This window comes from Aedes aegypti, chromosome 2, assembly GCF_002204515.2.
Source record: "Aedes aegypti strain LVP_AGWG chromosome 2, AaegL5.0 Primary Assembly, whole genome shotgun sequence".
NCBI classification, from domain to species: Eukaryota; Metazoa; Arthropoda; class Insecta; order Diptera; family Culicidae; genus Aedes; species Aedes aegypti.
Window position 1 is genome coordinate 465,906,592 of NC_035108.1, and position 144,179 is coordinate 466,050,770.

Sequence of the window (144,179 nt, forward strand, 5' to 3'; positions counted from 1 at the left end):
TTTCCCGAACGTTCTGTCTGGAAATCCCGGGTACGATTCAATCATTCAGCAGGTGATAATTGTTGTTCATAACTTCGTGTTCCGTGCTGAAATAACAGTCTCAGATTTCCGCGCTCTCAGTTTGATGAGGAAATCATAAAAGCTTTCACCAGGTTGCTGGTCCGTTTTTAGGAATACGTCCGTGCTGTACGTTAGATTGGCTGTCGGTGATCGCTTCCGGGTCCTGCAATTCCGCCTCCGTCAGCTGCAATCCTTTGAACGTTCCAATTCGACCAAGACTGTTCATCAGGATTCCCTGCTGCAGTGCTGGCAGATCTTTTATACCCGACGCTTGCCAGAATCCAGAATACTGCTGTATCCAGTCGTTACAGATACGTGCTTTATCCGTATGACTTTGTATGTTTATTAGACCATTTCACAAAAAATCGAAATGTCTGGGATTCAACCAGTCATCCCCTAGTCCTGATTGCAATACTAAAACAAACTACCAGACAAATTTTCATCCAATTCAGAGAAGTTTAGGAGGTGCCTCAAATCGAATTAGTGTTTTTTTGCTATTTTTTACATTCAAAAAATTCTAACGAGAATGTGGAAACACGGAAATTAAAATAAATACCACAATTTGAACGTATAATTAGTACTTAACAACTTTTGAGAACATTGTATGCCGATTGGAGATGGGTTTAAGGACAAAATGTCGAAAGACAAAATGTCGAATCCCAAAATGTCGAAAGGGACAATACGTCGAAGGGACAAAACGTCGAAAGCAGTAATTTTTCTAGCGAAGGTATTTGAATAAATAGTGTTGCTAAGGAAAAAATGGTTGCGATGCGAACGGTGTTGGAAACAGCAAAATACATTCAGCAATGCATTCCGTAGATCGCTAAGTTGTGTGTAAAATTGGGTTTCTTTTCTTTCCCAACTCTTCTTTTCCAGGCACTTTAACATCCGTCAATCTTTCCTTCCGATAATAATGTTAACCAGTCACATCCAATTGAACCACATTATTTCAGTGAAACCTCAAGCGCGAATATTGCCTGCTTTATTGCATGCATATAGATTGATCACTGAGAAATCTGTTAGTGTTGTTCAAACTGATCGGTTTCGTCTCTCTTCGTGTTACGAGAATATGTTATTGTACGATTGTTACAATAGTGTTTGTAGTTGATGTTTCGTTTGTATATTTCATTCAATATGATGTGAACTAATTACTGACAACTAAGATGTGATTTTTGGCAAATAGTGATTTTTTTTATTCTTTAACAACTTACTCATTCTTGCCTTGGATAAGTACACTGAAATCGAATGATTGATTTTCTTTTCAGAAACAGATTTTCAAAATTACATGTATATAAATCAGGATCTCTAGCAAGTTTCTAATATGTACTAAAGAATGGAGTTCTAAAAATCGATTCATTTTATGTGTAGAGAATTTATATAGTTTGATCATTTATACGATCGAAAAAAAGTACTTAATAGTAAAAACGATACAGGTATTGTCGAGTAAATGATAATCGACTTAAGTAGGATACCATTTAATTCCAACTTAAGGTCTTTGATAGTTTTAGTTCAAAATATGTGTTTGACTACAATAAGCACTTTGATGAAAGTGTTTTGAAACCTGAAAATTAAAAACAAATATTTTAAACAATTTTAATAAGTTTTCGACATTTTGCCTTTCGACGTTTTGTCACCCAACCTTGGAGATGGCTTTGACCTAATGAAATTGATTTCTGTTCATTCTCGTGAGCTAAGGCTGAATCAGTTTTACTCACTTGGTAGACACTGTATCGTTTCTCAGGCGGAAATATATGCTCTTACTGGATGAATTTATGGGAAAACTAGTCTACAGGAATTCTTGGAGGAACCCCCGAAAAAAAAGATATTCAGAACATTTTTTAGCGATTTCGACGAGATTCCTTTGGGAAAATTGATAGAGTCAACTCTTGAGGAATTCGTGAAGTAACTACTAGTAAAATCTCTGGAGAATGAATTTCTCGGAGAATCCCTAAAATAAAAACTCCGGAATGATTCCTGGAAAAAAAATCCAAGAGTACTACCTGGGGAAAACCCTGCAAATATCCTTGGACGAATTCGTGGAGAGATTTCTGGAATAATTTCTTTAGTAATCCTAGAAGCAGTTGTTTTACCCCTTGTAGGAATTCCTGAAGAAATCTTTGGGGACAACTCTGTAATAATCCCTGTAGAGATTTTTAGAAGAATCTTTGGAGCAGTTTACGGAAGAATTTCTGGAGAAATCTCTGAGGAAACATCATGAAAAATCGCTTGAAAAATCCCTGGAAGAATGAAGGAATCCCTGCACCAGCTGCTGGTGGAATTTTTGAGAAAACTTCTGGATGAATCTCATTAAAAATATTACCGGATCAATCTATGAAGGAATCGCTGGAGGCATTCCTGCAGGAACTCTTTAAATTACTCCTTGTGTAATCCTCTAAAGATATTTCTGGAGGAATCTTTGGAATAATCCTTGGTGAAATCCGTGAAGAAACTTCTGGTAGGAATTGCTAAAGGTACTCCTGGAGCCCTATCTGAGCCGGTCTGAAAAAATCTAGTTGTGATTAGAAGTTCTTCCTAGAGGAATCTCTGGAAAAAATCTTTGTGGAATCCCTGGAAAATCGCTGCTTGGATCACTGTAAAAATTATCTTGGAGTAATTTCTGTAACATCCCTGGGGAGAACTTCGAAAAAATCCTGGAGACTCTGGAGAATTTTTTTCCGTCATCAATGTTTTCATTATCAATCTGAACAAATGAGTTATTTGTTTTCCTGTTGTTCTACACAACCACGGCATAAAAATAAACAAGGCAGTCTCTTTACTGATGTAAATATCAAGTTTCATTGTAAACATGTGACGTCACTTCTATTGTACCATATACCTTCCGGACCACTAGCTCATTTTTTTCGAAAATTTGTTCGAGGTGGATAGGAATGACGTCGTCAAGTAGCTGTCAGTTTTCGGAATATATCACCTTCTTAATTTTAGTACACCGTGTACACAACATTCTACGGTTGCTATGCAACGCAAGTTCGACGCTAGGACAGGACGTGACAGCTCAACTAAGATTGCCCCGTTGTTTTTCTGCCGATAATCTTGACGATACAATTGCCAGTGTTACCAGTATCCTTTTTGAGCAAAAATTGTGAACAAATTCAAATATCAAGGCGCATAATTTAATTGTTTCTTGCACGTTTCATTCATTTACTGCGATAGAGGATGTAATGTTTTTGAAAACTCAGATTTAAATTCAAAACCGGCAATATTTTTAGAGAAAATTGACACAAAATCTATTATATCGGTCTAAATTAGGTATTTTTTATATGTTTTAGTGTTGTATAAACATATGCTTTGTAATAATATCGAATATAGATAGATTTGAAACAAAATGATTTTATGAAAAATTTCCAAACTTTTGATGCAAACTCTAATCGATGAACTAGCAACAAAGTGCCCTGTTGCAATCCAACTCAACGATGTGAAAGTAGGCTCACAGACAAACAGACGTCACACTCTCACCGATGTCCATCGACCACCTTTTTAACGGCCGATTCAAATATATGGTAGGTGGCCAATCCACCAAACGCAGCGCTCGCATCGTTTTTGTTCGCGTTTGACGTTTACACACTACCGCCATCTGTTGGTCCATCGGCCAAACACACCGATTTTAGCATTGGGCGTACATGTCCTCGTGACTATGATTTTGATCGGGATTTGTTCCAAGTGTTACGTCTGTTTGTCTGTGGTAGGCTTTTGCCAAAACGACCAATGAGAAGTGGTCTTGTTTGACAGGCAATTGGTTTCGTTTTTGTACTTTGACCTGTCACGTCTTGTCTTAGGTTCGACGAACCAACATTTTTGAATACACGAATATGTTCCTATAAAATGTTTGCTGGTGGTTCGTGCACATATTACACAGTTCGCGCAAACATTCGTGGAACTTGCACAAATGTTCGTGCATAGCGCGCACCCTGTAATCAAGGCTTTAGTCTTCGGGATATTCTGTTATTCTCAATCAGTTTTGATAAGGAGCTATAAGCTCTTGACGTTCATGATATGTGCTATGGAGCTACATGCTCTCACTTCGTTTGCTAATTTCCTTTTAACGGACTCCATCCAAATTCTTACGCCTACCCATTTATCCTATTTTTTTATCCAATTTGGTAGATGACGGAATAGACTCAAATTTGACGATGACACAAATCTCCCAATTGACTGGAAACGGCCTTCTGATTGAAACGTAGCATATGTTGCCTGATGAGCCTAATAAATACGGTATTGGGTTAATTTAGGGTCGTTGTTTGAATCTTATCAAACCATTTCAATTGCATACATGAAATAGCTAGAGATTGAAACAATTGATGTGCCTTAATCGCAGAACACATCCAATCCGATGTGACAAATTGACGATTTATTTTACTGATTTATGGCTCCAAAATCTAAACACTGCCTACGAGAAATAGAAGATGATCCTCCTCCGAATGAATATGTCTCCAGATAAGTGCGCACAATTTGCATTAATTCAATTTATCGTTCATCGTGTGTCGCCAAAAAAGATACACGAAAATCCCCCAATTACTCACAACGCGAATCCATCTGAGCTTTTCGCGGGAACGCTGGGTGACGCCTTAATTCAGCCTCCCACTTACAGTCGGCGTCGAAATGAAATCAACGTAAGCTGTATTTTTTTCGCTCTTTCACGAATTCATTCCTCGTTTCCGCGAAAGCCTTGATTACCGCGCGACTGCTCAAAGTTAAATCCTGATGACGGGCGGTGCCTTGATCTGGCTTCAGAGGAATTCGCGTGCGGAACCAGAGGGAGCCACCCAAATGAGTATCGGTGTCACTTCCGCGAATTGTAAAAATTGTTCACTATTTAAAAGTGGGTATCGCTAAGTACGGTCTCTAAAGCCACCAGGGTGAATGAGAATTCATAATAAATTACGTCATCAACCGCTACAATCGACATAGGTCAGTGACGTTGCTGTTGTTGATAGAATGCTAAAAATGTCTCATAACCGTATAAATTCACTTTTCAACGAACTAACATGTTCCAAAATACATGGTTAGAATAATCCAGAGTTTTTTTTTATGAAATCGTGCCCTTCAGGTTAATTATCAGAACTTCAAGTCTGAAACACTTCCTGTATGAACTGGTGTTCCTCTTAGCAGCATTTTGGTATCAATATTATACAATATTCCTACATCTGACATACTTGAGTTACTTAAAAGATTCCCAAAATCTTTGTTTGCGGATGACATAGTCCTCTCCGCCGAAGGCCGAAGCCTGAGTGTCATCTGTAGAAGATTGCAAAAAAATTGTGGATATTTATTAGATATCTTCAAGAGAGGGGTTCCAATTTGTTCCGTAAGCTGTTTTTTTTTGTAGGGCCCTCAAACTTGACTTCTCACCAAGAAAACCCCCTAACTACACCACTGAGCCAATCCATCCACTCGCCAGTTTCCGTCACGCAGTTTGCATTTCAAGTGCCACCAGGGCTACTGGTTGGTATCACGGCATCCGGTATATTTTCGCTTCACGTGCTACCGATACGGAAAACAAATTGACGTTTTTCGGTCCTGTTTCGCGTGACGTACGTTTACACAATGGCGGCGAAATGTGACGTGAAACCGTGCAACCTGTGGTTGCTCGCGAGTCCTGATTGGAAAAAATATGCGCCTCGCGCGATCTGGGTCTTCGTCGGGGTTCCCGTTTTTTAATACATATCTGATGGTTTTCCGCTGTTTTAGATTCGATGCCACTCTAGAGCTAAGTAGTAGACGGTGAACGGCACTTGTTTAACATTCATTTCACGACGACGCCATCAACGAAAGCGGTAAGCAAACGCAAAGTACCGTACCCACGGTTGACCTTAACTATTTTGAAGGCATTTTCTGGTATGGGGCAGAGCGACAGGATTCGATCCCTCGTCTCGTGCAAAATTATCCTGATAGCAACCGTTTGGCTTGAGTAGGGTTTATTGTTTTCCAATCAGGGGAATGGCGGTTTAGTTGGCACCAGAGTCGTTGATAAGCGGATGATGATTGTATTTCCCGAAGGGTTTTTCCAAATGCGGATTGTTTTATCCGCTTTGGATCCAATTTAATTCACTAACTCGCGAAATAGTATAAATTATAATATTTTTCGCTAAAATTCAAGATATGGTGTAATTTATTTTGGAGTTTCAATCTTTCCAAGGATAAATTATGTTACAAATACAATAATTTTCCAATCTTACTCAACATTTCATTTATGAATCGAATCAGCCATCTGAACTTACTTTACATATTTATCGTGGTGCAACGTCCCTCATAACTTGTCAAAACATGTTTACTCAGTTCGGGGATGCTTGTCTTTAACTCCTAGAATGTCCTATGGTTCCTAGGTCTTGCTCCATTTCGTTTGAGCCAAATTCACGCGGTAAACGCTGTGTATTTCAGCTATTCATATGTTGTTTAACTGCCATCCTGATGTTCGGCCTGTAAGTCATTCAGGTGTTCATAGTAATGCTTCTTCCACATTTCAGTCACCTTAGGCTCATCAAAGGTTTTGCAAGATCCGTAGAATTTCTTGTAGAATTTGAGCGTTTTGTAAGAATGTCAAATCTTTTTTATTTCTTCACACTCGAACTTTATCTATCGGGGCCTCTTATCCGGGAAACGAATTATTTGCTATCTGTTTGTATTACTCCACATTTTTACGAGTATCCTGCTGCTGCATCAATAATCGCGTTTCTTTATTCTCGATTAAAACCACTTCAAATCAATCATTCCATGGATGGCCAAGCAGAAGCAAAATCATTCATAGCGTACCATGTATAAGTTCATTTATTTAGTTTTCTTCTAAATAGATAACACTGAATCAACAACTTCACGCCATAATACTTGGTTCGTGGCCACATCCCTCCATCCTCGGTTCTGCCCCACGCTCACCAAATCGCTGTGCACTTGATCTGCCCATCTAACTCGCAGCGTTCCACGCCTTTCTGTACCAACCGGATTCGAAGCGAACAATATCTTGCAGGGTTGCTGTTAGGCATTCTTGCAACATGCCCTGCTCATCGTAGCCTGCCAGCTTTGGATCTTCTGGATACTGAGTTTGCCGTAGAGTTGGGCGAGCTCGTGGTTCATCCTTCGCCGCCACACTGTTTTCCTGCACACCGCTTAAGATCTTCGTAAGCGTTCCAATTGCTTGCAGAATCTCCACTTTTTATACCCATAATGTATAATCAGCGTTTTGTACACGGTACATTTGGAGACGGGGTGAATATATCTTCTGGAGCCCCTAGAAGACACGACTTCCACAGATGATGTGCCTGCGTATTCTATGACTTACGTTGTTGTCAGCCGTCAACAAGGATCTGAGGTAGACGAACTCATCAACCACTTCAAAAGTATACTCGTATATCGTAATACTGCTTCCTAGACGAACCCTGTCACGCTCGAATCGACTACTAGCGTGCATTTTGTTTTTGACGCATACACTACCAAGTCCAAGTCCAAGTCCATATCATCCGCGAAGCAAACAAATTGACTGGATTATTGTTTTTATTTAAATATTATAATTTTTGAACAAATTATTGCAAAAATATCCTAATTTTTAACATAACTTTATTCAAAAAGTTGCAAATTTTTGCTTAAACTTATCAATAATCCCAACGTTATATTTCATCAACCAAATGTCAAAGTTTGCCGGATGTATATTTTGATATATTTGAGATATCTGAATTGAAAATTACCACCTTTTTCATATAAATAGAATAGACTAATTACTAATTTTATAATTGTACCCCAAGACTTTCGACACATTGCGTCAGTCAAGATTTATTAACCAAATACTTTTTGTTAGTTAGGTGTTTCAGTACAAGTAAGTAAAAGTTAATCAAATTCATCTATTGTTACAGCATCACGTTTGATTTTCAACTAAAGATGCTTGAATTTCACATGATCGTGTAAATTTAAAGAGCATTTGATTGAGAAATAAGCGATTTGTCGTTGACATTTCAGTTTATTTTGATGCTCCAAATATGTACATAAACTGAAATTTACAGCATACTTTTAGCTGTGTACGTTCTAAAACTTTGCCGAAGACACGAAATAAAAAAAGTTTGTAACGCAGCGCCCCCTATGCGGCGAAATTTCCAACTAACTTTTATGATCAAACTAAAGTACAAACAAATCCAAGATAAGTCTCCTTTGACACCAATCCGAGAAAATGCACTCCTAAAGCGCTAGACGTCTGTTTGGCTAAATTCTGCTCTTGGCCCAGTGTGCAATGTAAACATTTGGCCCATTGTCGAAATAAGCTGTCTTATTGCTCCTGGGTTGTTTGATAGCTTTGCAAACATAACGTTGGCCTTCTGCCTCCAAGTCATTCAGGTGTTCATCGTAGGGCTTCTTCCATCTTTCAGCCATCTAACGCTCATCAAGGCAACTGCAAGATCCGTAGAATTTTTTTGTAAAATTTGCGCGTTTCATGAAAGTGACACATCTCCTCCATTTCTTCACACTCTAACTCTATCAATCAGTGCTTCTTACCCTGATCTTGTCAAAATTTATCAACACGTCTATTAAGACTTAGTGAGTGTTGTAAACGACTAAGCGTAGACATTACTCGCTTAAAAATAATTTATGAACCTGTGTAGATTTTGGCCAAAATTTCAGATTGTTCTGAAGGCCTTAGCATTATTCTAGGTTATTTTACTTTTTTTTAATCCCCTTCTGCATCGTTAATTATTACAAATGACTGGACTGTTCTCTTTTTGTATGAAAACATTTTGTTCCCAAATAATAAAAAGAGTTTTGAAAGGAAGTTCATGTGATTAACCCTACCTAACCCAAAGATGTTCTGGAATGGCTTTGGTCACAATACTCCGAATCTATACTTTCCCCTTACTCACGAAACCTCAACTAATAGTGAAGCAATCCTCAGAATTCAATAAATAAATATTGAGTTATGCTCAAATACGAGCAATTTGAATTTTGTATGTCAGCCCCGTGGCATACTGGTTTTAATGATTATAAGCTAATTAACTGCATTCATTACTTCACATTTGGTCTTCCTTAGCCGAGTTGTTAGAGTCCACGGCTACCAAGCAAAGCCTTGCTGGAAGTGTCGGATCGTTTCGTAATGGTAATTGCCTTGACTTCCCTGGGCATAGAGTATAATCGTATCTGCCACACGATATACGAATGCGAAAAATGCCAACTTTGGCCAAGAAAGCTCTCAGTAAAAAACTGTGAAAGTGCTCATAAGCATACTAAGCTGAAAAGCAGGCTCTGTCCCAGTGAGGACGTTATGCCAATAAGAAGAAGAAGATGACATCACCTAACGTGGGAGCCGGCAAGTCACTTTTGCTACGCCTCCTGCGGTGTTTTGTCTTCAAGTTATTCAGGTGTTCATTGTTATACTTCTTCCACCTTTAAGTCACTTCACGCTTTTTGAATCATTTGCAAGATTCGTAGAGTTTCTAGTAGAATTTTTGCGTTTCGTGAGAGTAACACATTTATTTTCATTTGTTCAGACTCCAATTCTGTCGGAGCTTCGTATCCTGGAAAAAATTTGTTAGCTATCTTTTTGCATTGCTCCACATTTTGACGAGTTCTCTGCTGTACCTTCAATAATTGCGTTCCCGTGGACGCCCTCGTCAGCCATACCGATATATCAATACCTCCTGCCATCTTGGCCTTCTTCTTCTTTCTGGCGTTACGTCCCAACTGGTACAAAGCCTGCTTCTCAAATTTGTGTTCTTATGAGCACTTCCACAGTTATTAATTGAGAGCTTTCTTTGCCGATTGACCATTTTTGCATGTGTATATCATGTGACAGGTACGAAGATACTCTATGCCCTGGGAATCGACAAAAAATTCCTTTACGAAAAGATCCTCGACCAGCGGGATTCGAACCCATGACCCTCAGCATGGTCATGCTGAATAGCTGCGCGTTTACCACTACGGCTATATGGGCCCCTTGGCCTTCTGCCTCCAAGTCAATCACGTGTACATCGTAGGGCTTCTTCCACCTTTCAGCCACCTAACGCTCATCAAAGCATTTGCAAGATCTGAAATATTTCTTGTAAAATTTGCACGTTTCATGAAAGTGACACATCTTCTCCGTTTCATGACACTTCAACTCTATCAATCGGCGCTTCTTATCCTGGAAAAGAGTTGTTTTCAATCTTTTTGTTTTGGTCCACATTTTGACGAATTCCCTGCTGCAGCTTTGATAACCGTGCCCTGTACTCCTCGGATGTAAATTTTTCAAATTAAGCGAGATTTTTAGATCTTGACAAAAAAAACAAATTCTTTTGCTGTAACTTTTGGCTTGGCAAAATTCAGCGAAATCTTTCTGAAATCTGACACAAATGTTTAAGTGAGATTTCAAAAAAGTTCTTTTCTTTTCAGATTCTTTTCATTATATCTTCCAGGAATTCTTCCGAGATTATTCAAACTGATTGCTTTACAAGAACCAAGCATGAAAAACTTTTTATGATGATAATGCTCTATTTCATCTCACATTCCGGTATTGATAAACTGTAGAGGAATTCTAGAGGCATTGAACTATAATCAAAAACAAATCATTCCTTTGGGAAAACTTATCAATTATTTCAACATCTGAATCAAGTTTGGTGTTCGTAAAGTTTGCATCAGATACAAGATCCTTTCAAATTTCTGGAAAACACTTCGAAATCCCTTATAAACTCTGAAATTTCCTTAGGAACTTTTTTGGATCTTCCTGGAAATAAATTTACTCAGGAATGGCCGCGCTTTCAGCGATTGCTTACATTATCACGCCTGTGTGCATGTACTCAGTACATGATATTACCGGTTTTGGGAGAAAACAATTTCCCCCACAACTCACTTTTAGGAACATTTCGACCAGTTCCCATTCGGAATTCTTGTAAACCAAAGCGATACTGAACATAAAGCAAATTAGAAACATTACTTCTGCCACAACTTTCCGAGTGATATGGATCAATTGCCATAATCAGATCAATTAAACAATTTTCTCCGAAAATTGCGTTTTAACAGATCATCTGGATTTCGAACATTCCATCGCAGGCTTGAATACCTGATGATGCTATTCCATACGGCAGACAATTAATCGTTCCATAAAAAATATAAAATTTCCATAAAAAATGCAAAATTTGCCAGTAAAGAAACAAGGGTAAAATCAACAGAAAAGTTAAAAATTTACATAAAAAAATAAAGAAGTGCATAGAAAAAACAAAATGTTCCACAAATAAAAAAATTTTGAGCAATAAATAGATTCAAAAGTGCAGTAGAATCGACAATAATCTCACTAAAAATATCGAATTTTACATTTAAAAACCTCAAAATGTCCCTATTTTCTTCACAAAAAGCAAGAAATAATTATAAATTTTCCACAAAAAAAGCCAAAATTTGCTATAAATAAATAATAATTCGCCCACAATAAATCAACAATTTCCATTCAAAAAATCAATAAGAGCAATCGAGCAATTCTCGCTGAAACCAGGCCGCCATCGGCACCCATCGTTAGAATTCCAATTTTATGTCACTGATCGCTAGTTTTTGATAAAACTTAAGGGTGGTCCTTTCTGTTTTCTCAAATTGTACGCCAGCTAGCTGAACAGTTTTCGAAAAAGCCCATTTTTTGATAAATCTTGGGTATTTCTTCACGTGGTATGTCTCATATTTCGCTTGAAACACATAGCAAACTTAGTGGCATCGTATAGAGAAAGAATATAGCTTTCATTTGAAATCGAAAAAAAATTGGCGGCCATTTTGAATTTGGGCGCCATCTTGAATTTTGTTAGAAAAATCGATTTTCACCATTAGCGCACCGCTAGTTTTGAATACTGAGATCACCATCAGAAAGCTGAGGAAAAATTGCGTAAGATAGGCTACAGAAACTAGGTGAGCAATGGTATTTACCCTATCAAATGAGCGATTTTCTAAATCATGCTCTACGATTTTGACGTATATGACGAGTGTAATCAATACAAAAATCTTTTTTTGTACTACAAAGAAACAAGTTTTCAATCTTTGGTGTTTTATTCGAGTCGAGTAAAGAATAAGAATATTATTTTAAGTGAAAAAATCTGGCGGCCATCTTGGATTTTGACGCCATCTTGATTTTAAGTAGCAGAATGAATTTGTCACCTTGATAGCACTCAGCATGTCGAAATTAGTCGCTACCAATAAAAAAAGGTTACGTATACTCTTACGACATATCTTTGAATTCAGTTATAATGAATAAATAAATGAAAACCGGCCAAAAACATTGATTGTTTTAAACAAACACTTTTTTTACCATATGCATTGTTGTTCATTGAATGAAGTTTATAGATTGGGCAACGGGATATTTGTGAGTCTTGTGGTAATATCTGTAGTTTTAACGTAAAACATTGACAAAAGTGCATTGATTTAGAATGAATATCTCACATTTTCAAGCAAAAAACACATTCTTGATTTTCTGAGCCATAAAGCATCATGCATGTGAAAAATAGCGAAATTGAAAGATGAGAAGCAGGTTTTGTTCTAATGTGGACGTAATGCCGAAACGCAGGTGTATTATTTCGAGATTGGAAAATCTGGCAACCATCTTGGATTTCGACTCCATCTTGGTTTTTAGCAGTTAATTGATGTTTTACCATATCAGTGCTCATCATGTTGAACTATGAGGTCTCCGTTAAAAAATAACAATCAGATTCTATTTGTCTTATCTTATCTCAGCTGTTCAACTGATTGTTCATTTCTATCAATGGTTTAGACCAAATAAATGAAAGAAATAATGGTCTTTTCCAACTCGAAGATATGTAGAAGAATCATTCAAGTAGCACAAAAGCGTTAAAAATCATATTTGATCATTTGTTTTTAAAGCTAGTTAAGCTGAGGGGTTGGCTCTGTTCCAGTAGGGACGTAACGTCAGGAAAAAGAAGAACAACAAGAATAATAAGTGTAATGGTAGCATTGAAATTCAACATGTTGAGTGCTAACAAGGTGAAAACTCATTCTACTACTTAAATCCAAGATGGCCGCCAGATTTTTTCACTTAAAATAATATTTTTATTCTTTACTCGACTCGATAAAACACCAAAGGTTGAAAACTTGTTTCTTTGTAGTACAAAAAATTTGTTTGCATTGATTGCACTCGCCATATACGTCAAAATCGTAGAACATGATTTAGAAAATCGTTCATTTGATAGGGTAAATACCATTGCTCACCTAGTTTCTGTAGCCTATCTTACGCAATTTTTCCTCAGCTTTCTGATGGTGATCTCAGAATTCAAAACTAGCAGTGCGCTAATGGTGAAAAAACGATTTTTCTAACAAAATTCAAGATGGCGCCTAAATTCAAAATGGCCGCCAAAGTTTTTTCAAGTTTAAATGAAAGCTTTATCCTTTCTCTATACGATGCCACTAAGTTTGCTATGTGTTCCAAGCGAAATATGAGACATAGGGTAGGTGTACCAGTTATGACCATAGTGGTTCCCTATTTCGCAATACGTGATATCTTGTATGCTTTTACATTTTGAAAAATTTTTTGTGTTTTAGCAGTAAAATTAAGTACAAATCTTGATGTTAAAACATTCAAAAAGATTAAAATGTAAAAGTTATCCAAATTTTGCATATGGCCAAATAGGGAACCACTATGGCCATAACTGGTACACTTTCCCTATACCGTGAAGAAATACCCAAGATTTATCAAAATATGGGCTTTTTCGAAAACTGTTCAGCTAGCTGGCGTACGAGGGGTCCACCAATTTGAGAAAACAGAAAGGACCACCCTTAAGTTTTATCAAAAACTAGCGATCAGTGACATAAAATTGGAATTCTAACGATGGGTGCCGATGGCGGCCTGGTTTCAGCGAGAATTGCTCAATAGCAGTAAATGCAAAGTTGCAATAAACAAACCCTACAGAGCAATTCAAAATGACAATCAATACATGAAAATGTTGTAGAAAATTCCAATATTTAAGTAAAACTTTCCATAAAAATAACGTAATTTTCCAATAATGAGTAATAATGTGTGTAATGGATTTCATAAATTTTCAGTCAAACTGAAGCATTGTTTCCACAATTGGAGCTAATTAGTCGTCGTATGTAGATGTAGTAATTGTATTTTAGAGTACGATAATTAACTACGTAAGAATTTAGGGGAGGGGAGAGCAGGGAGATGGGCCGGGTTTGAAAAAATATTTCTTGCCATATAGAAAACATTAATGTTTCATACAAAAAATTATACATGGAGGGGAGGCGAGGTTTCGAAAAATCTCAAAAAAATGTTTTTTAATACACCCCATCGTTAGTCGCTACACTTTATTTATGGAAAATTTTGTTTTTTTCTATGCACTTCTTTATTTTTTCATGTAAATTTTTTACATTTCTGTTGATTTTACCCTTGTTTCTTTACTGACAAATTTTGCATTTTTATGGAAATTTTATATTTTTTTATGGGACGTTAATATTTTAGCCTATTCCATACTAATGGTGGATGATACATGTAGCCATTTTTCATTGGAACTCTGAAACCATTTTGTGAACTGCAACAACTCTCTCTGCTCGTAGGCTGCATGAGGTTCATCGAATCGCTGAAGGCAAAGTCATTCCATCTGCCCTGAATACGACTAAATGACTTATGTCAAACAATGTACCCTCGCAAACACACACAGCGGTATGTGACGTACCGCTGTCCATTAGCCAGATAACTATCGAACACACAGAGTAATTAAATGAACCACCCACCTCGCCCCACGCTCCCCCCGTGTCCTGGTTCAACTTCTCCGGTCTCCGGTAATACATCTAGGTCGGCAGCCTATAATTCGCCAACATAAACGATGGGTTCATTCGTGTATTCGACTCTTACCCGAGCAAAAAAGTATGGCAAAAGATTGGTATTAAAATAAAATACCAGCGTACCAAAGTATGTTCTTGATAAAGGGGTAATAAAATGCAAATACCAAAAATCAATACCATAAGTTTCAATTATTAAAACGGGTACAACTGTTATTAACTGAGATCTTTCTTTGCCAAATTGGCCATTCATGCATTCATATATCGTGTGGGAAGTACGATGTTTCTCTATGCCCAGGGAAGTCAAAGAACTTTACATTACGAAAAGATCCTGGACCGACTGGGAATCGTGTGATTGTTGTACGCATGTCATTTTATTCTGCTCGGGACATGCAGCGTACCCATTCGACTGTCAGGGATTGGTTCCGTTCCGGTGAAATATGTGTGCGGTCGCCCATTACGGTTTTCGGGATCCGAATAACAGCATTATATTCAATATTTCATCGGTAACAGCTATCGACAGCATGATGTCGATTTTAATTTTTAAACTTCCAGTTCGGTTTTGAGTACGGTCGGTTTGATTTTCGGTCGGTTCGGTTCGGCTGGGAAACTCTCAACTCTCCCCTTCCTCGAACTCAGCAGCATCGATTACCTGATGCGCAGTCCCAACAAAGAACGGAGGACGAATGATCGCGAGTCGGAAACTTTGTCTTGGGGGAAGAATAGGGTGATGCACGCTTGTTACATCATCGGGGATCCTAAACGAGGTACTAATTGTGAAGAGTGCATACTTTTTAATATATAAGTCAGAAAAAATAATGTTTCACAAGGATCTATGTCCTACTTTGATAACTCAGGATTTTGCTTTCCTACCCTAATAGAATCAGAGTGATAGAAAGAGGACCCAACCCACCGTTGCCAGTTGAGCAGCGTTTTGTTTGCCTTGCATAGGTGTTGCCAGGTTTTTCATTCGGGGGGTTGACGAGAGACCTCAAAAACTCATTCACGAAAGTCAAACAAAAAGGACCAGGTATCCATTTTTTTTTCATAAAACTTATCTAATTTTCCACGTAAAAAGTCTCACATTTCCCTTGAAACACATATGAAATTAGGTGGCAACACGGAGAAAGAATCAAACCTTCAAATGAAGTAAAACAAAATTTGGCATCTTTTTTAATTTTGAATGTTTTTGTTTCAAATTCATTTATATTCGATATTAAGTTCAAAGCATGTGTTCAGACAATACTAGAACATATAAAAAATACCTAATTTAGACCAATATAATGGATTTTCTGTCATTTTTCTCTAAAAATATCGCCGGCTTTGAACTTCAACCAGAGTTTAAAAAAACATCCTCTATTGCAGTGAATGAATGAAGCGTGCAAAAAACAATCAAATTATGCACCCTAATATTTGAATTTGTTCACAAGATTTGCTCAAAAAACAAAAAATACTGGTAACACTAGTAATCGTATCGTTAAGGTTATCGGCTGAAAAGCAACGGAGTAGTCTTAGTTGAGCTGCTACGTCCTGTCCTAGGCCTGGTCGTCTTTGGAAAAGAAAGTCATTAAATTGAGAGTCAAGTGCAAGTGCTGTGAAAGATTGAGTTAATCTAAGAAGAACGATTAAAAGAGGCTGCAGCCAAAGGATGAGAGAGATGAAGGAACCATCGTTCGCCCTTGACCAGGAGAGAAGGAGAAGTTTGAGTGATCGGTATAGAGCGCTGCATATGACGGGCCTAACCTCACTTATTTGACAGCTGCTGGTCCTGTTGTTTACGTTTCGGACTTAGTCGTTTTTTCCATCATTTTTTCATCTTCGCTTTTCTATCACCAGCATGCTGATGGTGACGATTTTCCACGGTAGGAAGATAGAATAATACGATCCGTGGGTATCTGCAGTGGATTTGACCTCTCCTCGCAGCAAACTTTCACGAAATTAAGAATGATTCGAAAAAAGTACTAAGTCCAAACTGTAAACAACAGGACCAGTACCTGTCAAAATTGATGCGTGACGTCACAGTGCAGTGGAGTATAGGCAGTGTTGTGAAAAACTCAATTTCTCAAAACTCATGCATAAGATTTTTCATGCGTGAGTTGTCAATCACGCAACTCAGCAGTCAAAACATCATGGATGAGTTGGCTCACCTTTCTGACTCATTGTCTCGTATTTCCACAGTTTACTCATACACGGCAAGAATTTCTTGTTAGTCTGGTAAAATTATAGTAATCCTTTCTAACGTAAACAACAACATTTAGGTTTTACGAGTTTTTGACGGGTTTTGCGACTGAATCATTTTTACGGTTTGAGTTGATTGAGTTGATTTTGCATCAAAATCTCAAGCGTGAGATTTGCGAAGCAGATCTCTAATGAGTTTGCTCTCACGGGAGAGCGTTTTGATTGAGATTTGAGTGTGAGTATTAACACTGGGTATAGATACAGCGAAGAAGGAGCTGCAGTGTGCTGGGACCCGAAGAAGTAAAGAAAGAGGAGGTAGGAGTAGTGATGAGAAAGTGGGTGGCGTCGTTGTGGACAGACGCAAGGAAAGAGAAGGGAAAGATCAGGAGAGAGAGAGAGGAACAGGAAGTAGAACGTCAAGGAGGAGAGAATTAAAGAGTGCACAGAGAACGAAATAGAAGGAGTTTTATTCGAGCCAATCTACAATTGTTTTCTTTCGCGGAGGGCCACGAGCGTAGTAGCGACCCTGAAGCCGGGGTTCTCATCTCGTCTGGGAGTAACACGGCCTGCAAGCAATAATATGAAACATTCACTCGAAAGCGAGGTTGCCGTATCTCCAACCAAGCTAAGTGTTTCAATTTCCAATGCGCTTTCTACTTGTTCGCCGAATGACAAGTTAATTAGGTACAAGTAACGGCAACAAAAAGATTCACTACTTAAGTACTCCGTGTGCGAAGGCATCCGATTGCTGTAGCGAATGATTAGTTACATTCCGATTCCACGCGAGGCATTCGTGTTTGAGAGCTAATCAGCGCTCACTGACTGGAAAAACACCAGGCGGATTGATTCAGTAAGCGCGAAATATGTACATTCCCCTGAATGCATTTAGAACACATTCTTTCGTATCTCTCATTTGAGAGCGGATTGATTCCCTCTTCGCTCCATCTCAATCGTTTGCGATTTGTCGGGATAGGCCAGGGGAAGTGGTTCACCCAGAGTGAATTTATATCAGAGAAAAAGTAGATTTTGTATGAAAATTGACAGGAAAATGAATGACAAGTTTTTCCCTACTCCTGGCCTATTGCGCTCACCCTAGCAGCGCTCGGCTGTTTGTGAACATTTGATGGCAGCAGATACTTTGCTATTTCTTTCATAGGTAACGTTTGGGCGAGTGAGTGAATTTTCCCATGCTTGCCTACAATAATGAAAAATATATCTGAAACAATTTCTAGGAGAATTCCTGCCAAGAGTAATTTTATGTCAATGTTCATAGTAAATTTGTTATCTTCTTCTTTCTGGCGTTACGTCCCAACTGGGACAAAGCCTGCTTTTCAGATTAGTGTTCTTATGAGTTTGCATTTTGATAAGACTTTTAAAAGAAAATTTCAGTAAAAGTTTTTAAAGGGATCTTTGAAGGTTTACAGTGTCATCAATGGATGAATCCCAAGAGAGCAATTGGGGTTTATTTCTGTAAGATTATCTTGTAACATTATTTTGCGAAGATATTCTTCTTCATTTTTCTGGCGTTACGTCCTGAATGGGACAAAACCTGCTTCTCAGCGTAGTGTTCTTATGAGCTCTTTGGGCACAGTTATTAACAGTTATTACGGAGAAACTCTATGCCCAGGAAAGTTGAAAAAATCCTTTCGTTAAATTGATAAATTTTAAGCGAAGCTCTTCGTTAATTTAGGAATTGTTCATGTTTTTTTTTTGTAAAATAACTAGTATTACTTTCAGTGCTTTGCGAAGACCCAAGCATTCCGAGTCATTTTCGGGCGTTCACAGTGTTTTTTTATGGCTTCGTTCGTTTACCCAGTGCTTTGGGAAGACCCAAGCAGTCCGATTCATTTTCACGTGCTCGGAGTGTGTTTTTGGTGGCTTCGTTCGTTTGCTCAGTGCTTTGCGAAGACCCAAGCTGTCCGATTCATTTTTTGCGCGCTCGAAGTGTTGTTGTTTTTCAGTTAGCACTTCATTCGCGTGCCATCGGAGTTATTTTACATTCCTGCTTATACGTGTTGACGCTGCGATTGTAACTGTTCACTCGAGGATGGATTACCAATTGGTGAGCACGTTTCATGCTTGTAATAACACATTTGTATCATAACATGTATTTTTTTTTATGAATTTGTTGAACAATCTATGAATAGTTCGTCACTTTAAGTGTTGACATATGCGCTTTTTTATGTTTTATAAAATTTCGAGATTCAAACCTTTGAATAGTTCGATGTTTAAGATGTCGACGCATTGATAGATAATTTTTTAAACAGAGGTTACATGAATCGCATCACTTACCAAGGTGAATCCTGATCATGTAGCTTTGAAGCCCTCCCACTAACAAAACTCCTTCCCGTGGCAACCATGAAGATGCAGAGGTATACTCGGTCTTTAGTAACAATTGATGTCACACTAATATTCCTCCCCTTCCCCGATGACCGTAAGGACGTGGCCGGCGCCGTTATTGACATTACTAATTTCAGAGTCCTCGAAAATGTACATTGAAGATGGTATGCTACTTCCAAGCTACATCTGTTGGTTCCCTGTACAATTTCGATGATTATTGTCAATCACGGAGTAGCAACTACGAATTGTACGGTCATCAATGCTCATGCTCATGTAAAATAACTAGGAGGATTACATGGATGAACTTCTCGATGAATTCTTAAATTAGCATAAGCATTAGCATTAAGCAATTCGCACAAATTCGTAGGTGGTACAGTCCTAGACCGTTGTATGAGGGTTGCCTCCTTCCCGTCCGTTACCATAGTCAAATATTTGGGACCAACCCTTGACTCTTAGACAAGATTGACGCATTCTCCAACAAATGAAAGCTGTCCTGGCTACGTCCTTGCAAATGCCGAGGAATGGGAAGGAATGATTAATTGAACACCTACTTAAGAAAGAAGCAGAGAACTCTACGACCTTTAATAGGTGTTACGGGATATTGTGGAATGTTAATGGGATGGGAAAGACCATAGACATAGGTATTTCCCCCTCATATCCTGGCTGAAAAAGCCTTAGCTATAGCGCCATTGATCGCTCATCTTCTCGATGAATTCTTAAATTACCATTTAAAAAGAAAAAAAATTGCTGTGTTGCTCGTTATAAATCGTTGAGGCTCTCCCAAGAACGATATATGGAATCACTGGAACAATTATAGAAAAAAATATTTGAAGGAATATGAAAAGGAATCGCTAGGTGATGTGCTGGCGAAAATTGTAGAAATTATTTGACAAATTCTTCAGAAAACCGAACCACGGGTTACATGCGGTTCTCCGTTTGTTTTTTAGCGGTCCTCGACTCATTTTGAATTTTAATATGGTATGGCCTGTGTTCCCATCCAAATCGTACGTTCTTATCATCATTCGTTTCTGCATAACGCACTACAAGGGCAGTTTCGACAAGAATACATGAAAGCAGCGAAATTAATCATCTGTTGATTAACCAATGAAACTAGATATAAACTTTTCATATGTTACACTATATTCATTTCATGACAGGTTACAGGGAGTGAACGCCATTCAGACGGCGTTCGGCAGAGACTGTTGCATTAGTCAAGCGTGAGTGACTTGTGAGTTATTTTGCTGCCAGATGCACTTCCTGTTCTTATCGGGAATTTTAGGGAATGTTCTAGAAGTCCTCAACAACCGAGCTGGCTAAAGCGTAGTCCGCAGCTGAAAAGTAGTGTGCAAAAAGATAGTACAAGAAACGATCAAGGAAAGATTCCGCTATCGAAATTACGTGAGCTGTTCGCAGCTGATAAATAGAGTCAATTTCGTAACGTTCGTAACGCATGCCGTTCAAAGCAAATGGAGTTGTAAATGGAGGTATCTAGAAGAGAGGTAGTTTAATGTGTCAGAATGTTGGACTCTCCATTTTGAAGGTGACAGCTGGCGAGTTTGTTTTGGTTTGAAGATGCTAACGTAAGACGTACACCTCCTGACATTTTTTCATTGCCACAATCCGTCCCGCATCGTTCGTTTCTCTAATTCACCCATATCATGGGATAAATTTAGCATCAGACTAGCTTCTTTTGACGTGAATCAATAAAATATTTAAATTTCACAACCTCTGAAACACACACTCGAAAGAACATAAGCATTACTCAGAAATGCGGGCAAAAATTTCCACTTCACCTGCACGGAGAAAATGAAGTATTCAAAAGTGAGTTCATTCTACTCAATTCAGGGGTTTCGTGCGTTAACCTTATTTTTAGTTGATGAAGTAGAAGTTGTTTTCATTAGCAGCCGTGCGAAAAAATACCTACTGGCTAAGTTCTTTTCACTCAATCGGCAGATCAAATAACTCAACTTCCAGTACTATGCTACTTACTCAAATTTGAGGTAACGCACAAAGGTTCGGTTTTTGGGTTGTTTTGCTCTTCGCTCTCTGACAACAACAGAAGTAGCGAATGAAATAGGAAGAGAAAAATAACTCAAAAATAAGTTAAAAATACTCAAATATGGGTCTTCCGTTTTTTCCTTGTGAAGGATTTGTTTTATGTGGTAATGATGGAAACGATAAATGCAAACAAACTCGCAAGCTGTCACTTCCACCTACCCTGCAGCTGACCTCTCCTTGCACTCACTGACTGCTTAGATGGAAGAACCTCCATTCAAGAAATCTTGGCTTTGCTCAATAAGGCAATGCATGAGACAGCTACGATCAGCTGTTTTCTGTTTACCATGTTGAGCTTTTAACGTTTTGTGAGCTGTTCGATTACAAAGGAAAATGTAAAAATCCAACAAGACTTGCATGTTTTGTTACCCTTTCGTTTCGGTTACATGCACACTAGGGTGCGGCTTATTTTTCGAAAGTGCTCAAAACCAAAAATTCGTGTGCTCTACTGAATTCAAATCACATTAAAAGAGAAACCTCAAAATCTGAGCCAAAAATATTAACATTTAGAGGTGGCGCAAGCGTCTTGAAGGTGAATTTTCAAGTTATAAAAAATGACCTTCAGTGAAGCAAACATAACTTTGTTATTTTTCAACCAATTTCAAAACTTTTAGCACCATTATCTTTAAAATTAAATTTATGAAAACATTGTAGAACATCCAATTTGTCTACAATCAAAACTAGTCTTAGTTTGAAATACTTTTAACCAATTTTTTTCTTATTTTACTAAAAATTTCAATTTTGTTTGACCATAACTTCCTAAATACTCGATCGATTGCAAATCTTTTTACATGTTTTTGAAGCAAATTTAGTTGTTTTCAAACCTTCCGTACAACACATTTTTCTTAAAAAATGTTTTGACCAAGCTATTCGACAAAAACTACCCAAAAACATGATGTTTTAATGGAAAAATCAAATTTCTTCGGCTTATTTAAGTTTTTTTGCCGGAAATTGCATTTTTTATATAAAACTTAAATGTATAAAGCATCTTGCCTTAATTAATAGTTGAATAGTGCATATATTTAAAAAAATATGCAAACATATTTTTGTTATAAAATTATTAAAAAAAAATTGCAAAGTCCTTCTAAAAGGTTTAACAAATGAGAAAAACCAGTTTCAGCTTTAGAGATAATATTTAAGTGGCAAAAAATTGAAAAAACTGGCATTTTTCGTTAAAAAATCGTGTTTTTGTGCATTTTGTGCTTAATAACTTGGTCAAAACATTTTTTTAGTGAAATGAGATGTATGAAAGGTTTGAAAACAATTGAAAAAGCTTCAAAAGCATGTAAAAAGATTTGGAATCGGTTAAGCAATCATGAAGTTATGGCCAAACAAAGTTGAAATTTTTAGTAGAATGAGGAAAAATTTGGAATAAATTAGTTTTAACTAAAATCTGTTTTAATTTTAGACAAATTTGATGTTCTACAAAGTTCTCATAAATTTAATTTTGCAGGTATGGATGCTTAAAGGTTTAAAATTGCCTGAAAAATAACAAAGTTATGTTTACTTCACTGAAGGTCATTTTTTATAACCTGAAAATTCACCTTCAAGACGCTTGCGCCACCTCTAAATGTAAATATTTTTGGCTCAGATTTTGAGGCTTCTCTTTTAATGTGATTTGAATTCAGTAGAGCACACGAATTTTTAGTTTTGAGAACTTCTGAAAAATAAGCCGCACCCTAATGCACACGTTTAGCTGTCAGTCCTATAATGTAAATTTTCTCATGGATAGTGTAGTAAGAGTGACATTTATTTTGGTAAAAAGCAGCTTTGAGAGATTTTTTTTAACTGTTCTATGCATAGTTTAAAACTGAAGCAGGGATGTCAAGTCATTATTCCAAGAATCTGGTAGATTTTGAAAATTTTGCCTGGAACAGTCTGGATCTCCTATGTCGTACATGGAGAAACTTACAAGTTATTTACTAAACCTTACAAAATCATTACAAAATTTTATCTTTGTCTTCCAGATTTTTGTAAAATAGTGCCTTAAAAATCTGGAATATTCCAGACAAATCTGGAAGGTTGACAACGCTGGGCTGAAGTGAAGTGGAACCGAGCTGGTTAAAGCTCAAACAGTGTAAATAGTGAAAGCTCAATAGAGTGCTAAGAGGAAAAGTAATCCCACCGTGTGTTCTTTCCTGCGATAAAGAAACTCCCGCATAAGGACTACGGCGCATCAGCAGCCTGCATGTTATGATTTCATTATGAACGGTTTTTTATACTATTGGAATCATTTTAAGCTTCCTTTTCAATTTTCTCTCATAAAGAAAATGAAGTTCCTTTATATCTGTAAGGTTTCTTGAAATGCTTCGGGAACGTTTTCTTCACTTTTGGAGGTCTTGGAGACTAGATATTACTAGTTTTCTTCAAATTTATCATAGCTTGGCCTCCTCCCCTTGGATATCTTTTATGGCCCTATTTCATAGCTCACAGATTGCTCGATTAATTTACTTGGCCAATGCATTTTCTCTTAAATGGGGACTTCCATTGATGTTTATTTTCGTCTTAAAATTTCTAAGGAAGTTCCAAACTTTCTTACAGATGGTAAACCGTTAGTTTCAATTATTTTCGTGTTTGTATGATTCTATGTATTCGGGAAAATTCTCGTTTTCATATGTAAATATACTAGGCTACACATGAGCAAGAAATATCAGCACCACTGTAAGCAAATCCAAAGATATTGCTGAAGGGGATTCTACCAACTCGCACAAAAATGGTGCAAAGGCAAAACTGACAGAAATGAAACAGAAACCGCTGGGCGCTGCAGGTGACTTGGTCAGATGAATACCAGACGTCTATATGTACGATCGTGAGATATGCAATTATTAGTCAAGATGGCTTCCGAGCCTAATAGCAAAGGACTTGCCCTTGTTCGTAGTTCGGGCCTTCGGCCTTAGCCGCAAAGGAGGTTCCTTTCTTTGCATGGCTATTCCGTCCAGGGCCGTGTCTATTATTTTAATGAAGGAAGACGCTTGTTCACCGAAATTATTCCAATGCCCGCTGGATGCAGACGATTTGCCATCATCAGCCTGAAGCAGCCTCGCTGCAAGTTTCTGGCCACACGGTAGTGCAGAAGCAGCCGTGTGGGCCAACGCGATTGAAAGAGTAATGGCAGCTGCAGCAATGAGTTCAGCAACTCTTATGGTGGTAAGCTCCATCGAAGTTAATACGCCAATCGCGTATTATCCTCGATTTTACTATAGTAAAATCGAGGATAATAGGCGATTGGCGTATTAACTTCGATGGAGCTTACCACCATTAAAGTTTCGTTTGATGCAATTATTTTATGAATATGAAACGACAAAAGGCAACACCCCTCGATCATGACACTGACTACGACTATGTCGCCTTGTCTGATATTTAGATTTCCAAGCAGGCATTTACAGTGGGTGAGGGTGGATTTTAGGAGGTGTTTGAAACAAACACGCAATGAGTTGCGGTACAGAGAGGACAGCATGATTTGACTGGAAAGGAGTCCCTTCCCTGAGGAAGGATTGGAACGGGAGAAGGAAAATCTATTTCCTGATTTCGTGCACGATTCTCGCTATTTCCTGTGCCGGTTCGGGGGCTTCCAAATAAAAATGTTACCCAACACCCTGACGATGCATGACGAACAAGGCTAGAATGGAAGTTCGTTAGAGGGGGATGATGTGGTTCCATGTCGGAGTATGGTGCAAATCGGCTTTATTTACAGAGTACGGTGAAATGATGATGCTATTTGACTAAATCAACGGAAAACGTATAGCTATCTTTCGCACTTTGCTTTCTTCCAATAGACTATGTTGTTAGACTAGCGTAACGAAATGAAGACATTTACCACGATGAAGTCATTTGCTTCGGTACGTTCATTTTACTTTTTCATCATATTCCACGAGCTGGAGACTGTTTAGATTGAAAATTAATTTGTTTTACTTTTGGTTGAGAAATTGTCTCTCTTCTCATAGCAACTACACCTTCAACCATGCATCTCATTTGAAACTCTCCTATTGAACATTTTCCATCGTTGTTTCCACGTTTATGTAAAATTACAATTTTATTCAATAACTTAATTACCTAAAACAACAGTCCGTTGAGGAACTTCGCTCTCTCTCTCTCGTTTTCATTCAAATACATTGCCCAGTCATCCTATTTGTTTCCACGCGTGCACTAAAAACCCAACCTCATCTATGGAGCTTCGTCGCCCGTCGTCCTTTAAATTTCGTTCCGACTCCGATGCCTGTCCTAACCTCATTAAATAGTTTCTTTTTTAAGTTAAAATTTTTGTTTTCGTCTTAATTGAATTACACAGTTCAGTAAGTTAGATTTGGGTGTATGTGTGTGGGTGTGAGTTTGTGTGTGTACGTGCTGACTAAAAATCCTTTTCGTTCCTCAGTCGCTAGTTACCTTAGGGCCAGCTGATTGCTGAAAAGGCGTTGCCTCTGGAGAGAGTTTGATTTGGCACCGCAGAAGGGCGTAAGTAGCGATGCCGATGCAGATGTGAAGATGATGAAAAAGGCGACGAAAGACGCCCACATGGAGTTTCTAATTCCTATGCTGGATGCACTGTTGTGAGCTGGAAATGAGAAGAGAAAATATGCAATTATCACATTTTTAATTCTTTCATTTTTCTTATAAAGATTTTTTATTTTAAATCATGGAATGAATTGAATCCTTGGGTAAACCATCAATTTAAAAAACTTTTCCAATTAGTATCAACATTTGTTCAATGTCAGTTGCCGATATGGTGTGTGGTGAGGCTTATTATATTTATGGTCTCGCATAGTGCGTTTTACACAGTGAATTATGCGGGTTGCAAAATGGTGAGTCGACAACCAGGAAGGAGCGTACAACATAGCTCTGGTCCTCACAAGCCCCTACCTCACGCTTCCACGGGTCTAACGATGACAAAGACCGCCAGCTAAGGGTTGCGTACTTAGTTGGTAGTGCAACCTGGGCACTGTTGTCCTTCTGACATCAGCTAGAGTGAGGAGGTGCCAGGTGGGAGCTTGGGATTTTTACCCTTTCCAAGCGAAACTCATACATACAGCCGTATGGAATACCACCTTTAGTACTTCCTTCGGGAGGTGGCCGAGCGTCTGGTCCATCTGACCAGGGGCTCGAGCATGGTCTATCTAGGATGTGGCTGGGGTTCATCAGTGGACTCTGGTGAATCTCTACTAAAAACCACATATCTGCAAGTAACCCTGAACAAGCGACCTGGTACCGCTTTCAAAGTGCCTTAGCCCAACCATTGGAGTGCCAACCGGCACATTAGGATCGATGCCAGTAAGATCCTAATTACGGCATACTGGCTGCAAGGACAAGGACAAGGTCAAGGAGTGTATCAACACGACGCTATAGAGCTGACAATCGCTCTATTCCACTTCCTTAGTAAGAATGGGTGACACTATTCTGATACGGCAGGTGGACTAATGGAACGGTTGCCCCCGTCCCGTTAAAACCGTGGCAGGCCTCCTAGTACGTTCAAAGCTCGCCACCTTAGCTGGTGGAAGTAGGCTCAGATGGATATTCCTGACTAGCGTCAATCTGGCTCTGAACCCGGTACCCCATGAAGGACCGTGTCAGCCCTCGCGTGGACCTCACTGCAAGCAAAGATACCCATGGGATCACAAGGACGACTACTTACGACGGGTGGAGATAGCGGCTTGGAGGGGGGACCCTTAAGCATGGAAGTGAACAACAACAACGTAGGTGAAGCAGTGAATCCGTTCGCAAAAAGTGGCTTGCCGAGGTCGCCACCGAAGCAATGCCAACAGCAGGAGCTGGAACAGCAGCAGCTGGAACACCAGCAGGGCGAAGATGAGCTGCACGAGCAGCGAACACGTGAACAGGAGCGGCGGGATAAGTCGCAAAGTGAGCAGGAGCAGCGTGAGAGACAGCAGCAACATCAGCTGCAAAGTGCGTGGAAGTTACCCCCGAGGCAATCGCAGGTGGAAGCGGCGAAAACCGTCGTAGATGAGCTTCGGGAATTCGTCGATAAGAGGCACAACGTGCACAAAGACATTAAGGACCTCGTGGCAAGGATTCAAGGAATTCTCGGATCCGCCGTCAAGGACTGGAGGAAAGTGATGCAGAGGATTGAAGCTGTTGAAACCGAGTTAGCGGCGACCAAAAAGGCCCTGGCAGCTGCGGTAGTGCAGCCGGCAAAAACCGGCATAGCCCCTCGGAAAGATAGCAAGGAGAAAGAAAGGTCAGCGGGAATAGGAACTACGCCAAGTTTCACCCCTAAAAGACATAGGTCGTCACCAGGAGACGAAAGACAGGCTGTACCCAAGAAGCCGAAAAATGCAAATCCAAAACCGGCGGATGAAGTGCTCAGTGGGGGACCTGGCGATATCCCATGCAAGAGGTCCGGAACAAGAAGAAGAGAGGCAAACAGAAGAGTGCCAGAATGCAAAGGCCAATCAGGAAGAAGACAAAATGCGAAGCTGTTGTCGTCAAAACTTGCGAGGACACTTATGCTGAAGTCTTGCGGGCCATGAGGACGGACCCTCAACAAAAGGAGTTTGGTGCCGACGTTCAGAAGATCAGACGCACCCAGACTGGAGACATGCTCATCGAGCTAAAAAAAGACTCGGTGAACAAAAGCTCGACATACAAAGAGCTAACCGAGAGAGTCATGGGCGAAAAGGTGCAGGTGAAAGCCATGTGCCCTGAAGTGACACTCCGATTGCGGGATCTGGATTGGATCACCACCGAAGAGGAAGTGAGGACCGCCATAAAGGAGCAGTGCGATCTGGAAACGGTGCAGATGACAGTACGGCTAAGAAGAGCACCGCTTGGAACACAGGCGGCGTCGATAAAGCTCCCAGTAGACGCAGCCAACAAAGCGCTGGAAGTCGGGAAAATTCGGGTCGGTTGTTCAGTATGTCTACTGAAGATCTCCCAGAGACCGGAAGGATGCTACAGGTGCCTGGAATACGGCCACCTGGCACGGAACTGCGAAGGACCAGACAGAAGTAAGCTCTGTAGATGGTGTGGCGACGAAGGTCACAAGGCGCAGGATTGCAACAATCAGCAAAGGTGCCTAATCTGCAAGGACAAAAGTCGCAACAGACACGCGACGGGAGGCCCTAAGTGTCCGGCCTTCAAGCGAGCGAGAAATTCTAAACCGCAATGGAGGTAACTCAGTTAAACCTCAACCACTGTTACACAGCGCAACAGCTGCTGTGGAAGTCCGTATCGGAATCGAAGTGCAACGTAGCTATCCTTGCCGAGCCGTATCGAGTACCAGCTGGAAACGGTAACTGGATCGCTGATAAGGCGAAGACAGCGGCAATCTGGATGATGGGGAGGTATCCTATCCAGGAAATAGTGTTCTAGGCGGACGCAGGATTCGTTATTGCAAAGGTTAACGATGTGTACGTGTGTAGCTGCCACGCGCACCCCCCCGCTGGACTTTGGACCAGTTCAACGAGATGCTGGACGAGCTAACCGATAAGCTAGCGGACCGGAGACCAGTCGTCATCGCTGGCGACTTCAATGCTTGGGCAGTTTAGTGGGGCAGCCGTCTCACCAACCCAAGAGGGCGTAGTCTACTAGACGCGCTGGCAAGGCTGGACGTAGACTTGGGTAACGAAGGAACAACCAGCACCTACCGTAGAGATGGCCGGGAATCAATAATCGATATCACTTTCTGTAGTCCTGTGTTGACGGGAAGCCTGAACTGGAGAGTCTGCGATGGGTACACTCATAGCGATCATCAGGAGGTCCGGTATAGAATTGGTGGAAGAACACAATGCTCACAGAGAGCGAGTACACCTCACGAGCAGATGTGGAAAACGAAACAACGAAGAGCTTTTCGTGGAAGCCCTCAGAAGAGAAGAGCAGGTTCTGAACTTGAGATCGGAGGAGTTAACGGCTGCGCTGGTACGAGCATGCGACATTACCATGCCACGGAAGGTCAAGCCGAAATACAGACGTCGTCCGGTATACTGGTGGAATGAGACACTTGGCAACCTCCGCAAAAGATGCCTCCAAGCCAGGAGACGGATGCAAAGAGCCAAATCCGATGGTGAGAGGGAAGAGCGAAGAGTAACACTGAGGGCGGCGAAAGCCGATCTGAAAAGAGAAATTTCGCTGAGCAAGAGAACGTGCTTCAAGGAGTTGTGTCGCGATGCTAATGCAAATCCGTGGGGAGATGCATACAGGGTGGCAATGGCCAAGATCAGTGGTCCAGCCGTACCCGCTGAAACATGCCCAGAGAAGTTGCAGATTACCGTCGACGGGTTGTTCCCACAACACGCGCCAACGGTCTGGCCACCGACACCATATGGCCAGGAAGGTGAAGAAAGAGCAATCATTACCAATAGAGGCGGCCAAGAAAATGAAGCCGAAGAAAGCGCCTGGCCCAGATGGTATCCCCAACGTAGCGTTGAAAGCAGCTATCACGGCCAACCCAGATATGTTCCGGACATCACTCCAGATCTGCTTAGATGAGGGACACTTCCCAGCACAGTGGAAAAGGCAAAAACTGGTTCTGCTACCGAAACCGGGTAAGCCCCCCGGTGAACCAGGCTCGTTTCGGCCGATATGTTTGCTCGACACACTCGGAAAGCTGTTGGAGAGGATCATCCTCAATAGACTAATGGCGTTCACTGAGGGAGAGCGTGGACTGTCGGAGTGGCAGTTTGGATTCCGGAAAGGAAGGTCAACGGTAGATGCCATCAAAACAGTGATTGACACAGCCGACAAAGCAAGGACAAAAAAACGAAGAGGTAACCGTTACTGGGCTGTCGTGACGATAGATGTGAGAAACGCCTTTAACAGTGCAAGCTGGGAAGCCATTGCTGTGGCGTTACATAAAATGAAGGTTCCGGATTATCTGTGCAAGATACTAGGAAGCTACTTCGAAAACCGGGTCTTGAGCTACAGCACTAGCGAAGGACAGAAGACGAGGTCGGTAAATGCGGGAGTTCCACAGGGCTCTATCCTGGGTCCAACGCTATGCTATGTACGACGGAGTGCTGACGCTTAGGCTGCCAACAGGCGTCAAAATCGTCGAGTTTGCAGACGACATCACGCTCGTGGTTATTGGTGAATCACTGAAAAGGGTGGAGGTTCTCGCTACAGAAGCAGTGGACGCAGTCGAAAACTGGATGTACGAGAAGAAACTGGTGATAGCCCACCAAAAAACGGAGCTGTTGCTTATCAGCCACCGAAAAGTGGTGCAGAAGGCTGAGATTACAGTGGGAGAACACACCATAGCCTCGAAGCGGGAGCCAAAACACCTCGGCGTAATGATCGACGATCGGCTTAACTTCAACTGCCATGTCGATCACGCGTGCGAGAAAGCAGCGAGGGCAGCCACGGCGCTGTCCAGGATCATGCCGAATAACTCGGCGATTTGCAGCAGTAAGCGGAGGCTATTGTCTAGCGTGGCTACGTCGATCCTGAGGTACGCTAGCCCGGCGTGGGGAACCGCAATGAAGACGAAGAGGAACCGAGTCAAGCTTAGCAGCACGTATAGGCTGATGGCCATGCGGGTAGCGAGTGCCTACCGATCCATATCTTCGGAGGCAGTATGCGTGATTGCCGGAATGGCCCCTATCGGCTACGTTTTGGAAGAGGATAAGGAGTGCTACGAAGCTAGTAGTACTAGAGGAGCCCGGAAGACTGCCCGAGCTGACACGATGGTGAAATGGCAACGCGAGTGGGATACCGCTGAGAAGGGAAGGTAGACTTATCGCCTTATTCCAAATCTGGCGAAATGGGTGAGCAGATCCCATGGAGAAGTCAACTTCCACTTGACGCAGTTCTTGTCAGGTCACGGCTGTTTCAAGAAATATCTGCACAGGTTCGGCCACGCAGAGTCGCCGCTCTGCGCTGAGTGCCCAGCCGTAGAGGAGTCGCCGGAACACGTCATTTTCGAGTGTCCACGTTTTGCTGCGGAACGTAGCGAAATGACAGCGGTCTGTGGTGCTGACGTAACCGTAGACAATGTAGTGGATAGAATGTGTAGCGATGAGGTGATGTGGAACGCGGTGAACATGGCGGAGACGAAAATAATGTCATTGCTTCAGCGGAAGTGGAGGGAGGAACAAGCAAGTGCGCGCGGCGACAACTCGGGTCGGGTTTCGTAGCCCGGTTGTATACTGCCCGAGCCGCGCACAAATGTTGGAGAGCTAAATGGCTCCCGGTCGGTTTCGGGGGATCTTCCTACGTCCGGGAACTCTCTGTCGGAGTAGGATGGATCCGCCGTCGGGGACCATTCGAGTAGAGCGCGAGATGATGGAGCGCTAAATGGCGCACGCGGCGCGACCGGAGTAGGCTAGATCCACCGCCGAGGACTAGACCGAGTAGAACGCGACGTAGTACTGGTTCTGGGTCGTTGAGGCGCCGGTGAACCGGAAGTCAGTCCCCAACCGGAATCGCCGAACCGACCTCGGCACCCAACCGGTAGGTAGGCTTGATCCACCGTCGCGGACAAGACCGAGTAGATCGTGGAAAAGCACCGGAAATTGGTCGTCAGGGCACCTGTGAACCGGAAGTCATCCGCCAACCGGAATCGCAGGACCGACCTCGGCACCTATCCGGGCAATATCGGTACCGGAAGAACTTCCACCTCCGGGGAACTCTTCGTCGGGGTAGGGTAGATTCACCGCCGGGGACTATCCGAGTAGTGCGCGAGAACCTGGAGTGCTAAATGGCACGCGTCCAGCACCGAGAGAACTTCCTTCGTCAGGGAGTTCTGGCACCCATGGTATCGTGAGCCGAATGGCTGAATATGGCATGTTTAGATAACAAATTAGGAACACTAACAAATTATTAATGGGAGCCGAAGGGCTCAGCATGGCATGGCATTTGCTGATAGCGAAAATTTAGGAACTAGCAAATTAATGATGGAGCCGAAGGGCTTAATGAAGGATGCGCGTAGCATGTGTCGCCTCTTCTTCGAAGTAATACCGCAAGGTGGTGCCGGAGAAGAATTCTTTACGGTGACGGTGTACCTAAGAGACTGTTTTTTAGTGGGTAGGCGCCCCATTGCGAATCCCACACAGTGCCAAACCATACACTGTGGCATGAGCATGAACAAATACAGGCCAGTCTTAAGAAGATTTTTTTAACTCCTAGAGATGCATGAAAAAAAAAAACACAGTGAATTATGTGCTCATTCACTTATGGTGTCTTTTCATTTATATCGTTCGGGTTCTCTAGCTGTTGTTTGATTTAGTTTTCTAGCTGTGTAAAGCCTTATAATTTCTGGTTTGACTACGGACTATGATTATGTTAGCTCAGACCAAGTTTCAGTGTGAAATAGCAGTAAAGATTACGAACTACTTTTCAAACATCTTAAAGAGAAGAGGAACTAGTTTTTCATTTATGATGACAAAACTGAACGTTTATTCGAAGACGTCTTTGAAGGTCTCTTTATTGTGTTGAAGCCACCTGAAGGCATCAAAAGTAATGAACGACTATCTCTAATTTAATAACTCTAATAATAATGATAGAACCTATTCCAACGTTCCTCGGATATCAAAACTTATGATCCGTTTACATGTGACTCTTAACAAATTTCAATATCTCCTAAGAAAATCGTATATTCTTATCACTTACAACATACAGCATCTCAAACGTTGAAAATGAGATTTTCTTCTTGTAAAGTTTATTAGGGTTTATTTTTTTTTGCATTGTTATTTGGGCTAGTTTTAATGAAATGGACACAGGTTGAACAAGTTTCCATTGAAGGATAGTTTCACAAAACTGTTTTGATTAGCATTAGGAGGCCAAAAATTCATTGTTCAAATTCTATAAATAAAACGAAATGAAACCAAATTAATTTTCTGGCAATTTTCCCAACTTCCGCGGAACAAATACTTTAATCCAAATTTAAGAGAAAAAACTTCGTCTGTCTTTGACATTGCGTCCGTCGCTTAATGCCGGACGGAAGCATTCGTTTCCCTTTTATATCATGCTTATTTGATTAATACCGTAAGATGGTTCGCATTCCGGCGTTCAAATGGAAGCCCTCCAAAAGAGGCTTCAACGAAAAAAAGAAAAAAAAAACGTAAAAATGCTTATGCCTACAACCCGGAAAGCTTCCTTCTTGTGAAACTCACCTTGAACGCGATCCGCCCGGGTGTTGGAAGCGACGGCCTTCCGCGATTCGAGCATTGGAGCCTTCTGCGGTTTATCGCCTTCGACGCTTTCCTCGTTGCTCTTCCAATAGACGGAGGAAATTTTGGCCAGACACTGGTGGAAGAGATAAGAGCACCGGATTAAGGGAGAATGCAATAATGGAAACAATTTAACAATCCGCACCAAAGTATTTGTATGTCGGTTTTATTTGAATTTCCGCATGCTGATCAGAAAATTTTCCTCATAATCTGTTCTCGTTTTGTCTCGTCTCTTACCTTTAGCTTCATGTCACCTCGCTTGAAGTGCTTTGGCTTGACGCGGAATTCCAACCCGAGGATGGAGGTCTCGAGTCGGTCTGCGCCAGAAACGATGGGCTCATATCTTCGTACCAACCCGTCGTCTGCTTCCTCACTGTTGATATACCAGGTCAAGTGAACTGCTGGCTTGGATCGACCGGAAGTGCAGTTAACCCGCACGTAGTCTCCAATCTGGTAGCGAGGCTTCCCTCCCGTTATGTGGGGGTCCTCGTCCGGAAGCACTGAACCATGTGGAAGAAAGTACATAAACCGAAATATGATATCCGAAGCAAGAAAGATTGTCACAAACATTACTCACCAACGACAGTCATCTCTGCATGTTCGGACACAGTCTGAAAAGATGGAGCTTCGGCTGATACCTCACATCGATACTTCCCACTGGAAGCCAGTTCGACCGGATCTAGGACGACTTGCTCGTTGGATGAATTTTGTACCTATATTGCGAGCACATCATTCCGGTTCGGGGTAAATCGGTAGGACATAACAGGAAGAGCAAGAAAAATCATTCTCATCAACATAATCATCGAGGGTAGCTATCTGTGGGCGGATGTGGAACCGGGGATTACTTACGTCTACATTTATTCCTTTCAGGTCGAAAACTTGGATGGGCGGATTATCTCTTGGCACGTAGCGATAGAACTCGTTGCCGTCCTTGTACCACTTCACCGCGTACAGTGCATCGCCCTCCATCTCGTAGTGGCACTCGAGTCGTACCGGGTGATCCTTGACGGTGTGTTTAGGCACTCGAACCTCCGTCAGCTTGATTCCGAAGGCTGTCTCTGTGGATTGGAAAGATGGAGAGAAAAATTGGGTTCACATGAGATGAAAGAAGCAATTTGTTCTGCGGAATATGTCTGACGTTCATTTCGCACAAAATTTGCGATTCAAGATATACATATCCCGGACCTCGGAATCAGATGGTACCTGCTGAAAAATTTAGTGTATGTTCTCAGTATTGAAAAGTTGAATGAAATATAAATAAAATTATAACTTAGTCAGGTTCATATCATTTTCAGCGAAGAACTTTGAAGCGAAAATCAATCGAAGCCATATGTACCTCAAATTTCTAAGAGCACAATTCAAGAGAATATGATAACGTTTCAAGATAAACACTCAAATGACGTCAGTGGGGCCAGCAAGTGACCAAACGATCAGGTTTTTAATGTGAATAACTGTCTAATTCTCCAGATGTGTGCCTGCTCTTGAAATTTTGAGTGGTTTCGATTTATCTTCACCTTAATAACCCTTCAGACAAAAGTTCTGAACACAATTATCTTAAATTTTGGAAATATTTTCTCTTTATATACTCTAACAGCAATCAATAAGTACCTTTTGGTGATCACTTTTATGCATATGGGAGTCAGTAATGCTACATCAAAGTTTTCTCTCCCTGTCTCAAGATATTTCTTAGTTTTTCTTTTATTAAGATGTGAGCCAAGTTAACGTTCCGGACATCGCAAGTCACATGATTATATGGGAGGAAAAAATGGGTTTGGCAGTAAGGTTCATCACGTGGTTTGATAAGATTTCAAACAATTGTTGATATGGCACAAAATTGTGTTCTAGGATGACTAATCTTCTTCTTATTCTTCTTCTTTTTCTTGGTAACTTCTTCTTCTCAGCTTAGTGTTCTTATGGGCACTTCCACAGTTATTAACTGAGAGTTTTCTTTGCCAAAATTGCCATTTTAGCATTCGTATATCGTGTGGCAGGTACGATAATACTCTATGCTCAGGGAAGTCAAGAAAATTTCCATTACGAAAAAATCCTGGACCAACCGGTACTCGAACCCAGACACATTCAGCATGGCTTTGCTTTGTAGCCGCGTACTCTTACCACTCGGTTAAGGAAGGTCATAATCATGTGCTGTAATTCTTCAAAAGAGCTATTCAAATTTCGAAAAAGTTCGAAGTTTCACTTTGCATATATTTCTAACAATCTCTATAATGATGATGGAGTTCAGTCGAATTCCATGTCGTTCTGGTGAGGATTTAATGTTAGTCCAAAGAGGTCTGTACGGAAATTTATATGATAAAACTAAAATAATGCTTAATGGTAAAACCACCACAACTATGTTTATGCTAGTACTAATTATCCAATCTTATTATTCAAGCCATGATGAAAAAAGCTGCAGAGGAAACCAATTCACTTGGATCAAATTTTCTGTGGGGTTTTGCACAAATTCGTTGGAATATATTCCCATAATAAGTTATATAATGGAGGTTGCCTATTAACATCGTGGTCATTTTTTCGGATCTTCAGACCCCTCTCCCCTATCGTGGTCTTTTGTCCATATCAAAATTTTAAAATGTGTATGGACCGCGGTCTTTGGCCGAAACCCTCTCCCCTCACCCCATAAATAACCAATGGTGAATGGACGACCTCATAACAAACTAATTGATGGATATCTCTGCTCCTAGCTGTCGGATTTGGTTACTCTCTTCAGCAATTTGCTTTATTATGGATTGAAGAATGAGGTTTCGCTTCAAAATGGAAAATGTATACTAACATTATAGTATTGAAGTGTTTGAAACAATTTTCTAAATCTCTCCATATACAGTGGAATTCCGTTTTTGGCACCCCTCGATTTAGGCAACAACATCGATCCGTTTTTGACAACATATTTGAAAACCATTGATTTTTTTTTCAAATGTGCGTTAATATCAGTGTGCTTTTTGTTTCGGTAATTCGGAAAGACAATCATGTACTTGCTAACCGCATTCTAGAGCTCAATCTTCGCCGATATTCTCCCAAATCGCATCATCCGCTAGGGCTTCTGATCGCGCTTATATTCGAGATGATTGTGAGTTCGCCACGTTTTATGAAGTGATTAATCTCTTTGAATATCTCAACTAGAGTTTTTTTTCTCAGACATTCGCGCAGTGTGACCAACTGTGTAGGACCTGCCGGAAGGAGATTTAGAACAGCTCGTTTGAACAAAGCACAAGCACTGAAACAAAAGCAAAGAGCAAAAAACTAATTGTTCTTTCCATTGCGTATGTAAAAACACACCGTAACAATAGAAACCATGGGGCAGGACACTAGATCCAATATTAAAATATTAATATTTATTAATGATATTAATATTGATATTGAGAAAATTATCAAGTATGCATGGAGTTTTGCTGTTTGCCTGTTGCCGGAGTTGCCAAGGCAAATTGATTATTTATATGAAAAAACAAGTTGTGTTTATTGTCAGTTCGTCCCAGATCCATATGGTCATGATATCATGATGAGTGAATGGGTCAGAATTACCTTTTAGCCAAAATATGTTCAATATGTTATGGGAGTTTCATGTACCTTCTTGCTAAATCTAGATACCGTAATTGAAACATCCTCACCTCCATTCTCTATATTGAGAAAAATATATGAGAAATGCAACATAGACCACACTGTTTGTCTGGCTAGAAAGAGACTGGCACCTTGTACGATGTATAACATTCGGTGAAGCTTCATTGTCATCAATGCCCCACATCTTTCTACGATTTCCAAGCCATTCCGCAACTCGATTCCGATACAATTTATCTCCTGCGGTATATCAGATCCGCAAGACATACAATCCACGATTCCTAGCCGCTTGTTTATAAGCCCTCTACAATACAATGAAATTAAATTCAAGATACTTCTGTCAGATGGCTTTAGGAAAATTATGGCTATCTCGATGATATAAAAAAATTATATATATATATATATATATATATATATATATATATATATATATATATATATATATATATATATATATATATATATATATATATATATATATATATATATATATATATATATATATATATATATATATATATATATATATATATATATATATATATATATATATATATATATATATATATATATATATATATATATATATATATATATATATATATATATATATATATATATATATATATATATATATATATATATATATATATATATATATATATATATATATATATATATATATATATATATATATATATTAATCCGTATTAACGGATATTAATACCAATATTAATGAGTGTCTTACCCCATGATAGAAACAAATCAATAAAAAGTTGTATCTGTCTACTTCAAATGGAATTCCATAAAGTAATTGCGTTATTATTTGAATCAGAGTTGTCTGCATATAGCCCGTATGTTTGACAGTAGCTAGAGAAATGCATAACTCACTGACTCCTTCTATACGCTATTTAATAGCGCAACCATGATAAGTGTAAGCACAATTTAATCTACACTTTATTCTCAATAACATCAAAAAGCTCTTATTTACCGGTGAATTGAATACACTCGGTTCAAGATTTTGACACTGAGGGGATCATTGGTAGGGGTACCCCGCTCAAGTGTCAATATTATTGGACCAAGTGAATTCAGTTAACCGGTGGATGTTAATTGTTTGAAGCTACATTCCCTCTTCAGTAGAGACTGTATGACGTTCGAATTGAGCATGAGCATGAGCATGATTGACCGCCCGCAGTTGCTACTCCGTTATTGCAAGAACAGCTGTACTTACACAGGGAACCAACAGACACTACTCGGGATCAGTAGCATCCTCAATGTGTGAGTACTGGTGCTCTCATTATTATAATAAACAATACTGGCGCCGGCTGCGTCCGAATGCAGGTTAATTTGGGAATGGAAGAAAAATGTTGACGTGTTACTTGCTTTGCAGAAGCCGAGGAGTCCTCTGCACTTCCACAAGAAAACACTGGGAGTTTGGATATGGGAAAGGATTCGTTTTGGTAAACGATAAATATATAATTCGAAATGAATACGTGAGCATATACACGAATGACCGACACTGATAGTGCGGATACTACGTAAACCGGACACGATACTGATTTCGTTGCTCGCTCGACAGTATCATACAACAGGTTCAACGTATCAAACTCTACAGACACGTTTTTTTTGTTTTTCACCGGCACACTTCGTTTTTTCTTCCGCGCAACGCGAACCGGACACAATGGATCCGGATTCCGTCGCTCGCCCAAAAGGAGCATGCAACAGATTCAACGGATCCAACACTACTCTGTATGACGTTCGAATTTTGAACAAACGATTCAACATTATATACCAGTGCTGCACAGGCTGAACTATAATGCTTGCCATATCAAGCTTTTACTCAAGGATGCGGATCGCATGAAGACATCAAAATGTTTATCACGAGATCCTGGCGATTTCTAGCTGGGTTCAGGAGTTTACTAACCGAATTCTGGAGATTTCTCACGCGATCTTATGTCCTCATAATGGGCTTCTCAGAATTTTCAGCAGATTGTTAATTAATTTTAATTTATTTCTTCAATACTTCAAACGTCTAATTTCCGGAAGGTCCAACATCTTTCGAAAAGCATTCGATTTTTTCAAAATGAAGCATGCAACAAATCTAGAGATATATAGGAGAAATTTATAGAAAGGATTTTATTGCAGTGTTGCCTCAAGAATTTGTCGAAGTATCGTTACAATTTCTTATGTAAATTTTCTTTAAAATATTGACTAAACAAAAAAAAATATTGCTTTCATTAACAACTCTGAAATTATTCTTAATAAGTCTGATTCTTGAGGAAGTTCCTGACAGAATTGGTGAGTTAATCGCTGAAAACAAAATCCTTGTATATATGCACGTGGTGTGTGCAATAACAAGGATCTTAGATTGATTTATGCTAACCAAGAAAATTAGATAGGACTTATGGTCAAGTGGTCAACGCTTCTGCTAACTAAACAAATGGTCATGAGTTCAATCCTTGGCCTATTCCTTTTCTCATAATGTGTAGTTCCGTAATCCATCTATTACTCACTGCATTCTCTCAATATACAACTCACACACGTTCAAAGCTATTAGAAGAAAAAATAACTGTTATCGTTTTTTTGTTTATTATCTTTCATCACTACGGTGCCATTTTCCTTGCGTCTGCTACTCTGGCAATCTGTTAACTAAAGCAAGCTTCTTTACAATACACCACAAGCTCCAATACACTTATACATTCTCGGATCAATTCGCGAAGATGCTGTTGCACATTGGGTGTACAGTGTGTACTGTTAACCCTCTAATGCACAAATTTTTATTTGCGACCGAAGTATAATTTTATCTATCTTAAATGGATCTGAACACGTTTTGGACAATGGTCTATTTTAATTCGCAAATTGTCGAATTTCGGTTGTTGATATTTCTAATTTCTATTTTGGAGCATCCCTAACCATTTTCATTTTTTTCTTGGCACTGATTTTTTACAAAAATAAAAATTTGATTATTTGCATACTTTTGAAAATATACAATTTCTTTTTTTTTTAACATTTTTTGTTTTCCGTGTCGTCAACGCAAAAATCGATTTGCAATTATTTCCATTCCACAAGGCTCTTCTTCTGTTGTAGGTCAATTGTAGAAGAATATAAAATGTACAAGTTTTTGTATTACACGTTGAAAAAGACCCAGAAATTTGTAGGTTATAAAATAAATACAGTTAACATTTTCAAAAATACCAAAATATTTGAAAAGTCAAATAAAGCTTTCCCAATATGCGTGTTATGTCCCAAAGTTTAAGCCAAAAATAAAATCATTCTGATTTTCAAGCTAACAAATAATACACAAAATTCCAAATGGTACCCCGTCTAAAGGCGGGATTTGGTAATAGATGCTTAACCCGCTTGGGTCAAGGTTAAGTATTTAATTTCAAAATATCACGCTGGATTCTATTTTTAATCAATTTTTACAAAAAAAAAATTATATGAATGGTGCACATACATATCTAATTTTGAATAAAAATATTTAAGGATATTTGGACTTTAAGGCTAGAGTTATCAAGAGGGTCTCTTGGGTCAAATCGAGTCAACAACCGATCAACTTCCTCTGAATTGAAATTTCCAGAAAAACACAATCACAGTTATCGATTATAGATAACATAATGTGAAAGTCATGTTATAGTTGTTTTGTATAATAAGAGTAAGGTTCCGAATGCACTTGACTGCAATAAAGCAGTATTTTTGAGTCCATTCATCCTAGCACGCTGCATCGTAACTACGGCAAGCGGGGTTGCATTCGCGCAGGGGAGAATTGCCGTATGGTCTGAAAAAGTTGCTCAGAACAGACATTCAGAGGTCAATAAATCTGAAACCGAAGTGCTTTCTCGTATGCCTTTTGGTGGGCCTCAAGTTGTGCATCAAACTTCATTCGCAATTTCCTGGCATTACGTCCCTACTGAAACAGAGCCTATTTATCAGCTTGGTGTTTTATAAACACTTCCACGAGAGCTTTCTCTGCCAAAGTCAGCATTTTTGCATTAGTATATTGGGTGTCAAGTAGAGATGGTCGGGTCTCGGGTTTGAAAATATGAAATTTTTCGGGTTTGGGTCGGGTTTGAAGGCTACAAAATTGTCGGGTCGGGGTCGAGTTCAGGCTAACAAAAAGTCGGGTTTGAGTCGGGTTTAATGAGAATTGTGAACAGAGTAACAACGTAGAAGATTTCCTATGCATCAGAAAAAATGAATTTACCATCTTACATTCTTACATTTTTTTCAGGTGTCGGGTCGGGTTCGGGTTTACATAGCAAAAAATTTTCGGGTCCGGGTTTTCTTTTCAATTATTGTCTCGGGTTCGGGTCGGGTCTGGGTTTGAAGAAATAAAATAAGTCGGGTACGGTTCGGGTTTGGGTTTGGAATATGTGAAACCCAACCACCTCTAGTGTAAAGTACGTTGATAATTCATACTCTACCAAGCCAATTGAATTTGCATTATGAAAAGATTCTGAGCCATCCGGGAAACGAACTCAGACACGTTCAGCTTGACTGTGATACAAAAATATCCAAAGAGCTTCTTCTAAACGTCCTACCTGCTTATAAAATGTTACACAATATTGATTATAATTTACTCATAACCGAGAAAACTAATTTCACGATATCCCTAGTGTAATTCAGCGGCAAATCTTTGAAACAGTTTGAAGAGAAATTTCTGGGAAAACAAATAGTTAGATACTTGCAAGAATCGACATAGAAAAGCCTGTAAGAATGTTCAGAGGAACTTGTGAAGCAATTCCTGGAATTATCTCGGAAGAGGTCATTTTATGTGGTTTATGAACAAAAGGTTGAAAGACAAAAGGTCGAGAGAACAGAAGGTCGTAAATTATATGTATGTCTACCATTGAATTCATTAACGTGAGAGAAAAATGTTTAAAAACATGTACAGATAAAGATTTATGTTTATGAAATTCCTATAAAAATTCTATATACATTTTTCGATCGAAATTTGTCATGAAGACTTACCGAGCGAACTAAATGGGCAATCATTAGAGTAATTTAAGAGGAGAAATTTCTGAGGACATTTCTTCAGGAGTCTATGGATGCGTTTTTCGTGAAATAATTGAAACAATGCTCCGGAATAGTACATATGCATGTGAAAACATATGCAGTGCCTTCTCGATAACTTAATTTCGTTCAGGTTTAAAGTTTTTACATTTTTTTTTGTTGGGTTTGTTGGGAAATCATTAGAGCGATCCTTGTGGAATTGACTAGCAAATTCCAAGACAGTAAACTGTATTCGATTGCATAGACGACTTGAGAGAACTGAAAAAATAAAGCAAAAAAAAATCTAATACATAAGTAAATGAATTTTTGGACATAATGAAAGTGAAGAGAAAAATATTTACAACTTTTGCGTGAATTCAGATTGCTTATTTATGAGTAAATTACAGTCAGTGACATAAGTTAGTAACCAAATGCTGTTTTTCCATACAAAATGCCTAAGTTTGGGGTGCTGTATCTCAACTTCTGGTAGTCCGAATTGGCTTAAATTTGGATGACGAACTACAAATAACTTCAAGTTTTGCCTGTATGGGAATTATAACATTGCAGTCATTTTACATAGAGTTTCAGAGGGTTGTTCAAAGACAAAAGTAAGTAACCGTAAGACAAAAGTGAAAACGGTAGGTCGTGGAAAGTTGGTGTGTTCTGCAAATTTGTGTGACCTCTTAAAATAAATAATTTTGTGGAATAGACCAACAACCCACAACTTACCGTTTTCAAATTAAATTAAAAAGTCTTTTGGTTATTAACTTTTGTCTTTAAACAACCCTCTGAAACTCCTTGTAAAATGATTGCAATGTTATAATTCCCTTACAGGCAAAACCTCAAGTTATTTGTAGTTCGTCATCCAAATTTCAATTCGGACCACCAGAAGCTGAGATACAGCACCCCAAACTTGGGAATTTTGTATGGAAGAGCAGCATTTGGTTACTAACTTATGTCACTGACTGTATAATCAATCTTGTGTAACTTTTTCTATGTGTGTAGAGCTTTTACAAGAATGATGAAATAAGATTTTTTTTTCTTATTTCGTTTATTTGGCAGGCTCGGGCGCCGTAGGGCAACAAAGCCGAAATCTATTAATTTTTAACATTGTTTACATTTTACAATTTCAATTTATTTTAAAAACTTTGCTAGTTTGGGGACGTTTTAAGGTTAGTGAATACATTTATACAACATGAAAGGAAAGGATTTTTCATTATTTCTTAATCTATTTAGATTACTAAGCTGAAGGGACAGGATATCAAGATCTGTAACAAAACTAAACAGAAACGGTTTGTGGTAGACACGTCGAGAAGAAGACAATTTGAAGGGGAAACGAAAGACAGGGAACGAACGACAATCAAACTCTAATATTTATATGCTTCAAAACCAGGTAGATAAAATTCATATATTCCAAATCAAGGCCCGCCAACACTTCCCTAACAGGTTTCTGCTGTTTTCCTCGGATTCGAAGAGTTTCAGTCAGTTCAAATCTGATGCCACGATGCTCGCTGCATCCCCATACGACATGTTCGATATCCTGGTAAGCCACGCCGCAAACACAGAGATTGCTTTCTGAGAGCCCAATACGGTGGGTATGCGCGTTTAACGAATAGTGATTGGACATAAGCCGACACATGACACGAATGAAATCACGTCTCAAGCCCAACCCCTTAAACCATGGTTTTTTCGACACCTGTGGAAATATGGAATGCAGCCATCTACCCATTTTTCCGTCTCTCCATTTCTGTTGTCAGCTGATCAAGGTCTTCCGATGCGCCAATGCAAAAAAAAAATCGTCGAAAGCGTTTTGAAGCTCGTAAACATCGCCTTCTTTGGCGCTTAGCCAGAGAGTCCGCTTTCTCATTACCCGGAACGGAGAAATGGGAAGGGACCCAAGCTAGGGTAATGATGTAAGAGCGATTTGACAAAGCACTCAATGCTAGGAGTATTCCATTCAGGAAGTACGCTGAGTGCTCACCGGGTTCATTGACCGAACAGCCTCCAGAGAGCTTAGACTGTCGGAAAAAATGAAGAAGTGCTCGGGTGGGAGAGAACTGATTTACTCTAAGGCGTAATGTATAGCTGCTAGCTCAGCAACATATACAGAACATGGCTTCTGAAGCATGAAGAAGGCGCTATGAATAACGTTCTAAACACCGAAACCAGTAATATCATCCATTTTTGATCCATCACTGAAAAACTGTCGGTTCTCGCTGACATGCCCGAATTTACTTGCACACATGGGAGGGATAAACTTTGAATGAAAGTGATCTGGTATAAGGTACCACGGGGCAAGTGAGAATCCGGGGTAAGTGGGGCGTTTCGTCATAGCTCAACAAGGAAAAGTTTTTCATCGGGGTATTCTTCTAGAAAGTTGAAGATACAATGACAAGGAATGTATTTAGTACTAAACATATTGTTATTTTTGTTACCATGTGGTTCATGTAACAGTTATCAGTTCAGCGCCATTTTCAACTTGCATGATAAATTGTGACACGTTTCACGTCTTGCATTGACTCGCAAAAAATAAATGTGTTTTAAATCAAATTTCCATCCTTAAGCTATATTTTTAAGTATTATTACAAGCTGCTAACGATAAACCAGTATTTTGTTTTCATTTCATATGAAATTTTAGATGGTCTATCTTACCCCAAAATATATTTGTACCTGGGGTAAGTGGGACCTATCAAAACAAAAACCAGAATCAAAACTTTCCGTACACGTTTCATACATTTTTCTAGAGAGTAGCACTAAAACATTCAAACAAATGATTTTCATAAAAAAAGATCAACCTCAAATTACGTAATTGCATAAGAGAGAGAAGAAAAGTGTTATTATTCTTTATTTTTTAATTTATTTTTTATTTTTGAAATACGACTTCAAAATTAAACAAAAACACAGCTGATATTTGAAATGCATCATGATAACGATTACTTTTATATTTTATATGAAACTTTATTTGTTATTTCTACCAAATTAAGTAGTGATGGAAAACAATTCCATCCCATAAGGTGGTTTTCTGCCATGCATGTATATATATATATATATATATATATATATATATATATATATATATATATATATATATATATATATATATATATATATATATATATATATATATATATATATATATATATATATATATATAAAGTAACAACACATATTTATAATTACGTCAATTATTTATGCGCTACATTTTAATTAACAACTAAAAAATGATATATTTTGAACATATTTAATTCCTCCTTACGCTTTTATTGAGGAATTTTCAGTTAATATTAAATGTGAGGTAACATACTATTAAACAAAGGATTTCTTCCTAAAACGTAACGTATTTTATGGTTGATCCCTTATGTACATCAAATATGTACTTAAAATTAAAAATCTATGATTTATCAATCCTATTATTGTAATGGTTGACTTACTGATGTGGATTGACGCATGAAACTGGATGTGTCCCACTTGCCCCGTTTAGTGAGGCAACTGCGTCCAATGGCTCATTCTAAAACTTTCTTCCAAGGTTTTCACAATTTCGAAATTATTCGATTAGTTTCATCCACACACACCCGCAAACATGTTGCCAAAACGTGATTGTGTTGTTGGATTTGAAAAATATTGACATTTGAAAATGTTATTGAACAATTTGTTTGAACTATCGTTTTTTTCGTTCCCACTTGCCCCGCGGTACCTTACCATGGATATCTTGCTTCATGGACAAATCAAATACTACAGAGGAACAGTCGAAGTCTAGGAAGTAGTAACGATTGGTGTTAACCGAAGATGGGCTGACCTCCATTATATGAGATATCTTCTTAGATTTTTTGTAGCTTCTTTTCAGCAAAGTCATGCTAAAAGTGTGTGGGATCGATTCCCGGACGGCCTAGATCTTTTCATTATGTTAATTAACTTGGTTTGGTAGGGCATAAAGTATCAACGTACTTGACACACAATATCCTAATGCCTCAACCCATAACGCGGGTAGATCACCTTTTCGTGGTGCGTTATGGGGTAAAGATCTACCAATGAACCCTAGTCCTGACTGCTTCAAACGAAGAGAACAGGATGCTATAGTAATCAAAGGAACACTATTAGTCCTTGTTACATTTTAAACCTTGTTAAAAGTAACAAGTCTCGGTTTTCCAGTAGCCGAGAATGACCTTGAGACAAGGATAAAAATGAGTCGAAATCAACAAGTTGTTTTCTAATCTTTTATTTATTGTTCTCTAGTTTGAAGAAGTAAGGACTAGGATTCTGATGCATGGACAATATCGGTGTCACTTCCCGACTTTATCAAGGGATCCGATTTTGACTGATAAAGGGGCGCGCCTGCGGAGAGTGTACCCACCACACCCTTCGAAGGGTTTAAAAAGCGGAACCTTTCAATTAGAATCCTTTCCTGTGATCAAGTTAGGAATGATAACTGTAAAAAAACCGAATACTTTATCACTTCTCGATAGTGACAAAGTAACACGACATGTACTACACAAAGGACACGGGATATACTACAATAGATCAAATATTGGTCGCAGTGGTTTATGTTCCGAACAGAAAAAAAAAATCCTAATGCCTCAAAAATGCTGACTTTGGCAGAGAAAGCTCTCGTGGAAGTGTTCATAAAACACCAACCTGAAAACAGGCTCTGTTCCAGTAGGGACGTAATGCCAAGAAATAGAGAATGAAGTTTGATGCACACTTTGATCAAAAGACATACGGAAAAGCACTTAGGTTTCAGATTTATTCAAAAAGTGACCTCTAAATATCTGTTCTGTTCAACTTTAATCGACCATCGGGCAATTCTCTCTAGCCCGAATGCGATCCCGCTTGCCATAGATACGATGCAGCGAGCTTTCACGCTAGGATGAATGGGCTCAAAAATACTGCTTTATTGCAACCCAGTGCATTCGGAACCCGATTCTGATTATTCCAACTATAGCATGAGTTTCGTATCAAGTTATGTATAATCGATTACATTTGCTAAATTTTTGGCAATTTCTGCAATTAGGAGGATATTGATCAATTTTCAACCCGATTCGACCAAGTTTGTTAGTTGTTTGATTTTTTCAATTATTATTACTTACATGTTGTCAGTTTTCAAATTTAAATTAAACATTATGCCATGTTCATACCCCTAGATTTAGTACACTGCATTACGCAGTACATTATACGAAAATTTGATGGAAGAATTAGGAAAATTATAATTCAGTGGAAGAGAGATGAAATAAAGGGAAAAGATGAGTATTTGTAAGACCAATGGAACGATAAAGGGATCGTTGAGCGCTAAGAAAATTACTCGAGCTACTTTTAAGAGGACCTTGGCCAAGCAATTTGGTAAAAAGTAAAGTGAGATAATAGTGGAAAAAAAGTTTGTAGTGAAACATTTTTGAAGAAGTTTGAGGACAATGGAGAAGTTTATGGATAAGCAGAAATACGAATTTGGTAAGCTTGTGATCCCTCAAAGAGAAATTTAGGTCTTCAGAAGAATGTTTCCTGTATTTAGGACCCAAGAAGTACAGTTTGGAGTTCCACTACGTACGGTTGTACGGACACCTTTTCGACGTAGAAGCCAGTGACAAACCACGGAGGCGTTAGGATCCAGAAGCAGACCAAGACGTACTCGGGATCCAACCCATCCTCCTAAAAACACCATGACGGTACCATGACGAGTCGACACGTGTTACACCGAGTCCAGAGTTGCTCCGTATCCTCCAAGTTGCCAGCAGAGACCAGCCGGTCGAATATATTAAAACTTAGTACAAAACACTACACTCGCCCACACAGTACTGTAAAGTTTAGGGTGTATAGACGTTCAAATTGTACCACGTTGGCCCATTGAATTATACACTCACATATTTGAAGCCTGATTAGCAAAGTAAATCCATTCCAGTCGGTCTCTAGCGTAGAAGTGCTTCAGGTTGAGCTAACCATAAAAGAGGTCGTTGAAGAACCCAACCTCACACGGTAAGCCATTGTTTAGACAAACTTGACGAAGTCTTTATCCATACATGTCATGTGTTGCCCTACAGAGCAGTAACAACCCATTTATAACTTTATCCTCAAGAACTTAATGACTCCTTGGATATTTTCCTCAAAAATAGATATGTGAGTAGTAGCAACATTCCTGAAATTTTCAGAAAAATTCAAATTGTGTCCAGGGTGATTTTTTTTTTAAATAAAAAAATCATGTGGGATGCCAGGACAAAGACCTTAAATGCTTTCCATGACAACTGTGGAGATGAGGGGTATAGTAGCAATGGTTGTCTAACTAACACTTCGGCTTAAAAAATTTTGGTTCTCGATTTGATAAGCTTATTCCAAGCCCCAATCATTGAATCTCTGTGCAACTTCGATTATTCAGATAAACCATGGAGTAGAAACTACGAATTGTACGGACATCAATGCTCATGCTTACTTAAGGCTTGCAATGAAAATTAATCAAATATTTACAGCATAATTTCCGAACAAAGTCGAGTATTCAGAAAACGGATCTGAATGAGTTCACGAATTGTAGAACTCATTATGCTGAAATAATTTATTGAAATTTGTCAATAACTGACAGTTAAATTTACATGGTCTATTTTTGCCAATATAAGTAAAGTATGAAGAATCAATTTTTGTTCCAAAATTTGATTGATTTTTATTGCAAGCCTTTAGTGAGCATGAGCATGGATGTCCGTACAATTCGTGGCATGAAGTTTGAAACATGATATGCACAGCTGATGTGACAATCTTTGAGAAGCAACATCTGACGACCAATCAAGCAGATGCTCATTTGATTAAATACAAGTCCTCATGACCAATGATAAAACATACCCGTGATGACTCATGCGCCTTTCATCGTGAAATTTAAAATTACACTCGTAGACTTTATCACCGATCAGTTGTCCTGTCATAATAATAACTCTGCCCATTCAAAACTGACACACACATCAGACCGAAGCCCACATGCTTAATGCCCGTCAACCCGATAGAGTCAATCAACGAGGACTTGCTGTTTTCACAACTGCACATGAATAAATGAACAACCGAACCGACGGAAAGAGTTTGGAACTGCTGCTCCGTTGCTGCGGTAAAAATGAGTAACAGCTGTCGGCTTCGTTATCATACCAACATGCACCGCATGTCCAGTCTGGCTTCACCGGAGGGACTGCGCTGTGGGCCGGAAATCGAAATTTCGCGACAAAAGTCCAAAAAATGTGTGTAGTTTTTGGAAATATAAGTAGTTCAAGTTTAGGAACTGTGAGATTTCGTTTACTCCATTACTTTCGTTGACTGTAAATGAAACATAATTAACCAAATTTTTGTTCCAACCCATAGTGGACTTATTGCGGGAGAGTTGGACTTATTGCGGGAGGTTCCTGACGTGGTATGGAGGTGGCCAATGCGAGTCCACGCTCACTTCTCAAACATCATTTGCTTTGTTTTGACGTCTCGCAGTTTTGGGGTGGGGTGTGAGGCAGCAAAACACGCGCTCGGAAGGTTCGTGTGGCAGGATAATAGGGGTCACTGTAAATTAGTTCCGTTTTTCGTGTCGTTTGATGTGTGGACGGGACGAATGGGCACACGTGTAGATCGTGGGTCAATTTCATGGATTTTTGGTCTACCGGGGGCCTAGTTTGTTCTATTTTAATTTTATTGCACTTTTATCTCCTCGTTCTGAAGGGTGATTTTATGAGGGATTAATTGAGCAGCAGGGAAGGCGAGAATTTGCTTAAGGATTGAGGAAAGTGCGATACGATCTGACATCTATTTTAATCAAAATGATACGCATAAAAGTCACGACTGTCAGGAAGGGAGAAATTTATTACAGTTACGATTTGGAGGAAGTTAATACCTTAGAGAGATAGTGTGTTGCTGAAGAAAAGCTAGCGATATGCAATTTCCGTGTTGATACTAAACGAAACGATACATGGAATTTTTAGTACTGTTAATGACAAAATGGGGCCTTCCTGAGTCTAGTGGTAACGTTCGCGGCTACAATGCCTAGCCATGCTGAAGGTGCCTGGGTTCAATTCCCGGTCGGTCCAGGATCTTTTCGTGATGAAAATTTCTTTGAATTGCATGTACATGCATTTCATGACATGTACTGTCTGATTTATAGCCCTGCTAAGGATTCTGTGTTTATCACAACCGGAAGTTGATAAAGAACATTTCCAGAATTCTGGGAGAATTCAGTATGATTCAGTAAAATTATGCTTGAAAATTTAGTCTGTTTAGTCTTTTGTTCTGGCTTCTTTTATTAAATATTTGAAGAAGTCATGGTTGAAACAAATTGTTATTACAGTTAGCATTAGTGTGTTCTAACTCTAAGTTAGTAAGAGTCAACGGGCCGAATATGAGAAAAATCTTATAACCCTCCGCGAGTCGTACGTTGGGCAGGCCTGGTTTAAACCAAAACATTATGCATGAGTTTATTCATCCGTCTGACTCATTGGTTTGTATTTTCGCGTAGTTTTTTTTTTCACGGAAAAGCAACTATTATTTGTTTTTCTGCACGAAACAAACAAATGTGAACAAACATTGGGTTTTGACAAATTTCCGATGGGTTTTATTATTGAATCATTTTCTATTAGCGTCATCAAATGATTTAGCATCCAAATCTAATGCGCGAGCGATGCATATCTCTGAGATTTGAGTGTGAGTCTACCAACACTGTCCTGAAGAAATCATTGTAGTATTCTTTGAAGTAATTATTGAAGGAATTGGTTTATAAAAATCATGCAAAAACCCGCAATGAAATCACAGACGAAAGCGGTGAGAAATTTGTAGCTCAATTCCTGGCAGAATACCTGTGAGAATTTACAAAGTAATCTAAACCTAAAGGATTCCCAAGAGAATCCGTTGTAGTTTTTGGAAGAATAATTGAAGAAATTACTGGGATGCATGCTGAAGGAATTGTTTCAGTTATTGGAAGAAAAATGAACAAAAGATCGTTGAAGTTCCTATAATTTCTGGAATTAATTAAAAACTCTAGAAGAATATCTGGAGCAAACCTGAAAAAATATTGTTGAAATTTATTCAGAAATCCCTAAAGAATTTTTACAGGAATTCTTGTACATAGAGGCTCTTACCCGAGATTTTGCGGGATCAAAATAATCCTGGATCCCTGGATAGTTTTACGAAAATCTCGGGAATTCCCGAAATATAATTGTAATTTTTTCAAGCGGGTCAAAAGCTGAACTGACACTTTTTTGAGATAGTTGAGAAATAGGAAGATGATAGGTTGGTATGCGCTTAATAGACTTGAAGATATCTTTACTACCTCTCTTTTGCATCACGAAGTTTTGAATACTGTTTGTGTAAAAGCATAAGATGGAAGAACTGCCAGAAGTTTCGCTCGACAAAATGTTTAACTAAACTAGGTCTGATGGGTGTTATTCAAGTCAAAGCTCTTATAAAGTTATGAAGTTATAAAGTTATAAACACTTGAAACTCTGCTAATCCAGAGACGAATCAATCATCAGTTTAGAGTCTTGTCGCGATGTGTGGAGTTTACAACTTCTTCCTGAATGATTTCTTCTTTACCATGGAGCACACAAACATGACATCCCGTCACATCATAAAAATCAACATATCAATTAGCCGATTAGTTATTGGACCATAAGCGTTGTAGCAATCAAGATATTTTTTTGTTCGTAATTCGGTCAACCGGCATTGGTCCAAACAACCCGTTCGGCCAGATGGCATTTGTTGAAACAGCATTCGGTCAAACGGCATTCTGCCAACTAACTGGACACCAAAAAATGTGTTTTTGCAGTTTGTAGGATGACTAGAAGTTCAAATTGGAAATGAACCTGGTTAATTTGCTTGAGGTATCGTTCAAATTAACGGAGATACACGCGTTCAATTTGGGGTTGTATTTGGCTGAATATTCTAAAATTTTGATATGAGAAAAATTTCAATAAGTCGCGCGCCTATGAACTTACTACTAGCTTAAAAAACTTTACCGAAGTGCAACAAAACTGTAAAAAATATTGTTCATTTTATGTTGAAATTCGAACTGTATTTTCAAAAAGGATTTCTATTTTCTAATACGCGACTTAGCTTCCGTATTAGAAAATGGAAATTTTTGTCAGAAATGCAGGTCGAATTACAACTTAAATTGAACAAAATTGATACTAGTTTTGAAACAATTTAGGTTTACCCGGGCCCAGGATTTCAAAAATAAAAATCTCGAATCCCGAGATTTTTCAAATTCCGGGAAACAAGGCTCTCTACTTGCGTACATTCCTGTTAAAACCTGGTTGAAATCCTTTGTAGGTCTTCTATAGACATTCCTTGAGTAATTCCTGGAAATACTCATGAAATAATTTCTGAAAAAAAAAATCCTGGAGAAGCCTGGAACAATCTCTAAAATAAGTTTTCGCGCAAAGCAGGAAGCCACAATGTACCAACTCCTGAAAAAAAATCTTCCTATTATTCGTAATTTCTTGGAGATCAGATAAAGGCCTTTTCCGGTATGATCTCAGAAATACCTGTGTGGAAATTCTTGTAGAAAACTTTGTTTAGATTTTTGGAGCTTCTAGAACTTACAATAGGTAGTATTTTCTGGTTGTGCAACATTGCCCAGAATTTCAGTTCCCCCAATATACCACTTTTCTGAAGGGTTTATGACCTTCATAATAGTAATAACTTTATATATTTCTACCCTGAATATCCTAGACATCTGATTTGCACCCTTCCTTATTCGATTGGCGGTTCTTACAAGTTTTACTAACCTCATCATTTTGGCAACATTTCTATAGTCGAGAATAACCAAACACCTTCTGCTTCGATTGCTTATCGCTTTTTGCTTTTTACATGAATTAGTTTCAGCATTACACTAAGGTTGATATGGTCGGTTTTAAGTCAGGTACATTTTTCATGTTTTGAGAAAAATTGGCTTAAAATCTAACACCTAGGGCGGTTCAAAATTTAAAAATGTTTGAGAATCCAATCTCCCACATGTTTCTTACCATCCTTACCATAAAAATAGTGTTCTGTGAAATTTTCACCTTTCTAGGTGGTTATTTAAAGGTGGCCCAAAGATAATTTAGGTTTATATGGAAATAACTATGAAGCAATTTTGAGAAATGTTCCAAACATGTTAGTACTGTAATGTAAGTTTTTATCCCATAATGAAAACTCATTCTTCAAGCCATAATAAAAAAAAATGCTGAAGAGAGAAATTCAATCCGACGGATAGCAGAAGAGATATTCATCAGTTTGTTTGCTATTATTTAGCTTAATATGGGATAATAGCCCTGCAAACATGTACACAAATTCCAAACAAAATTAGATCAATAGGTATTTGTTTCTTCAGCAACATCCTTCATTAAAGTTTGAAGAATGAATTTTCAATGTGGGATGATAAGTTTCTACTTACACTGCAGTACAAGCGTGTTTGGAACATTTCTAAAAATTTCTCCATAGTAATTTCCATACAAACCTGGTTGTGCTACTTTTCCCCGAATGTCGGTTCCCCGAATGTCGTTTCCCCGAACACCAGTTCCCCGAATGCCATTTCCCCGAACATCCCATTTCCCCGAATAACCCACTTCCCCGAAAAGTTTTTGGAACTCATAATTGTCATATATTTATACATTTCAGGTTGGTGAACGTACTGGTCATCTAATATGCAGCCTTCTTTATTTGGTTGGCGGTTCTTACGAGTTTTACCGTCCTCAGCATTTTTGGCAACATGTGTATAACCCCGAAAATGATCAAATACCTCCTTTTTTTGATTGCTTATCGTTCTTTCTATTCACCACCTAGCCACTGAAAACTATTCCAGCACCTATTTGAACTGCTCCACTTTTCGGGGAAACGGGTCATTCGGGGAAATGGCATTCGGGGAAACGGGTCATTCGGAGAACTGGCATTCGGGGAACCGACATTCGGGGAAACGACATTCGGGGAAAAGTAACACAATCTACAAACCTACATTGTCTTTGGGCCACCTTTAAATCCCCACCTGGAAAGCTGAAAATTTAACAGAACACTATTTTTATGCTAAGGATTGTAAGAAGCACTGTAAGATTGGATTTTCAAACATTTTAAAAATTTGAATCGCACACAGCTTAGTGTTACTTTCAAACAATATAATGTGAAGTGATAATCTTGAAAAATCATAATCCAAACCTCTAATAGAATGATTTTTTGATGGACTATGTGCACTTGGTCCACTCTGACTGAACCAAAGACCATCGTTCAGTGATTTGGTTCACTCTTACTGAACAATTTCAAGGAAATTAACAATCATTTAATGCTTAGGTGTTGTCATTAATTATGGAAAGGTTTATGGGGGGAGGGGAGGTTTGAGATTTGTAACGCGCCATGCAAATTACTTTTTATTTTCATACAACAAATGTTAACATGGGGGTGGAAGGAGGGGTTAAGTATGTATAAACTCAAAAATTGTCTTACGTAATGCATGGATGGCACCTTACATCGTCAAACTGGGTGCATATCTCTAAGATAAAAAAATGCCAAAATCCTTCGTGATCAGTATCCAAAACTCTTCAATAATCCATGTCAATGATGAATCCCAAAATCACTGCATTACGATAGCTTGAAAATTAAGGTTTTGCGGGGTTGGGGCATTGACGACCTGAAATATTTATAATAAGCTTTCTGTCAGAGTGGACCAAGTGAAAAAATCTATCTATTGCTTCATTTTCTCAAATTTTACTACACACAGAGATGTTCAGTATTGTGAAGCTTCATTACATATGTGGACATATGTGGAGCTGTTTTTCAGCATGGTGGTTGGTGCAGAATAGCTCGTACTCAATTTTGTACAACTTCATTTAAGCCTGTGAGCTCTATTTTTTAGAGTTTTGGAAATGATCATGAAACAATGTTTTGTTACATACCCCAGCAACACACATGTTATAATTGCGTATTATCAACTGATATATGACCAAAACTAGTCATATATAAGTTGATAACACTCAATAATAACATGTTTGTTACTCGGGTAGACCCCTCTTCGTCAGTACTTCCTCCATCACCGTTAAGTTGGAGTCACATAGTTGGTTAAGTATTTTGAGTGTATGTTTTCAAGTATCAAAATTACGAAAAATTCAGCCTTATTATTTTCAGTTTCACAAATGGAAACAAAATTGGTATATTGATATTTCGCCTCGAAAGATTCCGTGTAATTTTGCGGAATTTCTTTTGGAGGCACTTCTGACGGTATCGATCGAAAAATCGCATACTCTTAGCTCAAAGGATAAATAACAAAGAAGCTTTTTCACTGTGTTTGTATGAAACCATCATTAATGATATGTGAATTAATAAATTTGAAAGTATAATAAAAATTACCCGTAATATTATATGATTAATGCATTCAAATTGTGGAAATCGATTTCAATTGATTCAATAATATATACATCCATCTTTTTACGTACATTTATTCAAATTTTTCCTGCACTGACAATGACAGGTGCAAAAACCATTTTCACATCCGCTCAATAAGCCAATAAACATGTCAATTGAACAGAACCTCCCTATCCCCTGTCATGATTCCAATCAGCGTTCCAAATTCAATAAAATTAGTATCACCCAACAAATTAGTGTTAAGCTTGCGCATTCAATTCGATTTGAGAAGTTTTGACCTACTTGGGCGCAACGAGTACCGCAAATTTTCCACCCAATCTGTGCGGAGTTGTGCTCGTTATCACAAATTGGCGCTAAACACGCTCTGCGCGCTCTCCAAAGCTCCAAAAGCTGTTTTAAAGCAGATTACGAAAATTCTGCCAAAACCTCCTCCGGGCTCGGAATCACCACTGCGGGGCTCGGGGAATCTCCCACACCACAGTCAGTAGTTTGTTGTGGCGCAGCATATGTTTGGAGCCAAAATTTAATTCCGAAATAATCCCTATAAGTTTTCGCTCAGTTTCAGCTCAGCACAGAATAGTTTCAGTATGTTGCGGCTAGTGGTGGGTGCCTTTGTCTCCCTCTGCCATGCAGTCTATGTGTTAGGGTGGTTCAAAATATTGGTTTTGCTCCTCACCGATCATTCGATTTTATTCTGATTCCGAGTATCCTCCCAGAATTTTTGAGAACATTTGGATGAAAACTGAGACTGCACAAGTTTGTAAACATTTGAATGGTAAATACAAAACTTCTTCTTTTTATTCTTGGTATTATGTCTTATTTAGAACAGAGCCTGATTCTCAGCTTAGTTTTCAATGAGCTCTTCCACAGTTATCAACTGAGAGCTTTATTTGCCAAAGTTGCCATTTTCGCATTCGTATCTCGTGTGGCAGGTACGATGATACTCTATGTCCACGGAAGTCAAGGAAATTTCCATTGCTTGAAGCCGTGGTCTCTAACCACTTTGTCGAAGACCATTTCCAAATCGGATGTCTCGATAATTACTTATTCATTTATATTCAAAACTGGCAGTCCCAGTATTATCAAAATGAGCTCAAATTTTGAGAAGACACTCTGAATTGGACCTAAAATCAAATGAGCGGTGTGAAACGAAAAGCGATGTTTTGTACCATCCTAACATGTATCTGTCGTGACCTGTCCCCCTTTTTTTCTCATTTCGCCTGAGTCATATGGTCGACAGTGTTAGCAATGCTATTTGAACAATTGTCCACCCAGCATGTCGACTGATATTTATGCCGATCGATTGTGCAGCTGGGTTTGCCTTCGCCGTGCGTTGTCGTCACGGGTCCTGGCCACCACCACCACCACCAGCGCTATCAACATCAGCATTGCTGGTCACTGCACAAGTAAACATTAATCTGCAAATTTACGACACTTCGGGTGCAATTTTTTTGTTCCTGGCAGTAGTGTTCAGTGACCATACGGGATTCGTTACAGCGTGGACATTGTTTTCACATTTGAAACAATTTTGGTGGTCTACCTGTCTGATCGGGCACAGTGGATTGGCATTTGGAAAATAATTTGAAAGCATGGTTTACACAAAAATAACAGTCTCTACTGTATTAAAATCGAATCGATAAAAGTGTACTGATAAATGGTCATGGATTCCATTTGAAATTGACGGATTTTCATGCATAAAAAAGTTGCAGCCTCACCAGGCATTGCAGAATTCGTTCTCAATTGATTTCGAAGCACGATCAACGCAAGAAAAACTTCGCATATGTATCAGTAGGGGTAGGTGGAATGATGAACAAATGATAAACAATCTTAAAATATCTGTAAGCAATAGTGTCCTTTAGGTTTGGAGCTTGTTTAGATAAGTTTTATCATGTACTGTTAACCGATATAATCAGAGCTGTAGCAGTGGAAGATAAACAGACTCTCATGTAAGAGATACTCTCAATATTCTCAGAATTTAACCCCTGATCCACGCGGTTCATGAAGATATGAGAGACGAAAGCGACTTCAAAAGTAAATTTGACGAGTAACGATATCCTTTGACGCCCTCCGCCCTCTTTCGTACGATTTTTAAGAATTCTTGTGTGAAACATAACACTAAAGCCCCACGCACAATGTGAGCGGCAGCGCGGTACAACGGCATAACGGCAAGCCCATCTTGAGCTACACTCTACTTGTCAAGTCAATGTTGAAAAAAATTTAGTAAACATGGGATTGATAAGTAAAGTGTAGATCAAGATGGGCTTGTCGTTATGCCGTTGTACCGCGCTGCCGCTCACATTGTGCTTGGGGCCTAAGAAGAAAATTAGCACTCCATTTTAATTCACAATAGGTATAACGGAATCAAAAACGCAAGTTTCTTGGCAGAGTGACAGGTCCAGTTAACAACTTGGACCATTTTTGATTGAAAAATGTATGCAGATTCCCAATAATCGGTCTATTAACCGGCAGCTTCATTTTTTACCGCTAGAAAATATTCAAATCACGATAACTATTTTGTTTCTCGATATTTTTGCACCATTCTTTTACAAATTCTTAAAAATCTTTTCCAGTTTTCGAATATGTGTCGATATCGATAAATGGTCATCTGAATCCGGAGATATTCCAAAATTCCTTGGGGGACGGACGCGTAGCCATAACCCACGTAAATATCTCAGGCTACAGATTTTCAATCGTATTCGGATATTCACTCCTCGAAATGCTACATTAATGCGAGTATGTTGTGAAAAAAATAAAGTAATTTGGTGCAGCCGTCTTTGAGTAATGAGCATTTATGTTTCTGGTACCACCCTGGACAAATAAAGATCTTGAAAACTCTAAATACCTTATATCGTAATTTTCACATTTCTCCAAGAATACTGAACCGATTTGTATGATTTTTTCAGAGTTGCTCCTTATTACCTGGAATTGTATAGTACACATTTTATTTGTTTGATAAATTGACCAAAAACAAAATGGCCGCCAAAGACATTTTATATGGAGAATGTCGGTCTCCCAAGCAACATCGGAATATCTTCAAAACAAGATCACCAATGATTAATAATGACACAAATTTATAAACTAGAAGAGTTTTTTGAGGTCTTGTGAAAAAATGGTGCAAAAATATTGAGAAACAAAAAACTTATCGCGATTTGGATATTTTTAGCGATTACAAATAAAGCTGCCGGTAGAGCGGTTAATGACACAAATCCATTTGTTTTCCATACTGCACAAATCTGTTGGATAATACAAGGATGTCATGCAGTTTCTCCAACAATTCTTAAGGACAAATTTCATCTGCGTTTCTAAAAACTTCATTCCTTCTGACATGCCTGGAAACTTCGAGGAATTAATTTGGGTATCCCTTCAGTTATATTGAATCAGACATTTTTTAAAGGTAATAAAAATACAAGGAATTGTCAAATCATTCCACTCAGTACTTTTTTGACTAAACATTTCACTAATAATACATAAAAACTGTTAACAAGACGTAATGCCAAAAAAAAGACAAACCTTCAAAAACTTATTGGGCCTTGTTTAGCCTAATCGGAAAGACCACAGCGAAAAATCGAAGCCATGCTGAGACATCTTCACTCCCGGTTCGTCCAAAATCTTTGTTTGTATCCTTTGACAGATACACGTATTCTAGAAGTCGAGTCTAACACACGACACTGAAGACGGTCTTACAGTTGAAGTTGAAAATGCGTATCTGTCAAAGGATACAAAATCTAGTGGAATTAAATGGTATAGCACTAAATTCGTTTGTTTTTTCATTACGCGTATTCCACTAAACAGTTCGAAGATTTATTATCAAAAAACTGTAAGCATAGTATAGCATAGTATAGACTGACTGTACATGTCAATGGTTGCTACTCCGTGCCCAGTAAACACAAACTCGTATACTATAGCGCATAAGAGTACAAATGTGGAGGCGATATACGTACATGAGCCATGTATATCGCCTCCACATTTGTACTCTTATATCTCATCATATACGATGGTGTGTTTACTGGGTGATTGATCGGAGCTAGTAAGAATTGCACTTCGATCCAAATGAATAAGGGATGGGAGTTTCCGCATACTGTCGAAGTGCAATTTTAGCAGATCTCATATTATTGATCAATAACGGCGACGGCCAAGTCCTTTTAGAGACCGAGAGTACCTCTGCATCTCCACAATCACCACGGGAAGGTGTTTGTTAGTGAGGTAGAAACAAATCTGGGAGTCATCTTTGGTCGGTGATGCGGTCCATGGATAAGGGGGAAAAATACGAATTTTACTTAAAACTGTTTTTGCATTTTGCCTCGCGGTAAAAAAATATTGTAAGATAGAAGAATAAGAGAATACAGTGAGAGGCAAAATAAAGTGCCCACCTTACCAGTTTTCGAATTTCTCTCATTGATTTGGTTCAAATTAAAGTTAACACACCTAAATCTTTTGTGATAATTTATTTTTGATGTTCTTTAAAAGTTGCACTTACGAAATTTTGATTAAAAAAAGAATTTTACTTAAAGAAAAAGAAAATCAATTTGTATTGAAAAAAAAGTAGTGACAAAAATAAGTGCCCACTTCCTTCTTGGCCCCAGAAAAGATGATTTAAGAAAAATAAAAAGCAATTTAATAGTTAATGTGTCCTCCTTTGGCCTTAAGGACTTGCTGGAGGCTCTTCGGCATGCTTTTCACCAGGTTTTGTAGGTGTTGTGGATCTAGTTCTTCCCAGGCGCGCTCCAAGGCTTCAAAATAATTATTTTTGTTGGTAACACCAGTTTTTTCAACCCTAGCATCGAGAATCGCCCACAAATTCTCGATGGGGTTGAGGTCTGGGCTTTGTGGAGGCCATTCCAGCGGTTTAATCCGACAAGACCGGAAGAAAGACTTGGTCTTCTTTCCAGTATGCTTCGGGTCGTTGTTCTAGAGAAATATGAATTTCTCTTCAAGGCCCGTCTGGATCAGCGAAACCTCCAGATTTTCCAGCAAGATGTTAATGTAGGAATCTGCCGTCATTATTCCGTCGATTTTCACGACGCTTCCTACTCCACTCCATGAAAAACACCCCCAGACCATCACATTTCATCACATCACACTTCCATGCGTCACCGTTCCTTGGATGTGGCGCTCCTGAAGCTCGAGCTGTCTAACCGAGAGCGGCGGGCTCGTGTGTGATGCAGAGCACCACATCCAAGGAACGGTGAAGCATGGAGGAGGAAATGTGATGGTCTGGGGGTGTTTTTCATGGAGTGGAGTAGAAAACCTCGTGAAAATCGACGGAATAATGATGGCAGATTCCTACATTAACATCTTGCTGGAAAATCTGGAGGTTTCGCTGATCCAGACGGGCCTTGAAGAGAAATTCATATTTCTCTAGAACAACGACCCGAAGCATACTGGAAAGAAGACCAAGTCTTTTTTCCGGTCTTGTCGGATTAAACCGCTGGAATGGCCTCCACAAAGCCCAGACCTCAACCCCATCGAGAATTTGTGGGCGATTCTCGATGCCAGGGTTGAAAAAACTGGTGTTACCAACAAAAATAATTATTTTGAAGCCTTGGAGCGCGCCTGGGAAGAACTAGATCCACAACACCTACAAAACCTGGTGAAAAGCATGCCGAAGAGCCTCCAGCAAGTCCTTAAGGCCAAAGGAGGACACATTAACTATTAAATTGCTTTTTATTTTTCTTAAATCATCTTTTCTGGGGCCAAGAAGGAAGTGGGCACTTATTTTTGTCACTACTTTTTTTTCAATACAAATTGATTTTCTTTTTCTTTAAGTAAAATTCTTTTTTTAATCAAAATTTCGTAAGTGCAACTTTAAAAGAACATCAAAAATAAAATATCACAAAAGATTTAGGTGTGTTAACTTTAATTTGAACCAAATCAATGAGAGAAATTCGAAAACTGGTAAGGTGGGCACTTTATTTTGCCTCTCACTGTACGTCGACATCAAATATGTCGAACTATTTAAAGGTGTTTTAGCTATGAAAATAAAATAATGTTATGTATAATAAAATTATATTTAAAAAGAATATGTGTTTTTACCGACACTTAAAATGACGAACCTTGAATAGTTTGTTTGAAAAATACAAAAACGGTCAAAGTGTGAAAAAAAGAGAAGAAAAAAACAGAAATAAAGTTTAAAACACTATTTATTCTTCTTAATTTAATGCAGTTCAATGTAAATTAATGAAATAGTCATCAATAATTTATAAAAGAAACCGTATATGATATCTTTTAGAACACGTGACCCTATAGTACTCCGATATTCATTATAGGGGTACCATTTCGTCTTCGTATATTGTTTTGAATTTCTGAAATCTAGTCTAGTAACATTTGATAATGGGCATATAGACATACGGTGAGAAAATTGCGAATGAAAATCACATAGAGATAAGGAGGATATCGAAAATTTAGAGAGTGAAAATGTATGTAGAATGAAGGGACCGCAAAAATCATCGTCATAGGGAGGGATATCGAGATGTAGATCATCAATATTATCCTCCATACATGTACATGGTTAAGCGAACCAATTTGTAGAAGCTGCCAAATCTTCTTTGTCATCATAAATAATGTATTATAAAATTATAGATTACTTCGCCATTAAATAAATTCTTTCGCATTTTTTCCTATTTTTTTATTTATTTATTTCGTCAATCAAATTGTAGACTACATGTTTGCTTAATACTATGTTGTATTATATCTAAGGGAATTAAAATATTGCCTAAGCTTCGTTCGCGACATGGTCAAATCAATTTCTGTGTAATGCTGGTTATAAAGAGACATCATTTGATTTATTGGGCCGAACTTGGCATAATTAGTTCGATGATTGTTTGATGCGAACAAATTCCGATTCCTCAACTGTCTGGCGGGCGTGTAGAAATTCAAACTAGATAAGAGATTGGTGGAATCAATACGATGCGATACTATATCATTGACAAATGAAATCATGGCTAATTCGCGACGCTCCTTTAAAGTTTGGATGTCAATAAGCATGCATCGAGCCTCGTATGATGGCAGTGGAAACGTTGTCCAGCCTAATTTGCGTAAGGCATATAAAAGAAATTGCTTCTGTACTGATTCGATTCTATCCTCATGTGTTTTCATATGTGGGGACCACACAATACTACAATATTCTAAAACTGATCTTACATAAGCAATGTACAAGGTTTTAATCGTATATGGATCCCGAAAATTGAAGCTAAAACGCTTAATAAAGCTTAACATATTGATTGCTTTGTGGACAATAGTATTATAATGGTCAGTAAATGTAAGTTTAGAATCTAATATAACACCTAAATCTCTAATCTTATCGCACCTTTGAACGTCTTGATTTTCTAAAAATACAGTAATCTGTGGTGTATTACGTTTTCTGCTATATGTGATTAGATTACATTTTTTGACGTTTAATTTAAGTAAGCTTTTACTACACCATTTATCAAATATACTTATTTCATTCAGATAAATGTCGCTCTCTTTTTTGCTATTGAGTTCCATAAAAAGTTTCATATCGTCAGCATAAATAAGAATTTTAACATGTTTTATCACATATGAAATATCATTAACAAACAATATTAATAACAATGGGCCTAAATGTGAACCTTGGGGAACTCCTGATGTAACATGAACAGGTTTGGATAGTTTTCCCTCAAATCTTACTATTTGTTGGCGACCTGTTAAATACGATTCAATTCAGTTGAGGAGTTTCATTGCAATTCCCATTTTATTTAGCTTGAAAATCAACATAGGAATATCTAATCTGTCAAATGCTTTACTAAAGTCGGTGTAAAGTGATTCGACGTGGTTACCTCTATCCATTGCATTTAAAGTGTAATTAACAAATTCCAAAAGGTTCGTTGTAGTAGAACGACCTTTAAAGAAACCATGTTGTACATTCGTTATCCTATGTTTTATTTGGCTAAATACTTTTTTATTAATGATTGATTCAAATAGTTTTGGAATGGATGAAATAATAGCAATTCCACGATAATTTCGAATATCAGATTTTTTACCAGACTTGTAAATGGGTATAAGAAATGACCTTTTCCATTCTTTTGGAAATCTGCCCTTCTCAAGTGACATGTTGAACAGCCAAAATAATGGTGCTGTAAATTCATTGGCTAAGTTTTTCAGTAAAGCAGGTGGGATTCCGTCAGGCCCTGATCCTTTGGTGGAATCTAAATTCTTCAGTCCTGTTAAAATATCTTGTACCTGTATTTGACTAACGCCGACATCGGTTGTAAAATCAGGAAAACTTGAAAAGTGTTCAAAATCACGGTCATTATCCGAGAAGTTTGTATAAGTCTCTTGGAAAAATCAGCAAAGAGATTGCAAATGTCATTTTGATTATCTGCTACTTTATTATCCAATGTCATTTTAGATGGAAAGTTGTTAGACTTCATCTTAGTTTTAACATAATTGAAGAAATTCCTAGGGCAAGATTTTAAATCATTTTCAATTTTTGTGTTGTACTCTTCAAGTGCAGTGGATATGGCCTGATTAAGTTGGTTGAAAATATACAAATAATTTTCTAAACTTTCTTGAGTTTTTTGTTGTCTGTAAATTTTATGAGCCTTTTGCTTACGATTTTTAAAATTTTTTATTTGCTTATTAATCCAAACAGGATTTTTTGACCCATTCCTACGACGTCTCCGCAAGAGTGGAACTTCCATCTGAATAATTTCCGACAAAATTGAATAAAAACCCGTAACTGCATACTCCAAATCTTCCTGATTTTTCAAAACGGATTGCCAATCTATTCTATTCAATTTCTGTTTGATGCCGTTATAATTGGCATTTTTATAATCAAAGAAATTCTCAAAGTCATAGTAGTCGGAATTATGATAATTATGAACAAAGATTGAGTACTCGATAGCTGTATGAAACGTTTCATTTTTCCATAGTGGAGAAAGAGATTCGTTCACACAGAAATCTTCCATTATGTTTGAGAATAAGAAGTCCAAATAACAGTTTTGTCGGTTTTTCACATGATTTATTTGATTTAAACCTAAAAATGCAGCTCTTTCAAAAATAAGTTGTAATGATTCGTTTTCACCAACAACCGGCAGCAGAACATTTTCGTTTTCGGAATCACGAATAAAATCAGCATTACGCTGATTAAAGTCGCCATAGATATGCACTTTGATTTCTGGAGAAAACTGCGACAAAATTTCTTCAGCGGTTTGAAAGAAAATTTCATATGATAATTTGCAAGCATGGTCTGGCGGAAAATACACAGAAGCAAATATATGTGTTTCACCGGCGATATGTGCTTTAACCCATACGTGTTCAAACTCTTTATATTTTGATGAAACAATTAATTCTGAATTGAATTTCGAAGATATTGCAATGAGAACTCCCCCACCAGACATTCTTTGGGCAAGAACCAGATCGCGATCATCTCTAAATACATTAAAATCGTTACCAAAAACTTCTTCACTCTTAATTTTTTCGTTCCAACTAGTTTCAGTACCCAAAACAACCGAGAAGGATGAAGTTACTATTCTTTTATAAATTTCGTTCATTTTTGATGCACTCCTCATGCGATTGAAATTTTGGCAATATACCAAAATTTCGGTAGCTTCTGAAGAAGTTTTTGGAAACACACCCCTTTGCACAGCATTACTTGAAATTCCAGATCCTTCATTAGACACATCGTTATTATTTAAAATATTACCTAGAACAATTTGTTGAATATTACCCACTATTGGATCGTCATGGTCTACGTCTGGAGACTGCGTCAGGTTGAGCGTAAACGGCTGAGAGGTCATCAGGTCCTATATATTCATATGCACATATATTCTTTTTACTTTTGTACGCATAAGGCATTTTAACGGCATCTTATACGTGGAACTTAGCACGTGTAAGCATCGCGTAATGCAACATTCCAATAAAAAATCGAATATATATAATGATTCTTAATGTTTTTAGAGGAAATCTTGATCGACCTCTAGGAGGAGTACAGATTTCTTGAAGAAATCTCGAAACCGGAGTTTCCTTATTTTCATTAATTGAATCCGCTTACGTTTTGAGTGACATGTTGCTGTACAATGGATGTGATTGAATTTACATATGTCTATAGATTCATGATCAGAAATAATATCGGTGGATATTATATATATTTTGTCTGTGTTTTTTTTGAAAAATCACTGAAAATTAAAAAAAAATGTTGCATTGAATTGAAAATAAAAATTCTAAGTGTCAAAACCATCTCCGAAGGTATTTCTGGTGTGATTTCTGATTGAGTGTTTGATAAAAATTGATTAGCAAAAAAATTGATTGGTGCAATTAGTGGAATGCTCTTAATAAAATCACAGTTTGTTCCTTGCGAGAATTCCAGGAAATTTAAAATACACCAATATCCGCATAGCTAAGAACAAAATTTATTTGTTAAACATCTATAAATATAGCCAGCGCACTGTGATTCATTTCGTCGATTTCATGCGCTTTTTGAACAGCTCCCAAACCGTTGATTTTAGCGATATAGTTTGTTCGGAGAAGTTTCTTGGTATATTAAAACGCATCTTCTGATGAAAAATGTTTTGTGATCAATCTACCTAGCAGTGAGATAGAAAAACTATTATTAGATAGGCATATGGTGTCTTCGACAAAGTTGTAGAATTGGCAATTTGAAACAACTTTGTCGAAGACATGATTTTTCTATCTCTTACAGTTTGTGAGATATATGCCGTTGTATGTGAATCGCCCCTAAAAATCATACTTTTAACCATAACTTTTTTCCAAGAATTTTGACATTTTTTTGTGATTTCTACAAAGTTTTTTGTCATTAAATAACCCGTGTTTTTGCTGAAAATGTCATCACGCTATCTTTTGAAGTAACAAAGTTATTTATGAAATACTCTTTTTTCAAGGGGTAGTTTAGGCCCCTATAACTGCCTTCGGTGCAAAATGGCGTAGACAACTCTTACAAATCATGAAAGTACCTTATCTTCCCTTTCGACAGATGAGAAAAAACATTTGTCTATAAGCATCTTTTCATGGGTTCTTACTATTGAACAAATAAGCCTTATTAAAACGATTTCTACCGATAATTCCTTTACTTCAAGAGATAGAGAGGTGCGATGTTCAGCAAAAACACGCGTTTTCAGGATATCTAATAACTTTTAAGAAGACATAAAAAATGTTAAAAATCTTGTAAAAGAGTTACGAATTTTTAAACAGAATGTACATTAAGTCGTATGAAAAAAAAACGTTTAAAATCAGTATTGTTCATAACTTTTTACTAAGATTTTTAACATTTTTCAGTAGCAACCAGGCTGTCAAAGAAACTCAAGCTCAAGTTCTTATAGGAACCATATGTCTACCATAAGTGCAAGGGACCTTTAACTATTTATTTAGATATTTTTTGGAAGTAATCGAGCTGTGAATCCATGGTACACAGCTCCTGACATTCATATAAAAAAATATTTTTTAACGGTTTTTAGCAAAACGGTTGCAAGAAATTTATGGAAGAAAACCAGAAGTAATACCTCAAGAAATTCCTAAGGATATTATATAAAAGCGTTGCTGCGTAATGCGAGAGAAACCCATAAAAATATTTCCAAACATTTTGAAAAAAATCCCTGGAGTGATGAGAAAAGCCATTTCTTAAAAAAATCAGTCTGATATTTGAGGCAATTTCAGCTTCTTTTATTAAGAGTTTAATAACATAGCATGGATTCATTCAGCTAGGCTAAATGGTTTTTTCTTCTAGTAGGAATTGTTTTATGAGCTATGTTATTTGAACTGGATTTTTTGAGTTATAAATTGAACAACATAGAAGTATCCCTAGGAGATTCCTAGTTGAGAATTTGGAAATTTTATAAACAACAATTGCAGGAAGAATTCATAAAAAATATGGTTAAATCGTAAGATAAATGTCTGAAAAATCTTTTGTAATCCCAAGTGCTTATCAAGAAAGAACGCTTGATGGAAATGTTCATACAGTTTCATTGAGGTTCCCGCAATATTTAATTCTCGTAAAAAACATTTACCGTAAGGACGCCATTCACCGCTCATGCTCCATTCACCGCTCATTGAATTATTTTGAAAAATCTGAACAAATTTTCGCATTAAAAGTCATCAACATGTATTAGTATCCTAGAATGGATTGTATCAGAATGAAATTAATATGATTTAATATTATATACTATTTATAAAAAAATAATTTTAGGCTTTTCAAGGCGGTAAGCATGAGTTGAGCAATGAATTTATTATGGCAGATCGAAAAATGCTTCTTAGCTGCCACGCTTTAATATGTTGTTGTACTATTGTACAAAGATAACAACCAGCTAGTAAAAGTAAATTAATTCCTACTAGTCGTGTATATAGAGCCTCATACTTTGGATGAGCGGTGAATGGCGCCCTACACATGTATCATTGGCATACATGTTATTCGATACCATTAAACGTTGTTCTCATTTCAACTTCTTTCCTACAAAAACAAATGTTTTATCTTGCGTGTAGCGCAAAAAGTTGCGAAAAATATCGAAATACCGATTTTTGACAGAATTTAATGTGTTGAAATGCTGTTAAATGAGCGGTGAATGGCGTCCTTACGGTACTTTATGAAGAAACCATTGAAACAAATAATCATATATTTGTTAAAACTCTTGGAATACTACTGAAGACCTGCAGATTACTTTGCCAAAAATTCAAAGGATTCCTTTGCTTTTTGCTTGTTACTGCACGTTACTTATTAAAGAAGAGAAATTGAGGGTAGTTGCTTCTGTTCCTTAAAAAAATCAATGGAGTCCGAATTCTCGAAGGTTTTCATCGTGGTGTCATTTAGTAAGAGAGTCTTGTTTCTCAGACTTGAAAAAATCCCGGGGCTCGGGATTTTTATTTTGAAGATTAGTACAAAAAAACTGTCGAAACTTAACTGGAGTTTAAAAATTTGATGCGTTGAAGAACATATAAGCCCAATCATACGTTAGAGCTCTGAGGCTTATATTTTGGTACAATTTGAGTCGCTTCAAAATTCTTCATATTGCAAAATTTCGAGCAATTTGGCCAAGAAAACATCCCATTCTAAAATGTGTCCAAGTAGTTCTTTACCCTATCCATATATGTTGTTTGTATGTCACGAAATGGCTTGAGAAAGGATAAACGGATTGACCTGAGTTTTTCACAGTTGCACTGTGAAGGGATGCGACGTGATAGTGTGAGGGAAAAAATGGGAAAGCCTCCGAAATAATCAGGAAAACGGGAGAAGGCTAAAGTGTCATTTTAACGTTTTTAAATAGCCTACTTGATGACAAGACGAAGTTTTCCAAAACCACTCGGATTGAATTGAAGTTCATTTTTTTTCATGAATCGATGTTCTTCAACTTTATATGCACTCCTGTGACCATACAATCAATCTTTCTGACTTACTATTATGGACCTACGAACAAATGTCTGCAGTATGTTTGATTCACCACTAGATAAAATAGTTTCTTCAATATTGAAGAAAATTCAGAGTTTTATATTTTTTCTGAAAAATTGAAATTTTAAGCTTTCATTCTTAAAAAAGATTGGAAATCGGTTTAGCTGTTCAAAAGTTATGATTTTTAAAAAAATGAAAAATCTAATGCGCTGAGACCTACAATGTGTGCTAATATTCTTGAAAAGTCCAAATCTTTAACTTTCATTTCGTTCAAGAAAATTGAAAATCGGTCAAGCGGTTTAAATGTTATGAATTATCTAAAAATAAAAATTTTGCAAAGTCGCAATTCTGGCCATCATATTTTGGAAATGGTCACCCTAATCAAAAAATCTAAAAACACGTGTGTCCTTATTTAGGATAAGGAACAAAATTGCAAATTTTCACGGAATTCGGTGACCCACTAGAACGGTTTTTCATGGAATGGCTGAATAAATCTACCAAATTGTTGGTGGAACTCATGTCACCCATTAATTAAAACTCAATTTAAATTTACACGTTGTGTATACATACATTTCCACCATACAACGCGCAATAAACAATGGACTCTTAGCTTATAGTTAACAATTCACATAAATTCAACCCTGAAGCAACGGGGCAGACAATAAACTTTTGTATTGCTCATATATGAGCATAAATCTTTAATTTTTCATTTATTTTAAAATTTGGTACACTATTTTCTGTAGCCTAGATGAAGATGAAGTAATTTTATTTATTTTTTTATAAATTTATTCAACTCTCGACAAATTACCAATCTTGTGGATTTTCGTGTACGATACCAAACATACCTAATAGAATTCTAAAATAAAATAAGTGTCATTTACCTGTCTTATCGTTCAATCATTATTACATTACATAAGGTAGCGCAATACAACGGTTCAAACGAAATTCCACCATTGAACCACTGTGTTTTAACTCGAACGTTGCATTCATCAACTTTATGGTCGTCACGAGGGTGCTTTCCACCAAAGAATTTAATTTGAGTAAATAGGTTTAATATTTAAACTAAATCTGACATTAATACCTATGTAATGTTTTTTTTATTTTTTTTTTGTGCATTTACTGTAAAGCCAGAAACATAAGCCATTTTCCCAGTCCCCGTCGATTTCAGCTGGAGCTTCGTTTTTTGTCCAGTAATATCACCCAGGATTAAGCTTGCAAGGGGGCATATGTCGCATGCATTATTGCCCATGTTTCCCAGCCCAGCAGCTCGCCCTAAGGCAATCGAGAAAACGGGAGGCGTAGCCTAGCATAGTTGAAAATTGTTTTTCTTTCTCCCCGCCAGCCTGAACGATTCATCCATCACAAACTGGCGAGTGGAATGCGTTGCATGAATATTTCTTCGCCCATCGGCTGATGCATTTGCCTGAGGAATTGGAGGGAGACGTTCTTTGTGGTGACTTTATGTTTACGGAATTGGCTGCAAATAAACTCACTGTGGCTTTTATTTATGGCGAGAAATCTTAAGATTTACTCACACCGCAACATAAATACCACCGGCAGATTTTTCCGCTCTGTTTGTTTGGCGAAGGATTTAGCCGTGTGGCGGATTTACGAAATATATGCGTTCCTTGGGTTGTGCTTACTACGGAGATGGACCGACACCTACTTGGGAGTTTGCTGGGGATGACTCAACAAGAGGCTTTGTTTGACGTGCTCAAAGCTATGCTGTTTGAGTTCAGTGTTTGGTTTTGTAATTATGTGCGCATAGTTTATTGGCTGTAATAATTGCTTTGACGTGCGAGGGATATTCTGAGCATACAAATGCACAAATCAAATAGAATTAACGAGGCAAATGGTTTGAAATTCCTAAAATTTCTATTTGGTAACCTGTAAACTCGAAATGAGATATCGAAACCAAACAGTAGGTCAAATCAGTCAGCGTTCTTATTCTTTTTCTTGGCATTACGTTCCTCTCTGGGACAGAGCATGCTTCTCAGTTCAGTGTTCAATGAGCAATTCTACAGTTATTAGCTTAGAGCTTTATTTGGCAAAGTTGCCATTTCCGCATTCGTATATCGTGTGGCAGGTACTATGATTCTCAATACCCAGGGGAGTCAAGGAAATTTTTATTAGGAAATATCCTGGACTGACCGGGAATCGAACCCAGACACCTTCAGCATGGCTTTGATTTGTAGCCGTGGACTCTAACCACTCATCTAAGGATGGCCCAAGTCAGTCTTATTGACGGCTATTATACTATAGATGATATTTTCTATTTGCTTCGCGATACTACATTACAACTACATATTTGTTCAACTTTTTGTTATTACATTGACTTAAGAGTCGAATAACAGTTTATAAACAAAGTCACACCATCATGCATCATGCAACTAATTGAAACTCAACAAAATATCTGGAGTGGTTAGAATCATTTTTCAACTCATCAATCAATCAATAACAGTTCAATTATTTAAAGGGAACAAAATTCACTAAAATCGTGACCCGTGAATTTTAAGGAAAACAAGCTCCAAAGGTACACACAAAGTAGTAGTTAGTAGTGCGCTGTCGCGCGTTCGTGGTAAGAAACAGTCTACGCTAAGCACATGCTAATGACGCCAATAAAGTATAACTACCCTCCGTGTAGATACACATGTATGTGCAGTTCATAGTAGTGCGCACAAAAACCCCAAAGGGGAGGGAACTGGGGAAGGTGACCAAGTAACACTATATTTAGCGCGCTAGTCATTTCGTGAAAATAAGCACTTGTTCCATTCATAAAATTATGATCATCGGTCGTAGCCATGAAAATTCACAAGGGCGCGTGATTTCGATGTAACATGATAATTGAAGCGATACACTTATTCACGCAAATGCGCTGATTATGTCGATGCCATGTGCAAATTTCATGACGGCCTACTTCGCCTTAAGGCTGAAAAGGCCTCGTAGCCAAGATATATTCAAAGAAGGTTCAGCAATCTAAGCAGTCAGTGGATGCGAAGTGGAATCAGCTGCAGGGGACATTTAAGTGACAGCTGGTGAGCGGATTATCTGGCGGGTTTGTGTACTCTGTTCTGCAATCTACCGTTCCTATGGAATTGTTAGGGGTTGTTTACTGCTAGTAACAGCAGTTGAGTGAACATTTTCTCGTGCGTTCAAGAGCCTTCGTGTCGCGGCTTGAAATTCATGCAAAACAAAGTCGCCAGCTGTCACTTGTTGTTTCAGTTTGGCGGAATTAAGAATCTGGCAGATTAGATTACCTCCCTTCTGGATACCTTGCTCGTAGCCATGCGGTTAGTATCGTCAGGCATTTAAAAGCATCGTGTCATGGAGTGTGGGTTCGATTCCCGCTTCAGCCATTGAAACTTTTCTGTCCATGTTTTTTTTTAATTCGATCAAATGGTTCCTCGCTGAACGATTATTGGGTTCTTTAGCACAAATCTTGAAAGTTTAGCTTTAGATTGCCTTGATTCATATCCACCTTAATCTATATTCACTATGAATGTTTAAAAGGTGTAATAATATCTGAGCAGGATGCTTTGAAAATTCGAATTGGCATACTCATATACTACCCATGAAAGCATAACTGTCCCATTTTGATTTTCGAACCAACACCTTTTTTCATTGCGTCGTTCATGTTTTAGTGTATACTTTTCTATAAAATTTGTGTAGTCCCATATTGAAAAATATACACGGAAAAAATCCGTTGTCGGATTCACGAACAAAAAGTCATGATTTCATAAAATTTTATGATTCATGATATCATGACAAAAAGTCATGAAATTGTGACTATTATGTAAGAATTCGTATACTCAGGGCGTTACACAAATCTAACTGTCACTTTCTTCACCTTAGTTAACGCGTCTCATGGCGATCGGTGATCTTTTCTAGTGAAATTATAAAAAAAAGTTTTGTTTTGAAAAAGTTTAAATTCTTCGGAACCTTGTCATCATATCGATGACAGTCTTGGAGAAATTCTCGTGAGTACCCACATTGTTTCACGACACAATCAATGTACATACTTAATCATGACTTTGCAGAACCGGGCAATGTTTGACTTTGAGCGAAGATTTTGCTTGACAAGCTCGTCGGCGATTTTAACTGTTCGGAAGTGATGCATACCCCATGTCCTATAACAGAGCAGGTCACAAAAGGCCTTCGGCAGCCGGATGATCCAGTTCCACTTTCCACATCCACAGAGTTGTTAAGAAGTATTCCATGACTCATGTAATCCACCAGCCCAGGGACCATTTACCAATTCACTTGATGCTCGAAACAACATTTTGCCTACAAACCTAACCACCGAATGTTCGCGTTCCTGCTAAAGATGTCACACTCGTTAGGTTGACATTTGTGGAATGTTTTCACGGTTTATTACGAAACTATCCGTACAAAATCAATAACAATTTTAATCTTTATTTTATTTGTTTACCAATGGCATATATACACTGCACATTGGACCGAATCGACAATTTAGCCGGAAAAAAGTCTTTTCTCTGTTCTCGTCGATTTTAGACGTTTGATGCCTTCAGAGAAGTTATTCGTAATTGAGTTTTGCATCTTTTAAGAAAATAGTTGAATAGGGTGGCCCTTATTTAAGTTAAAATTTTGACTAAAACTTTTTTGTTTGATGAAATTTGTGGCTGCGGTCTTCTGCAAACTTTTAGAAAATGTTATTTTGAACAACTTTGTCGAAGACACTTTCGATCTAACTCTTCATTTGAGCTAAGTAAATTGATTTTGAAAGTTTTAACTTAGGGTGGACCCAAAAAAACAGTTATTTTGATCTAACTTTTTTATTTTCAGTTTCACGTGCATGTGGTCTTCAGGAGAGTTGCAGAGCAAGTGAAGATACACATTTTTGCTGAACATCGCAAGTTTGTAATTCTTATAATTTTGAAGTTATAAGCAAATTTAAGTGAAAAACTATGAAATCTTCAGATGCCCATAACTCATGGAGTTGGTTCGATAAAATTTTTCTTTTAGTGGCAATCGAACGGCCATACGATAGGCAACTTTTGCTGCAAAAACTGTGAGAACGTAATTTTTGTAAATTGAGAAAATTCACTTCAAAAATACACTTAAAAAACTCTAAATTTGCTTGTAACTCACAAGATTTCAAAGTTAACAGCGTCTTCAGCAAAGTTGTAGGTTTTAGCCAGATCTACAACTTTTTCATATCAAACCTTATGGATAAATAAAAAAATAGAACTTTATAATACATTTTACTATTATTTCATACAAAATTATTCAAGTACTAGCAATATAATTGTACTTTCATTCTATAAATAATTTTCCAAAACTGCACACTTTTTGATAACCTTGGCTTCTTCAATAATGTTAGATTATTCCACCATTTTCACAGTTCTGTACCCCAGGACACTACTGTACGTATTCAGTCACAATAGTAGCAGTCACAATGACGAAACATTTAAAGTTTCTTAAGTTACATTGGCACCATTTTACATTTTAAATTATATGTGAATTATACCACCGAGTACTGATAAAATAATAATAAAATCATAATACTATACAAAGTTTACAACAGCAAGTATATGAAAGCGACTCCTGATATACTAACTTAATGATTTATAGTAATAAATATAAGGTGACCCACATCTGCATCATATCATCATTTCTTAATATTTTGTATCACATTTCTCTAAAAAGTGGTGTATGTAAAAGTTGTAGATCTAGTTAAATTCTACAACTTTGCTGAAGACAGCACGCCGTTAACTTTGAAATCTTGTGAGTTACAAGCAAATTTGGAGTTTTTTAAGTGTATTTTTGAAGTGAATTTTCTCAATTTACAAAAATTACGTTCTCACAGTTTTTGCAGCAAAAGTTGCCTATCCTATGGCCTTTCGATTGCCACTAAAAGAAAAATTTTATCGAACCAACTCCATGAGTTATGGGCATCTAAAGATTTCATAGTTTTTCACTTAAATTTGCTTATAACTTCAAAATCATAAGAATTACAAACTTGCGATGTTCGGCAAAAATGTGTATCTCCACTTGCTCTGCAACTCTTCTGAAGACCACATTCACGTGAAACTGAAAATAAAAAAGTTAGATCAAAATAACTGATTTTTTGGGTCCACCCTAAGTTAAAACTTTCAAAATCAATTTACTTAGCTCAAATGAAGAGTTAGATCAAAAGTGTCTTCGACAAAGTTGTTCAAAATAACATTTTCTATAAGTTTGCAGAAGACCGCAGCCACAAATTTCATCGAACAAAAAAGTTTGAGTCAAAATTTTAACTTAAATAAGGGCCACCCTATTCAACTTTTTTCTTAAAAGATGCAAAACTCAATTACGAATAACTTCTCTGAAGGCATCAAACGTCTAAAATCGACGAGAACAGAGAAAAGACTTTTTTCCGGCTAAATTGTCGATTCGGTCCAATGTGCACTGGGATCGAAATTGACGTATAATGTTTCGTTTTCATGAACTGAGTTCATGATTCAAGGATCCTGCTGCATGATTTCATGACTCAACTTGCCACTTTTCAGCACCAAAATTGAAATCATAAATGACAGGCATCTGAATACATGAAAAGTGCTTATGTTTTCATGACCTGTGTTCATGATATCAGATCCTGCTTCATGATTTCATGACCGAAATTGCCACTTTTCGTATCAAAAATAGGAATCATAAATGACAGATGACTAAATCCATGAATAGTGCTTATGTTTCCATGAATTTTATTCATGGTTCCAGCATACATGCTTCATGATTTGAGAATTTAAATTGCCATTTTTCTTCGCTAAAAATTGAAAAAGTAACGTACAGCCGGCGTTACAGTAAAATGTTTCATGATTCCATGACTTTTGGCCATGGTGTATTTTCATAACATGAAAACACACTTTCCTCCCGAAATCATGACTCTTTCTACTGTTTTAGAGTGTCGCATTTTTACCCGTGTAGGCATAACATTTTCTATATGAACTTTGTACCCAAATAGCAGCTGCAAACCTTGAAAAATGTTTAATATATTATGTATATTTTAGATATTTTGCTGATCATATGATATATATAGAAGCAATATAAGTAATCTGCTTGGTTATGCTGCTAAATTAATATAAAATGCGGAAATGTACTAGTTTCTGAACAAACATGGAAAAAAGGGCCATAATTTTATGTGCATTTAATTTTCATTTTGATTGGAAAAGAGTTAAATGATGCATGTTTCAATACTAAAATTCTATCAAATTGAAAACTGCTATCGTGACATTGCTTTTGGGTGTACAGGAATCGACCGATGCACAAGCTCACTAATTTGACATTTGAGCGGTACCGAATTCACTCGTTCTCATGGTTAAGTACAACATGGCATTGATTTTAAACCGATTGTTGTCAACTTTGTTGAAATGCGAAAATATGTTTGGATCAATTACGCGCTTTTATTATGTTTGTCCATTCTTCAAGATCCGAGCTCACAGTGACAGTTCGTGACAGCAGAATCTCGGCTCACCTTGACGTACATAAATTTTGTATCGGTCACCCCTCCCAGGTCGAAAGCAGTGCTTTATCTAATGAAGGTTTTTGTTATTGAAGATAACTAGCGTTACTAAGGAAGAAACATACATTTCTTACAAGAGAAGAAGCAGTGCACTTCAAGCAGCACTTGAAGAAGCAAATTGGAACTGAAGCCAGAAATTTATTGACTGCATCAGATGTTATGCAGACGAATAGCCTCTGGTGTCACACATCACCAGATAAAGGGAATATCAATTGGGTTCATGCGACGAATGGTGTGAGGTGAGAATTGTCGGTCTCGTATAGCGAGGTGACAATTTTCGACTTGATTGAAGCGACTCTTCATTTGATTTACACGGTGAGTCACTTCACTCGAGTCGAGAATTGTCACCTGGCAATACGAGACCCGACAATTCTCACCTCACGCCACTCGTAGAATAGACCTCAATAACAGTGCTCATTTTTCCTTTTTTTTTGCTACTCGTGGATGAACAAAATTTCTAATCAACCAAAGCAGTATTTATCAGAATGTGAGAAATCCAACAATTTCGTATATTTGGAACGTATGAATTTTGTGATAGCTTAATTTGTTCTCATTTTAAACGAGATCTATTTACCTCAAGTAGCTACATCTCAAAAATCGATGTAGCAATTGTGTTAAGGTGAATTGAATTTACTCTTGAAAAATAATGTACAATTTATTCTTAAAAGATACATTCATTCTCTTAACAAACTGAAGCTATTAATTACTTTTTCCATTACTTAGACTTTTATTGAATACCGTACAAATGAATTGATTCATTGATTTACTTTTCGGAACAAATATCTTCATCCGGATGTCCAGCAAGTTTTTAATATGTAGTTTTGAATAGTCTTCTACACATTGACTTTTTGTGCTAAGAACAATACAAACATAACCTGAATGTTTTATTTCAATGAACTTCCGTCCAAACATTTTTCAATGTTTGACTAAATCTTGGTGAAAATTGGTGAGAGACTCCAAAAATTGTTTTTTAACCCAAAGATTCAATAAAACTCTTAAGCAGTTCCGAAACATTTAAAATATTTTCATTTTGATTTTTTATTATCCCTTCTAAGACCATTACGGTTTCACAAAGATAACACCCAAGAAACATTAGTAACTGAACAATAGTTTCTTCAGCTGAATTATGCTTTAGAGCGATTTGTTCAACCCTCATCCATCTAAAATATTTGTCGGGCATCCGATAAGAATATTTTGCAATGCACAATGGACCGAATCGACTATTTAGCCGGAAAAAGTGTTTTCTCTGTTCTCGCTGATTTTAGACGTTCGATGTATTCAGAGAAGTTATTCGTAATTGAGTTTTGCATCTTTCAAGAAAAAAGTTTAATAGGATGGCCCTTGTTTAAGTTAAAATTTTGACTCAAACTTTTTTGTTCGATGAAATTTGTGGCTGTGTTTTTCAGCAAACTTTTAGAAAATGTTGTTTTGAACAATTTTGTCGAAGATACTTTTGATTTAAATCTTCATTTGAGCTAAGTAAATTGAATTTGAAAGTATTAACTTAGACCCAAATTTTGATCTATTTTTTTTTGTTTTTATTGTTCGTTTAGTTGAGGAATAGATTCTCGTGCACATTTTCAACGTGGAAAAATAAATACTCACACGTCAGTTTATATGGTACTTTCATCAACGCACCTAGCATTCAATGTACAATGCAACATAATGCGTTACATGTGCGTTACTTGTTGGTTTTGTTAGCTACGACGCCATCCAATATATGGCAAACATGGTGGGAGAATATTTTGGTGTGACAAAATTATTTAGGTGTGAGTCTATTGGAGGGCAAAATCCTCAATAGTTTTACTTGAATGTGGTCTTCAGAAGAGTTGCAGAGGAAGTAAAGATACACATTTTTGCTGAACATCGCATTCTTATGGTTCTTGTTGTAACCCTATGGATTGAACCCTGGTGGGAGCCTGAACGGGAAAAGGAGAGAGTGAGATTGAATCGGGAGTACTGACGCCATACTGAGTGGAGGATGGCGGGTTTTTGCTACGCTGCGTGAAGAAGTCGCGGAAAACTAAATAATATTAAATCTATAGAACCTTATTGTGAATTTCTTAACCAAAACCGAACTGAATTATAACAAAAAGTGAATTAAACCAAATTTGACTATTAATTAAAGTGATAGAGCATCACAGCGTGGGGGCTCAACCGGGATTGAGATTATCTCCCGATGCCATATATGAGATGAGATGATATGACAAAGAAAATTAACCTTAATTCGAAAAGGCAATAGTGGCGACATACTACACGAAACATGAGGGTGTGCTTCTAATAGTTCGCAAAAGAGATGTATTACCTCTGCAGAAAATTAGTTATATCGAGATGCCCCCTCTCTGAAGATCTTCAGCAGAGCAGCGTTGGGCAGACACTGTCTAACCTAGTGGGGGCCCTAGATGCGCTCAACTTTAAGCTGAGTTCAATGGAGCGAACACAGCAAGCTCAGCAGTACCAGTTACAACAGATGCAACAACATTTGGTACCATCACAGGCAGAACCGCCGCCAGCTTCTCGTTCGAATGGATTCGAACATTGGAGTGATTTGAGCATTTTCCATCAACCCAGAGTATGGCCCGGTAATGTCGCGCCACCGACGATGCCAAACGTCAATCACGGAAATCAATGGCCAACAGTACCTCCAGCGATGCTTCACAGAAACAATGCACCACCGTCCGTCGGTCAGCATGTCGGTCAGCATACCGGTCAAAATTTGTGTGCGAATCCGACATCCAATTCCGTACCTCACAGCACCAGAGCTGAAAACGTTGGTTTCACGGCCTCTAGAACCTTCAATGTCCCAAAACCACTCTTCAAGGGTGATTTAGAACAAAGTCATCCCGTCGAATTCCTGCAAGATGTCGATCGTTATGTAGATTCGGTCAGGTTGGAGCAGAATTGCAAACTACCATTCGCCCTTTCCTGCCTGGAAGGAGAAGCTAGAACATGGGCCAGGGGTTTTGGTTACCTGCTAGTAAATTACGACCAGTTCCGCTTCCATTTTCTCCAACAGTATTGGGGACAGCGTGCACAGAGGCTAGTTCGAGAAGAAATTATGTATGGAAACTATACAATAAAAATCCATCCAGAATGGCCGAAGATTTTTTGGCGCTGATCACCAAAGCTCGTCATCTGGATACCGCTCCATCAGAGTTAGAGCTAGTTTTGCATCTAACGCAACACTTTCCTCGTAGTGTCGGGGCACGACTGAGTAATTGCTCTGACATACAATCGGCTTATACCCTACTACAAACTGAAGATCATCACCACAACACTTACAATCGAAACGTGTCTAGAGCAAGAGCCGAAATAAATCACTCCAGTACGATGGCCAGTGCGAATGCCGGCAACCGGCCTTGGAGAGGTCAGCAGAATAACAACAATGATGGACAATGGAATCGCAACATAAGAGCTACGGTAGCCGAACTAGAAGACGAGGGAGGGGCGGAAGTTCATTCCGTTGCGAATATCTTTGTTGGTTCGGATGAACTTTTAGCCGAATACGAAGTGAGTGGTCAGCCTAAGCACGAGAAATCACCTCTGATCGAAGCCCGTATCGACAGTTTAGTGAAGCTAGTCTTGCTGGACAGTGGTAGCGAACTTAGCTGCATCGACAAAGCACTGTATCACGATTTGAAGTCCAGAGGAATTCCACTGGGGGAGTTTCCTGTTCAGAATACCACTATACAGGGCGCCTATGGGAAAAAGAAAATGACAATTTCAAATCAAGTATTCGTTCCTGTTTATATTCAGAACGAAACCATCGATGTTTGCCTAGCAGTTGTAGAGAAACTTTGCAGCCCATTGATTCGGCATGGACACCTTGCATTATTTGAAAGCCCAGATGGATTTCCAACGCCGCGAAGTCTGTTTGACTCTTAATGGCAGGGAAGTTATGCTGCCGTTCTGTGCGGATGATTCGAGTCGACCTCAGCGATCTGCACAATTATGCCGTATTGAAGTTGGAGAAGTTTGTGAACCGCCAGCGAAAGATTCAACCAACAGATTTCCACTGGACGGAGATTTCAAACGAAGTGATAAGGAGCAAGCTAAACTTGATTTGCTGTTGGAGGAATTTGCCGATATATTCTCCGATGTGCCCGGTCTTACAACGGAATACGAACATGAAATCCGCGTAACGGATGACGTTGGGTTCAACCAAAAGCAATATCCAATCCCCTACCGCTACGTCAACAAAGTCCGTGACCAAATCGGTAAAATGGAAATGTGGGGAATCATCTCTCGAGAATCAACAGCCTATATTAATCCATTGGTGGTCACTATGAAAAAGTCGGGAGATGTTCGAGTGTGTTTGGACGCCCGCCGTCTGAACGCCGTTATGGAGAAGGACAACGAGAAACCTTCAGATGTGCAGCAGATAGTGCAAAAATTTCACGACACTCGTATCTTCTCCTTAATAGATCTTACCAGCTCGTACTGGCAAATACCAATCAAACCAAGCCATCGGAAGTTCACTGGGTTCCTGTTTGAAACAAGGTCGTACGTATTCAATGTCCTTCCATTTGGATTATGTACAGCAGTGGCCAGTTTTTCCCGTGCAATGGATGTCATATTGGGACCGGAGATACTAGAGTTTATCGACAAATATTTGGATGACCTTCTTGTAAAATCTAGTTCATTCAACGAGCACCTAGAACATCTCCGAACATTATTTACTCGACTTCGGGTTGCTGGGTTGACTATCAGCGCATCGAAAAGTGAATTCTGCAAAATAAAACTCAAATTTCTGGGGCATATTGTTGGACAAGATGGTGTTAGCATCGACCCGGATAAAGTGTCAGCCATTCAACAGTTTCCCGAACCCAGTGATCAGAAATCCATGACCATCCTTTCTGGGACTAGCAAGTTATGTGTCAAGATTTACGCCTAAATATGCGTCTGTTGCAAAACCACTCTATGCTCTTCTCCGAGCTGATGCAGGGTGGAGATGGTCCGATGAAGAGCGACAGGCATTTAGCGCAGTGAAACAGCTGGATAATGAGTTTTGCGTCCAAACGGATAGTTCGAACCAAGGACTAGGGGCCATGCTATTCCAATGGGACGACCAGAATGACCGAATGGTTATATCGTATGCTAGTCGGCTATTGCAAGCAGCGGAACGAAACTACACTGCTACCGAACTGGAGGCGTTGGCGGTGGTGTGGTCGCTGAACAAATGGCGACAATACCTGTTGGGGACCCAGTTTACAGTTTACACCGACCACAAAGCCCTTATCTTCCTGAAACGATGTCAACTGCTCAACGGCCGGTTAACAAGATGGATCCTCTTCCTCCAGCAGTTTAATTTTGACATTCAGCATTGCCGGGGAAAAGATAACGAAATAGCCGATGCGTTATCACGCTATCCTGAAGGAAGCACGCCTACGTCTTTGCGTTCATCAGAAAGACAGTTCGTTCTTGCCAGACTTACTGCAGAGGAAAAAGGGTTTCGTCAACTGATGAGACAACTGCCAGTACAACAGCAGACGGATGAAGCCTTGTTACCTCTATACTTGATCTCTAAGGATGGAGTCCATCGTTCAGGAACAAGAGAGTTTACGGTGGTTGATGATGTGCTTTTTGTGAAAAATAGTCCAAGGGCCGGTTGGAAAATTGTTATACCGAGGAATATGATAGGAGTAGTTTTGCGTTTCTATCATGACCAATCCGGTCACTATGGGCTACAAAAAACGGTCCAAGCAATGAATAAGGTAGTGTACTGGACAGGCATGAGAGCAGATGCTAAGGCTTACGTACGTGATTGCTTTATATGCCAACGCACAAAACCCATGAACTCTCGGCTACACGGTACCCGACGTAGCATAATTCCAGATGGGCCAAATGAACTGTTGTCGGTGGACTTATTTGGTCCACTTCCACCAGGACCGGCCGGCGTACGTTATTTGTAATGATTGATGTATTCACAAAGTACTTTACTTTAGACGCAGTGAAAAAGCCAACAGCCTACGTATTTGGGGAAAGCTGGAGAGAAGAATGCAAGAGCTAGGAAAACCGTTGGCGATACTTTGCGATCAAGGTACTCAGTTCACCGCAAAATATTGGGTAAGGATGTTGAAGAGTAGCAACATTCACTTAGTGTATACATCGGTACGACACCCTCAAGCCAACCCGGTAGAGCGAACCATGAGAGAGTTATCTAGATTATGCCGAGCATATTGCCGAGTCAATCATCGGTTGTGGGCAAAGAATCTACACCAGTTCAGTTGTTGGATCAATTGTGCCTATCATGAATCCACTGGCTCAACCCCTTATGAACTACAATTTGGAAAATCGGCAAAGGATGCTCTCCAAAATCTGTTTAGTTTCCCTCCTTCGGAACGGTCACCCGTCAATTACGACCAGATCCGAATCATCCTGCAGAAGAAAACGGACAAACGAAATGAGCGGGCGAAGAAGCAAACAAAACGATTTGTCGCTGGAAATCTGGTATTACTGAAGGCAAATCCAATGTCATCGGAAGCAGACGCAATAATTAAAAAGTTTCTGGATGTTTACGAGGGACCATATGAGATAAAGGATGTGGTGCATGACGATGTGTTTATGCTACACCACAAGGAATCTGGAAAAGCGAGGGGCATGTTTCACATCGACCTTCTGAAGCCGTTTGTACAGCCGTGGCAGCCGCAAACTTCATTAAACACTGCGTTTGATGGAGGGGGGAGCTGTAACCCTATGGATTGAACCCTGGTGGGAGCCTGAACGGGAAAAGAAGAGAGTGAGATTGAATCGGGAGTACTGACGCCATACTGAGTGGAGGATGGCGTGTTTTTGCTACGCTGCGTGAAGAAGTCGCGGAAAACTAAATAATATTAAATCTATAGAACCTTATTGTGAATTTCTTAACCAAAACCGAACTGACTTATAATAAAAAGTGAATTAAACCAAATTTGACTATTAATTAAAGTGATAGAGCATCACATTGTGATTTTTAAGTTATAAGCAAATTTAACTGAAAAATTCTGAAATCTTTAGATGCCTATAACTCATGGAGTTGGTTCGATAAAATTTCGATTTTTAAATTTTCTTTTAATGGCATAAGCAACTTTTGCTGCAAAAACGGTGATAACGTAGTTTTTGTAAATTGAGAAAATTCACTTAAAAACTCGAAATTCGCTGGTTTCAAAGTTGACGGTGTGCTGTCTTCTGCAAAGTTGTTGAATTTAACCAGATCTACAACTTTTTCATATTGAACCTATGGAGAAATGTGAAACAAAAAAAATGTAGAACTTATATTTTGTCTATTCAGGGACAGTTATGCTTTTATAGGCAGTAGTCCAGTAAAATCCCTTATCAAGATTCCACACGTACAGTTTTTTTTTGGGAATATTAGAATAATCTTTGTGAAAATGCATAACAATATGCAGGCAGTTTTCGAAAAGAGGAAATTTAAGCTTCGTATATGAGTTTTACTTATAATTGAATGCATTCATGTTTTAATTAGGTTAATATTATAACTTTATCGAAGAATTCTGAAAAAATCTCTTGAAATTTTCCGGTATTTTCAATGTTAATTTGTCGGATAATACTCAACATACAAATGAAGGTTTGCCAAGGGTGCAATGATGCAACGCTACGGCTGCGAATCTACAAGAATTTGTGATTTTTATACTTTTAAATTTTTCCAAATGCCCCAAAATTTGGATGCTTCGAATGTTCATGCTACTAGATGTTTGAAAGTTCTCTAGTTCGGTCTCAAGACATCTGCATGTTAGAAAAGTTGCTCGTCCACTGCGTGCGTGTTTATTCCTTACGAGAGTTAAGAACATTTAGTTTCTTTTTAACTCTTCATTAGTTTTAGGTTAAGCAAGTCAGACTTTGAAAAATGTAACTGTGAAAAAAAAAACTAACAAACTACACAAAGATTAACCGTTAGTTGTGATGTATATGTTTGGTAAACCTTATATATTTCATTACTCTAAATTGTGGAAGGGAGAAGTGGTTAAAATGTGATATCCTGCGGGCTGTACCATTGCTAGCATTAAAGATGTCGCCTAGTAGGATTATATTAGGGCTGGTAGCAGTCAGAAAACTGAACAATAGTGACTTTAGTGACCACAATGATGGAAATACTGACCAAATAGTTATTAAGAAGTGACTCCAAAATTAGAAGCTTTGCCAAAAAAGTGACTAGACATGAAAACACTTTCTACATGAATATTATCCAATGTACATATTTGGTGAAATTTATTACGTAGTGGACTACAGTAATTTGGGATATTCCTGTTCATGAAGATGATACTGGCCAAAGAAAGATCGTGGAATCTGAAGAAATACTTGACAAAACATATAATATATAAGCCAATTAGGATAAATTTGTGACAGAATTTCTGTAGCATTAAACCTTTTCTTTCTCACAAAAAGTAACTCTGTAAATTGAGCTAGTTGGAGATTGTGCATTCATGGTAGGGGATTTTTTTTTATTACAGTACGGGTTTGGGCCGAAGGGTCTCAGATTTTCATGAAACTTTTTCCACAGGCAGGGCTCATGGATATATGAATAAAAAAAAATTGAGAAAAATTCAGGGTTGCCTATTTTTCCGGAAAACTCCGGTGGAAATTTTTTGTTTTCCCTTGACACTACTTACTTTAAAAAATCATAACTCAAGAACGAAGCGTCGTAGGAACAAAGTTTTTATATGACAATTTAAGCAAATTTTCTCAAAAATCCAAAAAAAATATGAACTGGAAAAAGTTTTCCACAAAATTTTCTACCGTTGGGGAAATTCATAAAGAAAAGCTGGAAAATCTATGCCCGAACTCGCAGAAATTTTTTAATAAAATATTTTTAAGAAAAAAAACTTTATAAACTTCAATTCTGGTAACATTTAGGATGTACTTTTCTTTAGTTTCTGATCTATGGTCAATTTTGTAAAAAATGCAAAGATTTGTTTTCAAAGAAAAGGCTAATATGGTCATTTTTCACTAAATTGACCATAACTCAGGAACAAAAAAAAAAGTACATCCTAAAAGTTACTAGAATTGAAGTTTATAAAGTTTCCTTCTCAAAAATATTTTAATAAAAATTTCCGCGAGTTCGGGCATAGATTTTCCAGCTTTTCTTTATGAATTTCCCTAACGGTGGAAAATTTTGTGGAAAATTTTTTCCAGTTCATATTTTTTTTGGATTTCTGAGAAAATTTGCTTAAATTTTCATATAAAAACTTTGTTTCTACAATGTTTCGTTCTTGAGTTATGATTTTTCAAAGAAAAGTCTTATATGGCACATCTGGACATTTTTCACAAAATTGGCCATAACTCAAAAACGAAAAAAAAGTGCATTCCAAAAATTTCAGTGATTTAAGCTTATAAAATTACCTTCTCGAAAATATTTTTTTGAAAATTTTCCACGAGTTCGGGCATAGTTTTTCGGCTTTTCTTTACGAATTTTCCCAACGGTGGAAAAATTTGTGGAAAACTTTTTCCAGTTCATATTTTTTTTTGGATTTTTGAGAAAATTTGCTTAAATTTTCATATAAAAACTTTGTTTCTACGATGCTTCGTTCTTGAGTTATGATTTTTCAAAGTAAGTAGTGTCAAGGGAAAACAAAAAATTTCCACCTGAGTTTTCCGGAAAAATAGGCGACCCTGAATTTTTCTCAATTTTTTTTTATTCATATATCCATGAGCCCTGCCTGTGGAAAAAGTTTCATGAAAATCTGAGACCCTTCGGCCCAATTTGTACGATAATAAAAAAAAATCCCCGGTAACAAAATAATACCAAACGTACTTAAAATATCAATATTACATTAAATTAATTAACTCAATACACGTGGTAAAGATGGACAAATTATGAATGAAATTATGAAAAAAATTCCTGCCTCGGTAGCTTAGTTGGTAAAGCGCTCGTCTAGCGTACAAGAGTCCTGGGTTCAAATTCCAGCCGAGCACGTGGCTTTTTTTCATAATTTCACCCATAATTTGTCCATCTTTACCATGAGTTAATTAATATAATAACCATGCAGATTGGATTACCGAACAGCTCAATATAAGTATCAATTTATCTTATCAATATTACAACTAAATGAATTATTGAAAAATAAAAATATAACTTAGTGACGACTTATTACTTCACTTTTTACCTATTCCTTAGCCTAAAATTTACTAATTCTAAAATTCTGCCCTACCTTCCGGATGAGGTATGTTGAGGCTCTTTTGGAAAGTAGGTCAATGATTATCTCTAATCGTAGATTACTGCTGATAGTTTAGTAACAATTCATTCATTAAGTCTATCATATATTGGTCCAAGTTTTCAGTAAGCTTCACCAACATCTCAAACTTGATAAAAAAATGACTAAATCTTAAAAAAAAAAATCCCAATTAAAATTTGCATTTTCATTCGAAATCTTTCTCTACAATTTTCACTTTAAATTCTTTATCATCAGATTACAAATAGCGACTATAGTGACCATTTTTCTGAAAAAAAGCAACTTTAATAACTTTTTGTTGCAAATAGGGACTTTTTAGTCACCAGGTCGAAAAATTCAGAAGTTTGTTTTCTCGAATATTAGGATTCAGTATGTTTTATTGCTCATCTTTTCAAAGGCACCTGATATTGATGATATTGAAAACAACTGCTCGTAATCAGGAGTATAAGGTTAAGAAAACTCTTTGTAATTTAGTCAGTTAATGATGAAATAAAACCATTTAATATTTTTATATATGTAGATAGTTTTCGTATAGTAGACAAATTCAATTATATGCCAGTTCCACCTTTTTTCCTTTAATCGTTGCAAATGGAGACGAAAATCAATAATTCACTTAATCATGTTAAGTGAAACTTTACCCGCACCGATGTTACTCACCTTTTACAAAACAAATTTGCAGCAACACTAGCAAATACCACATTTCATATTCCGTTTTCCCGAAGCCTGTTACGATTGGAAGAATTCGAACAACTCGTCGTTTTCGCCTCTTAGCCGGTTTTGTTTTCCGTCTTCCGTATTACGTTATTCGACTGTGGTTAACTACTATACGTTCACTGTTGATCGAGCTGGTGATTGCTGGAGTGTTTCGCCACCATAATGAAGATTGATTTAATCTTTCAGAGGCGTGTAAAATAAATCATTACTTTCACAGCTTGGGATTTTACGAGGGAATTTTTATCGACTGCGATAAACTGGATTCCAGCTGGAAAGGGGGGGTTGTAATCTTGTTTTGATCAGAACACGTCGGGAACTGAGATTTTCACATTTGTTTATACACGTCACGATTTTCCCGCTTTATTCACACGGTTATTTGGAGCAGTTGCCTTGGAAATTAAGTGCACCGGGATCACGTCAGGTATCACATATAAATTTTCATCCGTTTTTCTCTCCACTCACTAGATGTGTCTGATGCACCATATACTTGGCAAAATTCTACGTTTCTCACTTGTGCTGCCTGCGAATAGAATACGTATATAGCACAGTTGCACTCGCACTTGATGATGGCCCTCTTCTATCCTCGACCTTAGCGTCGAGATGTACCGAGAAAGGGCTACACACCTAGAGGTACATACGTTGCGGTATTTTCCACGGGTATTTTAACTGTAACAAAACATCCGCGTAAATCACCTCCCTTTGGGAGAACGAGCCCGGCAAAACACGGTTGCTTCCTGCTGTGATTAATGACTTCCAAATAAAACAAACGAACTTATATATCTTCCCAGCCAACAGCAGCGTCCCCTCCGGGTTGTTCCCGCGATATGCACACACGCTACCAGACTAACCAACTATCCACTGGACCCGACGACCGGACGAACTTTGGCCTCCCGCTTCGCAGCTGATGGCGAGGTGGTAATGTTTACGGTTTGTCTGCCGCTTCACTGCGGAAATTCGACGTCGTAAATCCGCTCGGTGGGATTCCCTGGCAAGGCCTCACTACAGCACTGCTAGACGCCAAACTCTGAGTTTCCCTCACGGCAACACGCACAGGTGGCATACAAGTTGGTAGAATGATGAAGCGATTCTACTCTCGCTGCCTTCCTACAGTCACTCATGGGACATTCCGCACACTAATTGAACTTAATTGAGATGGATTTGCATTGATCCGTTTGATTGGCACACAGCATCGGGAAATAGGAAACTCGATTAACTCTTCCGATGTCTCCTCAACCCGCAGGGAAAAAACGCATCAAATCCACCACACGAGGGCACACGAGAAGAGCACGAAACTTGAGGAAGAGCGTCGTCAACCCGCGAATTGTACGTCCTGAGCAGGGCAGCTGTCCTAATCCACGACCGAGACAATTGCACATTCATCTACGCTCAGCGTTGATAATAGACTGAACATTTCGGAAGGAAAAAGGCAAACCGTGAGCATAAGCAGGCTAACATCGTCGTTACTTCCATTCACGCTTTCTCTCTGCGAGCCGTGAGTGAGTCCTAACTGCCCGCTACGAAGCCAGCATAAAACCCCAAGAAAGCAGCAGGGAGCGCAGTTGGTTTGCTTTCTCTCCGGTTTCTGAGAGCAACGATGCAACGCAATGTGGGAGCGACGGAGAGCATGATGACTTTATGCTGAGCCAAACTTCGGAATACGAAAATATACTGCAGCGGCAGTGGATTCCAATAGGAACAACGTCGCGATGGGCATGCGTACCATTTGATCTGGTTTCGGTGGAAAACTGGTTTGCCCTCTGGCGTTGGGGAGAAGAAACTGCCATCGATTGCCAGGTGTAGGAGGAGATTCGCGATGCGTGTGAATGAGGTATGAGAATGAACCTTCGTCGAGGCGGTTTTCGAAAGGACATTGTGTGTAGGTAGATCGATTTGAACGTGGGAGTTCATGAAATATAATTACTCGCATAGAGGAAAGAAACACCCACATACTGATTGCGAACTTTTCGGACAATTTTTGGGAACAATTTTCTGCTTCATATCGCTTGCGCTCGGGAGATCGTTTACGTCAATCAGTTTAACAGCTCATAGGTTAGTGGTAATTGGTGGCTTAGAAGAAAGGATGGGTGTTTGCTATGTGGGCAAACTTTTTTGTATTACGCGAAATCAGTACTTTTCGCTTATTTTACTTTATCCCTCATATGTCTACTGAGGTTATCACAGTCATGCTAGCCTATTAAGGGGGCAGGAATGGTCATCAATCTGAGAATTTGCGAAAGCAATTTTTTCGTTCAAAATCATTGTTGGAACGTTATTGGAACTTAATTAGTAATGAATGTTTTTATCAAAATCCTTCGATGTGGTGAGTTGAAGTATATTGTATCTATTGTATGTTTCACGAGAATTATTGTTTGAAATTGAATTTGGCTTTGCTAGGAAAATTTTTACAAAATCGTTAGTTTTTCTCTCCACATAAGATATCTACACGAAGCCAAAGGTTTTCAAGTATTTTCAATATAAATAAAATTGATTCATTTCAAGTTTACTAAGGTATGTCAAACATCTATACTTTGGGGTGCAGGTTGTTAGGCCGAATGCCGTTAGGCCGAAATAACATTTGATCATTTACAACTTTTTGAAATAGCTAACACATTCATCAGTGTTTTTTTCCTACTTTTAATCAAAGGCTATTCTTCCTAGTAATATGTAATGCAAATTATTCTGATCTAACAACTGACAATCCATTCGACCTGGAAATTCATTCGGCAGCTTCTAGGCCATGCAAATTGTCCTGACCTGTTAAATACCCAAGGTGGACTTGCGGTTCATTTGAATTATCGGCCATTTTCGGCCTTATGACCTTTTCGGCCTAACGACATTCGGCCTAACGGCATTATGAAAGATCAACTGGAAAATAATCCAATCATCTAAAATGTTAAATAAATGTTGTTAACTCTTCGATTAATTTGGTTTATCGGCAAATACTTAGTAGGTTTGGACCATCAAACATCTGAACAATTGAAATAAATTTGAAACTCTACTTATATTTTAATATGTTTTATACAACGATCACTATTGAGATTTGTGGAGAGCATTCCAACAAAACTTGAAGCTGTTAGGAAAATCAGAAAATATTATTGGATTTATTGATGATAATGTAGGATCTATCGAAATATGTTTCAGCTGACTGATATGTTCGAATAAGTTTGAAAATTTTAGAAGTACGTTTTATGTTCATAGATGCAAACTTTAAAACCAAGAAATAATGCTTCCTTCCTGTCAACAATAATAAACATAACTGACTCTTAAGTAAGTTATCAAAAACTATTGTTTGATAGGATAGATGTGTCGGTATTCGTCGAAGTACCAGTGTTAGCCTCACCAGATAAAATCCCTCCAGAACTCAAATAGTAATAATTTGTTTAATTTCCCTAAGACCACTACAAAATAAGATGGCAATATTTTCAGAAACTTGCTGAATAAAAAATCTGGCTATCTATAAAAATAAAAATGGAGTGGCGTTTGTATTTCACGAAATAACTTGAGAACGGATCAACGGTGATGTAAGCTTTTCACTGTTGCATTCGAAAAGGGATGCGACGTGATCGTGCGAAAAAAAAATAGAAAAATATCTGGAATAATCGGGGAAACAGGAGGAGACCAATGTGTCAGTTTGTATGGGGAATTACCTGACGTTTTACAACAGCCTACTTGATGGCAAGACGAAGTTTGCCGGGACCACGAGTAATATAATAAAAATCATTTCCTTAACATTTTTGCTCAGTTACACATTTCTTCGCCAGGTGTTCTTGGATTCGCCATTCTCGATTAGAAAAAAATATGGCAAATACTAGTACAGGTGCTATAGTTTGCTACGCCGAATCTGAATAAAAATTTGTCAAACTTTATGCCCAGTTCTTACATTTTTCCCGTTAAGCATACATTGAAAGCGGTGCTTAATATTCATGCCGAAGTATGTTAGGCCGAATGGGACATTAGACCATCAGACCGAATGAGTTAAAACGAAGAAAGAATAGCTATGTCAACCCTCTAATACTTAGCCCCGCCTTTAGACGGGGAACACTTTGGAATTTTGTGTACATATTCGTAGCTCGAAAAACAAAAATGATTTTATTTTCAGTTTAAACCTTAGACCGTAACACGCATGAAGGGAAAGTATTCAATGATTTTTGAAACATTTTTGTATTTTTGAAAAATGTTCGAAACATTGATTTATTTTATAACCTGAAAATGCCTGGGTCTCATTTAGTGTGTAATACAAACATTTGCTTCATATTTTTCTACAATCAACTTATTACAGAAAAAGAGCTTGATGGAATAAAAATAATTTCAAACCAGTATTTCCGTTAGGTACCCGGAATAATAAAATATGTCTCAGAATAGTTTTTTTTTTCAATTTTGAAAGAATCGTGAAAACTTTTGTTTTAAAATTAATAATAATAACAGTCAAAATTCAGAGGAACATGGTCCAATTCGTACCTAGCCACAGATTTTTGGTCATATATTTTTAGCACCATGAACTGCATGAAACGTATTAAGTTTTCGAGCAAGCCTGATTCAGCGCCACCCTTTTCGCTCAGTTATTCTACGAAAACATTAGATCATTTAAGACAATAAAAAGATTTTGTTAGGAAAAATTATTGTCTTTAAAGTGTCCTTCTTGCGATGTTTGGCCGAATGGTAGTAGACACAATAACCCAACTCAAGACAAAATTTCATCCACACATGAAATTACATTTTTTTGAAATCAACTTTATATATTGAACTTTTTTCAGTGTATTGTGGCATGAGACAATTTAATATAGAATTCTTCAAAGAATAATTCAAAGAAAACCAAAAAAACATAAAAAATAAAAATAACACGCCTAAAGTATTTTATTTAAGTCTTTTAATTTAATTCTATTACGTAATGTATTAACGGTTGGTTGTACACATAACTACCTATCTTGAGACAGTTTGTCTTATAGTCAGTCTTATTTTAATTTCATTAAAACAAAAAATTATCGTTTATTTTTTTAAATCGACTTTCAATTTTTGAATCATATTTTCCAGTGTAGTGCTGTTTTTCGGTTACATTATTTAAAAAATCGGGTGAAAAAGTTCATATGATATTCTAGATTTAGTTTGGAAAAACTTAGTATGTTAAACGGCTTATTTGGCCAAGGTTTACTTCACTTACTTTTACTTTTAATGGCCCAACGTCCTTCAAGAGATGAGCTGCACCAAATTGTTACACCAACAAACTCGGTCCATGGCTGCTATCCTCCAGTTTAACCAAGATCCTGCTCCACTTGTTCAAACCACCTTGCTCGTTGCGCTCCTCTTCGTTTTGTTCCGGCTGGATTTGAGGTGAACACCGTTTTTGCTGGATTGTTATCCGGGATGCTTTCAACGTTCCCCGCTTATCATACCCTTCCAGCTTTGAAAACTTTCTGGATAATAACCACAACTACCGGCAATGATACGTCTTCGAATTTCTGCGAGGTGGAAAAATTTCATCCTGCATATTGAACTCATCTTCGTCGATCATCATACGTCTGCCAGTGCAATCTCTGTCGCGCTCGGTTCCTCCAGCTAGCAGATATTTCATCTGCGACGTATTTATCTTAAATCCAATCCTTTCTGATTCACGTTCCATAACACATTGTAGCACAATATTGAACAGGTAACAGGTATCAGAACGTCGGCTCAAATGGCACGTTCCCCTGCAAATGGGAGATTTGTGCCCTTGCCTTTGTGACGCTTTTCTCATCATTTACCTGACGGGAAAGCATGGGAGAAAAGGATAGGGATCAAAGGAGAGGAAGGACCGGGAAAATAGATAGATGCTTTAGAAGGCAACCAGAGACGCTAAGGCGTAAAAAATCATTAGAATGAAGCCCAAATTCCTCATAGGGGCCAAAGCTTTTCAAAAAAAGAATAAGCCCGAAGGCCAACAGCAATATGGACGATATAAAATCAAAAATGTCCTCTGTGTGAGAGAAACCTCCAACACTGAAATTCAATTTTGTTCTATATCGACCTAATTGCAAAAAAGAAAACAGAAACAAAAACGCCTCAGCGCAGAACAACCATAAATTGAACCGTTTTATGTGAGTGTTTATGTATTGTGGAAGTTGTGTTGTGAGTGGGATGTGTAAGTGTATTACTAATATTGTATGTATGTGGTCATTTTGATAGAAAAGAAGCAGACATGCTGCATTGTGAAACCCAAAGTTCAATTCAAAATAAGAGAATGAAAGCCTCATATTTGAAGCCAGTAGCTAAACAATAGCACAAGGTAGACAAGCCACCCAAGCAAGCAAAAGCAAACAACAAATCAATCACTTTTGATTTTTTGCAGATTTTTTCTGAGGCAGTACATCTGCTTGTACTGTATGAAACCCGTAGTTCAACCGAAACTTTTGCTTTTCCAAAAGCTTCAAAGACGTGTCATCAATAGTACACATCACCAATTTATTACCCGAATTTGTTGATTGGGAGTTTATAACCCTCCAGTGATTTATTGGGATACATGGGTTTTGGAATTTAAGCCTTTCCAAAACATTTCCCTCTGTCAAGCCTTCTTTAGTATCCCAAGGAAGGTTCAGGCAAATCTTGTTCTGGCGTACGGAGTAAGGTTCAATAATGAACTTACACTCTCCCGCCTTTTCATTGATAGCTTTAAGCTTATCAACAATCCAATTAAAACTGTCTTCATTGTCTGGTGTAAACCAGACAATACCGAATCGCAACCCAGAACCTTTGAAACAAGGGATAAAACAAGAACCTGAAGAAGAGTACAAGAACACGTTCAAGTCTCTCATAAGTTCGTTTTTCAACGTCTCAGTGAAATAGCCATTCTCAAGGCGGATTTGAAAACGCCACTTATCGCTATCATTCGTTGCATTGGCAACAATGGCGTCCGCTTCAGAACCAGGCATCTTACTGCTGGTTTCATCCCCAGACGCAAGTCCAAACCGATCCTTACCACTTGGCTTTTCCACACCACAGCTGTCAGCAACCATAGCAGAAAGTAATGCTGTCGAATTTGCTCCCTTGTCACAGTTTTCGGTAACACTTACGACCTGTGAATCAGGATCCACAATTTCACCAGCACTTGTCTTCCCAGCATTGTCTGCTGCCATCTTTACTGTAGAAATACCGTTTACAGATCACTCGGCAAAGAACACTTGTAGATTTTGTAGGTTGTAGAACAACGATGTGCACTCCTCGATGGTTTTGTGATAAAAGAACGAGTGTTAAAATCGACAGGTTCTTCAGAGCTGCTTGTACAGCAAACAGAGTTGTATTAGTGTACAACAACCATTAATATAGAAGGGGGAAATATAACAATTTACAATACAGTTAAAATTGGCATTGTTGTACATAATACAACTTCGACAATATTGCACTGCACACCATGATCATAAAAAAAGCTATAAAGATCACATAATTCCATGTGTATCGTATTCGAGTACAATACACACATGTAGTACAACGCTTGAAACCTTCGCTTCGAATGAACAAAAGTCAATTGTAGTCATACACTCTCTTGAGTAGCCAGATGAATGTTCATCTGAGTATTGGGGGAACTGGGGCACAATGCACCTTGGGGAGCAGTAGTTCAGTTGTACAAATATGTAAACAGATGAAACTTACCCGTGATAAAACTCACGGAAAGAAGTTAGAAAAGGCAATGCCCCAAATAAAGAACAAGGTCTTACCCCCATTCTTCATGCAGACCAGACAGCAAACAAACCATTGGCACTAGGGTAACACATACACTCTGGAGTCGAGCGTTTATCATTACAGGAACAGAATTTGTTATTATTATTATTACTGGGCATATGATTTAGGATCAAACAAATAGAATGAACACTAGTGATCAAATACTCATCTTCTCGTGAGATCTTCGATCTGCACACTCTTGTACTGATACACGTTCAAATGCCGTAGCACAATACTTCACTTATACACGTATGAACAAACAAACACAATGGACAACCATGTTAAATCACAAACGAAAAATTGAATTTGTTGAAAACTAGTAACGTTTTTTGTTGCACTGCAACAACTTCATGAAGCACTACTAAACTCTCAGACACTGAAGTGAAAACCGATATTTTCTACGGTAAAAATTGTATAAACAATCAAAAACCACTAATGGGGACATCAGAGACGTCCACTACCCATCACTACCACTTCACTCTCTCGACGTATTTACCGTAAATCCAATCCTTTCTGATTCACGTTCCATAACACATTCTAGCACAATATTGAACAGGAGGCAGGAAAGACCTTCGCCTTTTCGAAGTCCCTTGCGAGTTTCAAACGATTCCGATAAAGCGCCCAATTTCTTCACACAGCACTGTACACTATCCATCGTTGCCTTGATCAGTCTAGTTGGCTTCCCGCGAAATTCCATTCCACAATTTTCCAAAGCTTTGCGCGGTCGAGGGGCCGCTTTTAAGGAGGACTTCTGAAGAATCTGCAGCAATATTAAAAGTTGATCCGTTGTCGATCGCTCATCCACGAAACCAGCTTGATAATTTCCCTCAAATCTGCTTGCTATCGCTATCTATCGGTACAGACAGCTAGCCAACCTGCTCGGGCCCATTTCAAGAAGTTCCGCTCCAATACCATTAGGTTTAAAGGGTCATTAGGCCGAAAATGGCAGTTCTAATGAAATATAAGATCGAATTGATAACTAACCGGGATAGGTCAGGATAATTTACATTCCCTAGAAGCCGTCGAATCAATTTTCAGGTCACGTTGATGGATAGTTGTTAGATCAAGATAAGTTGCATTACTTAGAAGCCCACAGTATCCGCTGTGAAATATAACTAGAAAGAACAGCCTTTGATTAAAAGAAGAAAAATAACACTGTTAGCCATTTGACACAGAAGTAAATGATTAAATGTTATTTTGGTCTAACGGTTTTTTTCGGCCTAACGGCATTCGGCCTAACGACCTGCACCCCTGTCTTATAGCTAAAGTTACATATTTCTCAGGAGCACATAAATGTACTAACGAGCCTCCAACCAAACCGTCTCTTAGCTCGTCGGAATCCTAGTGTGCTGCGCTAGCCAGAGGCTCACGAAAATTCTAAAAGCGCGCGCTAGGTGATGTGCTCTCGGGGAGACTCGTCTCATGCGCTGCTCGGCGTTTCGGCTTGCCAACAGTCTCCAAGTTGTGAAACAACTGCTTAGTAACGAAGAGCCTCTACAACTATTTTCGCCTCATTATGCAGGTGTCTAGATGGCCTACATGATATGGTTGAAGACTCGCGATCCAAGAGTTACAATTTCGATCCTCGTTGAAAACTTTTGTTATCACTTCAACTGTTGCGCTAAATTTTAAACAGCACATGTGACGGAGCGCATGAGACCGCATTGAGACACATCTCAAGAAAAATGAGGCGCACCAAAAAAGGTCTCACAATGTACAGCGCGCCCGTGAGCTCGCAAGCACAACACCTAAGGCACCTAAGGCTACAACACGTGCGCAGTAACAATAGAAATATTAGTAGTAGAACGCTAATGGCGCTGTTCTCACAAAACTGAATTGGTTTATTATCACCTTTAACTGTATCTTTTCAATGTTTGTTCGACGCCATGTTGTAGTGGATGATTTTAAAATTTATTTGACACTTTGAGGACCGGTACTCAAGCTGTCAGCGCGTGGCAAACTAGATGTTGGTAACACGATCAGTAGCGACATTAGCATTCTTAGGTTAATGCTTCTACTGCAGTAACTCTACTTATAGCATCCTTAACTTCACCTATTATGGAAGTTGGAACGTCTCACAGTGGCGCATAGCCGGGCATAACCTCAAAAATGCATGTTCTCTAATTCACCTGTTAATATTTTCTATAGACTTTTATGCCATCGAGTGACGATTTATCAAAACTTGCGTTCGATCTGTTTTGTTTTTGATTTTTGGCAGCACCGTAAGTGCGGGAAAGCCAGCAAAATTGGACTGCTTAAAATTCATCAACTATGGTTTACCTAGCAATTTTCAAACAGCTCTATCTCAACAAAATCTTAACGAATTTAAGCTCAATAGACTTCGTTTGAAGGTGTAGTCTTGAGCCTTAGATTTGGCTGTGATAACATACATTTTAACACATCTAATTGTTATTTGTAGCAAAAAATGTTTTTTGAAATCTTTCTTTAAAATTTTGATAAGTTTTCAAAACATTGTCCGTTTTATGTGAAATGTTTCAAGAAAATGAGTCACTCACTATGATGCAGCAAATCATTCATACTTTCTGGCGTGCAATAGTTTTTCTTGCTCCTCTCTGCCCCAAGAGGTGAAATTTCCATTTTCATTTTTCATTATAATTTATCTATGTCATCTGTCAAATCTGTATCATGTGTGATACCTCACTTAAAACTTTTCTGAAATTACTACAAGGAACTTAAATTTCAAAGAGGGAGAAGAGTTATCGTGGTTTGAAAGTTCTGGATTATTTCGAGGGAATGTTCACATGCTTCATTACATTTTCTCCAGTGCATCATTATCAATTTGTAAACCAACCAAGTACTCATTAAACTTGCATTAAATATCAAAAAAGGTAACACACACACTTAAACAGAGTATGCGAGTTCGGTAAATGAAATCACCGAAACAAATCCGTAATTCAGGATATTACCGATGTTTCGGTAATCAAGCAGTTTTTGACAGCGTGCCAAAAACAAAATTACCGAACTACGGTGAATTGTTGAAGATCTGTCAAAAAAATTACCGATAGAACTGTGAATCGTTAGTGTTACCGAAAACTGTAAAACATTGTACTGATGTTTCGGTAAACGGATAATTACCGAATTCTGTAATTTGGCTGAATGACAGCGTGAAGTCATATTGTTTATTTTTGTATCCCCATTGCAACGAATCTCTGTGGTGTATCGCCAAACGATTATTCTCAGAATTTAAGGGACAATTCGTTATGATTAAGGTGAGTAATATGAACTGAATGTTTTATCTGTCTCTAATATAATTATTTGCAGTCCAGCCATCAGCCTCCGCTGCTCTCTCGTTGTTCCCGGCGCTTCCTCGATGATGTGAATGTAACATCACACCCGACGTCATTTCTCCCATCTGTTGTCTCATCAAAATATTAAGTATGCTGGATCCGGGAACATACTTCTCAATATTTATATAAAGCAATAACTTTTTAATAAAAAGGCCATTAACTAAACTTGTCAACGTTGTTCTATTTTGTCTAAAAAATGGGGTCCGAAGAACAAAAATCGGTGCATCGTGTTTACAGTTCTTCGGTAAACGATTACCGATCAATCGGTTGTTTTGACAACTGAGATCGAAAATGCGAATTACCGAAAGGTCCGTAATTTATTCGTTTACCGAACGAATTACCGACCGTTCAGCTGTTGAGATTTCGGTAAATAAATTACCGACTTCGGTGATTTGAGCTAAGTGTGCATTAAAGCACCTTTCGTGTGAGTTTGGAATCTTTTAATCGAGAAAATCAGGATTTACAGTGATTTAGAGGAAAAGATAAATAGTTACAGTGATTTTATTATAAGAATCTAATTTAGGTTGATAAAAGTAGAGATAATTTACAACATGCAAACTTAAACCACAGTTCAGTATGGCTCGAACTACATTTGTTTCTGTAGAGCTCCGCATAGCCGAGAGTTCAAGTTCCTAAACTTCAACCAACATGAATTAACCGAGCTATCACACAAAATATAAGATCCATTGGATATTTTTCAAAAAAATCAATCTAAGAATTTTTCCTAGAGCTCATCCAGCACTTCTCAAAAAGTACGTAAGGAGTGACTTCAGAGATTTTATAAATTTTCAAGCTTTTTTTTGGAAAACATTCTATTATTTGTGCGCATCACGTAATTTCAAAATATTACTTCTTGTATGCCATTGGATATTCTTGGAAAAACACCCGAAAAAATGTTTGAAGGAGTTTCGGGAAGAATTTACTGAGCGTTTTTAGAAGGAATTCCGTGAAAAAAAAATCTAGAATTCATATTTGAGGTAACCTTGGGAAAATTTATGTAGATATTTTGTTAACAAAATTATAGAGAATTTCATAAAATTATGCTTGAAGGGTTTGAAGAACATAAAAAGAAATCCGTTGGGAAATATGGATCTTTGAAAAATGTTTAATGATCTCTGATTAATGAAACTTTTTGATTTCTGAAGTTGTTGTTAGTATTAATTGTGAAATAATCGGGACATAACACCAGAAAAAAGAAGTGGAGTAAGAAGTTTGTGCTTCCTAATGCTTCCATGTTCCTGCTGGATCCCGAAACGGTACGACGGCACACCGCCAGCAAATATATACATTAACACATCCCGCCAGCGCTGTTTTCTAGCACCAGGATATTTTATATCATCACCATCGCACATCGCCACGTTAAATGCCGATAATGTTATTAAAGTGTATGGCTTCCGAGTTGGGTTGGGTTGGGAGAGCAGAGGACCGTAAGTCTGTCCAGTCCACGGAGTGCGCCATGAAGCAGCACACCGGTATGGCACATGATAGTCATCGCTAGCGCGCGTCAGCTGTTGTTCCATTCCACACACCCTTCCGTTTCGGAGAGCCCATCCTTCTGGAGGTAAATGGACGTTCCGAAATAGGGAAACCCATGACAACGACGACGCAACGATGGCGAGGACGGATAAGGATAACACCGGCAAAGTGTGGAATGCTGCTGCTAAGTACGGGCTCCGATTCGTGTTGATGTTTATTTTACTCTTTTACGCTATCTCCGTATCAAATTTACAAGAGTTACAGCGTGTTCACGGTTGGCATCATCAGATGGTCAGAGGGAATAAGGGTATGCGATATGCCTTTTTGGCATGTCGATACGAAACGAAACGATACAAGGAATTTGAAGCACTATTAGCCTAAGCATTGATGATCGTACAATTCGTAGTTGCTACTCCGTGATTGACCGGAATAATCAAAATTGAAAATGAAATTGAACCTTTTGAAAAGGTAATTTTGAACAGAATGATGGTCCATATCAATGGAAATTCAATGTTTGCCAATGAACAGTTCGGATTCCGCCATGGACATTCGACCACTCATCAACTATTACGGGTAACAAATTTGATTCGTTCCAACAAATCGGAAGGCTACTCTACCGGCCTTGCTCTTCTAGGCATAGAAAAAGCAATCGACAGTGTTAGGCATGAAGGTTTGATCGTAAAATTAAAAAAACTTTAATTTTCCAACATACATTGTTCGATTAATCCAAAGTTATCATTCAATTCGTCCACTTCAGGTTTCGAACGATATTTGACGGAATCATCTGAAACATCGCATACCCTTCCGGTGGGGCAGCGGTCGGTCGGTGAGTGGATGTTCTACCGCCAACAAACAGGACGGAACGGAATCGACACATCAAGGCAGGTTGGATTGGATTCCGGTTTCATTTCTGGAGCGAGGAAAAAGCGAACGTTACTCGGAAGTAGGGTGCTAAACGTGCCAGTAAGATGACAAGACGGAAATGTACAAGGTAAGGATTAGACTTAGACTTTTTTTTCCTTCATGTTGGGGGGCGGGTTACTTGAGGCGAAAGGATTCCTTTTGAAAATCTAATTATTTAGGAAGGGTTCACTCGAAACGGGAAACCAAATATTTTACGAGAAACTTGACTTTGGCACGTTGAACGGTGCTGGCGGATTAGGAAGTGGAGCGATCATTTACAACACGTTTACCTGATAAGCGTTGCTGGTTGTATCGTGTTGGTTTAGTGAGAAAATTTAGTATTCGTTGAGAAAGGTATAATGGAGATAATCTATGGCTTCATTATACTTGGTTCGTGGGATTATTGTTAGTTGAACTTGAACCTAAATATTGTATTTTGAAAATAATCATGAATCATCAAAACCATTAGGTGGAATTTCTTGTGCACAGATATAATATAGTTTCGTTTCAATTCCAACGCTTGTCGAATGATGGAGTAGCTGCACAGTACCGCCAGCAGCTAGACGAGCAGTTGGGAAGAATCCACGTTCTAGAAGATGTCGACAGCCGGTGGGACCCCTATCCACGAAGCTGTGGCAACAACGGCGCGGGAAGTGATTGGCATTGGTCAACGACGAAGGCAACACGACTGGTTCGATGAAGAGCGCCAGAGAGTGACAGACGAGGAATGACACGGTCCTTGTTTTGATCCTCTAACCTTTAGTTTATTGGTTTATTTTCCATTTTTTTGTTTGTTCAATTGATTTCACAGTAATTTTAGAGTACAGAATCATATATGATCAGATAAATTATTGTCGAAGCAGCTCTAAGTCAACCTATATTAAATTTATTCTCTAACATCTGATCCATTTCTTATTTACACAAATCGCCCTACATCCAGATGCCACAAAACCTTCCACTTCCAATCTTGCTATCGTTATCATAGTCTACTCCCTTCGCTCGAGCCAAACTCGGTTCAGTTCTAACGTTACACAAAGTCCCGACCCGCCAACTTCGCTACAGATGCCATTAAACTGAATCGAATACAACTCACTCTTTGTTTCTCATTTCCCCTTTTCCTAACCTCCCACAATTCAACATGTGTACGATGTTTGCTTTTTTCTGTGTTTCGAGAATGCGAAATGCGACAATATTTGTCGAACGATGGCTGGCTGGCTGGCTGAGTCTCGAACCCTCAAACTCAAACTTCATACAAGCCGAGCAATTTGTCGCTCGACAAACACCACACATTTTAAGTGGACTTTTGCTTCGATCTCGGTTCCGCTTCTTCGATGCTTTTCGTCTCGTCGTTCTTTATTTGGCCTTTTCGCGGGATATATGCTATGCATCCTCGACCAGTAGATTACAACAGAATTGTAGCAAATTTTGTTGTTTAGTAAGTACTTTTTTCCTCCCAAGTTTTTTTTATAATTTCTGCTTGTAACCAGTTGAGGTTAAGGTGAAGATGAATCGAAGCCACACCTCAAATTTTCATGAGCACGGATCTGGAGAACCGAACACCCGTTTGAGCTGAAAACTTAATCGATTGATCACCACCAGCTAGTGACCAATCGATTAAGTTTTCAGCTTAAATGGATGTTTGGTTCTCCAGATCCGTGCTCTTGAAAATTTGAGGTTTGGCTTCGATTCATCTTCACCTTAAGATAATTATAGCAAGATTTCGTCTGCATCAAACACAATTAAAACAAAATTTGAACAAATATATTGTAATATTAACAGAAATATAACTAAGTATTATAACAGTGCTCATAAAGAAGCCATTTCTCTCTGAATATTTATATAAAACGAGCTACAAGGTTGCTTTCAATTTAGACAAGTTAAAAACATCCTTTTTAATAATTGTTTCGATTTCGATGTTCTTGTTGCAACGCATTGATCGGGCAGTGGCCCGCAGTTTCGCTCAGCTTCGGTATGTTTAAATGCTGTCGGATCACTGACTGCTGTTGCGTTTCCATGTGTCAGGGCGGGGGAGAAGCAAGAACGAGAAATACTTTTGTTTGGTCGTCATTCTACATGCGGAAAGGTTCTCTTCCTCGACGTCTGGTGTGGTTTTTTTTTCGGTTGTGGCGATTCCCGCACCGAAACATAAATAATGATGATGTGCTATGGTTTTATTGGAGCGTAATTCGAGATGACAGATTCACCACACATAGCATCATCAGAAGCAAACATACGCAACGCGCGCCGATGGCGTTGATGCTGAAATTGCTGTTTCGATTCGGACCCGACTGTATTTATAAACTGACAAGAATTCGATTATAATAACCTCGGCAGTTCCCAATTTGGTAGCAGATTTATTGCTTTGGCTTTTAGTTTTTCTGCAATGATGTTCGGTAATGGTATGCTCAATGATATCAACAAAAAAAAAAAAAAAAAAAACATTTGCTTGAAAACGATGACATTTAATTAGGCATTGAAATTTGTTCAACTCTTATCCCACAAAAATGTTAGTTGAGTTAATTTTTGAATAATTGTTTTGAATAAAAACGGAATGTTGTTTGTACGTCATGAAATGGCTTACAAACGGGCTACCAGATATTGAAAACTCTTTCACTATTGTGTTTCAACGTGCTTGTGTACACAAAAACAATAAATATACAACGAGAAAGACCAGAAAATGGGGCAAAGCGAAACTATCAGTTTGTATTGGAGTCTTGTATAGAATTATTAAACAACCAACTACAAGGCAAAACAACGTTTGCCGGGACCACTAGTAACATATACATAAGGATGTTTTCCTATTGATTCTCGTTCATTTTTACTACATTTACGGAAAAACTTATATGAAAAGATAATAAATATTAAGTTTTAATACAAAATAAACCATTTCTTGCTCTTCAATCTTACCGACGAAGTGGCTTAAGCTGAAGATGCATCGAAGCCAAACCTGAAATTTTCAAGAGCACAAATCTGGAAAAAATGCCCGTTCAAGTTGAAAACTTAATCGATTGGTTACCGCCAGTGTGTGACCAATCGATTAAGTCTTCAGGTCGAGCGCTGTCTGGTTCTAGAGATTTGTGCTCTTGAAAATTTGTGGATTAGCTTCAAATTTATTTATTTATGTCGTCAACCGACATAAACTAGTACATTTTACATATACATATTTTTGTTTTATTTCTTAATACTAATATTATGAAATTTATAAAAAAAAACATTGAAAAAGAAAGTGTAGTGTAAGTAATGTTAATTTCATTTTGTTTTATTTTATGTGTTTTCAATAGTTTTGCAATGTTGATTGTAAATGGCCATCATTTGATTTAGAGGCCCGTTTTTGGCATAATTTGTTCGATGATGATTTGCCAAGAATAAGTTACGATTTTGTAGTTGCCTAAAAGGAGCGTAGAAATTTAATTTTGATAAGATTTCTGTAGAATAAATACGTTGCGAAACGATATAATTTACAAATGAAACGCTTGCGATTTCACGCCGCTCTTTCAAAGTTTGTATGTCAATAAGCATGCAGCGTGCTTTGTAGGGTGGAAGTGGAAATGATGTCCAACCTAATTTACGAAGAGCATATAGTAGAAATTGTTTTTGTACAGATTCTAATCTTTCTTCGTGTGTCATTGAGAAAAGAGACCATACAATGCTGCAGTATTCCATGATTGATCTTACATATGCAATATATAGAGTTTTAATTGTGTATGGGTCATGAAAGTTGTAGCAGAAGCGTTTTATGAACCCTAGCATGTTATTAGCCCTGTGAATTATTGTATTGTAGTGGTCTACAAAAGAAAGCTTAGAGTCTAAGATTACTCCTAAGTCCCTTACTCTTTCACATTTTTCCACATTTTGATTTCCTAATGAAATTGAAATTCGTTGTGTTGTTCTTTTTCTGCTAAATGATATTAGGTTGCATTTTTTTACATTCAGTTCTAATAGGCTTTTTTTGCACCATATGTAGAATTTTTCTATTTCATTGCGGAATACATTGATATCTTCTTCATTTCTTATTTCCAGGTAGAGCTTCATGTCATCGGCATAAATTAACACTTTGAGTTTATTGAAAATGAAGGAAAAGTCGTTTACATACATAATAAAAAGAAGAGGTCCCAAATGAGAGCCTTGAGGGACACCCGAAGTGACTTGAATTGGTTTTGATTTGTTTCCTTTGAATTTTATTGTTTGTTAGCGGTCAGTTAAATACGATTCAAGCCATTTCAGCAGTCTTGGCTCGATTCATTTTTTTTTAGTTTGAAAAGTAGCATTGGTATGTCTATGCGATCAAATGCCTTGCTAAAGTCCGTATAAAGAGCTTCTACGTGGTTTCTATTGTCCATTGCATTCATTCGAGCGACCTTTAAAGAAGCCATGTTGTCTGTCAGTAATTCTATTTTTGATTTGAAGAAATAGTTTTTCATTGACAATTGACTCGAAAAGTGTTGGAATACAAGAAATAATGGCAATACCACGATAGTTAGGTATGTCACATTTTCGGCCAGATTTAAAGATAGGCACTAAAAAGGAGCCTTTTCATATTTTTGGGAAGATTCCGGATTCAAGAGATTTATTAAAAAGCCAAAACAATGGCGCTGTAAGTTCTTTTGCTAAATTTTTCATAAATATTGGTGGAATCGTGTCAGGGATGGGACCTTTTGAAGCGTCCAAATTCATGAGAGCGTCTGAAATTTCCCGCACATGGATTTGATTTACACCAATATCTCTAGAAAATTCCGGATTAAACGCAAAATAATTGCGATCGCGGTTTTCTTCCGAAAATGTAATGTAGATTTCTTGGAAAAAATTTGCATATAGATTGCAAATTTTATCTGAGTTGTCACCCACATTTTCATCAAGGTGCATAACGGATGGAAAATTGTCAGATTTTAGTTTTTTTTACGTAATTGAAGAAGTTCTTTGAACAGGACTTTATTTCAAGTTCAGTTTTTGAATTGTATTCTACAAAAGCATCACTGATGGCAAGATTCAATTTATTGCAAATGTCCAAATATTTTGCTAAGTTTTCGTCTTTCTGGTGTTTCTTATAAATTTTGTGTGCCTTTTGCTTCCGATTTTCCAGATTTTTTATGTGGTTGTTATACCATGTTGAATTTTTTGTACTGAGGTTTTGCCGTATTTTTTTTGAAGGAATTTCTTGTTTTAAGATTTCTAGTACAATTTCATTGAATATGTATGCAGCAGTTTCAACATTTCCTTCATTTCTGATTATTTCTTGCCAATTAACACTATTTAGTCTACATTTAATTTTTTCATAGTCTGCTGATTTGTATTCAAAGACTTCCTCGTATTCATAGTCGTTGGGTCTTGCATTCTTATGGATGAATAGAGAATATTCGATTGCTGTGTGAAACGCTTCATTTTTCCATAATGGATTCAATGACTCAGTTACACAGAAATCTTCGTATATGTTTGTCATACACCACAAAAGATCAAATAAATGGTCGCAGTGGTAATATGTCCCCGACACTGGAAAAAAAAGTTTGTCAATAAGAAATCCAAATAACAGTTTTGTCTGTTTTTAATATGATTAATTTGATTTAGTCCTAAATTTGCGGTTTTGTCGAAAATAAACAGCAATGTTTAATTGTCCCCGACGACTGGGAGTAAAATACATTCATTTTCAGAGTTCCGAATGAAATCAGCATTGTGTTGGTTAAAATCACCATAGATGTGAACTTTAACCTCTGGGGGAGTTGTAATAAAATTTGTTCGGTAAGATGTATCTTCACTTTAAACTAGATGTGTTAAACCTTCGGGCTGTCGCTCTATTGTATGTTTTTGTTAATGCGGTTAATCGACAAATGAACATAGAAGTCGCATAATAATGATCGCTTATTTATGAATCAAGGTAACCATGGGGCTCTTTACTGTTTTGATTTTGAAGGGGATTTTGACTTTTACTGGCCTTGTTGTTTACAATTTTTACGTAAGAGTTTAATATAGAGGATGATTTTTGTGCGGTTTCCAATAATTTTAAACCAATTTATCTCAAAAATGATTCATGGTATTTAATAACACAATAAAGCGTATTCTTGCCAATAGTACGGCATTTTTTCCCGCTCACGTGACGGCTACATCATATGGTCGGCGTTAAGTCAGAGGGGACCAAGTACAAAACTTGGGAAAATTGGATTATTCTCTCATTAGATGCTAAATTACCTTTCCTCCGTTTCACTTTGACCAGATTTGATGAATGCTGTAAACTGCGAGAGATATGTAACAAATTTACTTTGGATGATCAATAAAATCGATAGAAGTGTGCAGTCACCGTGGACCAAGTGCTTATTACCATAACAGCAAAAATGATCAGCGCGCTGAGGAATGCGAGGAAATGAAAAATATGTCAAGAGATCTGTCAGATTTTTCGACATCGAATGATTCTTCTACTTGTCCATCAATAGAAATTAATGAATAAAACTTAATTCAATGCATTTGATTATGATTTTTGACCATTTTCCATATTTGGATGTGTGGTCAGAAATTGCAACAATTTCTGTGCAGACAGAGCGGACCAAGTGTTGAAAAGCAATAAACTGATTGACTATTGCATTTTTTGAGTCAATTTCAGAGTCCGATAGAAGTTTATGGTAGTGCTATGGTGTATGTATGAAATGTGCTAGAACCCGCTTATTGGACCAGTATATTTTGGTCGGTATTCAAGATTTTCACTTGGTCCACTCTGACTGAACGCATATTTGAATATTTCTGGTCTCCAATGCAATGACCTTGCAAAACCTTAATTTTCAAGCTATCGTAATGCCACTGATTTTGGTATTGACGATATGGTTTATTGAAGAATTTACGATACTGGTGTCGAAGGGTCTTGATAATCTGCTTATCTCGGAGATATGCACCCAGTTTGACCATTGAAGCATTAAATGAATAATATTTTCCTAGAAATTGTTCAGTCAGAGTGAACCAACTCACTGAACGGTGATGTTTAGTTCAGTCAGAGTGGACCAAGTACACATAGTCCATCAAAAAATCGTTCTATCAGAGGCTCGGATTATGATTTTTCATGATTGTCACTTCACATTATATTGTTTGAAAGTAACACAAAAATGTGTAGAAAAATTGTACCAAAATTGAAACGAGTTCAAAAATTACGAAGCTTTAGACTTTAAACCCATTTTTCTCAAAATATGAAAAATGTCACTTGGTCCACTCTGACTTAACGCCGACCATATATAAACATATTTTTTTTTAAAACGGCTCCAAATTTGAACTTTGACACTTTTGATCATTTTTGACGTTCGCTTAATTGACGAAAACACCTCAGGAGTTCATCTTTTCAACAATTGTGTTGTTTCTATCTGACATTTCTGAAAGTGCACAGAAAACAAAATTCATCCGAAATTCGAGTTTGAACCAAGCGGTGTGACCAAGGATGGAAATCTAGTGATCATGATAAAACAAATTATGCATCGTGGTTGTTCTTTATAATGGGAGCATAGCAACAACGATAAACCCTTTTTGCCATTCCGTTGCAAATCAATCAACTTTTCATTGAGAAGTTGGTCAACATAACGGCCTACTTTTCCTATCAAAAGGAACAATACTGAAAAGTGCTACTTTTCAGCACTATTTTCGGTGCTGAAAAGTAGCACTTTTCAATTAGTAGGCGTCAACCAAATAACCCAGTGTCCCAGTCTCTTCATGTCATGCTTATTCTGCGCGGCGTGTGAATCGAGACGAGTCGTTCTCACCTCAGGTGACGTGAGGCAAAAAATCTTAATCAAATGGTAGCGAGTCGACATGTTACCGACTCGTCTTTCCTTACATGCCGCACAGAAAAAGCACAATTCTCGCGGAACATTACTAAAGGACCTATGTACAAATGAGAGATTATCTCCTCTCTCGTTCTCTTTCGATTATAACAGTGGAATACTAATAATTTTGGGAAGTTTTTCATTATAGATCGAAAGTCAATTCCCTTGACTAGCGTTTCATACAAAAAAACGCAACAGAAGAGGTTAATTTGACTCAGTTATTAATGAAAGAGAAAGTAAACAAAGAGAGCCTCTCAATGTTAGATAGGTCCTTTAGTAATGTTCCGCGAGAATTGCAACTGATTCTTGAGTTTATTCTACGTCTGGCGTGAGGTGAGAATTATCGGTGTCCTATAGCAAGGTGACATTTCCATTTGGTTTTCACGGCGAGTCACTTCACTAGAGTCTACATCCGTTGTGCCATCAGACTCCGACACAGGTTGGCGATTCTAATGTGGGATCGGATCGTCAGGCATTTGTAGTCAGCATATGACTGTGCTTTCTCACCTGTTCCTTCCTCTAAAAGGAAACAAAGATCTGCATGATACCGATGGGAGCAATAAAATTTGTGACATTCATGGGTACTACTATGTCACAGCCTACGTGATTGAAAAATACTGAATTGAAACTACGCATGGCTGTACGCCCATGTGGGTTCTCTTGAAATGTTGGTTTGTGCTTTTAGAGTTCATCCAGTTGAAAAGGAATTTTTCGAAAGAGCAAAAAATGTTGTATGCAACTCGTTGCTAAACTCGATTGTTTCAGCACTCGTTGTATTTATCCAACTTGGCGAGCCTCGTTGGATAAATGTACAACTCGTGCTGAAAAAATCATCATTTTGCAACTTGTTGCATAAATAACTATTGTCGTTAAGCCATCACAACAAACTCCGCTCCACGAAAAAAGGAATCGCTTGGCATGTGAGCTGACAATCAATTGTTCGCGAATCAAAGTCATAATTTTGGAGGATTTTTCTAATTGCACTCCACGATTTGTCTTCTTCTTCTTCTTTTCTGGCGTTACGTCTCCACTGGGACAGAGCCTGCTTCTCAACAAGTGTTCTTATGAGCACATCCACAGTTATTAACTGAGAGCTTACTATGCCAATGACCATTTTTGCATGTGTATATCATGTGGCAGGTGCGAAGATACTCTATGTCCCGGGAAGTCGAGAATATTTCCAACTCGAAAAGATCCTCGATGCGATTCGAACCCACGACCCTCAGCTTGGCCTTGCTGAATAGCTGCGCGTTTACCGCTAGGGCTATCTGGGCCCCTGAGTTTTTACTATGTACTTACATTACAGTACTAATGTGTTTGAAACATATAACAATATGTCTCCATAGTAATTTCCGTAGAAACCTACATTGTCTTTGGGCCACCTTTAAATCACAACCTAAAAAACTGAAAATTTCACAGAACACTTTTTTTATGGTAAGAATGGTAAAGAGCACATAGGAGATTGGATTTTCAAATATTTTTAAACTTTTAATCGCCCTACCCCTACATTTATCCGCGGGCAGACAGAGATGTCCATAGACATTTTTCTTGCTTCTATCTCCATCACTAGTCGCCTCATTTGGTCCATGGAAACGGATACCCGAGGAAGTGGTCACTACTCGATAACGCTCAGACTCGACAAATCAATCAGTTCGCAAACCTCTGGACAACTTTGATACTAAACAAACCTCCCTAACTTCAATCACGGACCTCATTGTCCTAGTTACCGGATCGGCAGAAAAGTCCATCCCGAAGACTAGTCCAAACTCGGGTAGAAGGGCTCTCCACTCCCGAAACGAAGACGGCTACAAAAACTCGCAGAAAGGTCCTGCGCGCCTTCAAAAGGTCTAAGAAGAACCTGCCCTCCGAGCGCTCCGACCTTGAGACGGTCATAAAAGCTATCCAGCCACCCGGAACGAATGCTAGCAAACCATCTGGGAAGCCAAGGAGATATCCTAAACTGACATCCTCGACACAATAAATGTGGACCAGTCATCTTCGGAACTGTGGAGGAAAATTAATAGCATTAAGGGCAATCGCTGAATGAAAGGTTTTTCCCTCAAGATTGACGGGGTAACCACCCGGGACCCACAGACGATCGCGGATGCCCTCTCGGTATACTTTCATGGGATATCCGCCATCGATACATACCCACCAACCTTTTTAAAGCAACTCACAGCTATGTGTAGTTTATTTCCCGACTCCCCCTGACCAAGGCCAACTTTTCAACCAACCCTTCTCTATGGAAGAGCTTGATTACGTCTTGGGCAGGGTCAAAGGCAATTCAGCAGGATCAAAAGAACTAAGGTACCTAGTTACAACGGGAAAAGCAAGTTGCTAGAGTTAATCAATAAAGAATGAATTGCCGGCACGCTACCAGAAGAGTGAAAGCACAGTCTTGTAGTCCCCATACCCAAGAGTTCCGAACCGGCTGACAGTATCTCCAGCTACCGCCCGATAGCACTCACCAGGTATGCATGCAAAATTGCAGAACGGATGGTAAATCGTCGTCTGATGGAGCACCTTGAGTCTAATGGTCTATTAGGTTACCGCCAACATGCATTCCGGCCAGGGTATGGTTCAGGGACATACATACCTAACGAACCAACTAACAGTAAGGACCATGATTTTCCAATATGAATTTTAAAATTCCATTGTAGATCTTGTGATTGAACTGTAGATCCTTGGTTCTTGATTTTCGAAGCGAATCCTGGGATTCTAGTGTGGATCCTAGAATTTCCGGTTTGGTCTTAGGATTTCAGTGTAGATATTGTGATACCAGTGGGGATTTTGAGTTTCCAGTGTAGATTCTTCGATTACAGTGTGGATCTTATGTTCAAGTGTAGATTCTGGCATTCCAGTGGGAATGGTCAAATGGGAATCCTAGGTTATCTGTGGAAACCCTTAGGCAAAACTGTGTCAGTGGCAAGACTGTGGGAATCCTCTGTAATAATATTGATCATATTTAATCAGCGCTGTCATAACCACAGGGCATATTCCATAGCTAGCTATAGTTAGGTTGAGTCCGCCAGTCTATTATGATATTATTGTCTACAATGAAATAAAGTCAGTTATCATGGCTACCGTGCATTAAACACCGCGTTTTATTCTGCTGGTTTTTCGAGAATTGTTACATGGTGTCGGAAGTGGGATTTTCTTCCCAGTCGTCGGAATTCGAAAGTATCGTTTCCGGTTAAGTTTGTCGTCGTGGAAGATTGTTAATATCGATGTTATCGACGGAAATATAAATTGGAGAAAAAAGGGAATTCAACGGAGCAAATCAACATGGCGTCGATGGAGCTGCGTTTGCCTAACCCGTTAGACTGTACTAATTTGGCTGATGAGTGGCCGAAATGGAAGCAAACCTTTCTGATCTACATGATCGCTAACAAAAGAGACGGTGATTCGGAGCAAAGTAAAATCGCCACATTCCTGTGGTTGATTGGGCAACGTGGAGTTGAAATATTCAATACGCTGTTCCCAAACGATGGAAGCTTTGATGGAATGTTTGGCGTAGGAGGTGCACAAGCTATCGGTGGAGTCGGTGCTGTTGCGGGTGAAGCTGGTGCTGTTGCGGATGGAGTTGGTGTTGCTGCTGGTGGAGGGCGAACATTGGGTGATGTCATCAAAGCCTTTGATGATTACTGCTTGTCTAGGAGAAATGTCGCAATGGAAGCTTTCAAGTTTAACATGATCACCCAGAAGGAGAAACAGTCGTTTGGAAATTTCGAAACTGAACTACGAACCCAGTTGCAGTATTGTGAATTCGAGTGCACGAACTGTCATACGTCTTACGCGGATCGGTTGTTACGAGACCGAATCATAGTGGGCGTGCAGGATAAGAAACTGCAACTTAAGTTACTCGACGGAAAAGACGATCCTCTGGCAAAGGTTGTCGAAGTATGCAAGGTATTCGAAGCTGCTGCTGCCAATAAACAGTTGTTGGATCGAAAGTGTTTGAATGCGGAGATAAAGTCAGTCGTTGAGCAAACACAGGAAACAGGAGGATGTACAAAAGAATTTCCGGAGGTAGCAGTAGTGAAACGTAGTTGCTATAACTGCGGGCAAGCATTCAATGGTCAACATTTTCGTCACTGCCCAGCAGTGAACATCAGATGCAATAAGTGCGGCAAGATTGGACACTTCCAGAAATTCTGCAAAACAGGAGGAACTGATTTTTCCAAAGGGAGATCATCGAAGCCGGATGACAAGAAGAAGTCCGCAATGAAGATGGTAAAATCAATTGATTGGCGTGACTCAGGTAAATCATTAACTTGTGTAGAACAGGGAGACAGCGCTGAACTTACTGTTGAACCAAATATTTGTCATTACAGAGGAAGTTTGAACGATCATGTGATTGGGCGCGTGAGGTGGGGGAAAACGTTTCTCATTCAGAATTACCCAATAAGCTTCAAGCTTGACACTGGATCTGACATCAACTGTTTGCCGTTAAACATTATTCAAAAATTAAAAATTGAATTGTCCAAATTTAAGCAGTATCGTGTATTGGATTACAGCTCAAACGAAATCAAGATTCATGGTCAGGTTCGTCTAAAATGCGTTGATAAGGATGGTGGTACAAATCATGTGATCTCGTTCATGGTCGTCGATAACAATTTTGAGCCGTTGTTAGGGTTGGAGTCTTGTGTTACTCTTGGCCTTTTAAAGCGAACTTACTCAGTGAGTGCAACGAGTGTTTTGCCGTCTGATGCGAATGCATTTCTTTCTATGTTTAGAACTCTTTTCGAAGGTCTTGGCAAGTGCCCCGGTACATGTTCTATTGTTTTGAAGGAAGGTTCGGTCCCGTCATTATATTACAAGAAAAGGATTCCTCTGAGTTTACAGGATCGGTTGAAAACACAGTTGAATGAAATGGTTGCTCAAGGAATTATTTCTCCCGTTGAATATCCTACAGACTGGGTCAACAATATCCAGATCGTTGAAAAGCCAAATGGCTCATTGAGAATTTGTTTGGACCCTAAGCCGCTAAATGCGTGCATCAAAAGGGAACATTTCTTGATTCCAAAAATTGAGGACATTATGAGTACGTTGTCAAATAAGAAAGTGTTTACTGTACTTGATCTGCGAAACGGTTTTTGGCAAATGGAGCTGGACAGTCGGAGCTCAGATTTAACAACATTTATGACTCCTTTCGGTCGATATAAATGGAACAGAGTACCATTCGGCATTAATAGCGCACCAGAAATGTTCCAGAAAAAAATGGTGCAGATATTTGGAGACATACCAGGGGTAGAAGTTTATTTTGATGATCTTACGGTTTCTGGAAAGGATTATGAGGAGCATGATAGAACCCTTCGACTGGTCTTAGAAAGAGCAATGAAGTATAATATTCGTTTCAACGAGAGTAAAATTCAATATCGATGCTCAGAGATTAAGTTGATGGGACACATAATTTCCAATGGTACTATTCGTCCAGATGACAAATACATTCGTGCTATTACCGAAATGCAAACTCCTACCAGCAAACTAGAAGTCATGAGGTTGTTGGGACTGTTCAAGTATTTGGCAAAGTTTATTCCAAATCTTTCGCAAAGAACCACTTTGATGCGCGAAGTCACAAGAAAGGATGTGGTTTGGCAGTGGACGGACGCCCACAATGCGGAACTCAAAGGATTGTTGCAAGTAATTTCAACGTCTCCTGTACTGACAATCTACGATCCGGCGAAGCCTGTAGTGGTTCAAACGGACAGCTCCAAAGATGGGATTGGAAGCGTCTTGTTGCAAGATGGAAAACCAGTCGCTTACGCGTCTCGTTGTCTAACAAAAAGTGAAACCAAGTGGGCGCAGATTGAAAAAGAACTGCTAGCAATTGTTTTTGCTTGTGAACGATTTCACTACTTTCTCTATGGACGTGATTTTGAAGTCCAATCGGATCATAAACCGCTTGCCACTCTGATTAACCGTGACATAGACAGTGTTACAGTTCGTCTGCAGCGTATGTTCATGTTTTTGCTGAAGTATCCTGGTTTGTCAATTGTTTATACTCCTGGTAAAGATATGTTGGTTGCTGATTGCCTCTCTAGAGCTCCTCTAGGTGATCCCGTCGAAGATGATTTGAATTTGTCCGGGTTGATTCATTCCGTCACAAAACGTGTATGTATGTCAGAAGAGAATTACAGGATATGTGTTGAGGCACTTCGGAATGACGAGCGGTATAGTCGGATTTGTAAATACGTTCAAGAAGGTTGGCCGTCATATCATAAACTTGATGATTTTTCTCAGCGTTTCCACAAAGTAAAGAATGAACTTCACTTTGAACAAGACCTACTTTTTAAAGATCATCGTCTAGTGATTCCGACAGAACTCCAACGTACAATGTGTAATTGGTTACATGCTCCTCACATGGGAATAGAGAAAACACTCGCACGTGCGCGAGTTCATGTTTATTGGCCTGGTATGACACAGGATATAATTGAAACGGTGAAAGATTGCCCAACGTGTGAAGTTTTGAAGCGCAACAATCAGAAAGAGCCCCTAGTTCAGGATAGAAAAGCTGAATATCCTTTCCAGAAGGTGTCGGTGGATATTTTTGAATATGGTGGTAATAGTTATATTGCCTTGATCGATTCTTATTCCGGTCTGCTATGCGCTGAATTGTTGAAGGATAAGTCTGCAAGCCAGGTGGTTAAGGCTCTTGACAAGATTTTCTGTCGCTACGGTTATCCTACTGAAATCAGATGTGATAATGTCCCGTTCAATTCTGAAGAGTGCGATAAATATGCAGATGAATGTAATTTCCGTTTTGTATTTTCGAGTCCGAGGTACCCCCAAAGTAATGGTTTGGCTGAAAAAGGTGTGGCTATTGCGAAAAACCTTTTGAAACGTTGTCTTGAAGTAGGAGAGTTGCCCATGTTTCAGTACAGACTATTGGAGTACAACAATACTCCTATCGCTAGTATGAAAATGTCTCCAGCAGATATTTTTTTTGGTCGTTTGCTGAAAACTAAACTGCCCGTGGATGCAAAACTTTTGCATGCTGGTCAAATCAATAAACCTTTGGTGGATGATCAAATTGATAAAAAGCGTTATAACCAAAAGAAGTATTATGACCATCATGCAAAGCCTTTGCCAGTTCTGAATGAGGGTGAAAGAGTGATGTTTAAGAAAAACGGAAAAGAATGGCACTATGGCAAGGTTGTTAGAAAAGTGAATGAGAGGTCGTACATTGTGGTAGATAACTTCGACAATCATTTCCGAAGAAATCGTCGTTTTATATCGAAAACTAACAATAATGTCGTCAATACAAGTGACATGTTGTTTGAAGAAAGCCTTTCGAAAAACAATCATAACAATTCTAATGTTAAATCGGCTATTACACGCGAAACCTTGCAAGCTACAGATAATAATGAACAAACACTAGTATCAGCGGAATCGCAAGAATTTGTCACGAACTCATCATATTATGATACGGCTTCAGAAGGAGGTAATACAGATGAAGAAAATGAACGAACTAATGAAAATGCCGGTCAAGACTTACAACAATCATCGGAAACTCGTACGCGAAGTGGTCGTATTGTAAAACCTCCAAAAATGTATGGTGAATGGACGTGTTAACTAACTTGTTTTTTCCAAAAAAACCGACTAACTAAATTAAACCCAAATCCTTATCCCTTTTATCTGTTTTAACCTCGAGTCAGTCGCGAGTGTACGACTTCCCAACCACTAACAATAAGTAAAAAAAAAAAGAGGCGTGTAATAATATTGATCATATTTAATCAGAACTGTCATAACCACAGGGCATATTCCATAGCTAGCTATAGTTAGGTTGAGTCCGCCAGTCTATTATGATATTATTGTCTATCATGAAATAAAGTCAGTTATCATGGCTACCGTGCATTAAACACCGCGTTTTATTCTGCTGGTTTTTCGAGAATTGTTACATCCTCTGCGAGTTATATTAAAAAACTATGCGAATGCGAATTGTGTTGTGAAAATTCTGCGCAAATAGTAAGCAAATACATTCAAAATACATTAGGAGTCTTACGAGAAAGCTGCGATTCTTGTGAATGTTCTGTGGAAATTCTGAGAGGATCTGGAGTGAGCTAAGGAAATTCTGTGAGGGAATGGAATGGAAAACAAATAGTATTCCTAAGAGAATCCCGTGGAAATACTTTGGGAATCATCATCATGTAAGAATCCCACAAGAGCCATCTCCACGTGCAAATTCTCTGGGAACTTTGTACAAAACCCTTAGGTACTTTGTGGCAATTGTGTAAAAATCCTGCGAGAATTGTAAGAATCCTATGGGCATCCCGTATGGATTATATGAGGATCTTGGGGAAATTCCAATAGAAATACAGAAGTAATCTGATGAATATTTTTCAAGATGACTATAAATCGAAGCCAAACATCGAATTTTCAAGAGCACTCGTCTAAAGAACCAATCAGCGCTCTACGTTGAAAATTTGACCGATTGACAATCATCAGCATGCAACCAATCAATCATGTTTTCAACGCAAACGGATGTCAGGTTCTTCAGATCTGCGAACTTGAAGATTCGAAGTTTGGCTTCGTTCTAGTATCCTGTGGGAATCCTGTTGGATTCCTTTTGGAATTCTGTGAGAAACTTTCAAGAATATTGAAATGCCTTTGGAATCCTGCTGAAACCTCAGTGGTTTTCGTGTAAATTTTATAAGTTTGAACTCCGGAACTATTTGATATTAACGATCTTGGAGTAAAATAGAAGAGTAGAATGCGACTGCTGCCCTAAATAATATAGTTAAAGTGATAAATAAACACGGAAGACGCATAATAACGATTTCATTATACACAGTTCAAGTAAACTATAATTTAAAAATGCAGGTAATTGCAAAACTTGGAATCTTCAATAATGTAATTCATAAGGCGGAGCGCTATCGAATGGTACCTCATTTAATTCGGAATTTGACCGCTAGGTGGCGCAATAGGGTAACGACTGTTTATTTCGTTCTTAAACGCTAATAGTTGGCGCCAGCGGCAAAAAGTACAGGCAACAACCTTTCGAACATACAGTTTCTTCCACTGGCCGCTGTGCGACGACACTGTTGTTTGTATCCCTCTCACTGATCGCGCTACGCTGGATTCTCAAATTTCTCAAACTTTCAACACATGCGCATGGAAGAATGGTAGTCGGAGAACTGTCAAAACGTATGAAAATAATGAAAAACGTAAATCACTTGCAATTCGGAAACTGGATCAAAAAGTAGTGATTAGAAATCAAGTGCAAAGTGAATACATAACTTTTTGTGTTTAGTTTATCTTTCGTGGTGCTTTCATGCATCAGGATTTCGTTTTTACTACCACTGAAAAAGAGCCATCTATTGACCTTTCAGTTTTGAATATCGCCCTATTGGGCATGAAACTTTTTTTTTCGTTTTGCATACATCTCAAGAGCCAGTCCTCTTAGAAGGATGTTTATTCTAGTCAAGAAATTCAAGATTTTTTCATCAGGCGGCACAAATGGATCAAAACAACGTCTTTGTAAATCCGTTTAAAAATGTAAACTTTTAAAGTTTGGTTACTTATCCTCAAGTATAGATAGTGGACTTAATTAAATTTGTCATGAATTATATTTTATATTGAAAAATCTTAAAAAGCAAGGTTAGCTTATCAAATAATATTTTCACAGGTATTATTTAGAATGCAGCAAGGAAAAATAAAAAAAAAAAAAATATAAAAAAAATATTTGTATGAAATAATATTGTGAATATCTTTCTCAGAGTCGTGTCTATACTTTCTGAGACATCCTATAAGAAGTTTGCCGAAAACGCCATTTTTCCAAAGTATCTGCAAATTTAGAATAAATTGGCTCGAATAATTGACTTACTGAACAACTTTGCCAAAGACGACATCTTTCTGAGTGGTCAGACTCCTGAGTTATTTGCAAAATAATAGTTTTATGCACATGTCTGACGACAGAATTCCGAATCTGAATGAACATCGCATATTAGCCGTTAGTTAGTCTCCAAATAATTTTTGTTGAAGTGGAAAACGCGACAACTTCTAATAAATGACTGTATATTGTTGCTGTTGTTATATTCTAGATTCAGATGTTCTGACCCAGTAAACACAAACTCGTATACGATAGCGCATAAGAGTACACAAGTGGAGGCGATATACGTACATGCGCCATAAGGCTGCATGCATGATGTATGTATATCGCCTCCACCTTTGTACTCTTATATACCATCATATACGATGGTGTGTTTACTGGGGAGAATATCAGGAGCCTTCGAAAGTTCTGTGCAGCACAATTTGAGAACGCTGTTAAAGATTGAACGAAATACAGTCAACTCCCCCTTACACGTTTTTTTTATCTCGATATCGAGAACCATAGTAAAATCTGGTTTTCATGGCTACCTCGATGATCCCTTGGATTTTGCACTGGTTTTGTGTTCTATAAATCGATAACTCCCTAACTCTATGGTCCTTCCAATATCGAGTTATAGAGAGTTGACTGTACTAGGTTTTCCCATAGTTATTTCTAAACAAACTTTCAACTGCTTATGCAGTCTCAGTTATCATCCAAATGAGCTCAAATTGTGGTAAAACACTCATATTCCCAGGTAACCATAAGCCGTATATCGGGCCCAATCCCCCATATACGGCTTATATAGTGCTGTTTAACGGTTTGTTAGCATTATATCAGCCGTAAAACAACATTTTGGCCCAACATACGGCTTATTGGTTACCTGGGTTCTAAACTAGAATCGAATGAGCGACATGGGGCAAAAACGATACTTTTAATCACCATAATAATTATGGCAAACGTCTGTATGGCAACGAATGGCGACTGTATTTATGCCATGTCCCATTCCCTCTCAAAACCGTACGTAAAATGAAACCTAATGCTCCTAAATCATACAGAATTACTCAATCGAATCAACAAGCAGCAATTTACCCAAGTGTTAACCTCCCCGCTAAACATTCAAATTTCGGATGAAGTCATAAACTTTTCAATTATCATTCTCCCTCCGACCGGAACATGTTTCTACGCCAAAAAGCCACCTTCCTTCTCGAAGGGTTTCCTACCATCAGTCAAACACTGGGGCCGCTCCACCTTGTTCTGGTGCTGTGTGACTTTTAACTCGACTCCCGCCACCCGAAAGAAGAAAGAAGCCAAACCTTACCGGGAGTCATAAATTTGGCAGCCAACGGAGTATGTAACGCGTGCGAGTACGGAGCGGATGATTGTATTATTCCCGCCTTCATCCAACAACTGCGGAAAGAAGGAAAGGTAGGTCCTACGTACCGTAAACCGGAGTAACTTTGATAGTTCTGCAGATGAAAATCTGAATCTTTCGGCATGTCTATTTAATAATTTTTAAAACAATTGCTGGAATCTGAGCTATCGATTTCAGTCTAAAGATTTTGTATTAATTTTAATGTTTGAATATAAAGCTTCAAATTTACTCGACCACAACGAAAATAGCTCAGGAAGAAAGTGTCATACTAAGGTGTTTACTTTCGCATTTACTTTGCTTACATGCTTAACATAAATTTTGTTACATATTTTGCTCAGTATGCTGTGGGTCCCCCACTATCAAAGTTACCCGCATTAACAAAGGCACCCCATTTTACGGTACTTCGACTCACTTGGCTGGGCTGGTGACTTATTCAATGAACAAGCATAAAGAGACTGGCGAAGTCCGCCTTGGGAGGCTGGGGAATGTAACTTCATTGTGGCAGGAATGTACGAAGGGTATCACAAGTGGCTGAATCTGATGACGTAGTCGTCGTCGTCGTCGTGTGGGGAAAGAGAGAATGGAAGTGAGTTTTGGTAAAAAAAAAAAAGGCAGGCGAACATGAAACAGAGCCCCGGGACCAAGTGCTGCGAATTATGTACAGGTTGGAAGAAAGTAATTGCCTATTGAATTGGAAATTCATTGCTATTTGATACCTTTTTGGATATCTTAATCATTGATTGCGAGGAACTCGAATATTTTGGTAGTAGGATTTAAAAATGTTGAAAACATGATACTTTTACTTCAACAATTACCTATATTCAACAGAAATTGTAATTTGCTTCGCAATTGGGCGTAATTGTTTGACATCAAATAAATAAATCATGTTGAAGAGGGCATACCATATGAAACTGTATTACTTGAAACGTCCTTTCTTGTGACTAACGTCCCCTATGGGAACGGCTTGATGTTTTTTTAGAATGACACTACCAAGACAGCCAAAAGGAAGGAGGTTTCAAGCGCCCCAATACTATTTGGCTATCAAGCAGGTTCTATCGATCGATGGCTTATATTTTTGGGGAATCATCACACAGTCATGGATGGTTTGTCCATATCATGCGTATTTCTCCCAGATGACATGGACAAACCATCCATGCCTGTGTAATGATTCCCCAAAAATATAAGTAATCAATCGATAGAACCTGCTTGATCGCCAAACAGTATTAAGGCGCTGGAAACCACCTGCCTTCTGACTGTCTTGGTAGTGTCATTCTAAAAATACACCAAGCCGTTTCCATAGGGGACGTTAGCCGTGAGGAGAAGGCTGTTTCAACGCACTCGCGATCCTTCTATGAAAATTATATGGCAGGACTTGCAGAAAGAAATCAAGAAACGTTTTGCACAGTTAAGAAACAAAAATTTGATAGTAAGATTTCTCAATTGGATCCTGGCTCTAAGCCCTTTTGGAAATTATCTAAAATTTTGAAAAAACCTCAGAAGCCTATACCGGCATTGAAAGAGGAAAACAAATTATTACTAATCAATTGCGAAAAAGCTCAAAAACTTGCTATGCAGTTTGAAAGTGCGCACAGTTCTAATTTAGAACTTAATAGTCCAATTGAAAATCAAATTAATCAATACTTCGAAAATATTCTCAATCAAGAGAACGTTTTCGAAAATTCCTGGGAGACTGATTTGGAAGAAGGGAGAACTATTATTATAAAAAATCAAAAATATGAAAGCTCCTGGCGATGATGGAATTTTCTACATCCTCATCAAGAAACTTCCAGAAAGTAGCTTATAATTCTTAGTTGATATATTTAAGGCCGCACGGGAAGTCATCATAATCACCCTATCCATTTGAAGAAGCAAATCCCAAGAACCACTCCATATATCGATGCGAAAAATGTATCACTATGATTTTATATATGTAGTGCACAACCCAATAAATTTTCAGCTTCATCGGTTCACTAAAACTCGAAATTTGCTTCCACAAAGTTTTGATGACAATTGTTAGAGTGAGACGAATGATAGGGAAAATAACACGGTCTCCCGTGTAACCTTAACAAACGATTTCAATTAGCATATTTTCCTGACAAATGGAAAAATGCTAAGGTTGTACCAATTTTAAAACCAGGCAAAAATCCTGCAGAAGCTTCTAGCTATCGTCCAATAAGTTTGCTTACCTCCATCAGTTATTTTTTTTTGAAAAGGACATTTTGAATAGAATTATGGTTCACATAAACGAAAATTCAATTTTTGCCAATGAACAGTTCGGATTCCGCCATGGACATCCGACCACTCATCAACTTCCTGTAAGAGCTGGTGTTCCACAAGGCAGCATTTTGGGACCAATGCCATCATATATATAAAATCCCAGAGTTGTTTGTCTGTCAGTAACGCTTTGAAATGTTTAATCGAAAAGTTCGTTGAGCACTACAATAGCAATTTAAGAGCACTACAACGGCAAATTTTAATATTAGAACATTACTATTGCAAATTGTGGAGCACTACAATAGCTCTGTGACAGAATATTCTGGAACATTGTTCATTCCAATTCGTAGAATATTCTCGAACCCTTCATCATAGTCGTCTGTTTAGGAATCAACTTCAAGCAAATTGTAGTTTGGTCGAACTTGAATCGGGCTGGAATTGAAAATGAAAACGGGTTTTCCACTTCCAACTCAGGTCCAAAAACGAGTTCGACATATTAAAAGCAAGATAAACATGAATAAGCTGAATGTGCGCCAAATATTCGAGTTTTATTAATTTACAGTGAAATCTCTATGAGTCGATGTTAAATGACACGATATCGACTCATGGATGAATATTTAAAACAAAATTTAATGCCTTCTATGATGATCCCTTGAAACAAGTTTCCAAAACATTCCTGTTCCATGACTCGATATTTTCCTGTGTCGATGGTCTTTTTAGAGCAGCTGAGATTTTGAAAAATGACAATGACATCAGCTATTCGGGAGAATTTGCTAGAATTTTTCTTTTTTTTCTACTTACTAATTCATAGAATTTTCTTGAACTTTGAAATATTTCACAATAGAAGGAACACTACAACAGCATATAAGGCGATATTTTGATATTTCATATCAGAACACCACAACAGTATTGAGGCCACGTGCTCGATGGAGTATGGCCAGAGTATAAATTTAGACGATTTTAAAAATTATACGTAGCTTTTCACTATAAAATTTCGTTGGATCGTGGCCGGGTAAGCTAGTTATACAATATTTTCCCATCTGACTTACCTGAGTTACCTCAGGGATGTCAAAAATCTTTGTTTGCGGATGACACAGGCCTCTCCGCCAAAGGACGAAGCCTGCGTGTCATCTGTAGTCGATTGCAAAAAAGTTTGGATATTTTTTCTTCATACTTGCAAAAATGGAAGATTTCTCCTAATGCTTCTAAAACTTAACTAATAACATAACATAAACCCAAAGCTCTTTATTTGAAACCTTCAAGTAGACATGTTGTCACGATGAGAGGGGTTCCAATAAATTGGTCAGATGAAGTTAAGTAGCTAGGGCTCATTCTAGATAAGAATTTAACTTTCAAAAATCACATTGAGGGCATTCAAGCCAAATGTAATAAATATGTAAAATGTCTCTATCCCCTTATTAATAGAAAATCAAAACTTTGTCTTAAGAATAAGCTTTTGATATTCAAACAAATTTTCAGGCCAGCCATGTTGTATGCTGAACAAATATGGACTAGCTGTTGTAATACCAGGAAGAAAGCTCTGCAGAGAATTCAAAATAAAATTTTGAAAATTATTCTGAAGCTTCCTCCCTGGCATAGTACCAATGAGTTACATAGAATATTCAATGTTGAAACATTGGAACAAATGTCAAATAAAATAATCAATAATTTCAGGCAAAAATGGTTACAATCTTCTATCGCCACGATTTATGCGTTATATATTTAGGTAAAGTTAGGTTAAGTAAATTGAAAACGGTTTTTTTTCTCTTATAAGCGGGTGAAATCAAAATGTTAATAAAATCTTAAATTTGTTTTACCAAGTTAGGATGATAGTGTTGTCTTATAACAAAGAACACCTAGATATAAGAAATGAATGTAATGTTTAGAATGATACTAATGAAGAAATTTAAAAAAAAGAAGTAAACATCCGCTTTGAATGTGATTGTACAATAGACACCGCATGGCACTTCCCAGTTTGGCTTCTTCATTCCGTTGCCAAATGAAATTTGATAGTTCCGAAGCTCCAGAATTCAGTCAAGCGTAACGCACCGACAACCATCGATGTGCACTAAGTATACTTATGGAGTGAAGGCAGTCAGTGACCAGAGGGGCCGAATGGATTCCGGTGTCGAAAATTGGACTTTAAATTTATTGATTCTCGATACTGGTGCTGCTCCGGTTGCAACGTTCCGTCCAATAGACCCAGAGGACGAAGATACGTCGGAGGTCGCATTTCCGCATCATTTGCAACGTTCCAATGGGCCGGGCAGAACGATAGATCATAGAACTGGAGTCTTAATTGGACTAGAAAGAGGCACGTCTCTCTCTGTGGCTTTCGCTATGCCATGCTCTGTGTGTGTGTGAAATAATTTTCCTCTTTGTTTGGCATGAGCAACGAAAGTGGTTTTAATTGGTAATCAATTATTGGTTTGAGCTCTGATGAGTCGACGTCGTTGTCGGTTGGATGGTTTGGAGTTCTGTCTCGATGAGGATGAGTAAGCTATTCACAATTTATGGGTTTGCTTCGTGAATGGAATGACAACGGTAACTTTATGACATCTGAAGTGGTCTCGAGTTCTTGAACTTCTGATAACGGAACGGGATGATTCAACGTGAGAAATCTGTCAACTAGGGTGAAAGAATCTCAAATCCCTTTTCTGACACTTGGAACAGCATATGTACATTGTCAATGTCGTAACTTTCATCGTATTAATAGATAGATGCCAGAATAAGTACCATTCTCTGTGTGCTCCTCTGGTCGGCTTTGGTGGCAAAAAGCCACTTGAGATCCCAATTAGTGCTGCTTGTCACTGCTCCCAACTCGTTCACCAATAACTTACTGGAATCTCGAAGAAAAAGGGATCATCGTATCATTATTGCTCTATGTCTCTCCATTCACCATGCTGCCGAGATCATCACTACTCAACAGCTTGTTAAGTTGGAATATATGTTTTACCACTTGTACTCTATCGTCTTTCTGACTTTTTTGATCACATTTTTGTCATCGATCCGAACTTGCCACAAAAAACTCACACCCAATCCTAATCGAATCAATCATCACTTGGCTCTAAGAGGCAGGGATGGCGATGCATTTAATCGACATAAAGAACGACACAGAAAAAAAAAAATACTACATCCAGCAGTACGGTTTGCCACTGATTCATGTGAAAGTGCAACTGAGGGCAGACACAACAGCCAAATCGATTTACCGCGTTCTATCGGCGTTTCCGTTGCTTTCACAGCGCGCAATTGAACCCACGAAAAGTGCCATCACGATCAAGAACCTAAAGTTCATCTCAATTCTCGATTGTGCCTAGTAAGGGTATGCGGTGATAGGAATCATTCTGTAAAACATGAGACCTAAACTTTGCAAACTGATGTAACTTCTTCCTAAAAATTTGAAATCCAAATAAGGAATCTTTTTTCAAAACATTTGTAGTCAACTTTTTTGCACTCCCTTTCTAACTACTGACAAAAAAAAACTTCAAGAAAATAATAATTCAAACGAATTTTGATGAATAAAAACAAGAAGAAATGTTAATTCAAGGTAAATGCTCTAGCAGATCTGAGTTGTGGCTATGGATCAAATAAGCTTGTTTTTAACAATGCAGCCAATAAATGTAACTTATAAACAAAGAGGGGAGGGAGTATCCTCAAGCGTTACGACTCATACAAAATTTTGACAATTTTTACACAAAGAGCGTTACTGAGGGGGGACAGGGGGTCGAAAATTTACAAAATAAGCGTTACGTGATAAATGGATTCTATCAAATGCTATGATATAAGTAGACATAGAATATATATATTTAAATTGCAGCAATTTAGAAATTATATGAAAAATGCAGCATAAATTTCACAGCTTATATGTTAAAAATGAAACATCACTCTACATTGGAAATGTGATTGATAAATTATCACAAGTAACGGATGGTACACAAATAACGACATGCTAAACCCCCTATGGTTAGGCTTTATGTATGAATTGAATGAAAGTTTTGTGATGTTTGATATGCCAAATCCAAAATTTGGAGCGTTACATAATATGTCCAGACCCCAAGTAATAAAACGATCAGATTTCAGCTTACCTGCTTTTCTATTTCTCTAGAATTGTGCTCTTGAAACTACGACGTATACTGCCCTTCTACGCCTACTTGTCCCATGTTCTAAGTAAACCTTATGGACCGTGGGACAAACATGCGTAGAACGGCAGTATAGTTCTACATAAATTTTTTTTTGTTAACCTCTCTACACGCAAAATCCTTAAAAATTCTGTTTTTCGATATTTTTGCACCGTTTATTACAGATTCTTTTAGTGGTTTTGGTCATTGACCATCTGGTTCCGAAGATATTTTGGAATTTCTTTAGGGGCCGATGCGTAGCCATGCCCCACATAAATAAACCAAGCTACAGAATGTATCTTAAGTTCAGTTATTCGCTTTTCAAAACAATACTTTCATCAGAGTCTGTTGCGAAAATATGAAGCATATTGTAACCGTTCGAGATCCACGAGGTTTTACTAAATCTTTGTGGCTTAAGCGCCATTCCCGGAAACCGAGAGACCACCGGTAATTTTTAAACTTTGCCCAACTGCTTTTGAGACTTTTCCCTCAGGGGACTCGTGAACGGCTTTATTAAACTACCTTGACGAACCTTCTATCTTCACGCCAAAAGTTTACCTTCAACCCACATATACTCTTATCCCAAGACCTTAAACTCGTTCAACTCGACCTGAACCTAAATGGACTTTGGAAGTCTGAAAGGTCACCCTACCAGAAAACAAAAGAACCAAACGTACCAAAAAGGTTGAATTTTCTTTAAGAATTGTCCAAAACGAAAAAACTAGGAACTTCAACTTTATTTACAGATACTCATTCGGGTTGGATCTATTTAACGACGATATTGGGTAGTTAGGGAAACAATCATGGCCATGAAAAAGATTTTCACGTATCTGCGCAGGATTTTTGGTGACGAAGACTCGATGACGTAGTCTTGAGCTCGGGGAGTTTGGCGACTGTCGGAGTTCTTCGTTCGAAGAGTTGACGAACTTCACCTCCCTCCGTTTAAAAGCCTCAGGAGCTCATATGCTCGATGATGATGGCGCCGGAGACGCCACGGGTGAACCCTAAAATGACTCCACTTGTCGTACTGCTCAAACCAGCCCGTAGAATACAAAAAGCACCTATGCACTGGAAAGTCCAACGCGAATGACTGAAAAATAACAGGGCAGTCTCAGTTGAGCTGTCCAATCCTGTCCTAGGATTGACTCATCGAATCATCATTTGACACTTTTGCAATCACACTGCTCAAAATAGAATCAAAAGTATTTATTAGAAACCATTGTCTGACCTAACACCTGTTTCTCCTAAACAAAAAATTTAACAAATTCAAATCTTCTTCCGACACCATAATTTGCTACTAAATGAATCACACAACAATATTTTAATCAAACTCAATTATAAATCAATATATTGTAAAGACAACAAATTTCAATTCTAAAAATTACCTTTTTGTATGAATAATCTCAAGCACTAATAGAAGATTCACGGGACCACGGTCAAAACGGCCGGAAACACGTACAACTTACTAGAAACACAGAAAACCGCTTTAAATACTTCACTGAAATTCACCTTTTATAAAAATTACCTTCGGTACCTTATAGACAATTCACAAATAAACTAGGAAACCACGATAACTTCCAAACTCCAGCCTAGTAAAAAACGCAATTAACGAGCTTTAGTAATTTTTCTTTAAGGATACCTACATTAAACAAACCCCTATCGAACGGCGATCTTAGCGCTTTTTTAGGTTCGTCAAGATAGTGTAAATGAGTTACATATATTCAGGAGACATTACTGAACTCACTTTGTCCTTTATGGCATACATTTAGCCTAGACACAAACCAATTACATGCAGTTTCTATTGCACGTTCACATGAGGCAATTATTCAAAACGAATTTAAAGATTTTTTTTCTGTTTCTGTTCGGGATGAACCACTGCGACCAGTTTTCTTTGATCTTTTGTGGTATACCCGTGTCCTTTGTTTAGTGCATGTCGTTCTACTCAATTACTATTGAGAAATAATAAAATAGTCGTTTTTTTATACAAATATCATTCTTTACCATTTTGCATAGAGCCTCTTTAGAAAAAGATATCGCTATTTATCCAGCTTTTTACGCTTAGCTTGCCATAAATTGCGAATCACCCCTTTTCGACATTTATTGCCAACACTATAATTTTTATAGTTAAATCAAAGCAAGCTTTGTAATGAAGAAAGTTTTTTGTTGTTGACGATTCGATGTCAGAATTTTCCATTCGTGTTCTCATGTAATCGAAATAGTTGAACTATTATCAATTTTATATTTTTTTTCTGTATATTTTAGCTTCGGACCAGGAGCTGCTAGTAACAAGAGCTTAAAACTATACGCTCAAACGTCTTTTAAATCACCAATTATGCGGACTGGAAGGCAAACCGTTTATCTTATTTCAACATTCCGATAATTATGAAAAAGATCTGAAGGATATGGAGCGTATCGTCGGGCCAAAATTGATAGCGAACAAGTTATATTCACTTGTCAGTTATTGTTCCTGGCATAATCATTTTTCTAATCTCTCAGATGCTTAAAGTATGTTAGGTCTGATTATCTCAGACCTCCCAAAAATCCACAGCTCCTTAAGGATTCGGTAGGTGATCCAAAGGATAAAATGTTCAATAAATCATTAGGCATCCACAGAAATGAACACAGAGTTGTAACGTTATTTTGTCTAAAAAATAATTTCTCTCTATAATTCAAAGTCTATACTATTTGGTCGCGAGACAAACTTACTCAAATTATGTATGATCTTTTGTCAATAGCATCGCAACATATGACTGGCACTAAGAATTTGTAGACTGTATAATCCTTGTTGGAAAGGTTTATAAGAGGTGATCGTTTAGTTGTGTTTGATCCTTCGACCTTGACGCTTGCTCCTATGGGGGCCGGCGATGAAAGCAGGATCAAACATGTCGCGCGTCGGTCGAGTGAAAGTGAAAAAGTGGCGTGATCGTTTAGTTATGTTTGATCCTTCGACCTTGACGCTTGCTCCTACGGGGGCCGGCGATGAGGGCAGGATCAAACATGTCGCGCGATCGGTCGGGTAAAGTGAAAAAGTGGCGCGTTCGATTAGTTCTTTTTGATCTTTCGAAGTTGACACTTGCTCCTGGACAGTGCAGCAAGAAAGCCCGAGCAGTCGTCAGTTGTTTTCCCTCTCGGGTCGTGCGCCTATTTTCTCTGAGTGCTTTTATATAGCCGATCAAATGAGTGAAGCTGAAAGTGGATTGTTGCTGCTCAAGGATGACGGATCAATTGGTGAGCTCGTTTCATGCTACTATTTCTAATCTATAAAATATGTATGACTGCACCTTTAATCGTTACAACGGTGAGACGTAAATATGATTTTTCAACAAACTATGAAAGGTTCGTCACTGTGAGTGTCGACATAAATTCTGATTCATAAATTATTAATGTCTAATTTTTTTTTTCAAAACACCTTTTTCTTTTACCTTTATTTTTGTAATTAAAAAAAAAACTTTGAATGGTTCGACACTACGAGTGTAGACTTGCGAAAGGTTCACTTTATTCAACAAACTTTGAAAGGTTCGTCACGTCAAGTGTCGGCATAATTTTTCTCTACATAGATATTGTTCATATCAAATGAAAAAATAATATTTACATATAAGCATGTTTATATCTCACCAATAATTATTTATCATGGTCTAATCGCTTATCAAAGTGAATCCTGTGACCCAACGATCCTTCCCATTAACAAACATCCCTCCCAGTAACCTTTGTGGAGATGCAGAGGCAAACACGGTCTCCAAATAGCAAAGGTTACACACTAACATTCCTTCCCCCAATCCCACCTGACTGCAAGGACGTGGCCGGCGCCGTTATTGACCATGTATAAATAGAGGCACTGAATTATGCACACTGAAGAAGATTATGGCCAATCCCAGCCGATCTTCTAGTTGATTCTTTGTGCATTTTCACTGACTCCGGTCAATCACGGAATAGCAACCATTGATATGTGTAGTCAGTCTAAGCTAAGCTAAGCTAAGCTAAGCTGTATAATCCTTGTTGGAAAGGTTTATAAGAGTTAAAAGGGATGCTCCGACAAATTCAGCTTATATGAGTCTTCTAGAATTGTCGCCCCATTTCAGATAATCATTCAACTTTTAATGCGGCAAGTATCCCATTTTCGTAAATTTTTCAACCTCTGCCAAAGATAGTACACCATCTGGACACCTAAAACATAAAAAATAGATATAAAGTTCTTGAAGTAGTAAAAAATAAACCTAATTGTTAAGTACTAATACGGAGAGAATCATAACAAATATTGAGAAAATTTTTGACAATCCAATAAACAAACTCAGATCATGGCCTACCAAGACTTTACTATAAAAACGTTGCCAAGACATGTCAAAGTCAAATTACCCCTTGCTGTTTTATAGCCAGCGTAAAAAGCTGGATACCTTTCGGAGAAAACTGTTTGTCACCATTACACTCTCAAAAGCGCGCCCCTTAATCAGGTTCGGCCACTAAGCTGGTTGGATGATACTGATTTTGACCATGCATCGGTACTCTAGTGTATCAAATTACACTGTTCGACAAAAAAATTTTTTTGGCTGGATCAGGGACGCGGTTATATGGGTCTTGAAGTGCAAGAAAAGTGTAGAAAGAGGCCGTTTTCAAATGATTTGCAGCACCCCAGGATTAGTTTTTGACAAAGTTTGAAAATTTTGCATTTTTCATCAAAAAAAGCGTAATAAGCAAAATATCAATATATTTTCAAATTCAATTATTCAACCATTGAATTAGTCAAATCAATATTTTTTAGCCCTAGATCGCTTCAGGGAAACGTGCACCATTTCAGATGAATATTGGCATCATTTTTATACATGAATTTGGAATGTTAACGATCATTAAACAAGCATACGAGGATGTGCACCATATAAATACTACTTATTTTTCTATTCCACACATCTGGTTCATTATATAATAATTACTATAGGTTCAAGAAGACGCTTGATTAGGATTTAAATTTTTGCTCCATTTTATAAAGCAATGAGCAATGCAATCCAGTAACAATTGAGTTCAACAAGGATACGACTACGGAAAATTGATGTGTCTGTGATGTGATGTGATGTGAATATATGGGCTGGTTGGTCTAATAAACTCTTGTCAGAAATACAAAATTTATATAGGTTGGACACTGACATGTAAGTGGTCTTACATGCGCTAGTCGGTTTATCAGGAGACGATGTCTGTAAAAAAATGTGATAACATTGTTATTTGCAATTTCTAAATATATCGATAGGTACTCATTAATAATTGTTTACTTATCGTGACATTCATTTTCCTCGGAATATCCCTAGGAAAATTACAGAATAACATAAAATAGCAACAAATAATTTAGTAATCATCATTATCACATTTTTTGCGAAATCCGCTCAGGCAGGCATGAGCTCTTTTTGATTCAGTCTGTGCACAATACTAATCATTTGTGAAAATTGATTTAGTGGTAACATGCATGCTTCTTACTTGTAAGATGAAACAATTTCTGGTTAAACCATTTCCGATATTTTTTTATTTTTCGGTTCTAAATTTCACATGTTTTTTGGCAATTTTAATCAAACTTTCAGTTTTGAAATTTGGAATGAATTTCACAAATAATTGCGATGTATTCAAAATGAGTAAAACACTTGTTTTTCTGTGTCATCTTGTTTAATGAAAGAAAAATAGAAATTACGTGAAGTTTCGCAAAATTGTTTATCACAAATGTATGGATAAATTGTTTCTTCACTTAATTGAAAAGCATTTTTACTCGTTTCGAGGATATGGGAATGGGGGCTCATAAATGGACACGTTTGTCCTTATATGGGAGACGAGTTTAAAATTAACCTTAATGGTCGAATTCTTTATGTTTCCAATATGCTTACAACTAAACCCATTTGAAGAAAACATCCCATTGAACAAGAAACTAACGCTCCATTTTAAAGTTTGATTAAAATTGCCGAAAAATATGTAAAATGTAGAACCAACAAAAAAATCGGAAATGGTTTAACCAGAAATTGCATCATCTTACAAGTAAGAAGTAGGCATGTTACCACTAAATCAGTTTTCACAAATGATTAGTATTGTGCGCAAACTGAATCAAAAAGATCTCATGCCTGCCTGAGTGGCTGTCAAATGTTGTCACAAAAAATGTGGAAATGTTGATTACTGAATTATTGGTTGCTATTTTACGTTAATCTGTAATTTCTAGGGTATTCTGATAACAAATGGACCTCACGATAGGTAATCTATTCTTAATGAGTACCTTTAAAAATCTTTGGAAATCGCAAATAACATTATTATGACATTTTTCACAGACTTCGCCATCCGCTCCTGATAAACCGACTAGCTCATGTAAGACCACTTACATGTCAGAGTCCAACCTAATTTTGTATTACTGCCAAGAGTTTATTAGACCAACCAGCCCATATAAACATAACAGACACATCAATTTTCCGTATTCGTATCCTTGTTGAAATCAAATGTTACTGGATTGCATTGCTCATTGCTTTATAAAATGGAGCAAAAAATTAAATCCTAATCAAGCGTCTTCTTGAACCTATAATAATTATTATATAATGAATCAGATGTGAGGAATAGAAAATTAAGTAGTATTTATATGGTGCACATCCTCATATGCTTGTTTAATGATCGTTAACATTCCAAATTCATATATAAAAATGATGCCAATATTCTTCTGAAATGGTGCACGTTTTTCTGAAGCGATCTAGGGCTAAAAAATATTGATTTGACTAATTCAATGGTTGAATAATTGAATTTGAAAAAATATTGGTATTTTGCTTATTACGCTTTTTTTGATGAAAAATGCAAAATTTTCAAACTTTGTCAAAAACTAATCCAGGGGTGCTGCAAATCATTTGAAAACGGCCTCTTTCTACACTTTTCTTGCACTTCAAGACCCATACCACCGCGTCCCTGATCCAGCCAAAAAAAAATTTTTGTCGAACAGTGTTATTGATTCTACTTATAAGGTTCAAAGTCGTTTTTTGGAACTGTGAACTGTGAATTTTACTTAAAAAGGGAAATAAACGTCAACCCGTTTTTCTGTAACTTCAACTGAACTTAAATTCAAAATATTATCGTAAAACCAACGAATTGAACCCAAAATTTTTGCGAAGTCAAACCCCAAATTTTCAAGAGCACGAATCTGGAGAACCAAACATCCTTTTAAGCTAAAAACTTAATCGATTGGTCAAATGGTAGTTACCAATCGATTAAGCTTTCAGCTCAAATGGGTGTTCGGTTTTCAAGATTTGTGCTGACTCATAAAATAACCTACAAAATTCCAAAAGTGAAAACATCTTCTACAGTTGAAACAATCTTAACTAAAACTCGATACAACAGATCAATTTCCAGTAGATGATAATATGATAATAGAGTTTGTGTTACCACAACGAAATTAACGATCAGTACAACGCACTACGTTCGTCGACCTTGCTAATCGTTACAATAAACCACAGTCAACTGATTCATCATTATTTGAAACTTTTGCAATCAAAATAGAATAAACAAGATTCATCTGAAAACATTTTCTGACCTTTTGACTGTTTATCCTAACCAAAAACGAAAACTTAAACAAATTAAAAATTCAAATCTCTTTCCGACACCAGAATTTGCAAATAAATGAACCACACGATGCACGAGTTCACTATCTGACTTTTGAGCGGTGCCGTGTTATTTACGTGTCCATGGCAACGAGTGAATTCGGCACCGCTCAAACGTCAAATTAGTGAACTTGTGCATTGATCCATAGACCAATGTATGTGTTCATTCGTTGACGTTTTAACGGTGCCGTGTTATCTATGTGACCATGGCAACGAGTGAATTTGGCACCGCTCAAAAATCAAATTAGTGAACTCGTGCATCGGTCCATGGATCAATGCACGAGTTCACTAATTTGACGTTTGAGCGGTGCCGAATTTACTCGTTGCCATGGTCACGTAAAAACAGCCACCGCTCAAACGTCAAATAGTGTACTCGACCGATTTCACCAAACTGAACATCGACCCATGCAGCAAAACCGAACTGATAGATTAACAAATTCATCGCACTGTCAACGCGTGACATTCGAAAACATCGCACTCTAATCTGTCACCTGTCGGAACGGAAAAACTGCGATTCAGTGTCTACTTTTAACTCGGAACGAATGAGTACCTATAACGCGGCGCAAGTGCAAAGTTTAAAAAAGTGAAATTTTCACCGAAAATTGTTAAACTGGGGAGACATGGAAAAGCTACATTATGTCATATCAAAATTCGAACTAGATTAAGAAAATAACGTTTTTAAACTATATAATATTAAGTTTAAAATTGTAACAAAATGGTCTACTTCTGATTGACGACATGAAATAAATAAATATAAATCATTACTTCCTGTCAAAAATGAAATAATTGCTTTGTTTCCTATTTTCTTACAGACGGTCAACGAGGGAATCAAACAATAGCGCACGCGGGTGACACTTTTTCACAGATTGGATTTGTTTGTTCGCCAGGAGTTCCACATGGACCATCGGAGAGTCTTTCGGCAATTGAGACACCAGGATCAACGCAACGACGGCGCTGATGTTTACGAACGAATCTAGAAGTTCTTCAAAGAATTGCCAACTACAACCTCAACGTGCGACGCAACGGGAATGCGGAACTCATTCCCCGGGAATGTACACAGGTAGAGTGGGAGTGGACGTCGCGATGTACCACTCCGTGTTCCCACTCTTGCACTCCTGTCCGTACCGGACGCGGCTTGGAAGCGGGAAACGACACGAAAAATTCATCCCGGCGACCCGATGTCGAAAGATGACAAATGAAAAACTGGCGAGTGCTTTTCAAACTTGTAAGTTTTGAACTGTCCCTCTTTTCTTACTAACATTGATTTAACATTTACATAGTCAGTAAGTAGATTTGGACTATTGTAAGGCTAGGAAATTTATGTAAATTAACTCTAGATTAATAATGTATAAAAAAAAATTATATATAAAATTGTTGAATAATAAAACATTGTTGATTGGACTCAAATTTCTATTAGAATCTTTTAATGTTATGATCTTCTCTTTAGAAAATAAGTTGTTAGAAGGTTTTGACCTAATTTCCGAATCATAGTGCAAAACCCAAACATGAGAAGAAGAAATCAAAGAAACCAAGCAATTAAGTCAGCTGGTTCTTTTCTCTCTGGTATGCAGAATGGACCAATGTACGAGTTCACTAATTTAACGTTTGAGCGGTGCCAAGTTCACTTGTTTTTATGGTCACATAAGTAACACGGCACCGCTCAAACGTCAAATAGTGAACTTGTGCATCGATCCATAACAGTAACGTTTATTATACCGGGTACCTCCGTTGGTTTGACCACATTTAATCTGAACACTTTTTAATTTGTACCCCGCTAATTTGCACATCGTTCAGATTAAACATAGTTCAAACGTCATTTAGCTCCTGGAACGGTGTAAAGTAAAATGGAACGCTGTGAAACGGAACGCAGAATCAAAACAAAACAGCCAAAAGGGTAACCAGAAGTACGATTTTCTATTGCTCGTAGGGTGACCAAAAGTTCAAATTAAAAATGAACCCCGATGGTTTGCATAAGGTACCGTTCAAATTAGCGGGGGTGCACGGTATCTCCATACTAGTGACCCTTATTACTTAGCCTACTACATATCTCTTTGTATTTAATTAAATTTATTTAATAATAAGCTGACGTTTTGAGGTTTTGAAGTTTACATTTAACGTAATTTCGGGTAAAAAAATTATCTTCATGGTTTTTCTTGTCTGTTTTCAATAATGTTGAAAATGCCAAACAACTGAATGTAGGAAAACAAGTACGAAGGTCAGCCTCTTTGGCTCATGTGCCAAAATTTTCTAGCAATTGTGTTTTTAGTGCTAAAAATCATCCCTTAAATAATAAATCGGGGAATCCCATTTCGGGGTGAAATTGATCAATTGTCAATGCGACTATTGTAATTGTAAACGACTCTACACAACGAATATGAGCTCCCTGAATCCAAATATGCTTGCTAAATTCTTAATAGTGCGATATTTAAAGAAATAATGAATAGTTAATATAAATAATTGCGATAAAAACCGTTGAAAACTAATCAACCAAAATTATAATTGATAAATAAATAAATTAATTAATCAATTGATAGTCATATATGAAATATGACTCTGGTTGTAACTCTTCTTCGTCGAATGCATTGTTGTGACCCTGAAAAGGGCTGTTTTGTTTGAAATTGTGCTGCAATTCAATTTAAGCGGGATCTCCACGGATACAACGAGTCAGCTGGATGTCCTTCGGCATTATGCTGACACGCTTGGCGTGGATCGCGCACTGGTTGGTATCTTCAAACAAACCGATCAGTTAGGCCACTCGCTTCCTGCAGGACGAATCTGGAATCGCGGATTTGCCTCTTTATTTCCCCAGATACCACGACGAAGCAGAAGAAGTTTTTCATGGTGCAGAATTCCTTCGAGTATCAAAAGGAAATCATGCCAATCATCGTAACTGGCAACTTTAGTATCGATCTGAGCAAAGAGGAGAACATGGAGTTCGCGGACTTCATGAAGAAGTACCTCAACCTCAAACTGTCTTCGGAACCCACTAGAGCAACCAATCTGAGTGAATCATGTGTGGACCTTACATTCACACGGAATATTTGTTTGGGAAGCAAGAGTTACCGCTCATGCTTCTTCTTCCATCGACTACACTGCGGAACACGTTTTTGTCTCCAGCACCAAAATACCGCTATTCACTTAGTTAAGGATTGCTGAATCCATTGCCGTTTTCAGAAATATCATAGCACGTCTAGTTTTTCAGATATTGACTGTTGAAAATGCAAAAAATGACTATTTCAGCCAACTTTCATGCAAGTTTGCCAGCTTGTAAGGTAATATATTGGCTTAATTTGTCACAGAATTCAAACTTTATGTGTATAACAATACTTATCATCGAAGTTTGTATTACTTTCAATACGGAAAAGTTATTTTTTGATGGTTTATTTGCCATATAGAAGAAACTAAGAGTTTTGTATGGAGACTGCAAGCATGTTGAAAAAATCAGTTTAATCGAAATTTAATCGCGCAATTTCAATCAAATTATGTCTGAAATGAAAGTTCAAGTTCTATTTTGCATGTTTGGTGGATTAGATTACAAAAAAGTATGATAAATTGTACTTTAAATTTCATGTAAAGATTAATAAAACCAGTGTTTTATACAACTTTGGCGACCTGTAGCAAAAAATGGTGACGTGCTGGAACATTTCTGAGAATGGCACCAGATTCAGCAACCCCAAAACTACTAGAGACACATAATTTGATCCTTGAGACTCGCAAAAATGTCATTTTTGTTACGCTGTGCTATCGGTAATAATAACATACAATGTCTATAATAGTTCAGAATTGGCATGCAACAAAAAGTATGAAAATTGATTGGATTTTTATCCGAAGAAATCTTTCATAAGTTCGTGACGGTCTCAAGCCAGGAAATAACAGAACCTAACGTTATCCAACGCCACTTGGCGGTTGTATCTCGGAAACAACCTCTTACTCTTTTTTCAACCGTTGTGTTAAAAGCTTATACACTGAGTACACTCACCTTTTGAAAAGTTCAATTATATCGACCATCAGTAGCACCACACTTGATGTGGCCTTTTTTCATCTTTAAGTTTAAGTATCAAACCAGCCTTGATTATTAGGTTCGAGTTTCTCAAGTCACCTTTGTTGTTTTCTAATTTTTTTTTAGAGAAACGTATTTGATGAAATGAATGATTTACTTTCTACTGATCAACTAAGAGTGGACTGGACAATTTGTGTTATTCCTTCATTTTTTCGGCTAAGTAAAGCCCCCGAATTTCGTACTATACAATTCAAATCCACTAGAATATGTATCCTTTGACAGATACGCGTATATCGACCTCAACTGTAAGGCCGTCTTCAGTGTCGTGTACTAGACTCGATTACTTTTATATCCTGTAAATAAAATAAAAAATAATAAGTTAATCAGTCCACAGTCCGGGAAGTCTGCCTTCTGCGCCTACGGTAGTCAGTATTTATAGCTCAGAAATCCCGTAGGTATGAACAAGTAAAAGGTACCAAAATCATAAGGAATATCACTTGAGATAGGTAGACATTACAGTCCTTTCCCCTTTAGAAACTTTCTAATAACTCTTCAAAAAACCGCCTTCACGTTACAACAACTCATACAACGAACAATTGAAAATATACCCAAAAAAATCCAAAACTGTAACTTCAAATGCCTACAACAAGAAATTCAAATCATTGGATTCATGCTGCTCTGCTCAACATTATATTTGACAACTTCGTCAACACTAAAGAACAATTTCGTCCATCTCAATATAGCAATCGCTTCACAAAAAAACAACTTTGTTCACAATATACGACAATTTCGTCAGCTCTGAAGAACAATTTAGTTCAACTCAAATTGGCAATTTCACCACACTCAAATAAATAAAATTGGTAATTTCACCACACTCAAATAAATAAAATTGGCAAACTCGCCACCTCAAAGAAAAACGATAATCGCCAAGACACGTTTCCATGATCCTCGTCGCCACTTTTATATCCTGTAAATAAAATAAAAAATAATAAGTTAATCAGTCCACAGTCCGGGAAGTCTGCCTTCTGCGCCTACGGTAGTCAGTATTTATAGCTCAGAAATCCCGTAGGTATGAACAAGTAAAAGGTACCAAAATCATAAGGAATATCACTTGAGATAGGTAGACATTACAATTACTAAATTCGGTTTTTAATTTACCGAAAATGTCTATTTTTTACCGTTTTACACCATACAGTGGAAAAAACAAAAGGTATTTTCAAATGTTTCGCAATAGCAGAAGTTAATTCTAAATTTCGCTTCGGTGCGATAAAAACCCGGTTTTTATCGGATTCTTCATCGAGCTACACGAAATTTTCCCATTTGTCGTCTCATTTTATTAATATCAATCATATAAATTTACCGCATCATACCGCATACCCTTAGTGCCTAATACATCGACGACGTTCGTGCATGACCGTGGACAAAAAAAAACGGAACGAACCAACAAACAGTCGACGCCAGTGAAGTCGACTGTCGCGCCACAGAGAACGCAAGAAGAATTAATTCTCCGTCGCATTGGGTAAATTGCTCCCGCACTTTATTAAGCAATTCAATCAAGAAAAACAAATTGAATAACCATATCCCATCATGAGCTTCATCATGCGTTGGCAAGGAGGGAAACCCTTCCCAAAACCAAATCAACGACGACAAAGATGTGTGCCGAAGACGATGAAGCATCTCGACTCGATCCATCAGCTCGGGCTTCTCCGGGAAAGTGGGAGGAGAACGCATTGGAATTGAGTGGGAATGTTATGTTGTTGCTCTTGAAATTATTGTTATTTGATGATTCCGGAGCAGTTCGGGAGTGTTCCGGGAAAAGTGCGGAGGGGGGAATGGGGCAGCGCGGTAAATTGACTGAGTGCTGCATGATTTATGGTGAAAGGAAATAATCGAGGCTTTTGTGACATTTACGACCTCTTGGGCTGTGGTGCGGCACATATTGGACTTTGTTGCTCTTTCTCCTTCAGTCTTATTCTCTGATGCTACATATTCTACGCAATTTTCACACAAAGTTTCAAAAGCCAATGTGGTTTGGTACTTCCAAGATGCTGTTGATGCTACCGGTGGTTGATTTGGTATTTCGGTTGAGTAGTTTCCAGAAGAGCATATACTTTGTGGCACCCTTCTTATCGAAGTGGAAACAAAAAGCAATTATCACATATAAGATATTAAAGCCCTGAACGCAAAGGGATGTAAGTACCTTTTTGGTAGGTTTTGAGTAAATCATCAAATCTTGGTAAACAGAACGTCGTTACTAATTTATGGATTCCATAAAGCAACATTTATTGAGCAAGCGCCATCACGCGGTGAAATTCTCAACTAACCAACTAACATGTAGCCCTTCCGCTGGAGAAAGTATAGTCTTATGTGGAACTGCATTTGAAGTATACCTATAACATATCTTTCCAAATTACATGTTTTTTTGCCTTTGTCAACAATAACCTCTCCCAGCGATATACAACCCCCCCTTGTTTTTTTTTGTTTATTTTTCTAAACAGCAAACTAAATTTGTTGAAGTCAAAATACGCGTGTCTGTCAAAGGATACAAATTCTAGTGGAAATAAATGGTTTAATACTCAATTTATTTTTCAATTATTCAATAATTTGTTACTTTTTTTAATAACCGGTTGAAATAAAATTGACTCATGCAAAAATAATGTGTTTATTACATCCTCTACAAAGCATAAGAGTACACAACTCACTAACGGCAAAATGTGAAATCATCTTAGACACAAATCGATTCAAAATCCTTTCGAATTATTGCCAAGGTCTGCCACATTCCTTATAAACACACAAATTTCCCCCATCATCTATCATCCTGAGGCACTGAAATGCAATCAGACCTGCCTAATGCCTACTACATTAAAAGAACTGAATTGATGAAGAGGTATCAATCATGTCATTTAGGGCTTTTTCCAGGGCTGTTGGGATGTGTCATTCAACAGCAATAATCAAAACCACTCGTTCGATTTGAGAGTCATTCTGGGTCCACATTCATTTCCGTTTCCGATACACCTGCAACCACTTCCACCAAGCAGCACAGACAGAGTGATATTTTTAGCTACATTTCCAAACCAAGATTTTCCCATGAACCGAGTGTGTAGTAGGGATCAGGGCCACTACAGCATTCAGGGTAGAGACTTTTGTGTCGAATTTGGGCTCACGCAGTTCTCTAGAACGAGTAGGATCCCAAATTTTCAGAGTGGTAAAAGAGAAGACCTATTTTCCGTTCTGATGACAGCCGTTGTTGAGCTCCCGGCATTCGCATATAAATTCACTTTGGTTGTAGCAACTGTACGTGTGTGTATGTGTTTTGTCTAGTTTTGCGAAATACAATCCGTGCTTCATTTCAATTGGGTGCCTCAAAGATTGGGGAGCTATAGTCACATTCCCACTTCACACAGAGTCATCATCGAGTTCCGAATTTTGCACTTCGGCCATGACATGAGCCTTCTCCAAATAACAACTGGGTCGATCCTGCTGCTGCTGCTCACTCAAATCATCACATGAGCATTATCGGAAAAAGGTCTATTTTTCAAGAGATTTTCAACGCTGAAAACAAACATATCACTCGTAATCGTTTGTCATCTGGAAAACTAAATCCCTGTTCTCGTTTTTTTTTCTTTTCCTCTCATCCATCGACTGGTTTTGGTGTCTAGTCGTCTTCGCCATGAATGGTTTTCAAATGTCACCAGCTGGTAATCCCATGCTTGCTCCCCCAACTTCGAAAGAGGAAAAGCTTTTTCTTGCTTTATCTTTTCTTCGCATGGATTTTGATGATTATGTTCCGAACTCGACAGTCGGTACGAGTGGAAAAGATACTGTGGGCACCATCGGGTAGAGCAGGAATTTTCAGAATTTTAGGTTGGCGGAGCACTTTTCATAGTTGGTTTGTACTTAAGAAGATTGCTAAATAGGATCCTACAGAAACCTGCTTGAAATCCACAGGATAACGACAAAAATATCTAGCTTCCAATTATAAATCCTCAGGACTTTGTTTGGGAGCTGCATAATCTCGAGCATCTCTCAAAAAATCGTCAAGATCTCGCTGGCAATTCCGCTGAGAAATCTTAGGCTCCTGCTGAGAACCGTTAAGATCCTATATGGAATCTATAAGATTCAACTGATACTACTGCTGGGATCCTACTACTAACTATCAGGATTCCACTGGGAATTCTCAAAAAATAATGCTAGAAATCCCCAGATTTTTGAAAATGCTTTAAATGGCACCAGCAATTTTAAGAAATTCCGTTAAAATTACTCCTGAAAAATTTTACCAAAGTCCTGACAGCTGAACATTTTGGTTATCTGAAATATCGTAATTTAGAATAATTTAATAGATTCCGCTTAATATAATATAAATGATAGATTTCAGATTTTGCCACTCTGATAGATGTTTCAGCACGTCATTATTTTGACTACAGGTCACCAAAGTTGTATAAGGCAGTGGTTTTATTAATGTTTACATGAAATTTAAAGAATGATTTACTAAATTATTTGGTGACCCATTCCATCAAGCAGAATAGAATTAAAACTTCCATGCGAGATGTGATTTGGTTGGAATGGTCTTTGTCTTCATATGATTTATTACATTCACAAATATTTGGATCTGTGATATTCATGCGATATAAATGATTACTACAAATGTAATGATTTGACATTAATCTAGAATAGGAGCAAATAAAATTACGTCCAACAGGAAGACTGCGAAATCAAGGAAATATTTTTACCTTCGGACATATCGAATATCAACGACCTTTGTCACTTGTATTCCAAGAAATTTGCCAATCATTCATAGAATATTTTTTCAAATTATTAAAATATTCCGAATAATAAACATCACAATTATAAATTATTCCACGAAAAAACCCCATTTTTGCCAATAAATCAGCTTGTTCATTAGCATAAATATTGCAATGAGTTGGAACCGAAACAAATTTAATTATAAATCCTTTAGAATACAAATCATTTAATAACCCTATAATTGATGGAATAATATGATGGGTTTTGAAATTAAAATTAATGGAATTCAGAGCTTGAAGACAACTAAGGCTATCTGAGCACACCATAAATATATTGGGTGAATAATTCTCAATCAATTTGCATGTAAAATATATAGCTGTTAATTCAGCTGTAAAAATTTAACAAGGAGATTCTAATTTATAAAAATGGGCCAAATGAAAATTAAACACTCCAAACTCTGCTACATTTTCAATTAAAGATCCATCGGTAAAAAAAATCTGATCCTTGTCTACCCCAATTAATTTACGTTTAAATAATAAATGGGCATAACGGGAACGAGCATGATGAGGAATTTGTTTTAATTCTTCATGTAAAGATAAATACACACATGGTTGAAAAGTATGAGCATGTATATTCATCTAAATGTGGAGAAACATTTGATACAATATATTCTTTTGAACAATAAATAAATGGTTTCAATATTCTATTAGAAGGATTGATTTCAAACAAAGATTTTAGTGTACCAAGTAAAGGATGATCCTTTGAAAAACAATGTATAAAAAATTTGCAATTCAATTCATGAAAGCGATATTTGAGTGGAATAATACCGTATGAGTAGAGTTCATCAAATTCAAACAGATTCTCAAACAACTAAATTGTATTTTTTCCAGTTTAGAAAAATGTATTTGTGCAGCACTCCCAAAATTAAAACAACCATATTCCCAATGGGAAATTCTTGGTTTATCGACGAAATGTCGGTCGCAACCTTCAGAAATTTCGTAGTTTGCATAGATTTGTATTAATTTTATTTGTTTGTTATTTTGTCTCACAGCAGTAATACTTGTCAATTTCAATTTTCACTACTAAAAATATTCATTCTTTGTCCAATCCAGTTGGAAAATCCTTTAAGATGTCTTTCAAAGAACAACGAATTGTTCAGGCCGTAAATTTCTTCATGATTTATTTCCATACTTTTCCAGGGCATTCTCCAAAAACTCATTTACTAGTTTTCACTGAGCTCCTCGTGTAATTCTCATGTAAAACATTCTCAGGATTAGTAGTTATTATTCAACGGTTTGTTTCCTGAAATTTCTTTAGGCTTTCTGATCTCAGTAGATATTTTCTCGGAGAATCTAAATTGCTTGAAAATATCTCTTGAAGAATTTCGAATTTTAAACATTTCTATAAGTACTTATTATATATAAATTCTAATTGTTAGATTTAAATATTATCCAGTTATTCCTTAGTAATATAATAATCACCAAAATCGTCTTCAAAATCACCAAGTAAGGATACTTCCTACAAATTCATCAAAGATTGTCTCAATAGTTTTTCCAACTTTGCCTCTGGGGTTCTTTCTAAACTTTCAGAATATCTCACAGGAATTCTTCAAGGATTGCATAAAAAAATCACAGCATAAATTATTCAAGACTTTTTGCAAAAAATATTAAATGACTCTTCCAGGTTTCTATAAGCATTCTTTCTAATATTCCACAAGATTTGTATAAACAATTAAGCAAGATTCTATTGGGAAACGATTTTTATCGATTGCTCAAAGAAGTTCTCCACAGATACATGTGCATTTTTCTCTTTCAAAGAAATCTAGAATTGTTCTATAAGTTATTTATCTAAAAATCAATTAGATATTGCTTCCCGCATTCCCTCAAAATGCTATCACGAAAATAATGTTTAAAATGTCTTAAAAAAATGCATCCCTTAGAAAATGTTTAAAAGTTCAAACATTCCTTTAAAGTTTTAAGTGGAATACGACGTTCAAATTTTCTTTTATAAACTCTTCCGCGAAAATACTCAAAAGCT

The 144,179-nt window shown here is 37.9% G+C and overlaps 1 protein-coding gene across 1 annotated transcript; it reads right to left on the bottom strand.

Annotated features, from left to right (window-relative positions):
- Positions 1-24,603: 24,603 nt before the first annotated feature.
- LOC5575663 lies at positions 24,604-88,543 on the bottom strand. The gene is made up of 6 exons (XM_021848270.1): positions 87,064-88,543; positions 34,332-34,540; positions 34,060-34,195; positions 33,720-33,982; positions 33,426-33,558; positions 24,604-25,918 (listed from the first exon to the last, which is right to left on the bottom strand). The coding sequence occupies exons 1-6, from the start codon at positions 87,104-87,106 to the stop codon at positions 25,746-25,748; spliced, it is 957 nt and encodes a 318-aa protein (XP_021703962.1). The 5' UTR covers positions 87,107-88,543; the 3' UTR covers positions 24,604-25,745.
- Between the last annotated feature and the right edge of the window lie 55,636 nt (positions 88,544-144,179).

Excerpts from the sequence above, each read along its gene's own strand:
- LOC5575663 (XM_021848270.1), bottom strand. The coding sequence starts at position 87,106 with ATGTGGTATTTGCTAGTGTTGCTGCAAATTTGTTTTGTAAAAG. Across the intron at positions 34,541-87,063 it reads GCAAATTTGTTTTGTAAAAG|AGACAGCCTTCGGAATCAAG; the intron begins GTGAGTAACATC and ends TCCAATCCACAG. Across the intron at positions 34,196-34,331 it reads TGAAAGGAATAAATGTAGAC|GTACAAAATTCATCCAACGA; the intron begins GTAAGTAATCCC and ends CTCGCAATATAG.